The sequence below is a fragment of the Nipponia nippon genome, unplaced genomic scaffold (assembly GCF_047370975.1).
Source record: "Nipponia nippon isolate SJK-2023a ecotype South Korea unplaced genomic scaffold, ASM4737097v1 scaffold_72, whole genome shotgun sequence".
NCBI classification, from domain to species: Eukaryota; Metazoa; Chordata; class Aves; order Pelecaniformes; family Threskiornithidae; genus Nipponia; species Nipponia nippon.
The window spans coordinates 1-136,286 of record NW_028262394.1 but is presented as its reverse complement, the minus strand read 5'-3'; the positions used below and the strand labels follow the sequence as shown (position 1 = coordinate 136,286).

The 136,286-nt window shown below is 64.1% G+C and overlaps 10 protein-coding genes, 1 long non-coding RNA gene and 1 pseudogene across 17 annotated transcripts; 5 read left to right on the top strand and 7 right to left on the bottom strand.

Annotated features, from left to right (window-relative positions):
* Nucleotides 1–29,735: 29,735 nt before the first annotated feature.
* Nucleotides 29,736–43,938, bottom strand: LOC148050697 (olfactory receptor 6M1-like; annotated as a pseudogene). Its single transcript, XR_015700852.1, has 2 exons — nt 39,959–43,938; nt 29,736–32,206 (listed from the first exon to the last, which is right to left on the bottom strand). The product of XR_015700852.1 is annotated as an olfactory receptor 6M1-like (transcript).
* LOC148050698 (olfactory receptor 2A14-like) lies at nt 34,326–35,632 on the top strand. Its single transcript, XM_087741080.1, has 2 exons — nt 34,326–34,352; nt 35,042–35,632. Exons 1-2 carry the CDS (start codon nt 34,326–34,328, stop codon nt 35,630–35,632), a joined length of 618 nt encoding a protein of 205 aa, XP_087597206.1.
* A 24-nt stretch (nt 43,939–43,962) lies between the features above and the next one.
* GIPC1 (GIPC PDZ domain containing family member 1) lies at nt 43,963–56,713 on the bottom strand. 5 transcript variants are annotated; one of them, XR_015700850.1, is made up of 8 exons: nt 56,421–56,713; nt 55,252–55,637; nt 53,524–53,709; nt 52,874–53,054; nt 52,008–52,117; nt 51,843–51,924; nt 44,603–47,228; nt 43,967–44,488 (listed from the first exon to the last, which is right to left on the bottom strand). XR_015700850.1 is itself a non-coding variant. In XM_087741076.1 (7 exons), the coding sequence occupies exons 2-7, from the start codon at nt 55,537–55,539 to the stop codon at nt 47,077–47,079; spliced, it is 999 nt and encodes a 332-aa protein (XP_087597202.1). In that variant the 5' UTR covers nt 55,540–55,637; nt 56,421–56,713; the 3' UTR covers nt 43,966–47,076. The 5 variants fall into 5 exon arrangements, 3 of the variants coding, with proteins under 3 accessions (XP_087597202.1, XP_087597203.1, XP_087597201.1); XR_015700851.1 differs by lacking the exon at nt 52,008–52,117 and having other exon boundaries at nt 43,963–44,488; XM_087741076.1 differs by having other exon boundaries at nt 43,966–47,228.
* Nucleotides 56,714–57,781: 1,068 nt separating this feature from the next.
* On the bottom strand, nt 57,782–62,596 carry DNAJB1 (DnaJ heat shock protein family (Hsp40) member B1). 2 transcript variants are annotated; one of them, XM_087741072.1, is made up of 3 exons: nt 62,294–62,596; nt 60,550–61,118; nt 57,782–58,359 (listed from the first exon to the last, which is right to left on the bottom strand). In XM_087741072.1, exons 1-3 carry the CDS (start codon nt 62,502–62,504, stop codon nt 58,129–58,131), a joined length of 1,011 nt encoding a protein of 336 aa, XP_087597198.1. In that variant the 5' UTR covers nt 62,505–62,596; the 3' UTR covers nt 57,782–58,128. The 2 variants fall into 2 exon arrangements, with proteins under 2 accessions (XP_087597198.1, XP_087597199.1); XM_087741073.1 differs by having other exon boundaries at nt 62,308–62,439.
* A 4,407-nt stretch (nt 62,597–67,003) lies between these two features.
* Nucleotides 67,004–77,540, top strand: TECR (trans-2,3-enoyl-CoA reductase). The gene is made up of 13 exons (XM_087741088.1): nt 67,004–67,107; nt 68,920–68,970; nt 69,104–69,155; nt 70,200–70,244; nt 70,352–70,455; nt 71,365–71,480; nt 72,919–73,024; nt 73,262–73,334; nt 74,028–74,072; nt 74,835–74,891; nt 75,338–75,426; nt 76,443–76,488; nt 77,270–77,540. Exons 1-13 carry the CDS (start codon nt 67,093–67,095, stop codon nt 77,395–77,397), a joined length of 927 nt encoding a protein of 308 aa, XP_087597214.1. The 5' UTR covers nt 67,004–67,092; the 3' UTR covers nt 77,398–77,540.
* Nucleotides 77,541–78,295: 755 nt separating this feature from the next.
* NDUFB7 (NADH:ubiquinone oxidoreductase subunit B7) lies at nt 78,296–82,472 on the bottom strand. Its single transcript, XM_087741087.1, has 3 exons — nt 82,307–82,472; nt 79,536–79,704; nt 78,296–78,476 (listed from the first exon to the last, which is right to left on the bottom strand). Exons 1-3 carry the CDS (start codon nt 82,416–82,418, stop codon nt 78,377–78,379), a joined length of 381 nt encoding a protein of 126 aa, XP_087597213.1. The 5' UTR covers nt 82,419–82,472; the 3' UTR covers nt 78,296–78,376.
* A 595-nt stretch (nt 82,473–83,067) lies between these two features.
* On the top strand, nt 83,068–84,594 carry LOC148050695 (uncharacterized). The gene is made up of 3 exons (XR_015700849.1): nt 83,068–83,478; nt 84,104–84,138; nt 84,510–84,594. It is a non-coding gene; the product is annotated as an uncharacterized LOC148050695 (long non-coding RNA).
* A 723-nt stretch (nt 84,595–85,317) lies between these two features.
* Nucleotides 85,318–92,139, top strand: LOC148050694 (CD209 antigen-like protein E). Its single transcript, XM_087741079.1, has 6 exons — nt 85,318–85,325; nt 85,425–85,555; nt 86,512–86,595; nt 88,430–88,581; nt 89,190–89,294; nt 92,131–92,139. The coding sequence occupies exons 1-6, from the start codon at nt 85,318–85,320 to the stop codon at nt 92,137–92,139; spliced, it is 489 nt and encodes a 162-aa protein (XP_087597205.1).
* Nucleotides 92,140–96,702: 4,563 nt separating this feature from the next.
* Nucleotides 96,703–100,081, bottom strand: TRAPPC5 (trafficking protein particle complex subunit 5). Its single transcript, XM_087741089.1, has 2 exons — nt 99,978–100,081; nt 96,703–98,293 (listed from the first exon to the last, which is right to left on the bottom strand). Exon 2 carries the CDS (start codon nt 98,287–98,289, stop codon nt 97,723–97,725), a length of 567 nt encoding a protein of 188 aa, XP_087597215.1. The 5' UTR covers nt 98,290–98,293; nt 99,978–100,081; the 3' UTR covers nt 96,703–97,722.
* An 8,767-nt stretch (nt 100,082–108,848) lies between these two features.
* PET100 (PET100 cytochrome c oxidase chaperone) lies at nt 108,849–113,977 on the bottom strand. Its single transcript, XM_087741086.1, has 4 exons — nt 113,853–113,977; nt 111,883–111,969; nt 111,729–111,761; nt 108,849–109,688 (listed from the first exon to the last, which is right to left on the bottom strand). The coding sequence occupies exons 1-4, from the start codon at nt 113,877–113,879 to the stop codon at nt 109,629–109,631; spliced, it is 207 nt and encodes a 68-aa protein (XP_087597212.1). The 5' UTR covers nt 113,880–113,977; the 3' UTR covers nt 108,849–109,628.
* A 56-nt stretch (nt 113,978–114,033) lies between these two features.
* LOC148050691 (pre-mRNA-splicing factor SYF1-like) lies at nt 114,034–136,243 on the top strand (the record flags this gene model as incomplete). The annotated part of the gene is made up of 11 exons (XM_087741078.1): nt 114,034–114,426; nt 116,124–116,272; nt 117,890–118,013; nt 120,525–120,722; nt 124,781–124,915; nt 128,172–128,336; nt 129,827–129,971; nt 132,111–132,262; nt 133,748–133,867; nt 135,054–135,185; nt 136,112–136,243. Coding segments are annotated over exons 1-11 (1,845 nt in total), but the record flags the coding sequence as incomplete, so codon positions are not given.
* Nucleotides 133,875–135,047, bottom strand: LOC148050692 (uncharacterized; the record flags this gene model as incomplete). Its single annotated transcript, XM_087741090.1, has 1 exon — nt 133,875–135,047. A coding segment is annotated over exon 1 (1,137 nt), but the record flags the coding sequence as incomplete, so codon positions are not given.
* Nucleotides 136,244–136,286: the final 43 nt, after the last annotated feature.

Sequence of the window (136,286 nt, the reverse complement as noted above, 5' to 3'; positions counted from 1 at the left end):
GGAGGAGAAGGAAGAGAAAGAGGATGAGGAGGAAGCAAAGCAGGAGGAGGAGGGAGGAGGAGGAACAGGAGGAGGAGGAAGAGGAGGAGAAGGAAGAGAAAGAGGATGAGGAGGAAGCAAAGCAGGAGGAGGAGGGAGGAGGAGGAACAGGAGGAGGAGGAAGAACATAAAGGACAAGAGAAGGAGGAGGAGGTGGACAATGATGACAAAGAACCAGAGGAAGAGGAGCAGGAGGAGGAGGAAAAGGAGGAGGAAGAACAGGGAAGAGGAAGAGGAGGAGGAGAAGGAGGTGGAGGAAGCACCTCCAAATTCACTCGAGTGTCAGCACATCAAAATCCTTGGCTGGAGCACCTGCTACACCCATTTGCCCATGAGGATTCACTAAATCCAAGCCTATTGGTGAAGCCATTACTCACAGGAGTCGTTCTGCGTCGTGGCCATGACTCCTCTCGGGAACAGACGGGAAAGCTCTGGATGACAAAGGCTGTCAGGACGCGCTCCAGAAACAGAAGACCAGTGCAAGAAAATCCCCATCACCTAATCGCGTAGAAATAATTCCAGCTCAATGAAACGATTATTGGAAATGAAACACACAGAACAGCATCCGCCATCAAAACTCTTTCACTGGTAGTTTTAGCTGCTGCAGAGCTGCAGGCTGACGACCTTACCACCACTGTCACAGGACCCCAAAAGAAATAATAACTGCCAAACGGGAACTCTACCCATAGCCCATATCTATCCAGCCTTTAAAGGTAGAATAGCTCAGCCTACAGCTCTGGAGGGATACACCAGACTACACTTATATCCTGTTCCACCTACTCGATGATCTGTCCAGAAAGTCAAATCATAATTATTTTTGAAAGAGGATGGAAATGGGAGGAGGAAGGGGGGAGAAAGAAAGCAAGCAATTGCTGGAAAAAAGGGAAAGTGTAGGCATGCAATTAAAAAAGACAGGAGCTGAGTTATCCTGAAGGATAGCTCAGCCCCACTCACTTTTGCTGGTGAAAAGCTGTGCAGCTTGGAGGAAAAATCCTGACTTTGGTGCTGGGATGCACACAGGTGTCAGAGTTCAGATCTGAAACAGCAGAAAAACCTTGACACGGTTCCTGTTCACTGTCCTCATACCTGTGTGCTTGCTGTGGCTTCCTCGTTTCCCTGACGTCCTCCCAGACAAACAGGGACGTGGCATCTGTCCAGTCCACGTGCCACGAGGAGAAACAGGTTTGCCACGAAGGGGGTAGCAAACAACTGCATCTTCAGAAGCAAAGGGGCAGCTGCACCTCAGCTTCGGAGCTGCCCGGAGCTGCCCTGAGCCCCAGGAGCCCCTGGCGCCCCGGCATTTGCTTGGCTCTGGAGCCCTGCGGGTCCTGCCGGCCCCGGGGAGCCCCGGGGACAGAAGGGAAGGACAGTGGTCAGCCCCTGTGGGGAGAGCGATGGGGTTCTGTCCATCCTTCTGGCCGCAGGAGGATGCCCTGGGCCGTGCCAGCACAGGGCGTCTCTCCTCCTCACTGCCCGGGGCAAGGCGAGGCCTGAGGGAGGCCCTGGGCGCTGGGCTCAGCACGGGCGCTGGGACCGGGGGCAGAGCCCCATCTCCTGCCAGCTGCTGGCCTGGCCCATGCCAGCGGCTCCCGTCACACAGCACAGACAGAGCCGCATTTTGGGAAAGACTTGCCGATCCGGGGCAAATCCAGGGAAGCTCCCTCCTGCCAGCTCCCCTCCCCTCCTGCCCTCTCCCCTCCCCTGCCCTCCCCTCCCTCCCTGCGCAGGCCCAGACCCCCCAAGCGGACCAAGGGACGGCAGAGCCGTGCACACACACCCCTGCGCTGCTGAGAGAGCAGCTCCCGGCGCCATGGCCCTTCTCGAGGCCGTCTCGAGGAGACGGAGCAGGAGCAGGTATCTGCCAGTGCGGATGGGCCTGGAGGCAGGGACCTGGAGGCCTCACCGCCCACGGGCCCCGCCATGGCCCAGTCCCCAGCCCTGGGCCCGAGTGCTCAGCCCAGGGACAGCCCCAGCAGCAGGGTGGGAGCGGTTCCTGCTGCTGCCCCGAGGGTCGCCAGCCCCAGCCCTGACAGCTGGGGGTGGGTGTTTGATGTCCGCAGGCCAGGGGAAGGTAGAGCGGCCTCCTCTCCCACAGGCAGCTGCAGGCTTTGGAGCAGGCATGCTGTGGTGGGGACAGGCCAGGGGCCTTTGCTGTCCCCAGGCCTTCGTGTGGGTCTGGTGCTCATGGACAGCCCCGTCTCTGCTGACAGCCTTTGATAAATGGGGCTTTCCAGACATGGAAGTTGTTTCTCCCTCCTGGTGGGAGCACGCAGTGGGGCTTTGTTGTCAGAGAAGCAAGCGGGGAACGTTCGTGGCTGGATGCAGCTCCCCTGGCAGATGGCTGTGCCCCTCTCTCGGCCCCGGGGTCGGATACCTGCCTTTCCCCCAGCCAAGCTGTGCTGCCGGCTCTTGGGAAATGGGGTGCAGAGGGCGGATGGTTTTACCACAGCCGGGAAGTTCCAGTCAACCTGTCAGGTTTTTTTTCTTCCCAGTTCTTGCAGTAACACTTTTTTTTTGTTTTTAAATAAATGTATTTTTTCAAAGGAAACTTCACCAAGGAAAGTGCAGTGTTTAGCTGTGATTGCTCTCTGGGTGGATTGTGTCTGTCCTCAGCTGGGCACACAGCTGCTTTCGGACAAGGAATGGGACTATTCCAGAATGAAGTGAGTAATGGGGATCCCAAGCCTGTTTTGTTCAAGGCAATCAGGTGAAAATGTGCGGTTAGAGCTGTCTGCCTTGCTGACACTTTTGATTGCAGTGCTCCCCTCTAGTTCTCTGTGATACTCACTTCTACTGCTCAGCTCCATCAGGTTTAAATTTCTGTAAATTGATGCTACGCTTTGCAACTGTTTCTGCTTGATTATTCACAGATTTGAAAATTCCCTGTTCGGGTCTCTCTACTTTCATCTGCCCCCTGTCCTGCAGAACCGTATTTGACTGCAGGGGCTGCAAAGTTTGTGTTTCCACCCTGCGGGGAGGAAAATAGGGACAGGGAGAAAAATAGTTAGCAATTTTGAAAAGACTCCTTTCTTTGTGCTCATTTTCCCATTCAATGTACCTGTTGTGGGTTCTTAAATGATGTGAGTTACTCTGAGTCTTAGCAATCCCTTGTTTGCATGCCTGTGCTCAGGAGGTGCCTCAGAAACTCTGGGCGTTGCTTATACCAGACAAGGAACCGTAGCCCTTTCTGAAAAACAGCTCCTGGGTGAGTTAGTTCCTCGGCCACAACAGAAGGGTTTCTGTGTGCATCTGCCAGAACTCAGGAGCAAACCCTGCTGACAGAAGCCCTGGGAAGAAAGGGAAGACTGGAGAGAGCAGAACAGAACAGTAGAGTTGCACTGCTTTACCGCAGCTGGCGTCACACCTCCTGCACGGTGACTCTGGGTAAGGGTGCTCTCAGGGTGTTTTGTCACCTTCTCCAGTGCTCACCACCAGAGAGCCGACGGCCCTGGGGGAAGGGCAGCACCCCCCTTCTTTGTGAACCCCAGGATCTTGTCACGCTGCATAAGCTCCTGCGCAAATGGAAGTGGACGATAGGTGACTTCTTCAGGGAGCCTGGTGTGGGCACAAGGAAGATCCCGGGAGCAGACTTCATTCCAGTCACCAAAGGGGTCTGTAGGGAGTAGAACAGGAGTGAACGGCTGCCACTGCCATATGTCCCTGCGTGCAGACCCAGGGTGGTTCCAGTGTAGGCAATGGTGGCGGTTTAGCAAGGGTCACTTTCTCTTGTCTTACCCTCAGAGGATGACTCCCACAGTCTGGAAAGGTGGAGGGGAAAGGGAGGGCAAGGCTGTGAGAAGTAGGATGTCATCTAGAGCAGGTCGTGGGAGTGAGGGTACCCGTTGCCTCATGGTCTCCAAAGAGAGTCGCTGCTCAGCTCTGTGGCTGCCTGGATCCTGCTGCAGACACTGAACTGGCATCACGCTTCCCAGTGTTGATACTCAACCTTTCCCCCACCAGTCTCGTGTCTGTATTCCCATTGCGCTGCCTTCCAGCACATATCTGTGCAGCACTGCTCCCCCTGAGCCTCACTTCCCACAGGGACAGCGGTACGGAGCTGTGAGGAGCACGCTCAGGCCTACAAGGGTTTGGCAATGCAGGTGTTAACTGATACCCTAGCCCAAGCCAAAATGAGCCATCTCAAAACCCAAGGGGCTGGGAAGTTTGGCATGTTAATAGCCGAGAGGTCTGCTGAAGGCAGCGAAAGCCGGGTAAAGTTGTTAATGCTTAAACCTGCCCAGGTTTTCTTTGTGCTGTTCTTCCCTGCAGAAGACCAGCCAAGCTCATCCCACCTACCTCTGGGGCAAGCCTTGATGTTTTTGTGACCCCACTGCCATGTTCTGCATTGGTTGCCAGACCAAAGTTCCTGTGAGAGACAAGGCTCAGGAGGACGTGGTCATCTTGTTGATTTCCTTGCAATGGGGGAATTTTACAAGCAGTGGAGATCTGGCTGAAGGTCAGAACCAGTGTCTAGAGATGAGGAAAGGACAATGCAGAGAGACCAGAAGAGGTGAGAGGAGCCCAGTGTGCTGGGAGAGCATCTCTGCATCCTCATTGCTGGGAGATGCCAGCGTGGGTCCAGGATATGGTTCCCTGAGACCATATAGCAGCCTATAGCAGAGTGGCCAGGAGGAGACTGCTGGGGAAGAGCTGGAGAAGCCAGGGGAGGTGCAATACTGCCGTCAGCCCAGCGGCAGGAGGGAGGTTATTCAGTCCTTGGGGTTGGGCTCAAAGTCTGCAGCCTGAGGTGTAACGTCCTCTACTGGGATTTGGTAGTCAGCACTGATCACCCAGCTGATCAAACCAGACCGTTTCCCCAGCTGTTGGTGGCAGCTGGAAAACAGAGGTTCAGAAGACCTTGCTTTTTAAAACCGAACCCAGAGCAGAAGGCTTGTCCTGGTACCTGTGTTGTCTTTCCCTGCAGTTTTCACATTTGTGAGAGAAGAGGCATTTGGCTGCCGGTTTGTAGAACTGACTGTTTTGCAGATTAAACAGACTTTGTAAGCGTGGAAGAGCACTGGGCATGGACAAGCAAATGCTTCAGGCAACTGCAGAGTAGAGCTGGGGGCAGTCTGTAGTGTTTCTGTCAGGATCAAAAGCTAAAGGATGTTTGCATTCAAGGAGCGGAGTCTGCTGGGAGCTCCAGTCTCCAAACTTCCAAAGCCCGTGTGTTAAACAGTGATCAGCCCTGATGTTTCTTTCTGCTACTCTCTAACACAGTTTCTCTGGGCTTTTTCTTTGGTTGGTTTTTCATCTCTGGTAGGTGTCCAAGCTCTGTTCCATCAACCTACTTGCAAACCTGCCACTTGCCCACCTTCTGCTGGGGGCCAAGCCAAAGGGATGAAGCCTCATGCTCGTGCCAAGCCCGAAGCAAAGTTAAAGCACTGAGAAGTTCCCCCAGTCAGCCCTGCGCCAGAGTGCAGGTATCTAAGCTGTGGTGGGATGGAAAACAATTCATGGAAGAAGGTATGGTGTATGTGGCAGCTGGGATTAAGTGCTACGCGTGGTTTCGTGTCTGGATCAGTACTGTCCTTGCACGTTGACTAAGCTGCAGTTCAGAGCAGAAATTCCTGTTGCTCATCGTGGGTGCCAGAGTGCTGTTCCTGCTCTCTCCTCCCCGGTGCGTTAATTTAATCTTTTGTGTATATGCAGGGCCTTGATAATGCTCCTGTGTGGGCACTGTGTATGTGAAGGGCAGGTTTTCTGCATGTTTGTGACTGATCTTTCTTGTTTCTTTTAAACAGGGAAATCTTGATACGTCCTCCCCAGGAGCTAAAGAAATGCAAAGAACTGATGAAGAAAGAGGTGCCAGTCAAGGAGGGAGTGTAGGTTAGTTCTGGTTTTACATTTTCTTGCCTGTGTTCTAGCCAAAAGCCTTGGCTTAAACGTTTGATGTGAGCTGAACTGGTGGGTATTTTTCATCCCTACGCAGTTCTGTATTGCTACAGACTTTACCAGCCACAGTCATGGACTCTAGGCCTGTACTGTAGTGATGTCAAAGCAGGTATTAAAAAAAAAATAAAGTGTGCTTTTCCAAAATGCTGACAAGGTTGGAAACAAGCGATGGCTGTGGGCAGGTGGGAATACACAGCCATGGGCAGCGTCACTCAGAATGAGGAAGAGTGGTGTGGGTACAGCCGTAGCGTGACAGTTTTCGTGGCCTTGAGCAGCACAGCAAGGATTGTCAGGCAGCAAGGCCGGCTGCAGGGGTGTGCGAACAGCTCCTCCCGAGCGTGGAGATGAGCATGGGAGAGACAGTGCTGTTGCTGTTGGTGTGTAGCAGGTGACAGTCGGTGGAAGCTGCTCTCAGGGCCTGTAATTAGGAGCTGTCGTTGTAGTACTCGGTGGGAAATAAGATGAGGGCAGAGGCTAAGTCATGCGAGGCCATATTAACTGTATGTGTGACGTGAGGGAGTCAGCTTCAGGGTGTTAAGGAGACTGTTAGTTGTGCTTAAGGCAGTGAGTGAGATGATCCTTGTAGGAGCTTTCTGAGTGGGTGAGAATGGGGCAAGACTGCGCGTAAGGACCGAAAAGGCTGTGGCAGTGGCTGAGCCGATCAGAACTCAAGTAGGAGATGATTTGGGCAGTATCTGGCAAAGTCAGCATCTTGTAGGTGTTGCTCAGACTGTGTAAGGCCTGACTGCTGGCGAGGAAAGGAGTGTGAAAGGAGTGTTGGAGTGCCAAGGCATGGGGATGGAAGTGATCACAGACTCATTTCTCAGTTTTCCATGGGCTGTCTGTGTACCCCACGTAACATCTTGCATTGAGAAAGAAGTGCCACCCTTTTGGTGAAAGGAGGGGGAAGAAAAAAAAAGGTAATCTGTAGCAGAGCTCGAACTTGGAGTGAGATGACCATGCTTAGTCTTACCATTCCAGAGTATTAGAAACATTTCCTTGAAGCACCTTGCCAACACACCAAGACCTGCCCTTCTGAAATAGCTGTTTTCCCAGGAGCTGCATCTGAGCTAAGGCAGATGAGAGAGTCTTGCCTGCTGTCAGCCACTGAGGCTGATGACAGGCCAGCCAGCAGTTTTGGCAAGGACAGAACAATATCGATACGTATGCTCCTCTGTGCTGATTGTAAATTCTGGAATTTGTCTTGGATAAATTGGTCTTCAGGTTTTGCAGGTTGTAGGTTTGGCAGGATCTATTGTGTCATTAACATGATGGTAATAACCAAACCTGGTGGGATGGGGTTGAGAATCAGAAGGGTAAAAGTGAGAAGGAAACTCGTGGGTTGAGATAAGAACAGTTTAATAATGAAAAAAGAAATTATTTTTAAAAATTGTAAGGAAAAGAACAAAAACAACAGAGAGAGGAGAATGAGACCCAAGAAAAACAAGCGATGCAAATGAAAACAGCTGCTCACGGCTCCCGATGGTCAGCCGGTCCCTGAGCAGTGGCCCCCCGCCACCCTCACCCCCAGTTTTCTTGCTGAGCATGACGTCATAGGGTATGGAATATCTCTTTGGTCAGCTGGGGTCAGCTGTCCCACCTGTGTCCCCTCCCAGCTGTCTGTGCACCTCCACCTTACTCGCTGGCGGGGCAGTGTGAGGAGCAGAAAAGGCCTTGACGCTGTGCAAGCGCTGCTCAGCAGTGACTAAAACATGGGTGTGTTACCAACACTATTTTCAGCACAAATCCAGAACATAGCCCCATACAAACTACTATGAGTTGCAAGAGTGCTTGACCAGTTTAATGTTATGTTGAGGTACGGTAGTTATCATGTCATCAGGACAAAGTGAAGACAAAGAAGATGACGATGGCAAAGATACTCAAAAGCGTTATAACCTTTGAGAGCAGAAACATGTCATTTACAGTTTCTATGAACAGTTTTCCTTCAATGTAGTGTTCTTTTCAAAGATTTGCAGACAACATTTTTCTATTTCTATATCAGAATTTAGTGATTTTACCATAAAACTCTCCACTAAAATGTAAAAAAAATGACCGATGTATCCTGGAAAGAAATGTAATTGCATAGACTGGATAGTTTTACTCTTGTAGTTTACAGTTCTCCTTAAAAGGCAGGTGTGTGTTTTTTTCACTTGTGCTGTGCAGTCATTAAAAATTAAAACCAAAGACAAAAAAACACCCCTGAAAGTTCCTCTGACATTAGAGGTGGGTGAGACATATCCCATTTTCTGCTTGTTCCGCTCTCCTGCTTTCTCTTAAACTTGTTTGGATCACTATCATAAATTCCTTGCTTACGGTAGAGTCAAGACAATGCAAGATATTTTTTTCAGGCCACTCTTCTCCTGTCGGGCAGATATCCACGTAGACGTGCTCGGTCGCAGAGGGAAAAGGCCAAACAGGTGGGGGCATGGTGAATGATGGTTCTCCCTTATTAACAGTGCTGTCAGTCACGTCAGGGAATGATGCCTTGGAGGGGACTTGGATCGGCGGTAATTACAGAATAACAGTGTGACTGTTACCATGGTAGTCTGAGGGTATTAGAATAATAAAGATTTGGGGAGGAGAGGATAATTTTAATTGGCTGTAAAATTTTTGACAACGCAGCTTTTGTGGGTCAGTGACAACGATCATGGAGGTGGTGGCTGGGATTCAGTAATGGAAATTCTTTTGCTCTTGGAATTGAAGCCCAAATTGCCCTCTAGAAGTCTTAGACTACTGAATCTGGAAGTATATGTTTGGTGTTTTTTTCCTAAAAATGGAGAGAATTCAGTTAGAGGGAGAGCCTGTTTGGCAGTTTTAGTAGTTTGGGGACAGAGGCCAGTTGGGGGCTGGGGCCTTGGGGCTGGGGGCTCTTTCTGCCCCGTGCCCTTGGCCTGGTGCTGCCAGCTGGGAACGGGCTTTCCAAAATCCTGCTGGAAGGAGCCAGATGTGGCCACCCCCAGCACGGCCTCAGGGTCAGCTGCCAGCCTGCCTTCAGATCAGCTCTTCCCAGCAGGACATTGCCCAGGAGTAACTGAGTGTTGCTGTTCTCCCTCCGGAAGCATGGCACGCCCCAAGCACAGCCAGAGCTGCGCCTGTGCCAGGAGAAGCCTTCAAGCAGAGCCGGGGCTGATGGTGACAGCTCCCAGCAGCTGTCCAGGTCAGGCAGATGCAGGTAAGATGGCCGAGAGGGGACCCCGACTGATGGTCACTTCTCTTGTGAGAGCAGCGTTTAACAGCAGGAGGGAGGCAGGATGAAAGGGCCCATGATGTCAAAAAGTGCATCAATCAACTGGTGCAGTCATGATGAGAGCAGAAGGAGATGAGAAGGAGATGCAGGTGACCAGGCTGGGACAATGCTTCTGAGGTGACATCTGGCACATGAACCCAGAGCCAGACAGAGGCACTGGGAAGTGGTGGAGTGGGGGAGAAAGGTGACTGGGAGAGGCAGCACAGTTGGAAATACCACTTTTGGCTTTAAGCTGAGCTGGATATGAAAAAATGTGAAGCTGGCATCCTAACCAAGTGTTTCTATCACTAAGTAACTTCTTGGGAAGTTAATCCTTGGCAGGACCAGGGGGGTGATAGTGCCCCTGTACTCAGCACTGGTGAGGTTGTACCTCAAATCCTCTGTTGAGTTTTGGGCCCCTCACTACAAGAAGGACATTGACGCGCTGGAGCGTGTCCAAAGAAGGGCAACGAGGCTGGTGAAAGGTCTGGAGAACAGGTCGTATGAGGAGCGGCTGGGGGAGCTGGGGTTGTTTAGTCTGGAGAAGAGGAGGCTTAGGGGAGACCTTATCGCTCTCCACAACTACCTGAAAGGAGGCTGTAGCGAGGTGGGGGTTGGTCTGTTGTCCCAGGTAAGAAGCAACAGGTCAAGAGGAGATGGGCTCAAGTTGTGCCAGGGGAGATTTAGATGAGATATTAGGAAAAATTTCCTCACGGAGAGAGTGGTTAGGCATTGGAACAGACTGCCCAGGGAAGTGGTGCAATCACAGTCCCTGGAAGTGTTCAAAAAACGTGTGGATGTGGTGCTTAGGGACATGGTTTAGAGGTGGACCTGGCAGTTAGGTTAACGGACTCGATGATCTCAGAGGTGTTTTCCAACCTTAATGATTTTATGATTCTATGATTCTACAGCCTGAGAGACAGAGAGCTTGAAGTGTCATTCAGACAAGTCTTCCCTAAACATACGGATCTCCTTGGCATCCCAACCAAGGTTGACTGAGTTGAAGACCATCTAATCTTCTCCTTATTTGTGCCTTTAGAGATTTCTAGAGATTTCCAAGGTGGGCAGTGGAGAGGATAGACTTTTTTTAGAGGGTGTCTGTCATCTCATTGCTTACAGAAGCTCTCACTGTCTTCACTGGCTCAAAGTTAAACTAACGGTGTGACAAAGTGAGAAACCGTTGGAGATGGCAGACCATGAAAGGAGAAAACTAGTTGTCCTAGTGTTAAAGTAGTGAGACAATAAAGGAAGAAGTACCAGGCAAAAGATAAGAAAGAGGTTCCCCAGCACTTGCTCTGCTGCCTTTCCCCTTCCAGGGAGGCAGCACTGAGGCTGGGGGCAGCCGTACCCTGGTGTAAATTCAGGCCAGGGCATGGATGGGGCCATTGATGTCCCCTTGGGCAGCAGGTCTTGGTGGCACCCCCATGTCCTGCCCGGGACAGTGTTTGGGGGAGGGACAGGACTGGTGCAGCCCCTGGCTTTGGAAGACCAAGTCCCCAGGCCAGGTTTGCAGCAGCCATCCTTGGCAATAGCCTGGGAGAAGGGCTGCTAATGGGCAGAAAGCGGTGAGTCATTAAGGAGAAAATGTGTGTTGCTGGTGCATGCTGTGACTCGGTGGTCGGAGTTGTTCTGGGAACTGCGGTGAAGCAGCGGGGCTCAGCTGCGGTCAGCGCATCCTTCCCCAACTTGAATCAGCATCTCTGACAAATGTCCCTGGGATCCCTCTGTGTCTTTGGCCTCGCAAGGGCTTTGACGTAGGTGTTTGTAGGCCCTTTCTTGATGGCCTGGGACTTTTGGGAGGTCTGACCGCAGAGGAGACCACCAGGCTCGTCTTTGGTGGGAACTTCAATCATAACAAGACCTTTTGCTTCCTCTTGCTTTCTAGGAAAAACCGAGAGCTCCCAGGCCTCTGCAGAGTGGGAGCACCGAGTGCTTAAGGTACAGCATCCTTGGGGGGTGGTGTCAGAAACAGAGGGGGAGAAGAGGAAGCAGAGAAAGTTTGGGATGGAGCTCGGGGCTGCCTGGGGGCACCTCCGGAGCACCCTGCGCCTCCCCCCCAAGTAGCTGCCTGCACGCGTGCCAAGGCTGAGGGGTAACGCCCTCTAACGCTGTGGCACATGCCTTAGCGCTGCCTCCTCCTCTATGTCCGATGTGCCGGGGGGTCTCACCTGAGGTGCGAGGCGAAGAAGGAGGCTGGTGGAAAGAGGGCTGGGTGGGGCGGGGGAAGAGACTGCTCTTCCCGGCAGCTCTCCCCCAGCAGCATCCCGGGACACACGAGTGTGGAAAGGGCCCTGGCCAAGGGCAGGGGAACACTCGCTTCCTCTCCTGTTCACCCCAGTTCCTGCGAGCGTCGATGGAGCCCATCGAGGACAAGGCCTGGACCGTGGGCCTGATCCAGGAGCTGAGCCAGCAGCTGGGCAGCTCTGCCCCTGGCTCCTGGGAGAAGGTGCGTCTCCTGCCCCACACCAGGGCTGGCGATGGTGCTCTGCCCATGCAGGCGGTTTTCACTCCTTCCCCTTCCCTCGCCCCCAAAAGCTGTTTCCCCGCAGGTTGCCCCAGGGGCTGGCTACCGTCTGGCACCGCAGCCGACCTCGCCTGCTCCCAGGGGCGGTCGGGTCCATCTGGGGCCAGCCCTCTCCTGATAGGTCAGGCCGTGACCGCATCTTGGGCTCGGCCTCTTCTCTTTCAGCTTTTCCTGTGCAAGGCTCTTGGGACGGCGCTGGCAGCTTGTCAGGACCTCAGACACGTCCAAGGGCAGGTGCTGAGGTTCCTCCAGGATACAAAGCCTGTGGAGCTCTCTGAGGCCCAGGTGAGGTGATGCTCCTGTCCTGAGCATCCCCTGCCTGTTCCTGGGGGAGAGGGAGGGCTGCGGCTGGCCCTGCTCCCATCTCCTTGATTTCCCCATTGCTGCTGTTCGGCCCCGTCCTGCCTGGCCATTGTTGCTGGCCGCGGCTGAGTGCCTGGGCTGGAGCCGACTCCCCGTTTCTCTGTGGTTGCAGGGAATGATTTCTGTTGTGTCCCACGCTGCCGAGAGCCACTTCCACCTGGTCTTGGACACGGTGGCTATGTTCACCGGAGACTGCTTCTATCAGACTTCCACGGGCTGGAAGGTAAAGGATCCAGGGTTTTGCTGTTTGGCTTTCCTTTTTCGGCCTCATTTCCACTTCTGCCCCTGCAGCAGCCAAACCGTGGCAGCTGCCTTTAGATCAGCCCTCTTGTAAGAGCCCACAGGTGTCCCAGGGCTGACGTCTCGGGGCATCTCTGTCGACACAGGTAAAGAGGCGGCAGAAGACGGAGAGTGCCCAGGCCGTTTGTGCTGCTCTCATGCGCACCTACAGCGGCTTTGCGCTGCGTGCCCCCAAGGAGCAGCTGCTCACCCGCGTGGATAAAGAAATCATGGGCAACATCCTGCGGCTCTCCAGAGCTAAACAGAGGGTAGGAGCACGGGGTGTGCAGGGCAGGGATGCCTGGGTGTCCCAGCTCCAGCCCCTCGGGGCTGGGGTGTACCAAGATGGAGGGTCTCTTTCTGAAGATCTCCCAAGGAAGGGTTTGTCCTCAATGCCCAGATCCCACTCGCTGTGGATTTCCCCTGCCCATGCTCCTCTTCCACCTCTCAAAGAAAGAGTTCAAGGAGTGCTTTGCTCTCTTTGGCCTCAGGACTTGCAGCTCAAGCTCACCCTGCTGCAGAGCATCACCGAGGTCAGCTGTGCCATCCAGGCTGTGGGTGACTGCGGCAGCTTTGAGCTCTCCTTAAAGCAGGAGGCGATGCGGACCCTGCTGGTGAGTGCCCGTAGCCGGGGCAGTCGCACGGGGGCGTTTTGGGCTGCGCCATCAGACTGGTTTCCCCAGAGGCGGGATGGTCTCTCAGCTGCATGCGAGTTCCTGGAGCTGTGTCCCGAGCTGGTGGGGTCCCAGCAGGTGCTGGGTGGCTGTGTCTGGGGAGCAGGGTCCCTCCTGCGGTGCCTTTGGGGGTCCGTGGGGGTGATGGGGCAGTGTCTGCCCAGGCCTGGCAGCAGAGCCTGTCCCCAGGGGAGGGGGGAGGGCTGTCCCGTGTCCCTGACCTCGGCCAACTCTGCGCTTCTCTCTCTGGGACTGGCAGGACTGGATAAAGGGGGAGCCCTGGGACTCCGTGGTGTATGGAGTGTTTCAGGCCCTGGAGGAGTTGAGGTGAGGTCTATTCCCTGGGCTCTGGGGACTGCCAGTGTGCCCCATCCCAGCTGGCCTTGAGCACGGGGCCGGGAGTTGCTGGGCTGTGGAGTGGGAGGGTGTTCCCCATTTTGGGTGTCTCCTAAAGGAAGGGAGCCCCCGGGAGCCCCCTTAACCTGAGGGCGGGGGTTTGCCTGCTGCCTGGGAGGAGGCAGGAATTGCTGGAGCTGAAGGCAGTGCTCGCTGGCATGGGCTGGGGGTGTTGGATATGGGCCCCTTGATTAGGAGGAACCCAGTTGTAGTTTAAGCCACTCTGGAGAGGGCTAGTAAATCCCCTTTGTGTTTTCTCTTCCTTTTTCCTCTGGCCAGCAAGCTGAGGCCACCTCTGAGCAGGGAGGAAAATCGCAACCTGCTGGCGGTGTGCTGCCGGAGCGTCTTCTCCTATCCTTCCAAGGCGCAGATGAACAAGGGAAGGAAGACAGTGAGGGCAGCTGTGAACATGCAGGTACCCACCGGCCAGCGCCTGCCCACCTCTGGGTCAGGATCCCACCTCAGTGCGCCCTGACCAGCCCCCATGATGCAGAACCTCAGCTCTCCTTTCCTGCTTTCAGCTTCTGCACAGGAGAGGCATGGAAGACCTGGGCCATCTCATAGAAACCCTTCTGGAGGCAGAGGAGAGCTCTGCCTGCTTTGACGACGTGGTCCATGTGAGTAGCCATGGGGCAACAGGGAAAGTGTCACGCAGGCAGAGAACCGAGGCCTCAGAGGGTGATAAGAGGTGGATACCTTTCCTACGGGAAAATGGGGCTTTGGCTCCTCGCTCTGAGGCTGGGGCCAGGGTCTGAGCTGGGGGACAGGAGCGCCCGGCCACTGCAGCCTCAGGACAGGCAGAGAAGTGGGCCCTGGTGGAGGGAAAGCCAAGAGCCAGCCCTGAGCTGGCTGAGAGCAGCCTGGGGGAAGGTCAGAGCAGGGAGACGCCGGCAGGGAAGTAACACTTGGCTCAGGGCAGAGGTGGCTGGAGAGAGCGAGACAGTGGAGGCTGCCGTGCCGGTGCTTGGTGGGGCCAGGGGCTGCGCCAGGAAGGGGCTGGAGAAGGAGGGAGAGGGATCTGAGGGAGAGAAAGATGCCTGTTGTGACCCTGCCTCAGGTCCTGAAGGGCTGGCTCACCTCAGCCAAAGAATGGGAGCAGGAGAGAGCCCTGCAGGTTTGCGCCTGTGTGCTGAGAGCTTGCAACGAGCGATTTGAGCTCATGGTGAGTAAGGACCCACCGCGTGCCCTGGTGCCCCCTTCCCACCATTCACGGCCCTGGAAGGGAGCCCTGCCCAACTGGGTGCTGGGTTTTGGGGCTCCTGGGGTTATGAGGCAGCCCTTCTGCCTGCCCCTCTGCCCGGTCGCTGGTCAGGGAGCGGGATGGGTGGTAGAGCGAGCGGGTGCTGGGGCTGCCTGTGACCCTTGTCCTGCTGCTCTCCCCTGCAGAGAGGACGTCCTTGCAAGCAGTTCGGCTCCCTGGTGGGACTGCTGGGGACTCTGACCGGCGACTGCGTGGCCGCGTCCCGCCAGAGGGCATGCGTCTGCCTTGGCTACCTTCTCCAGATGCGAGGTGAGGAGAGCGGGCTCTTCCCAGCCTTGCTCAGCCTGATCCTCCCTCCCTTCCTGGCCTGGCACCATCAGGGTCCCGCGGGGCCATGCCCCAACCCCAGGAGGGAAGGGGGAGGCAACACGCTCGGCTGGTTTTGTGCCCCCACCCTGTTAGCCCTCTGCCTCCCCGTCCACCCCAGGAAGGATCCCTGGGAGAGGGTCACTGAGTCCCAGAAATCTCCTGCCGAGCACAAGAGAGCAAACCAATTTGCTGCCCGGAGCAAACTGGGCAGGGAGGAGGGATCTGAGCTGCAGACCTGGAGTGTGCTGCAAAGGGTTGTGTTCGACCCCTTTCCTCTTCAGGCAGCAGGGTCTGCCGGTGCTGAGGGAGTCACGGGGAGGTTTCCTGCCTCCCAGAGACGATGGTGGCCTGTGCAAGAATAGGGGACGCAGCCGCTGGGAGCAGAGGCTGCTGAAACCATGAAGCCTCAGCAGATGGTTCAAGGAGGAAGAGGGCTGGGATTTGTCAGCCATTTATTGGGCTCAGGAAATCCTGCTGCACCAAGCTCAGGAGGGCCCTGGGTTTCCCTGTGGCCTTCACTGCCACCACTTGGGCTCTCCTTTATCGGTATCTGGGGCCAGAGGTTGGGTTTCTGTAGACATGACTCCTCTTTTCTCCTGGTGTTTGTTCCAGCCAAGACCATGAAGGTGGTGCCTCAGGCAGATGAGATCACGCGCCTTTGTGAGGGGCTGAACAGCCCAGACGCCAAGACTCTGGTGGAGACCTCTACCAAAATAGCGAAGGTAACTGGCTCCAAAACAACGGGGTGGGGGCCCAGCTCCTGGGCTCCTGCACGTTTCCCTGCTCCCCGCCAGAGTCGCTCTGTGTCTCCAGAGTGAGCTGTCCAGGATGGCTGCTCTCAGCAAGTAGCAGGAGGCTTTGAGACAAGGCACACCGGAGCAGATACCATCGTGTGTGTTGGTGTGCACGCGTGCGTGTGTGAGTGCTCTCATCAGAATACAAATTTGGTATACGAGCAAACAGCATGGAGGGGGACACTTCCAAATTGGTTAGCTGCATCAGATATAAACAGCACTGTATGCGCAGCAGGAGGGTCAAGCGATGGCCCCCTCCACGACTCCCGAACTAACGGTCCTGTCAAGTTTCCTTTCCGAATTGCTGGAGCAGAGCTGTGACGCTGTCTCTCCTGTTCCTGACTTCTCTCCAGGCTGTTTGCAAATGCATCCCTCCAGCGCAGGCTACAGACTTCCTGACTGCCGTCCTGGACCGCTTGCTGCACATCGCACCCACAGGTGCAGGAGCAGTGTGGAAGTGGGTGTTTGTCTTCCTGGTGGAATGCAGAAAGGAAATAATCCAGGAGGTAAAGGAGACCTTTTTTTTCCATTTGACTTTGTCTTTTCTCCTGTTGGCTGTTGCACTACTCCCTGTGCAGATGGCGTGGGCTCAAGAAACCACCTGTGTGCCAAGCCGAGGGGCTCCTGATGGTCTGAGTCGTGCTTTAGCACCCGCTGCGGGCGTCTTCTCCAGCTGGTGACAAGGATACGGGCTCTTCTTGTCCAAAGTCTCCTGTCGGTCCAGGTCCTTCCCATGAGCGAGGCACCGGGAGGCACCAACCTTGCCATTCCTCCCCTTCCTCTGGGGTCACTGTCAGTCCTCCCTGCCCTGGGACCCACTTCATCCTGCTCGCTCTCCACTGGTCCCCAGTTCCCTCTACTCTGAGCTTTGCTGGGCGCGCTCGGTTTTCCACAGGTTGGATACTCGTTCATTGCTTGCGCTCTGCTGCGCTCCACTTGGGCTCTAGGGCCACCAGCGGCTCACTCCGCCGCTGACAGAGGTCGGTCACAGTGACGGCAACCACAGGGTTGGCACTTTGGGAAAGGAGGGTAGAAGCAGGGAAAAGCATCCCTGGAGAACTGGGTTCCTCTGGAAGGAGTCACGTGCCCTTGCAGAGGCCATCCCATCTTCAGGGTCTCAAAGAGCGCGTTCGGTCTTGCTCTTCCATCGCTACAGACACACAGGGAGAGTTATTCAAGTGTTGGGTGTGTGTCCGTGTCCTCTGCGTGCTCGCAGGGCACGCAGGTGCCATAAAGCTGGGCCCAGGCACGTGCAGTGACTGAGGCTCTGCATGCGAGTGTATGCACACACATGTGCACAGTTGCCAAGAGCGGACTCAGCTCCAGACGTGAGCCAGGGTCAGGCAGGGCGGAAGGGGTGAGGTTTCGAGCTAGATCTGGACTCTGTGCCAAGGGAGCAGGCATGGCTCGTGTGCCGAATGACTGCGTCTGGGCCCCGGAGGAGGGGGTAAAGGATGCACCGAGCCCTTCTTTCTCCTCTTCTTCCATTCAGGTGCCCAAAATCCTGAAGACTCTTTACACCTATATGCAGCAGAGCACCCACAGGCCTTTCCTGCTCCATGCCGTGTTTCTCCTCTCACGCTTTCACCAGGAGCCCGTGATCAGCACTCTCCTCCAGAAAGGTCTGCCCATGGACAGGTACGTGCACTACCCACTTCCCCCCACTGTAGTCAAACAGAGACCCCACAGCTTGCTTGCACTGGGGGGTCCGGTTAAGAAGCAGGTCTTTTTTTTTCTGCCTGAGCAGTCTTGAGTGTTGCAAGACTGCGTACTTGCGTCTCTGCCGTGAGTGGGGCGTTGTAAGCCCCATTGCAGGTCAGGAGGTTTGAGGGCGCTGCAGGAGCGCGAGGATACGGGCTCAGGGGTGAACGTCTGTTCCCTTGCAGTGACACAGTGGAGCTGTGGAGGAGCCTGGGGAGAAGCACCTTTGGGAGTCAGGTCCTGAGGTGCTTAGTGGAGAAACTGAACAGAGCAGGAAACAACCGCCTGGGGACTGGCTCCTTCGCTTGTGAGTGGCACAACTGTCGGACTGCTCTGGAGGCTGTGACGGTACGTTCAACAGCAGACACATTTCTGCAGCTTTGCATCTGCTTTCTAGCTCCTACTTGGGCACGAGGGAGCCAGGTGCCCTTTGCAGATGCCCGTGGAGACTCCCAGGGTGCTGGGCCGGCCTCAGGTGTTGGGAGCCGGGACAGTTTTGTGCCCCTGAGCCTGAAGTGACAATTGCAGACAGTAACCCCCCGCCCCAGGCAGGCAGGGGAACCAGGCTGGTGGGAAAAGGCCTTCCCTGAAGAAGTGGATCTCGGTCATGTTTCTCTGCAGATCACCCATGCCATCTCTGAGGTGGTGCTTGCCCTGAGGAGCACTGAGGAGCTCAGGCAACTGCTTCCCCACCTCCTTCGCAGCCTCCTGAGGTGGGCCAGTGAAAAGCTGGGCGAGGAGAGGCTGCTTTCCCCCGTGAGCAGCTGGAGACAACTGTTCCTGGAGGGCCAGGTGCTTAAGGAGAAGCCGTGCAGGTAAGGAGCCAAAGGGGCTTCAGTTCCCCTCGCCAAGGTGTGCGCTGTTGTGGGGCTGAGGGAATGCTTCACCTGCCCTGCTTCCTAGATGTGGAAACCGGTCGTCGTGGTCGGTTTTACTTCTGTTCCTTCATGGAGAAACTCCCGCTCCCAGGCAGGAAGGGCTTACGCGGCTCATGCTGCAGACGGCTGTCATCTTGCCTCCCGCATACCCTTGCATGCACGATAGCGCTGCACTCCCTCAATGGACACCTGCGGGGAGCAGTGACTCTCACGGGCGCTGGCGTCATTCTTTGCAAAATGCTGGTGGGTTTGGGGCATGACGAAGATGCCAGTGTCATCAGCTGCGGTCTTGAAGGCTATGAAGCATTGTTTGAGGGGTATTTAGCTCTGCTAGAGAGAAGTCTTGCCCTAACCTGCTGTGATTTGAGATTTCGTTGGGTTTGTGATGGTGGTGTTATTTTGATGTGTTTTGTTTATTCTGTGGTTTGTTTCTTCTGCCAGGATTTTCCTTTCGGCTATAGAGCTGGTGCTAGGCAAATGCATGGCGCAGAAATGGATGCGGCTGCTCATGAACCAGGCAGTGTGGGCTTGCCTGGAAGACCCCCTGGCTCACCCTGAGGGAGTGCGTCTCCTGAGCAGGTAAGAGCCCCAGGGAGGCATCTGGCCGCCTCCTGCGGAGCTGTGTGCAGGGAAATGGCTGCTGGGACCCTTCCAGCGTGCCTGGGAAGCCGTCCTGAGCTGAAGAATAGTGTCTGCATTGGCACAAGTGAATTTGTGGCCTTCCTGGGTAACTGTGTCCCTTGCTCGTGTCCCCTGCACAGCGTCCTGCTCCACGCTGGGCTCATCTCCCCCCATCTGGCGAAGAACCTCTTGCCACGGCTGGATTCCTGCTCGGTTAAGCTGCAGGTGAGAGCTACAGCTTTCTTTGCTGAGGTAAGGTGGGGTGGGAAAGCAAGGGTTCAGAGATGTTTTACTGAGATACTGCTGTTTGGGATGTCTAGCTCACAAGACTCACCAGCGCGAGCAGCAGAGGAGCGAGATTCTGCCATCGGAACGAACGTCTGTCTTCAAACCCAGCTGGAAGAGGCAGAGCACAAATCGAAAGCCATGAGAGAAAAGGCAAGAAAGAAGTCAAAAGCTGGAGAAGGAAGATGAGGAGGCAAAGGTAGCACTCCAGAGGAAAGAAGAGGAAGGCGAGTGTTTGCAGAGGGCTCTGTCGCAGATGGAGTGAGAATGCACTTGTAAGAGCAATATGTTTATTGATAATGAAGTTTGATAATAAATGCGACAGTGGTTTAACAAGATTCGATGGCAAGATACACTTGATTATTTATTGCCTAGAGGACAGGGTCAGACAAGACTGTCAGGGAGACCCTCCCATTGAGTCATGGGGTTGAGAGAAGACCCCCTTGCTTTCTAAACTCCCTCTCAAAGAGGAGTCTAGGTGCAGCTGGATCCAATCCTACTCCCAGATTGGTCAACGGTTTATGTCTAAAGGATTATATATGCGCAATCAATCCTTTATATCACTTAGCTAAGATTTCAAAGTTTAGCATGCTATTAGTCGCTTACCGAGGATCTGTTGTGGCAAGGAATCTGTCAGCCTCGAGGAGTAACCTTGAGAGGCGTCCCTGCTCAAGGGGAGATCCTGGCGTGCAGCCCGCTGCCGTGCAGGAGAGCTCAAAGGGCTCTTGGGCTGCTCACTATTTATAGGGGTAAGATGATTAACTCCTAGTCCTATTTACATACCAACTCCGTATGTTAGTTTCTTCCAAATCTAGCTTGAGCTGGACACTGACCAGCACTGTGGTTAGATAGACACATTGCCATAAATTAGCCCTTGGCTGTTGTGTTGTTATCTGTCTCCCTGGAGAATTTGTCCCGTCCAATCTTGTTGAAGAAGTTTCAGATGACGGACAGCCTGATGACATCAGAGTCTCTCTGAAGACAAGCAATTGGTAGCAGGACAGAGTTGATGTCTGTCCTGTCTTCTTACATCTTATTAAATCTTTTCTTAATGATCTCTCTGTGTGATCTCTCTCTGTCCTCTGTGTATGTGAACTGGAAGGACTTTGTGCCAGCTACTGGGAGGCTGACGTAGGTGGGCTGGGTGCCAGGTACTGGAGTCAACCAGGGGGTGTAGGCACTGGCATGGGTCCTAGTGCAGCTACTGGAGCGAGTGAGGGTTCTCAGTGCAGGTACTGGAGCGAGTAGGGGTCTTGGCCACCAGGCACCGGCAAGGTTTTGGTAGCAGGGGGGCTACAGAGGTGGCTTCTGTGAGAACCATGTCCAACAGAGGCAATGCCAGCCAGCTCCAAGACTGACCCGCTGCTGGCCAAGGCCGAGCCCAGCAGTGACGGTGGTAGCACCTCTGGGATAAAAACCCAAACTGCGTAACTGCAGCCGGAGAGAGGAGCGAGAAAATGTGAGAGGAACAACCCTGCAGACACCAAGGTCAGTGAAGAAGGAGGGGAGGAGATGCTCCAGGCGCCAGAGCAGAGATTCCTCTGTGGCGAAGACCATGGTGAGGCAGGCTGTCCCCCTGCAGCCCATCGAGGTCCACGGTGGAGCAGATACTCACCTGCAGCCCATGGAGGTCCACGCTGGAGCAGATACTCACCTGCAGCCCATGGAGGTCCACGCTGGAGCAGATACTCACCTGCAGCCCATGGAGGTCCATGGTGATGCAGATATCCACCTGCAGACCATGGAGGACCCCATGCCGGAGCAGGGGGATGTCCAAAGGAGGCCGTGACCCCATGGGAAGCCCACGCTGGAGCAGTTCATGAAGAACTGTAGCCCGTGGGAAGAACCCACATTGGAGAAGTTCATGGAGGACTGTCTGCCATGGGAGGGACCCCACGCTGGAGCAGGGGAGGAGTGCGAGGAGTCCTCCCCTGAGGAGGAAGGAGTGGCAGAGACAACGTGTGATGAACTGACCGCAACCCCCATTCCCCCTGCCCCCGCGCCACTGGTGGGAGGAGGTGGAGAAATTGTGAGTGAAGTTGAGCCTGGGAAGAAGGGAGGGGTGGGGGTAAGTTGTTTCTAGATTTCTCCACATTGCCCATTATCTTACTCTGATTTGATTGTCAAAGTCAATAAATTAAATTAATTTTTCCAAGACAAGCCTGTTTTGCCCGTGATGGTAGTTGCTGACTGATCTCCCTGTCCTTAGCTCAATCCATGCACCTCTCGTCACATTTTCTCTCCCCCGTCCAGCTGAGGAGGGGCAGTGATCGAGCAGCCTGGTGGGCACTGACATCCAGCCAAGGTCAACCCACCGCAAGTGGCCATCTGGTAAATCCTTCCACGCATGGCTCGTGGGTCCCCAAAGTCATCGCTGTGATGGAGGGGTGGGGAAAAGTCCGGGGTCTGCCGGGGTCTGGGCATGTGTAAACCCAGCCAGGCTTGAGGAGGGAGCCCGTCTGAACCTCATGAAGTTCAACAAGGCCAAGTGTGAGGTCAGGGCAATCCCCAACATCAATAAAGACTAAGGGATAAATGGATGGAGAGCAGCCCTGCCAACCAGCGCTTGGGGATATTGGTGGATGAAAAATTGGACGTTGAGCCAGTAATGTGCGCTCACAGCCCAGGAAGCCAAGCGTCTCCTGGGCTGCATCACAAGAAGCGTGGCCAGCAGGTTGAGGGAGGGGATTCCGCCCCTCTACTCCACTCTGGTGAGACCTCATCTGGAGCACTGCTTCCATCTGTGGGGCCCCCTGTGCAAGAAGGACGTGGACCTGTTGGAGTGGGTCCAGCAGAGGCCACGGAAATGATCCGAGGGCTGGAGCACCTCTGCTAGGAAGAAAGGCTGAGAGAGTTGGGGTTGCTCAGCCTGGAGAAGAGAAGGCTCCGGGAAGACCATTTTGTGACCTTTCAATATATAAAGGGGGCTTATAAAGGAGACGGCAAGAGACTTTTTGCCAAGGCCTGTAGCGACAGGGGCAATGTTTTTAAACTGAAAGAGGGTAAATTTAGATTGAACATAAGGAAGACATTTTTTACGATGAGGGTACTGTGTCACTGGAACAGCTTACCCAGAGAAGCTGTGGCTGCCCCATCACTGGAAGCGTTCAAGGTCAGGTTGGACAGGACTTGGAGCAAGCTGATCATGTGGATGGTGTCCCTGGTAGGTGTTGGACTCCCAGCAGGAGTGCTGGAGCTCGGTGATCTTTAAAGGTCCCTTCCAACCCAATCCATTCTTATAATTCTACGATTCCCCCAGGACAGACACAGATTCCGGCAGGAGGATGGGGCTGGGCAGATTTCAAAGCTCAGCTCACCCCTGGATGGTGGTGAATGGCCCTCCCAGTGCTCCCCACTGGCCCCGAGCTGCTGGTGTTGCTCTGCGGAGCAAGTGGGCCGTGGTGCCCATGGGGTGACTCCACATGGCCATACTGGTCAAGGTGGGAAGCAGACCCAGCCAGCTGGGGATGACTGCTGCTAATCCCCCTCCCCGGGGTCTGTGGATGTGTCGGGTGTTTGTAGGGATGATGGTGCATTTCCAGTGACTGTAGATGTGTCCAGGTGTACCTCTAGATCCTGCTAAGTTCACTAACAGTGACTTGAATCCCTCCCCAGCTTCCCTTCCCTGTGCCTGGCGGGTTCCCACTGCCTCTCCTGGGAATCCAGAGTCCTTGTTTGCCTGCAGATACCTGCATTTAATGCTTTTCTCTTGGGGGATTCCATGCTGGGAGATCTCCCACTTTGTGGGGCTCCAGTCACTTCACGCCCCAAGCACATGCTGTCCCTGGAGATCCCTCAGGCTCTCCAGTCAGCTTGAGATTCAACTCCTTCAGGACATCATCTGCATGTCACCTGTGGGACAGCCTGGGTACGTAATGCCGTGCCCATTGACCATCCAGGCCTTGGTCTCCGACAGGGTGCAATGTCACAATGAGCTTTTTGCTCCTGAAACCAAAGAGAAACAGTCCCTTTGGGGAAGAAAATCTCTGGGGCTATTCTTTGCACCAGATTTAGAAGAGGCAGTGCACTAGGGTGATCCCATTTTATTACAGAGATGCTATAAGAGTATCCACGCTAACCCACTCTTAGACGGACATCTATAGGGGCTCCATCTGAGAGAGAAGAAGTTCATTCCTCATTAGCCGTGGGAGGAATCCAAATATTTCTGTAGGCACATGAGAAGCGCAAACAGTGAAAATAATTACACTGTCGTGGTTTAACCCCAGCCTGCAACTAAGCACCACACAGCTGCTCGCTCACTCCCCCCCACCGGTGGGATGGGGGAGAGAATCGGAAGGGTAAAAGGGAGAAAACTCGTGGGTTGAGATAAGAACAGTTTAATAATTGAAGTAAAATAAAATAGAACAGTTTAACAGGTAAAGCAAAAGCCGTGCTCACAAGCAAAGCAAGGAATTCATTCACTACTTCCCATGGGCAGGCGGGTGTTCAGCCATCCCCAGGAAAGCAGGGCTCCATCACGCGTAACGGTTACTTGGGAAGACAAACGCCATCACGCCAAACATCCCCACCCTTCCTTCTTCTTCCCCCAGCTTATATACTGAGCATGACGTCACATGGTATGGCATAGCCCTTGGGCCAGTCTGGGTCAGCCGTCCTGGCTGTGCTCCCTCCCATCTTCTTGTGCACCCGGCAGAGCAGGGGAAGCTGAAAAGTCCTTGACCAGTGTGAACTCTGCTCAGCAACAACTTAGCACTACTTAGCAAGAATCAAAACATCAGTGTGTTACAGACATTGTTCTCATCCTAAACCCAAAACACAGCACTCTACCAGGTACTAAGAAGAAAATTAACTCTATCCCAGCTGAAACCAGGACACTCTGCAAGGCTACTCTCAATCCATTCACCTCCCAGTCTTTACTGACAGCAGAGATTGCCCTGACCCAGGTGAATGGCCTTGCACTTGGCCTTGTTGAACTTCATGAGGTTTGCACGGACCTCCTACTCACGCCTCTCCAGGTCCCTCTGGATGGCATCCCCCTCCTCAAGTGAATCAACTAACCAACGGCACCAAGCTGGGCAGGAGTATTGATCTGATGCAGGGTAGGAAGGCCCTACAGAGGGATCTGGACAGGCTGGATTGATGGCCCGTGGCCAATTGTATGAGGTTTAACAAGGCTCAGTGCCGGGTCCTGCACTTGGGTCACAACAACCCCCAGCAGCGCTACAGGCTGGGGGAAGAGTGGCTGAAGAGCTGCCTGATGGAAAAGGACCTGGGAGTGTTAGTCAAGAGCCAGCTGAAGATGAGCCAGCAGTGTGCCCAGGTGGCCAAGAAGGCCAGTAGCATCCTGGCTTGCATCAGAAATAGTGTGGCCAGCAGGACTAGGGAAGCAATCGCCCCCCTGTACTCGGCACTGGTGAGGTCACATCTCGAATGCCGTATTCAGTTTTGGGCCCCTCACTACCAGAAGGACATGGAGGTGCTGGAGCGTGTCCAAAGAAGGGCAACGAGGTTGGTGAAGGGTCTGGAGCACAGGTCCTATGAGGAGCAGCTGAGGGAGCTGGGGCTGTTCAGCCTGGAGAAGAGGAGGCTGAGGGGAGACCTTATCACTCACTACATCTACCTGAAAGGAGGCTGTAGTGAGGTGGGGGGTGGTCTCTTTTCCCAAGTAACAAGTGATAGGATGAGAGGAAATGACCTCAAGTTGAGACAGGGGATGTTTAGACTGGATATTAGGAAAAATTTCTTCCCTGGAAGGGTAATCAGGCCCTGGCACAGGCTGCCCAGGGAAGTGGTTGAGCCTCCATCCCTGGAGGTATTTAAACAATTTGTAGATGTGGTGCTTAGGGACACGGTTTAGTGATGGGCTTCACAGTATTAGGTTAACGGCTGGACTTGATGATCTTAAAGGTCTTTTCCCACCTAAACAATTCTATGCTTCTATGCTTCTATGATTTCAGGGTAATGACAGTCAAGACTTACAATGATATTCACATCTCTGATGAGCTCTTCCTTGCTGGCGAGTATCAGATCCAGGTTTGCATTACCTTTGTTGGCCCATCTGGCGGCTGTGCTCAGAAGTTGTGCCAAGAAACTCCAGAAACTGCCTGGACTGTTTGCATGTTGCTTTGTTCCCCTTCCAGAAATTGCCAGGGTCATTAAAATCTCCAGTGAGGCCCAGGCTTCTCCATGTTGGAGCGGGTCTAGAGGAGAGCCGCGAAAATGATCTGAGGGCTGAAACACCTCTCCTATGAACAGACTCTGAGAGAGTTGGGGTTGTTCAGCCTGGAGAAGAGAAGGGTCCGGGAAGACCTCCTTGTCGCCTTTCAATATATAAAAGGGGTCTATAGGAAAGATGGAGAGAGAATTTTTATGAAGGCCTGTAGTGACAGAACAAGGGGCAATGGTTTTAAACTGAAGGAGGTTAGGTTTAGATTGGACATAGGGAAGGAATTTATTTATGAGGAGGGTGGTGAGGCATTGAAAGAGGTTGTCCAGAGAGGTTGTGGCTGCCCCATCCCTTGAAGTGTGCAAAGTCAGGCTGGATGAGGCTTTGAGCTATCTGATCTAGTGGAAGATGTCTCTGCCCATGGAAAGGGGGGTTGCACTAGATGATCTTTAAAGGTGCCTTCTAACCCAAACCGTTCTATGATTCTATGAGATGAGACTAAAGACATGGTGTGCGTGGCACAGGTGAACCTGAGCGAGCACAAATGCCATCAGCTGTTCTTGGGGTTGCTGTGAAGGTCTGTGGGAAAGACAGTGTCTTGAGGTCACTTCACATCGAGAGGAATATCCCCTGGAAACCACCTGAATGCGGCACTGGGATGCACTTCCTTGACCCAAGGTTCCTGTGTCCATTCCTCATGCCTTGGGGCATCTCAAAGGCGTGCAAAGCAGGGTGATACACTGCAGCGCTTAGGTGTGAATAGGGAACGTCCGCAACACCCCTCTCTCTCATGACCTGCCCTGTGACTGGTGTTGGGAACACCCTCATCATTGTGCTGGTGGTGGACAACTTGAAGACTTGCTATAGCTCCACCACCATGCCCCTGACCTGACCACACTGCTGACCAGACTGGACACACCACCATCTCTGCTGACAGCGGTGTTAGTAGCACTTGCGGCACCTTTTGCATGTACTAAGTGTTTCCTGCTGGCAGCCACATCCTACAATCAGTACTGGGCTGTGTGCCACCTGCTTCTCTCTGCAAGACTCATGACCTGGAAGGTCTGTTTTGAGAAGGCAGCTACACCTCGGCTAGGGGGATTTCTCTCATCTACAACAGTCACTTCATTCTTGTCCCAGATATAGGTCTGTGGCCCCAGTGCAGTGGATCACTTCTTCTGTGATTTCACTGGAGCTCTCCTGCAGTGACACCATGACACTTATGCTTTTTGCTCTCATAACCCGCTTTTTAGATCTAGGCCTCCCCTTCCTCTTCGCAGGGCCATCCTGTGCATGCATCAGAGCTGCCACCCTGGGGGAGCTCTCCCACCAGCATGGACAGGCAGGAGGCCTTCTCCACCTGCTGCTCTCACCTCACTCGTGAAACTGTTTTCTACAGCATCCTCATCCTTGTCTGTGTGATGCCCAGAAAAGTCCTCCTGAGAGAGATGGACAAAGCCCTTTTGCTACACCATCCTCAGGCCCCTGCTCAAACCCCTCATCTGCAGCCCGAGGATCAGAAAGTTTGGAGGGGAGTGGGACACTGAGAGAAGTGCTCAGAGAAGCTGTGGGCTGCACAAAGAGCCAATTGGAGTTGTGGGCCTGCTGGGAGAAATGACTTCTGGTTTTCTTCTGAACAGGCCCAGAAAACCCAGACAGGTGTGTGCTGTGTCCTGGGCACTCTCCTGGAAGCGTGAGATGTGAAGAAGGCTTCTGGTGCAGAGAGGTGCAAGTGGAGCTGGCTGGTTTCATTGTGAGACCTCTGTAAAACGCCTTGTAAAGGCAAGAGCCATCAGAGAGGCTGCATAGCTGGACTTTAGCAAGGCCTTAACATGGTCTCCCATAGTCTCCTTCCAGCCAGATTGGTGATATCTGGACTAAAGAAGTAGACGATGAGGTGGGCGGGAGGATGACTGCACGATCAGGCTCAGACATCACCACTGGCAGAGTCCTCCTTCATCAGTACCTCTCTGCTGCCAGCACTTGGGCCAACACTGTTGAACATCGTTATTATCTCCCTGTACGATGGGATGGAGCTCACCTTCAGCTCCCTCATCAGCCTGCCTCGAGCAGGAGAGTCAGACAAGATGACATTCAGGTCTCTTCTGACCTGAGTTATTCTAGGATTCAATGAATCTTCCCCTTAGAGAGCTCTCTGAAGACAGAAGAAGCAGAGGAAGGAGAAAAGATAGAAAGGAAGAAGCAGAGAGATAAAAGGTGCCAACAGAAATAGAGTAGTTCTTCTGAGCAATGTTTCTCCATTTGAACAACTGGTAAGAAAATCTATTTTGATAAGTGGCTGCATAAAACTATCCGCACACAGCAAGGGAGCGTAATCAGCTTGCCAGTACATGCCCTTCCTGCTGTTAATAAAAAACAATGAAAAAATAATGAAAATTCATAAAAAGCTAGCCATGCTGGAAACGAAGACTTTCTCAGCTATTACATTGAGTTCTTCTCAACTTTTTCCTACAAATCTACATTAGGGGCTTGATTCAGTCATCCACAAAGAGGTGGCCACTGCCCTGCGTAGCTGAAGCATGCATGTGGGAAACGCATCACAGGACATACGGGAGCCCTTCTGCAGCATGAGCTGGTAGGCAGGCAGGGTACCTCGGGGTGGTGGAAGACATCACCTGCCTTCAAGGCTGCTGGGTAGGCTGTGAAGAGGCCTGTCCAGCACAGCAGCACACTGTGTCCCCTTGGATGCTGGCTGTGAGGTCATTTCTGACCAGCCAGCAGTGGGGAGAGAGATACTCTGAGGTCTTGAAAGCCATCAAAATGCTCCCCCCAACAAGATGAAAGATGTGGGGAGGTCAGGGGCAGCCAGGACAAGATTTGGTGGAGGGAAAAGAGGTTTGGCCAACAGAGATGAAAGATTTTGAAGAGGAAAGATGTGTTTGGGTAATTTTGATGCCACCATGACACTAAGAAAACATTCATGTTAGGCATCTACCCTATTTCTAACCACTAAGCTTAAGCCCTAACCCTACCCTAAACGGCACCCTTCCCCCTGACCGGAATCCACTCCTCTAATCCCTAACCTCAAACCTTACCTCTAAACCAAAGCCCCAAACCATAAACGCTTACTCTCATCCTATTACTCACCCTAATTCCTAGCCTTTATCCTGAACAGCCCTCAGTGGGGCCAATCAGTGCTTCAAGGTTTTGCTTCTGCCTTTGACTTCTTGAGAGGTTTGCTCAGTCTCCTCTCAGGATCTGAGGTTCACGGACACAGGGCCAACTACAGCATGGGGCTCATTAAAATACAGAAAGCCCTAACGAGCTATTTCTCTTCCTGTAATTTTCTTCAACTCTTCAAGACTTGTCCAGCTAATTGTAGAGTCATTTCATAGTGTAGTTAAGGAAGAAGATTTCCAAGTGCACCTAATAAAAATCCTTTTCTTAAAGGTTGTATTTTATTCATTTCAGTTGAGAGCAGAGATGATAGCAGCATTCTCCAATTGATACTGAAGCAGAGGTTGTCCTCAGGCAGTCTGGACAGCTAGGAAAAGCAGTCCCTTGAGGTCTGGCACTGTAGTGACAACCTTGCCCCTTCCTTCCTCCCTTCCTCAACCTCACCATTTCTCTCATTGGCCACCTGGGATTTACATCAGTTTCCTGGCATCAGACTTCCCTGACCTCTGGGAACTGAATGTTACAGCTCCATTGCACCATCTCCCACCTGATCTCCTTAGACAACTGGCTGGACACAGGCACAGAAGGATTCTTCCTGTTGGCAAGCAAAGAAAATTAGGCATGATAAAGCTTCATAAACAATAAAATACACTCCTCGAGCATATGCTACTTACAAGCTACCTCTAATGAGGTTGCCTTTCTACAAGGGGTAATCTTATGAGAAATGTTTTAGATACACAGCTACAGAAAGGTTGAGATAAACATAATTAAAGAACTGGCTAAACAGACACTTGTCCTACTGAAGGACAGGCAAGTTTTTAGTCCCTGAAGCTCAAAGCAGCAGCATAGGTGAAAAGTATCTGAACGAACAATGAGTAAGGGCAGGAGAAAACTGAAGAATAATGGAAAGGGCCAATGTCTGGACAACCTGCTGAAAAGATGACTTTAGAAGTGGTCATTGTGTCAGGACAAGTGAAAATATAGGAAAGGTTAGAGGAATTAAATACTGAACACCATCCAGCATTCATCCACTTGATCCAGTGCGACCTGGCAGCAAAGGTGGCCAGCAGTGTCCTGAAGAGCATAACGAGAACCCTCGCCGAAAGTGCGAGGGAAGAGATTGTCTCCCCCTAATAATAATAATAATAATAATAATAATAATAATAATAATACACAAAACAAGTGATGCACAATCACCACCTGCTGACCGATGCCCAGACCGTCCCCGAGCAGCAATCGCTGCCCCCTGGCCAACTCCCTCCAGTTTCTATACTGAGCATGACGTCATACAGTATGGCATAGCCCTTTGGCCAATTTGGGTCAGCCCCCCTGGCTGTGCTCCCTCCCGGATTCTTGTGCACCTGGCAGAGCATGGGAAGCTGAAAAGCACTTGACTAGTATAACCACTGCTTAGCAACAAGTAAACCATCAGTGTGTTATCGACATTATTCTCATCCTAAATCCAAACCACAGCACTGTAGCAGCTGCTAGGAAGAAAATTAATTCTATCCCAGCTGAAACCAGGACACTTGGAGTACTGTGTGAAGTTCTGGGCCCCACAACTGAAGGAGGATGTAAGGTACTTGAATGCGTCCAGAGGAGGGCACCAAAGCTGGTGAAAGGGCTGGAAGAAATGTCCTCCGAGGAGCGGCTGAGGACACCGGGCTTGTCGAGTTTGGAGAAAAGGAGGCGGAGGGGTGACCTCTACAGCTTTCTGAGGAGGGGAAGTGGAGAAGGAGGTGTTGATTGCTTCTCCCTGGGATCCAGGGAGAGGACGCGGGGAAATGCTTCAAAGCTGCACCGGGGGAGGTTTAGACTGGACATTAGGAAGCATTTCTTTACCAAGAGGGTGGTCAAACACTGGAACAGGCTTCCTAGAGAGGTGGTCGATGCCCCATGCGTGTCAGTGTTCAAGAGGCATTTGGACAATGCCCTTAATAACATGATTTATCTTTTGGTCAGACCTGAAGTGGCCAGGTATTTGGACTAGATAATCCTTGTAGGTCCCTTCCAACTGAACTATTCTGTTCTATTCTGCTTGATTCTATTCCGTTCTGTTCTAATCTCTATATATACCTGTACAGGGTGGATCCCTCCAGCAGCTGGGCTCAGTCTCCTCAGTAGCTGCCCTGGATACCAGCCTCCCCAGTTGCAGGCACCTGGACATATGAGCCCCCTGAGGCTGCAACCCCATTCCAGATGCTGCTACAGACCACCCCAGTCACACACACCCACAAATTAAGTTTAATGAGGAGACAGAACAGACTGCACTGGTCAGGGTCCTCCCCTACACTTCCCGTAATAAGTCCTGTGCAATCCAAAAATGCTCTTCCCCTGCATCCCATAATGTGTCCTGTGCCCCTAGGCAACAATTCCCTTGGTCCAAATGGCGATCCAGAGAGCTGCTCGCAGAGACTCCTCTTGGTGGGTTTCAAACCTGGACAATGGGGCTGATGGCTCTCCCAGGGCAGCCCTGGAAGGAGCTGGGACAAGATGTCCCTTCCTCAGGAGCCTGTCATCTGGGTTCCCACCTGCCACGGTGCCTCTGTGCTCTTCTCGCTTTGTGGAGATGGGCTCTTGATGAGCTGGTGGCTCTCCTGTGATGGCTCTGGGAGCAGCTGGGGCAGGGTGTTGACTGAGTTATTCTTCCTGCCATCGGTAGTGCCTTCTTTGTGTGTGCAGATGAGCTTCTATCACTTAACCTAACACGAAGAAGGAGAAGAACCTAACACATGAACAACGTGCATCTCCCGAGGCATCTGTATTTGGCGGTTGCATACATACGCACTGGTATTATTTAGCATATTTAACATAGCAGCTCATTGGAATTGCTGTCCAGAAATGCATCAGGATTAGGGGAAAAGCTGTGTCGTTGCACGGGCAATGGCTTCATTCAGGGCCAGTAGCACAGTCTTGTTTCTAAGACTGTAGATGAATGGATTTAAGAGTGGGTACAGGACAGTGTTCAGCAAAGCCACAGTTCTGTTTGTCTCCAAGGAAACGTCTCTGGAAGGACGCACATAGAGAGCAATGCAGCTCCCATATGCAACGGCCAAGGTGGTGAGGTGGGAAGAACACGTAGTAAAAGCTTTTTTCCTCCCAGCGGCTGCTGGCAGGTGCAGAATACAGAAAAGGATGCCGTGTAAAATGCCAGAGTTAAACATAAGGAACCCAGTAGGATAAACGATAATAAAACAGAGTCTGTTTTCCAAAGCAGGCTGGGGTCAGAGCAGGACAATGTGAACAAGGGGGAGCTGTCGCAAAAAAAATGGTGGATCTTGTTTGAGCCACAGAAGGTCAGCTTGTAGAGGAGGACCAGACGGTAACTGAAGGCTGTGATGCCTATGACCCAAGCAGCAACAACCAGGTGGATGCAGAGCTGAGGCTTCATGATGGCAGCATAACGCAAAGGCTGGCAGACGGCAACGTAGCGGTCAAAGGACACGACAGCAAGTAGAACCAACTCTGTACAGCCCAGGGCAAAATGGAAACAGGACTGGGCAAAGCAGCTGCTTAGCGAGATCGTTCTCCTACCAGAACTCAGGATCACAAACAATTTGATGCTTGTGGAGGATGTGAACCAGATTTCCAGGAAGGCCAGATTGCTGATGGAAAAGTACATGGGGGTTTGCAGGCGGTGATCCACACACACGAGGAAAATGCTGGTTGTGCTCCCCATCACTGTTGTCAGGTATCCTGCAGAAGGAGCAGAGAGAGAAACAGCTGTAGGCTTTGATCAAGCCCTGAGAAACCCTCTAGGATGAACTCAGTAACTGCAGTTTCATTTTCTGCTCCCATGCTGAATTTCGGTTCATCCTGCCGAGACAGGAAGATGGCAAAACCCAAGTGTGATTATTTCACAGTCTGGACGACAGGAATCCTTCCTTCTCCGCTTCTTTCCTTTCTTGCAGTCTTCCACCTAGAGAGCACAGAGAGAGAGAGTCCTTCAAGCCTTTCTCACCCCCTGATTTTTCTGGTTTACATTTCAGTTCGAGTCCTCAGAGAATTTGTTGTCTTCTTTCTACCTTTCTCAAACTCTCACGAAGGATTCTTTCTCCAGAACAGAGGATTTTAAAGAGGCTGCGAGCTATTTCACCCCATTCCTGGCAAATGCCACATTCACTCAGACCTATTACAAACACCTGTCACACCTGTGTGCCAAACTCATCTCTTCTATTGCACAAATGCTAAACCATCAAATGAAATCAAATCAAATGAAATCAAATGTGTATGTTGAAAGCTATTCTTTCTGCTTTTCAGAGGTTTCTGCCTTTTTGCGCTAGGAATCCCTGAGAATCTCTTGTTTTCAAAATAAGTAATATCCAGTATCTCTTGTAATCCCCTGCTTCCTTCCACTCCTTCTCGCTCTCTGTTTCTTCAGGAGAGGGGGAGGGGGCGGAATAGGGACCATGTATAACTTGTCTTCTTTCGTACTCTAAATAACGACTGAAAGGCACGGTGGCTCCACACAGTCTGTCACAGAGTCTCATCTGACCTCCGTCTGCACTGAAGCACGGTTGTTTCCAAAGAGTTGCTCATTGCTATTGCTAGCAAATGTCCTGACCTAAACGCAGAGCAAGAGAAGAGCGTCTGGAAGAGATTTGTAACCTTCCTTTTGCACGCCAGTTATAGGCTGGGAGGAACCAGCCTCTCGCGTCTTCTCTTGTTTCCATTGACTCTAGAGGGAGCCTGGGGAAAACCAGTTCGCACAGGCACCTGCAGCGAAGCAGATGAAACGCACTATTCAAGTCTCAAATCACTGATTTATGAAGTTGTTGGTTGTTTTTTTTTAATATCAAAACAGACATCTAACAGAAGGACGCACAAGAAAAATATATGCAATAAAGACTGACGTTTTTCCCTTCATCTTTATATTTGTTTTTAGACAAGGAAAGGAGCAGAGCAGATGACTCCCAAAGCAGGATGATTCCAAGTGCAAGGGGAGGAGAGGGAGGGGAGGAGATGGTGGGTTTGAAGCAGTGAAAGAGATCTCCTCCGCAGGCTGTGTTGTCCCCTTAGGCTCTGTCCCAGGGCAGAACGGGTAGCACTTCCACAAGGAGTAAAAGGGGAAGAGCAGCACAGGGCAGTGCTCCATGTTTGCACTGACATTTTAGCTTGGGGCTCAGGCTAGCCTTAGATCCCAAATGCCCGGCTTGTTCTTGGCCTCTAGTCTGGCACAGGGGAAGCTCTGCGCTGGGTTCCTTTGGGATATTTTCTGAGATCAAACCCCTGGCTGTATTTGAGCAAAAGCTCAAGCTCAGTCACCTACAGCACTATGAGCGTAGCGAATCAGTGAATGAGAGGGGACAGTCCCAGCGTCCATTTTCTGGGTCAGTTCAAACACTCAAAGGGTTGTGTCTTCTTACTCTCTTGGGTGACACCTAGATTCTCTAAAATTGTTCTTCTCCTGAATGCACTTCCTTAGGGGAACCTGCAAATTTACAGACAGCTTACAACAAAGCAGCTTCTCTTCAGGCCCTGCATCGTCAAGCATGCAGCCAGCATATGCCATAGTGAGTGAAGAAATATAGGTGAAGGATATCCAGGTGAAGAAGGCCTTAGTGTGGCTTTGCACAGAGGTTATCCTCAGGACGGTGCATATAATGTAGGCATAAACCACAGAGGTCAGTGTGAAGGAGCTCAGCAACAGTGGAGGAGAGCGCAACGCTCATGTTTCATAGTAGCCGGTGCCCATGCGGGCGGCTCTCAGCAAAGGGATGATGCCGCAGAAGCAGCAGGCTCTACAGAGGGTCTAACGGCATACAGGACGGTGGGGCTGAGCGTGGCGAGAGATGCCATTCCCCAGCGGCTAAAGATGAGCACGGAGCACAGCCAGGAGTTGGTAAGGACAGAGTCGTGTGAGGGGCTGCAAACGGCCCTGCAGCAATCGAGACGCATCACAACACATAGGTTAAACTCAGCTGTGCTGACGGAGAAGGAGGGACTTGTACGCGGCCGCAGAGATATCTTAATCTCCAGCATGAGACTGACGAACATGTCAGGGGGAATGACCAGATTGAACCAAATATCCAAGAAGGACAAGGTGCTGCGGAAAGGATGCCTGGGGGTGTGGCACTAGTGGCGGAGCCAAACGATGGCAATGGCGACTGCATTCCCCATGACAGCGAGCAGAGAAATCGCCAGCAGCAGCATGAAAAGGAGGGTTTTCAACTCCTGAAGGACTGAAAAGGTCTTCAGGAAAAATATTCTTGCTCTGGTGTGGTTGTGAGGATCAATTTTGGTACCCGGTCAGTTGAAGGTGTGACGAGGGTAACTAAATTCATCTTGTTACCTTTGTCAACCTTCCCTTCCCTTTTCTTAGGTTTCCTCGTCCTTCTTTTGTGGGCCTCAGATCAGATGCCTAATTTCTGCAGTGTGGCAATCTGCTGTACCTCCACTATCCTGCCCAGGCTGCTGGCCAGCTTCCTAACCAGGGACAGATCCGTTTCTGCTCAAGGCTGCATGACACAGTTCTTTTTCTTCGCCTGTTGTGCAGGTACCGAGTGTTATCTGCTGGCCACCATGTCCTAGGATCGGTACTTGGCCATATGCCACCCCCTGCTCTATGCCAGCCTCATGAAGCAGAAGCTCCGTCTCCAGCCGGCGGCTGGGTTTTGGCTAGCAGGATTACTAATGTCTACCATAGTCAGCGGGCTACTTTCCAACTTACACTTCTGTGGTCCCAATGCAATTGATCACTTCTTCTGCGATTTTGCCCCGTTGCTGGAGCTCGCCTGCAGCGACACCACGGTGCTTAGACTGGTTACTTTCATCATCTGCTTTCTGGATGTGGCCTCCCCATTTGTGTTCACCTTGGTATCCTATATCTGCATCATAGCTGCGATCCCGAGGATCCCAGCCACCACGGGGAGGCAGAAGGCCTCCTCCACCTGCTCCTCTCACCTCAGCGTGGTCACTGCTTCCTATGGTACCCTCATCGTTGTCTATATGATACCCAGAACAGCCTCGCTGAGGCAGCTCAATACAGTGCGATCCTTTTTCTACACCATCCTCACGCCCATGGCCAATCCACTCCTCCACAGCCTGAGCAACAGGCAAGTCAAGGGGGCTCTTGGAAATGCCCTCAGAAAGACCGTGTCCTGCATCGAGAGCTCCTACTAGTTGTGACCCACCAGGAACAAACAGGTTGTGGTTGTGTCAAGTGTGGACAACTCAGAAGTGCCTATTTTGTGTACCAGCTATATCTTTAGAAGTGCAGAATCCTGGGACTGCTTGGGGAATAAGAAGCGGGAAAAGAGAACTTGAGTCTTAAAGAAATACAGGTCTGGTGCTGAAGAGCGTAAAAAACGTCCCTGGCTTTCTTCTTGCTTTAAAGTAACCACCATTGTGATCCTGCAAGTGGGAGCTGTTGAAATGCCACACCTGCCCAGGAGTGGCAGAAAACTTACTCCAAACATGCTGCTTTCTCTTCCGTTACCCAGCCAAGCTGAGAGGTGGGGTTCCTGCCTGCCTGGGATTCCTAACTAAATTTTTGGTAGCGCCCTCAGAAACTTCAAAGATACCACAACAACGTTCTATTTGTGGGTACCGTTTTCGTACCGAAGCTCTTTGTGCCACCCCGTCAGGGGGAGGTGTCCCGGTTAAAACTGGTTTGATCACTTTGAAAGGACCTCTGAGCACTATTGGTTGCTGGCGAATCGTGCGCTCCGCTTCTCGTAAAGCCAGGCTGACTACAAATAGCCCCTTCTCCCACGCGGTGTACCGTTTTTCTGCGTCCTTGAAACTACGGGAATAAAAGCCAATGGGCCTCATGGGCCCTGCTGGCCCCCTCTGCCACAAATGAATCGACAGCCCGGTCATGGCAAACCCCGACTCGATCTGTACCGGGTCTGTCGGGTGAATGGGCCCAAGGGCTTGGTAAGCATTTGTTGGGGGTGTGCTTCCTCCAGAACACCAACAGCCCTAACGCGTGCTGTAAGTCTTTTTTTGATTCTGGTATCTTAATTTGGTCGAGGGAGGAAAGGGTGTCTGGTGGGATACGTCATCCCTCCCTTCCACCAAATTCCTAAAAATTTCACCTCGCTTGAAGGGGTTTGTATTTTCTCGGGTGGGATTGTCAATCCTATGCTCTCTAAATGGGTGATGATGTCCTTCTGGACTTCCCCAACCTCTTCCGCCTGATTCCCCCCTATGAGCACATCACCTATGTCTTGGTAAATTGTCACCCCCGCCCTCATGGGAATCGCTTCCAGCTCCTGCGCCAGAGCGTGGTGGGCTGAGGTGGGGGAGTGCTTGTATCCCTGAGGGAGCCGTGTAAAGGTGTCCTGGTGCCCCCCCCCCAAGTGAAGGCGAAGCCGTCCTGGTCCTGTGGCTGCAGAGGGACCATAAAGAACATGTCTTTAACGTCAGTAGTTGCCATAGTAGGGTGTGCTTGCTCGTGAACGGCAGCTATGAGCTCGGCGGTGTTCGGGACAGCGGCTGTTAATGGGCTGGTGTTGGCATTCAGCCTCCGGTCATCTACTGTCAACCTTCATTTGCCGTTTGGTTTTTGCACCGGCCATACCGGGGAGTTAAAGGGGGAGGGAGTGGGAACTATAATTCCCTGCCCCTTTCAGTCCTCCAGCACTGGCGCGATTCCGTCCCTGGTGCCTTTTGCAACAGGCGCACCTCCACGCCGGGGGCTTCGGCCAACTGCCCGATCTGGGGGACGCCGAAAGACCGCGCATTTCCCTGGGCATCGCGCCACTGTCTGCCCTTTAAACCGTCTATGCCCGAGAGATTTATTTGAAAAGATCCTATGGCCACCATAGCATTAACAGGGCCGTCCTCCCCTGGTGACCATAGTGACGCTGGGGTCATAGGTACCAATTGTGTCTTTCCCAGAGCATTTAAAACAATCAGGTTTCTAGAGGGTACCGAGATCCCGCATCGTTCCGCTTCTGTTCGCCTCAGTGCGGTAATTTGCACCCCCGTGTCGATTAAAAAGGTTACCGGTGTTTTCTTCGGTCCTACCGCTACCGTGAGCGGCAAGTCTCCCTTTGCATTGCAGGTGAGCTGTCTTACGGACATCCACCCTCCGCCCTCCCCCTCACCTTCAGGGGACGGAGGTTTTACTTCTCCGCCGTCTTTTCTCCCCCCGGCTGGTTTCTCCCCAGAGTTTATCAGGGGTGGGGTGCTAGGAGTTGGCCTCGAAATGGCCCCTTGCTCTGATCATCTCCGCACAAGCTGCTCCAGTTTCTTGGTGGGGAGCCCGTCCATTAAATCTCAGGGAACGCCTCTCTGGAGCCCCAGCTGCCACAGTCCCTGCTGGCTCAGGGGCTTTCCTTTCCCAGTCGCGTCCCAGCCACTCCCAAGGGGTGACTGCCCCCCACTAACTCCTTCTGCCGCCCGCACAGCCCTGGTCCCGGTTCTGTGGGGTGGTCCACCAACAGGGCTGTATTTCCTCCCAAAATCAATTAACTCCTGAGCCACTTCCCCCTACGTCCACACTTTCTTCCCTGGTCGCCGGTAGGCAGGGGTCGTTATCCCCTCCCAAGCGGCTGCAACCCTTTCTCCCCCGGGGGTGTTATAAATCCGCCCTTGCAATCGGATCCCAAGGGGTTTCAGGGGGTCGGGCAGTCCCCCCATCAGGGGGGTCATTCTCTCCGGGTCTACAGGCATTGACATCGGCGAGCCCAGGTGGGGCTTGAGCTCCCGGTCACACATCATCTGACGGCACGCCGCCCTTTGCGCACTCCCTACTAATTGATCTACCGTGCCCGTTATAGCTAAGGGGTCTCCCCTCTCCAAGGGGCTCAATCCCCCCCCCGCCCAGTACGCGGCTCTCTGGGTCAACGACCATGGGGCTCGGAGATCGCCCGTAGTTAAAAACACACCCGGACCCCAATACCCTTCTGCCTCCTTTTCTCACAGTAAGATCCCATCCCCCCCCGACAACGACACTCTCCACACGTACTCGGTCTCCGATTCCTTTGCATTCCTCGCAAAGTCCTTTCTCAGCTTTGCCAATTCAGTTGCGGTAAACGGGACCTCCTTAATAATAACTTGGGGACGATTGTCGCCCTCATCCTCATACACATACTCCGTTTTGATCAGCGGGTACATGGGGGGGCTCTCTGCGGTCTCTTTGGCTCGCTGCGAATCCCCCTGGGGGTAAATCTGCCGCATCCCCTTCTCCGCGAGCTTTGTTTCTACCCCCGGCAGTGTATCCGCTTCCCTTAAAAGTTTGTTTCTCAACTCATTTTTTAATATCGCATTTTGGCGTCTCTCCTCCTCCCACTGTTCCTGCAGGGTTTTTGTTACCACCTGCAGGGAGTTCACCACCGTATCTGCCCGACAAGACCTCTGCTTTTTCTCCTCCGCCGCGGCGGCCAGACTCACTCCTAACACCGCAGAAATTATAGCCTTTCCCTTCCCCCTCTTAACCTTAGCCTCCTTCTGCAATATTCTTATTCTATCCACCACACTCTGCAACTGAAACTGAACGAAGCTGGTGAAGGGTCTGGAGCCCAAGGCTGGGGAGGAGCGGCTGGGGGAGCTGGGGGTGCTCAGCCTGGAGAAGAGGAGGCTGAGGGGAGCCCTCATCGCTCTCTGCAACGGCCTGAAAGGAGGCTGGAGCCGGGGGGGTCGGTCTCTTCTCCCCAGGAACAAGCGATGGGACGAGAGGGAACGGCCTCAAGCTGCGCCAGGGCAGGTTTGGGTTGGGTATTAGGAAAAATTTCTTCACCCAAAGGGCTGTCAGGCCCTGGCCCAGGCTGCCCGGGGAAGCGGTGGAGTCCCCATCCCTGGAGGTATTTAAAAGACGGGGAGACGTGGCGCTTAAGGACATGGTTTAGTGGTGGGCTTGGCAGTGATAGGTTAACGGTTGGACTCCATGATCTGAAGGGTCTTTTCCAACTTTCACGATTCTTTGATTCTATGCATGAGCGGTTAGGCCGCTTTAATTATCACCACCACAGATATTTGTAAATAGTAACTTTAATAGAAATTTAGAAAAGGGTGATTTAACAGAGTTCGATGGCACTCTATTACTTATTAAATGAACGGAATATATGGAGAGAAAGAGAGAGAGGGAATGGAATACAAGGAGGGGGTGAAGGAGGCCCTCCCGTTGAGTGACGAGGTTGGGCATGGACCCCCTCGCTTTCTAAACTCCTTCTCAGAGAGGAGCCTCGGTGCGGCTGGATCCAATCCTAGTCTCAGACTTGGTCTACAGTTTATGTCTAAGGATTATATGTATTTAGCAGCAGTTTAGGGTTATTCACAATAAGGAGAGAATCACAAGGATTTAGTAGTAACTAATCATTGGTTACTCCAGCATCTACAAAGTGATTAAATAAAGCGTGCTACAGTATTTGTATAATACACACACTCACAATCGCACAATAGGCCTAATAAAGGAATACCTCTTAAAATCCCTCGCGAGTTTGATATGCACAGATAAAGATACCCATCAAAAATTCCCCTCAAATTCAGTGAAATACTCACTTCAATGATTGTCTCAACGGGCGAAGGGTTGAACCTCAAGGAGCGAAGGGCACCGGAGATCAGCCCAGGTCCTGTCGCCAGGCCTCCGTATGCAAACTGAAGAGTTCGCAGCTCCGAGGGAGACACGGGCACAGCCCGCTGCGGGCCAGGAGAGCTCAAAGGGTCTCCCGCGGTGCCGCTGTTTGTAGGGGTGTGAGATGATGGACTTCAGGCATCAGTAAGTTTCCATTCTGGCCACAGCTGCGGTCGGTTATTGCTGAGTTCTCAGCAAGACAGGTATGATCCTCCCGTACCGATCCGCCTGAGTGACGATCCACAATGATACGTCCTCAAGCTGCCAAGGGGTGACTGATGATGCCAGGTGAGATCAAGGCATCCTTGTTCCCAGCTCAGCCATGCAAGAGCGCCTGGTATGACCAAGGGGCGCCTGGTCGCCGGACTCATTGCTCAGAGGCCAAGCCTTGGCAGGGCTCCCTGTGGTCGTAAGGTGGCCCAGAGGAAAGGGCGGGGGGGGATGCACCACCACGCACATCTGAAGGCACATGTCTGCTCTGGGAATTCATAATGTAAAGAAGATGGTGGTAATTTTTTTTTTTCCCCCTCCTCAATCATTCAATCATTTCTAGATTAAATGCTCAGCCTGGAGAAGAGGAGGCTGAGGGGAGCCCTCATCGCTCTCTGCAACGGCCTGAAAGGAGGCTGGAGCCAGGGGGGGTCGGTCTCTTCTCCCCAGGAACAAGCGATGGGACGAGAGGGAATGGCCTCAAGCTGCGCCAGGGCAGGTTTGGGTTGGATATTAGGAAAAATTTCTTCACCCAAAGGGCTGTCAGGCCCTGGCCCAGGCTGCCCGGGGCAGGGGCTGAGTCCCCATCCCTGGAGGGATTTAGAAGACGGGGAGATGTGGTGCTTTAGGGACATGGCTTAGTGGTGGCCTTGGCAGTGTTCCCACCCGATTGGTAGAAAGCTCCTTGCATGATGGGGCTCGGAGGGCACCTGCTGAAACTCCAGCTCTCCTCCCAGGAGCAGCTGCAGGCAGGGTGAGGGTTCAGCTTTCGACAGAGTTTACCACCAGCTTTGGGCCTCATTCCCAAGCAACCTGGCTCCGAGAGGCCCCAGTCCCAGTGCGCTGGGGGGGGCTGCTGCTGGCCTCACACTCTCCACAGGCTGGACCTTGATCAGAAGGACTCGGACCCCCAAGAGCAACGCCAGGGATGGGGGCTTCTGTACTTCACACTTTCCCTCTTCACTGAGGGACGACTCCTGAGCTTCTTTTCCTCCGTTGACTCATATGCTTCAACCCAGTGGGTCACCACCTCCATCGGAGGTCGCAACAGGACTGGGATGCCAGGAATTTGGCCCATGCCCACGCCCGCCTTCACTGATTCTTCCTGGCCCGTTCCCTTGGCCATGGTTGTGTTGGGTAGCGTCAAGGCCCTGAGGACACTAGCGGGGCTTAACGGCCCTCACCAGCCTCACCTGGAGACCCACACCCATCATCCCTCATTTAAGCTCAGGCCTAGGCCTTCGACACCTGTCTGCTTTGGTGAAAGAATACCAGCTGGAAAGCGATGAGGGTTGGTGAGAAAAGCTCATTGAGATGATAGGGGATCACCTGCCAAATCCCACCGGACAACCGCATTTAACGCTTCCTACCAGGAATATCAGTCACCTCCCCTTGTCCATGATGATGCAGATGATGTCAGGGTGAATATGGGGCCAAGTGAGAATTTTACTGAAATCCTGGTTGGAGTTGACCATAAAATGGAGGGCTGCGACACTTCTGGTCCTCCAGGCATTACTACAGTGTCCCTGTTTTGGGAAACAGCCCATCTGGCTGCAGCGTTGTTTTATGAGATTTACTCAAGTTTTGAAGACTTTGGACACTCCTGTGACATGGGCTCCCCTTGATGTCAAGAGAAAGGAGGTTCCTAATGATTTGCAGGTGCAATTTGAGGAGAATTGGGGGAAAGTTCTAGACATTGGCCAAAAATGCGCTTTTCTGACGATGAAGCTTTTCCTCAGGGATTTCCAAAGGGCATTTTTTAAGTCTTTGCTTCGCAGATTAAAAACGATGGGGCTGAGGAAGGGGGGTGAAGACCGTGTAGGACACATCAATGAGAACACTTGATCCCGCAGCATGGGGCGATTTGCGTTGCAAGTAGGTAATGGAGGCCCGACCGTAATGCACCGCCGCAACGGCGACGTGGGAGGCCCAGGTGGAGAAGGTTTTTGTGCCTCCCCTCCGCCGAAGGCATCTGCAGGATGCGGCCAAGGATGAAGGCGTAGGAGAGAAGGATGAGCAGAAAGCAACCCAACAAGGCAGTCATGCAAAGGACATTGACCACGGTGGCAACCATCTCGCCACTAGCACAAGCCAGCTGGACTGGGGGGGGCACGTGGCAGAAGAAATGGTCAATCTGGTGGGACTGGGTAAGTGGAAGACAGTGCAGAAGAAGTGTGAGAAGAACACAGCGTTTTAACCAGCGGCTCGGCCTCCCGTGGAGGAAACAGCACCTACATCAGGCTTAAATTCTTGCTTTCTATCTGTCTCCCTCAAGAAATAACGTAGAAATCGATGGGCAAGTCTGAGATCTACCAAACCTTTTTCTTTGCCCAGCAATACCCCGCATACCTTCAGAGTTTCTGTCCTGGCACAGCTGAGAACTCGGTAACGTCACTAATTTACGGTAAACTCAGTCCTGGCCCATGCTGATGCTCGATGGCCAAGCCAAGAACAGCAAAGAATCATAAAATCATAGCATCATTCAGGTTGGAAAAGACCCTTAAGATCATCGAGTCCAACTGTAAACCTAAGACTTCCAAGTCTACTGCTAAACCATGGCTGTAAGCGCTACCTCTATGCGTCTTTTAAATACCGCCATGGTCATCTTCAGCCAAACCCCTTGTCTCTGTGATGGCTGGTACCAGGACTTTGTAGGTAACAGAGTTACTCCAACACATCTGCGAGGACTGTAAGAGCAAGAGGGGCTGCTTTACGTGAGCAGAAGACGAGCGTGGTGAGCTGTAGCCTGCTGTGAGGATTGATTTGGGGATATTCCCCTCTTCAGGCTGAAATTTCCTTCTGGACTCTCAATCCTGTGTCACGCACAAAGCATCTTCTTGTTCTCCACCACTTGGAGGGTTGTGCGGCCTTAGCTGGAGGGTTGTGCTGGGTCCCCCGTGCGCAGAGTCACCGATGGCAATTGGAAAGAAGACGACAGAAGAGCAGGAAGGGCGTTAGGTCCTCGGCAAGGTCAGGGGACGCAGCAGCAAGAAGGTTGGGTTCATCCCTGCCGGCTGCAGACCTCCATTAGCGTCTCCACACTCCCCTTGCTCTCTCCTGGGATCCGCACCCCCCCGTAGCTGCTCCTGGGGCTTTCTGGAGCGGGGTAGACACCCTCCATGCTGGGTAGACACCCTCCCTGCTCTGCACCGGGATGAACTTGGATCCTTCACCCCGTCAGCCAATCTGGGCAAGGGGTGGGACAACGCCAGGGAAGAGCAGCATGGTCAGCAGGCCCACCGGACTCTAGGAGAGTCATCTGAGCTACACCATAAGGGGACGTCTCACCTAACTCTGGATGCCCACCATTTCTCTCCTGCTAGAGGGGAACGGGCATTTCTCGCAGGAACTTGTCCGACCACATCAGTCACTTGCCTTCAGAGGGGGTGGCTCGCGCAGCTCCAGGGGTCCTCATGCTCCAGGAGGTCCAGCTTGAGGGCTGTCTCTAGGCATGGCAGATGTTGGAAGTTAGGGGAGATGCAGTTTGATGGTCTTGGAACTGTAGGAATTCCTTAATACCTTTAAAACTGATTCTTCCTCCTGCTGCTGTCAACCCCAGGCTTCGGGAGGAGAAGCTGTTCTCCGACCTTCAGCAGGACATGGTTTAGTGGTGGACTTGGTAGTGATAGGTTAACGGTTGGACTCGATGATCTTAAAGGTCTTTTCCAACCTTAACGATTCTATGATTCTATGATTCTAGGACTTGGCCACCCAACCCGATGGCAACGATGAGGTGACGAGCACTCGCTCTTCCAGGAGGAACAGACACACCAGGCAACAGCATGATCAGCCCTGTGATGATCCCGTCTGCCTTTTCCCTCGGTGTCCGGCCACTAACGTGGCTTGTATAGAGCAACTTAAATCGTTCGTAGCCATGGGAGGGGTGGGTATGTTGGAGACGTGCAAGAAACAAAACAAAGGCTATTACTCAACCTCTGTAGATAATTAGTAAGACATGGCGATGGGAGAAGGAACGGGACGGCACCGTAGAACAGCCAAGAGTAGAAAATACCAAGATAAGCGCAAAGGGAACAAAACTGTTGATAAGACCAAGGAGAATCGCTTGAACTAGGAGTGAACTATCCTAAATAACAGCATAAAAAAACCCACCCTCGGGTAAGGGAAGCCCCCTACCAACAAAGCCCCTTCCTCACCGAACACACGCAGTAAAAAGGGAGGACGCTGTGACTTCCAAGTAGAAACGAGGCATCGCAAGAACCAACGGGAACGAGGGTGACCAAGCGTAACTGTGAAAGCACAGACGAGCATCACTCAGAAGGTATAAATGCTCCCCATGAGGTAGCTTGGTGGAGCTACCACCCAGCACCCATCTCCGCGCAGACATGGAATAAATCTCTCACCTCTTTGCGCACCGGGTGAAGAACCCCGTTTGGGGACAACGTCTTGGCTGTGACTGCCATAAAGATCGTCTCGCCGTCCCCGACAGCGCACCAGGCCAGACGGAGCGCCAGCGCGCGCCGACCTGTTAATCGGAGACGCCTCCAGATTCTGTCCAAAGCCGGGGGCGACGAGCGCCACCGACCGGCGACATTTGCGACAGGGTGAAACAGGGGGCAAATTCTTGGATTGGTAAGCGTTAAATTTTATTCTAAGTTCAATTGCTTCCACGGAAGTTTAAAGTCGCACGTAGACGCTCGGCAAGGGTTGCCTTAATTGATCAGTGGGGTCAGAGCTGAGCGTGCATAAGGGGAATGCTGACTGGGCGGTCGGAGCTGGCAAATAGGTAATTATGTAAGCATTTGGTTAAAACGGGATCAGGCCAAGCCGCGATTCCTCCCTGTAGCCCTTTGGGGTTGTATTTTGAAAAACTGAAACCAATTTGGAGGGGACTCTATGACAAAAGACAAAACGAAAGGATATTGTAATCGATGGTGGCCGAATTATAAATTGGATGATGACGAGACCCGGCCAGAAAAATGGATCGGTAAAGTACAATATTATATCGCAATTGATGTTGTTTTGCCGTCGGATGGGAAAACGGGCTGACGTACCTTATGTCGATGCCTTTACGGCTTTGTATAGAAAGCCTGATATTCGGAAAAGCTGTACGCTAACAACTGACCTGGTGGCGCGTACAGCTTCCGAGAGAAAGGAGAGCGGTTGTTGCCCGGGCCGTCGCGACAGAAAGGTTACATGAAGTAGCTAGAAAATGGGCGGACTTGAATCCGGACAATGAAGGAAACCAGAGGACGTTCAATACGTTGGTTATTGCACGGTGGGCGCAGGAGAAAGTTGCAGAAAGTTGATGGGGCCGGGGGTACGTTGATATCGCAATTGATAAAGTGTGTGACAGTCGGGGTGAGAGAGAAAGAAAAGAGGAACGGAATAGACTCGAGTTGCAAGGATCTTTGCTGGCAGCAGCAATAAATGTGAAAAATATTAGAGGGAAAGGCAGGGGAGGGGGTAGAGGAAGAGGGGGATGGGGCAGAGTCATAGAATCATGGAATCATGGCATTATTTAGGTTGGAAAAGACCGTTAAGATTGTCGAGTCCAACGAAGAGGTCCACAAAGCCGAACCCTGTTGGGGCCAAACCAACGCGGCTCCTGTGAACGGGCGGGACCCTGGAAGGACGAACGCCCAAAGCGAAAGGGGCCAGAGGAGCGAGACCGTGTAAGAAACGCCAGCCTTATTGTGTCAGAGGATTCGGAGAATGAATGAAGGAGACCGGGGGAAGCATTAAGGATCGTTAATACGAATATTAACGAGTGGAGGCACTGGGTTGAGCGTCATCATCCAAGGTCAGATGATGCTTGGGGCTTACAGAGGCCCCAGGCAGCAGCAGGGGTTGAAGATCGCATGCTCCCTTCGTGCAGAAGCGTGGGGACGTGTAGGAGCTCAGCCTGGCACCAGAGCTTGAAGGACCAGTCCCTCCGTCGTGGCTCCGGAGGTGAAGCATCCCACGTGGGGTCACGCCAACGGGAATCCTGGTGACGGGCAGCACCGTCTGCTCGCCGCAAAGAGGATTAAACATCTGCACGGGGGCTGGAGGTGACACCGGCACCCCAGGAGAAGGTCTGCTGCAGACAGGACTGCCTTGGTTTTCTTGAAGATCTCAAGGGTTGAGACCTTTTAGCTTGAAAAATCCATGGTTTCGTGCGAAGAGTGGAAGGGAGGGGTCGCGTGCACGCAGCTCCTGGCACGACGTCACCTTCCACGCGTGCCATGGGACAACCAGCTCTCCTCCGGGACCGCGCTCGATCGGCCCAGGTGCCATCTCCCACCCCTTGCCATCAGCCCGAGGCCTCATCACGCAGCTCAGAGGGTCTCCTGGGCTGGCACAGGACCTCTCCGTGGCCCCAGGATAGTTTCATGTTGTGTTTGAAGACTCATTCTGAAAAACGCAGTGATGCACCCAAAACCAGGAGAGGGGTGGCTGGGCTACCCAGGTCTCCCGTGGAAACCCGTGGCCTCTTGTGTTTCCCTCTCAGGGTGTAAGGCGAGGTCTCATCTCTAACTCCAGAAGTCCTCTGTGGAGGTATCTCCACCTGAGCTGGTTCCTCAGATCTTCAGAGTTGGAGAAGATCTGGGCCAAGGAGTCTGAGCCACAAAACATCTCCAAGATACAGGTGACCACTTGTAGGGTCTCATGCTCCAGTCTACCCCATGGTGACCACCCAGAGAGCCCGGGTGACCAGCTCAAAGGCAGATCTGGCGCATGGAACAACCCTCTGGTCCAATGGCCTCATCACAGATATCTCCAGCATCCGCCAGAGCTTCTGATCAAGCTCTCTGGGACTGGATTTAGTTGTCTAGTGCTCTGCCGGGTGTAGGACGTCCTGCGAGCTTCTCAAAGGTTGTCTTAGCGAGGTCCATCACCTTGGGACCGGCGAGACCAGCCCCAGCTCAGCGCGCAGTTGTTGGAAGGTGCCTTCATCACCGCAGCACCAGCTCCAGCAGAGATGACAGGATTTCGCTAAGTTCCCCCCTTTCCGCACAGACCTCCAGGATGGAGGCGACCTCTGCGCTATGAGGGAGGTGGAGAAGCTGGGCTGAGCCTCCAGACACAGCCACGGGAAGGCCTGGCTTAACCCCAGGGCTGCAGAGGGGAGAAGCCCTTCCCCGCCCCTGCGTGACCACGCGGCTCCTGGTTTGCCTCCCCGAGTCTTTGGCGGGGTGGCGACCACCCAACCTCTGCCTGTTGGCCCCATGTGGCTCCTTGACTTCATGTTCCTCCATCCCGGTGGCCATCCGTGGCACCTTCCCCACCGTCGCCCATCCCAACCCAAACTCTAAACTTAGGCTTAACCCAAACTGTAACCCTAAATTTAATTCTAACCCTAACCTAAACCCTAACTCTAGCTCTAAACCTAACACTAAAGCTAACCCAAAATCTAACCCTAACGCTAGTCCTAATCCCAACACTAACTCAAATGCTAAACCTAACCCCAACCCAAAGCCTAACCCTAAACCTAATGCTAGTCCTAACCCAACCCAAAGCCTAACTGTAACCCTAATACTAGTCTTAATCCCAACACTAAACCAAATGCCAAACGTAACCCTCACCCCAACCCAAAGACTAACTCTAACCCCAACCCAAAGCCCAGCCCTAACCCTCATGCTAGTCCTAATCCCAACACTAACCCAAATGCTAAACCTGATCCTAACCCCAACCCAAAGCCTAACCCTAATGCTAGGCCTAAGCCTAAGGCTAACCTAAATGCTAAACCTAATTCTAACCACAACCCAAAGCCTAATCCTAACCCAGCCCTTGTCCTAACCCCAACCTCAACCCGAATGCTAGTCCTAATCCCAACACTAATCCAAACAATAAATCTAACCCTAACCCCAACCTAAAGCCTAACTCTAATGCTAGTCCTAATCCCAAAACTAACCCAAATCCTAAACCCAATCCTAACCACAACCCAAAGCCTAATCCTACTCCTAACACTAGTCCGAACCCTAACCCCAACCCAAAGCCTAACCCTAACTGTAATGCTCGTCCTAATCCAAACACCAACCCAAATGCTAAACCTAACCCTAGCTCTAATGCTAGTCCTAACCCTAATCCCAACCCAAAGCCTAGCCCTAACCCTAATGCTAGTTCTAATCCCAACACTAAACCTAATCCTAGCCCCAACCCAAAGCCTAACCCCAATGCTAGCCCTAATCCCAACACTAACCTAAGCCTAACCTAAGCCTAACCCTGACCCTCACCCCCCGCTGTCCCCCCTCGCCCCCCGGGGGGGACCCAGGCGCCCGTGCACTGAGCCTCGCACGAGCCCCCAGCCCTCGTGCAAATGCCGAGGACAGGGCGGGCACACGCGTGTGCAAATGCCGCCCCCCCACACTACGCGTCCCCAGTTCACACCCAGCCCCGGGGCCCCACACAATGCGTGGGGCAGGGGGTGTGTGAGGGGCGGGCAAGTGTGCAAGGCCAGGAAGAGCCGTGCAAGGGGGTGTGCAAGGGGCTTGCGAGGGATGTGCAAGGCTGTGGCCGTGCCAGGGGGTGTGCAAGGCTGCGAAGAGCCGTGTAAGGGGGTGCGCAGGGCTGTAACTGTGCAAGGGGGTGTGCAAGGCTGGGAAGAGCTGTGCAAGGGGGTGTGCAAGGGGCGTGCAGGGCTGCAACTATGCGAGGGGGCGTGCAAGGCTGGGAAGAGCTGTGCAAGGGGGCGTGCAAGGGGTGTGCAGGGCTGTAGCCGTGTCAGGGGGCATGCAAGGCTGGGAAGAGCTGTGCAAGGGGGTGTGCAAGGGGCGTGCAGGGCTGCAACTGTGCGAGGGGGCGTGCAAGGCTGCAGATGTGCAAGGGGGCGTGCAAGGCTGGGAAGAGCTGTGCAAGGGGCTTGCAAGGGATCTGCAAGGCTGTGGCCGTGCCAGAGGGTGTGCAAGGCTGGGAAGAGCTGTGCAAGGGGGCGTGCAAGAGGCGTGCAGGGCTGTAACTGTGCAAGGGAGTGTGCAAGGCTGCAAAGAGCCGCGTAAGGGGGGGTGCAAGGGGCTTGCGAGGGATGTGCAAGGCTGCAGATGTGCAAGGGGGCGTGCAAGGCTGTAACTGTGCAAGGAGGTGTGCGAGGCCAGGAAGAACGGTGTGAGGGGTGTGCAAGGGGGGTGTGCAAGGGGTATATGAGGGGTGTGCGGGGTGTTGTGTAAGGGAGTTGTGCAAGGGGTGCGCAAGGGGGTTGTGCAAGGGGGCATGTGAAGGGTGTGCAAGGGGTGTGCAAGGCCATGGATGTTCAAGGGGGTGTGCGAGGCCAGGACGAGCCGCGTGAGGGGCGTGCGAGGGGCTGGTGTGAGGGGTGTGGGAGGGGGTTGTGTGAGGGGTGTGCACAAGGGGCGTGCGAGAGGGTGTGCGAGGTGGTGAGGGGTGTGCCAGGGGTGTGCACGAGGGGTGTGCACGAGGGGCGTGCGAGGGGGTGGCGTGAGGGGCGCGCGAGGGGTGTGCGGGGTGGTGAGGGGTGTGCGAGGGGGTGGTGTGCAAGGTGTGCACGAGGGGCGTGCGAGGCCCGGTTCCGCTGCCCCGAGCTGAGCCCGCCCCCGCGCCCCCCCCAGCAGCGACCACGCCCGATTTCTCTAGATTTTATCTTAAAACCGTTTTCCGCGTAAAATACAAAAATATGCCCCGGGCTGGGGGGGGAGGGGAGCCCCCCATGGCCCCCCCCGCTCCAGGGGACCCCCCAGGGGACACGGGACAGGGTGATGGGGGGGGGGGGGGGCTGTGCTCTGTCCCCCCCCCCCCCCCCCCCAGGTAGTCCAGGCGATGGGGGGGGGGGACAGCGGGTCACGGGAGTGACGCATGAGGTGTCATGGCGGGGTGACGGTGTCATGGCGGGGTGACAGTGTTTGGGGGGTGACAGTGTGTTTGAGGGGGGGGGTGACAGTGTGTGACAGGCTCAGATTGGCACCGGGGGGGGGGGAACGGGACACAGTGGGGCAGGGGGAGCTGTCTCCTATTTTGGGGGGACACAGAGCTGCTCCGGTCGTGTGTCCCCCCCCCAAAAGCCACTTGGGGGGACCCTCATACCTCACCCCGCGGGTGGGGGGGAGCATTAGTGTCATGGGGGGGGCAGTAAGGGCCACCCAAGGGTGGGGGGAGCTGGGGCACCCCCCCAGTGGTGGGGTACAGCCCTGGGTAAGGGGGGGGGTTGGGGGGGCTTCAGGCCCAGGGGAGCTTTAGAGGGGTCCCATGCTTGGGGGGGCACCCAGGCCATGGGGGGGGCCTATTTTGGGAGGTGGCACCCAGGTCCCTTGGGTGGGGGGGTCCCAGGATGTAGTGGTGGTCCCAGGTCGGGGGGGGGGGGGGGGGGGGGCAGGGCTGTGGCTTGAGAAAGGGGGGGCAAATAATTTGGGGGGGAGGGAGTCAGGAGTTGGGGTGGGGGCACCCAGGTCCATTGGGGGGTCCCCCATCTCCAGCAGATTTTTTGGGGGGTGTCCAGCTTTTGGGGGGACCCCATTTGCAAGTGGGGGGGGGGGGTGGTGTCTCCAATCATAGGATGGAGCTGGGGGGCCCAGTCCGTCGGTGGGGGGGGATCCCCCAATCCCGGGGGGTTCCCGGTGCTGGGGGGGCCCCCACAGCGGGGCAGGGTCCTAGCAGCGCCCCACCTTGGCGTCGCCGATGGCCCCCCAGACGTCGAAGACAAATTCATCGGGGAAAGCGAAGTCCCCAAGCTGGGAGTCGAGGGCCTGGGCCAGCGCGTCGGGGTCCCGGGCGTCCCGGCCCAGCTCCACCATGGTGGCAGCTGTGGGGACAACCGGGACGCTCAGGGGACACGGGGACACTCAGGAGACAGCTCCATCATGGGGACACAGGGACGCTCGGGGGACAGCTCCACCATGGGGACAATGGGGACACTCAGGGGCCATGGGGACGCTCAGGGGACAGCCAGCGCATCAGGGGGCCGCAACCCAGCTCCACCGTGGTGGCAGCTGTGGGGACACGGGGACGCTCAGGGGACACGGGGACACAGGGACGCTCGGGGGATAGCTCCACCATGGGGACAACGGGGACATGGGGACACTGGGGGACAGCCAGCGCTTTGGGGGTCCCGGCCCAGCTCCACCATGGTGGTGGCTGTGGGGACAATGGGGACAATCGGGGGACACGGGGACACTCAGGACCAAGCTCCAGCATGGGGACACCAGGACATGGGGACACTCAGGGGACAGCCAGCGCCTCAGAGCAGGGAGGGGTCACAGCCCAAGCAACCTGGGGGGGGCCCTGCAGTGGGGTGGGGGGTCACCAGCACCCAGGAGAGGGTCCGGGGGGTCCCCAGCACCCCGGGGGGTCCCCAGCACCCTGGGAGTGACTGGCGGGGGTCCTCAGCACCCCAGGGGGGTCCCCAGCACCCTGGGAGTGACCGGGGGGTCCTCAGCACCCCAGGGGGGTCCCCAGCACCCTGGGAGTGACCGGGGGGGTCCCTAGCACCCCAGGGGGGGTCCCCAGCACCCCTGGGTGGTCTCCTGCAGTGGGGCAGGGTGGGAGGGTCCCTGACACCCCAGGGGGGGCCTGAGTAGGTCCCCAGCACCCCAAGAAGGGCAACCTGCAGTGGGACAGGGGTCCCCAGCACCCTTTGGGGGGGGGCGGGACCTGCAGGGGGGGGGTCAGAGGGGTCCCCAGCACCCCAGGGGGGTCCCCCGCCCGGCTCACCCAGCTCGCTGTCCCGGATGCCCATGTAGCTCTCCAGCAGATCGTCCACCTTGGCCACGGCCCGCTCCTCGAAGGCGGAGGGCTGCAGGGGGACGGGGCGGGGGGAGATCAGGGGGGGTCCCGAGGATGTTGGGGGGTCCCTGTCCCCCCCGCGGGGTTCCCTACCTGCTCCTCGACGGTGGCGGGTCCCCGAGCGCGGAGGCGCAGGGTGCCCCGGCCGGTGCCCAGCTGGGTGCCCCCGCCACGGCCCCCCGCCGCCCGCGGGCCGATCATGTCTGAAACGCAACGCACAGGGGGTTTGGGGGGACTGCAAATTATTGGGGGGTCCCCCCCAGCATGGATGGGGGGCTCCAAACCAACCACAGACCCCCCCGCAAGTGGTGGGAAGGGAAAGGTTTGGGGGGCTCCACAGTGCCCCCCATCAGTCTCGGGGGGCCCCCCCATGTGCCCCCATCGGTTCCTCCTTTGGGTATTGGGGTCCCTCCGTCCCCCCCCAGGGTTATGGGGGACCCCTCAGCTCCCCCTTGGTTTGGGGGATCCTCTCTGCCACTCCCCAGGCACACAGCCCCCCGTTTTGGGTTTTGGGCGCCCCCCCATGACCCCCCCAGCACTATGGGTCCCCATCAGCCCCCCCCCAGGTTTTGGGGTCCCCCCAGGGACCTGTGCACCAGCCCCCCCTTGGATCTCAGGGATCCCCTCAGAGCTACGGGGTCCCCCTACATTTTGGTGCCTCCTCCACCTCCTCAGGTTTTGGGGGTCCGAGCCGTGGGGCTGTCCCCGCCCTGGGAGGGACCCCAATATCGCCAGACACCTGGGTGCGTGTCCCCTTACTGGTGGGGTTCCCAGTGCTCCCAGTAATCCAGGGCACCACTCTCTAGTCCAGAACGGGGAACAGCAAAGCCCCGAAGGCTTGGGTCCCCCCAACCCCACGGGGGCGTGGCTGCCCTGGGGGGTGCCCGTAGGGGACAGACCCCTCCCCAGGCTCCCGGTGGGCTCTCAGTAGGCTCCCAGTGCTCCCAGTTGGGGCTCACCAAAGGCCTTGCGGGGCTCGGTGAGCTGGAGGGCGAAGGTGCGTCCCCGGGGCAGCTCCTTCAGCATCTTGGCCACCTCGTAGTGACGGGCGCCCACCAGGCTCTGCCCGTCGATGGCCTCGATCATGTCCCCCACGCTGATCACCGGGATCCGGTCGATGACGCTGCCCTCCCGGATCCGCTGTGGGGACCATCCGGGGGTCACCACGGGGCCCCCCCAGGTCCCACCCCGCTCCAGGGCGGCTCGGGGACCACCCAGGAGTCCCCACGTCCCTCCACGATAACCCAGCACACCCCACCGCGTTCTCCTTCCCATCCCCACGTTGACTCGGGAACCTTCTGAGATGTCCCCATGTCCCCACCCAGCCCCACGGCAGCTCAGGGACCACCCAAGGGTTCCCCATGTCCCCCCCCCCAGCGGTCAGAGATGTCCCCTTCAACCCCAGGGCAGCTCAGGAACCACCCAGGAGCCTCCACGTCCCCCCGTGATAACCCACGATGTCCCTTGGTGTCCTCCATCCCCACGCTGACCTGGCCACCACCCAGGATGTCCCCGTGTCCCCCCCACAACCCCAGGGTGGCTCAGCGCCCTCTCCGAGCACCCCCAGGTCTCCCCACCCGGTGACGACGTCCCCACCCCGGGGTGTCACCTTGATGAAGGCGTAGCCGGCGCCGTTGTCAGTGATGGTGAGGCCCAAGGCCTCCTCCGACTTGAAGACCTCGACCTCCTTGCGCTGGCCCTTGGTGTGGGCGAAGATGAAGTCCTCCAGGCCGATCTGGCCACCCAACAGCTTCTCCATGTCCACCTTGTGCGTGTTGAGGGTGCAGAACATCACCTGGCCGGGGCGACGGCATCAGGGCCCGGGGAGGGGGGACCTGGGGACAACCAGGGACACCCTCCCTCGGGGCCACGCGTGCCAGCGCTCTCCTCGGGGACGCGGGGGACAGCCGCGGGGGCGGGAAGGACCTGGCAGATGCGTGAGACCTTCTTGGGGACAAGCAAGACTCTCACGGGGGACACGAAGGATCCTTCTCCTCGAGGACACGCAGGACCCCCCAGGGGACACGGGGGACCCTCCTGGGGGACACGGGGGACCCATCTCTCTAGGGACGCCCATGACCCCCCCGAGGGGACACGGGGGACCCTCCTGGGGGACACCAGGGACCCCTCTCTCTGAGGACACGCAGGACTCTCTTGGGGACACCCAGGGACGCCCCTTGGGGCACGTGTGGCATCCCTCCTGTTGGGGGCACCCAGGACCCTCCTGATGGACACGGGGGGACCCCTCCGTGCACCCCGCGGGTCCCCTCCCCCGCAGCCCCCAGCTCTGCCCCAGCCTGGGGGTCCCCTCCCCCCACCTCCAGGCGTCCCCGATGTCCCCAGTGCCCACCCCCCCCGGTCCCCATCCCTCAGCTCCCAATGTCCCCCTGACCCCAGCACCCAGGGGTGCCCCCACACCCCTTCAGGTGCCCTGTCCCTGACCCCCCATGTCCCCCAGCCCCCGCCAGCACCCAGGGGAACCCCCAAGACCCCTCCAGGTGCCCTGAAACCCCAGCCCCCCCCCCAGCACCCAAGGGTGCCCCCAAACCCTTCTGGGTGCCCTGACCCTCAGCCCCACTGAACCCCTTGCTCCCCAGCACACCCCCCCCAGCACCCAGGGGTGCCCCCAAATCCTTCTGGGTGCCCCACCCTCAGCCCCCCCAGCATCCCCCAGCACCCAAGGGTGCCCCCAAACCTCTCCAGGTGCCCTGAAACCCCAGCACCCCCCAGCACCCAAGGGTGCCCATCCCTCACCACCCAGCACCCCCCCAGCACCCAAGGGTGCCCCCAAATGCCTCCAGGTGCCCTCCCTCCCCCCTCAGCACCCATGGGTGCCCCCCAATCCCGCTGGGTGCCCAACCCTCACCCAACACCCAACACCCAAGGGTGCCCCCAAATCCCTCCAGGTGCTCCTCCCTCCCCCCCAGCACCCAGGGGTGCCCCCCAACCCCTCCGGGTGCCCCTCCCGCCCCCCCAGCACCCATGGGTGCCCCCCAACCGCTCTGGGTGCCTCTCCCGCTCCCCCCAACCCCTCCGGGTGCCCCTCCCGCCCCCCCTCCAGCACCCATGGGTGCCACCCAACCCCTCCGGGTGCCTCTCCCGCCCCCCCCAGCATCCATGGGTGCCCCCCAGCCCCTCCAGGTGCCCCTCCCGCCCCCCCCAGCACCCATGGGTGCCCCCCAGCCCCTCCAGGTGCCCCTCCCACCCCCCCCAGCACCCATGGGTGCCCCCCAGCCCCTCCAGGTGCCCCTCCCGCCCCGCCCGGCGCCCAAAGGTGCCCCCCAACCCCTCCGGGTGCCCCTCCCGCCCCCCCCCCAGCACCCAAGGGTGCCCCCACCTCTCCCGGTGGGATGCGGAAGGCCTCGGCGATCTTGCCGTAGAGCTCGCGGACGTTGGTGAAGCCCTCGACGCGGCCGGTGGGGCTGCCGTGCGCCAGCTGGGTGTGGAAGACCAGGCGAGGCCGAAGGGCGGGGGGCGGCGGGGGGAGCCCCGGGGGGGGAGGCCCCCCAGGAGCCCCCCCCGGGTCCCCCGGGTTTTCCCCGGGGGCTCCCCCGCGTCCCCCCGCCGCCTCCTCGTTCTCCACCAGCGGCGGGGGCTTCTTGCGACGTCCCAGGCCCAGCGGCATGGGGGGGGGGGGGGCTGGGGGGGGGGGGGGGGGTGGGGGGTGGGGGGCTGGGTGCCCCCTCCCCGAGGAGGGAGGGTCCTGCGGTGCTTCGCTGGGTGCTAAAACGAGACAGGGGGAAACTGAGGCACGAGGGGAGGGTGAAAAGGGGGGCTGAGGAACAAAGGGGGGAAACTGAGGCACAAGGGGAGAGTGAAAAGGGGGGCTGAGGGACAAAGAGGGGAAACTGAGGCACGGGGCAGTGGGGGTGAACAGGGGGTGGCTGAGGGATAAAGGGGGGAAACTGAGGCATGGGGGTGGAACTGAGGCACAGGGAGGTGCTGGGGTGAAAACGAGGGGGGCTGAGGGAGAAGGAGAGGGGAAACTGAGGCACGAGAGGGTGAAAAGGGGGGACTAAGGAATAAAGGAGGGGAAACTGAGGCACGGAGGGATGAAGGGGTGAAAAAATGGGGGGTGAGAGACAAAGAGAGAGAAAGTGAGACGCAGGGGGGTGAGGGGTGGAAAACGAGGGGGGCTGAGGGAGAAGGAGGGGGGAAACTGAGGCACGGGGGGGTGAAGGGGCAGAAAAGGGGGGTGTTGAGGCACAAAGCGGGGGGAACTGAGGCACGGGGGGAGAACCTGTGGGACAAGGGCGGGGAACCGAGGCAGAAGGGGGGGAACCGAGGCAGGGGGGGGCCCCGGCGCCGGGGCTCCCCGAGTCCCTCGGCCCCCGAAGAGGGAGCCTGGGCCCGGTGCACAGCCGGTACCACCCCCCCCCCGAGGAAGCAGCGAGGCGGGGGCCCGGCCGCCCCCTCCCCCCGGTGGCCACGGCCCCCCTCGGGTCCCCCCCTGGCCCCGGGACCCCCCCCCCCGGCCCCGGGACCACCCCCCGTGCCCCCGCTCACCGGCCGGACCCTCCCGCCCTGCAGCCGGGCGCTGCTGCCGGAGCGACACTTCCGGGAAGGCGGGGCCAAACCCCCGCCCGGACCAATCACCGCCGCCGCCCCGCCCTGCCAGCCAATGGGAAGCGCCGCGGAGGTGGATGAGTGGGCAGGAAAGGGCTGGGCCACCCCCGCCTGGGGCGATGGGCGCGCCCGGCTCCGCCCCCTCCCCGCGGGTGGGGCCGCCCGCAGCCAATCAGGGGCCAGGAGTGCGAGTCGGGGGCGGGGACAACGAAAGGAAGTAGGCGGGGCGAACCGCCACACACCGGAGCGAGGGAGGGGGGGGGGCACCACCCACCCGCCCGCCTGCTCCCACGGCGCCATTTTGGGGGTGTCCCCCGTCCCCCCCTTTCCTCCCCGGTCTCCCCGTGGCCCCCCCAAAATGGCGGAGGCGGGCAGAGGTTTCAGCGCTTTATACAAAGCCGTACGCGTGCGCTCCTGTTGCAGGAAGAGCCCCTTTTCCGGGCGGTTTTATCCCAAAGGATAAGAGGGCCCCGCCCTGCCCCCCCCCCCCCGCCGCCCCCGGCCCCACACCCCCCCCCCCCCCCCCCTTGGGGGGCCCCCCCCTGTCCTGGGGGGGGGGGGGGGGGGGGTGGAGCCCGGGACCCCCACAGCCCTGAGGGGGGACCCCCAAGATGGGGGGCGAGGGGACCCCCGTGAGGGGGGGATGAGGGGGACCCCAAAATGGGGGGGAGGGGAGAGCCAGGGGACCCCCAGAGCATGGGGGGGGGGGGGGGGGCAAGGACAGGGAGAGCCCCAAAACAGGGGGAGGAAGAGAGGGGGACCCCCAAGATGGGGGGGTGAGGACACCTGGGGACCCCCAAAACGGGGGGGGACAAGAACAGGGGGACCCCCAAGATGGGGGGACAAGGACACCTGGACCCCTAAAATGGGGGGGACAAGGACAGGGGGACCCCCAAAAGGGGGGGCAAGGACACCTGGGGACCCCCAAAATGGGGGGGACAAGGACACCTGGACCCCTAAAATGGTGGGGGACAAGGACACCTGGGGACCCCCAAAAGGGGGGGGACAAGAACAGGGGGACAAGGACACCTGGACCCCCAAAAAGGGGGGGACAAGAACAGGGGGACCCCCAAGATGGGGGGGACAAGGACACCTGGGGACCCCCAAAAGGGGGAAGGGAAACAAGGACAGAGGGACCCCAAAAGGGGGGGGGATGAGGACACCTGGACCCCCAAAATGGGGGGGCACGGGCACTCCCAGACCCCCAAGATGCGGGGGGGAAGGGACACCTGGGGACCCCCAAATCACGGGGGGGGGGGAAGACAGGGACACACCGTGACCCCCACAACCTTAAGACATGGGGTCAAGGTCACCCCGCCCCCCCCTCAGACCCCAAAAATGGGGGGATGAGGACACACCGGGACCCCCAGATTGTGGGGGGCCAAGGATGGGGGGGGGGGGGGGACACACACGACACCACGACACCCCCCCACCCCCCCCGAGCTCTAAACCACGGGGTCAAGGTCACCCCGCCACCCCCAGATCCCCAAAATCAGGGGCGGGGGGGCACCCCAAGAGCCCCGCCCCCAAGGAGAGGTTTGGGTGGGCAGCGGGACCACCCGCACCCCCCTCCCCCCCCCCTGCTGTGGTCCCCCCAAAAGGTCCAAGCCCCCCCCCAAAACCCAGGTTTTGGGGTGGGGGTGGGGGGCTAGACGGGCAGGATCTGCTCCAGGAGGGTCTTGGAGGAGGGGGGGATCCTGTCGGGGAACTTGACCTCGAACTCGATGATGAGGTCACCGCGCTGGTCGGGGGTGCGGGGGTACGGCAACCCCTCGCCCGGGATGCGGCGCTTCACCCCCGGCTTCAGGACATCCTTGAAGACCATGGGGATGGTGCGGCCGTCCAGCGTCGGGGCGTTGACGGTGCAGCCGCAGAGCGCCTGGCGGGGGAGGAGGGCGCGTCGCCATCACGTCCCCGCCGCCCAACCACCCGCCACGTCCCCACCGCCCATCGCATCCTCACCACCCAACCACCCACCCATCACGACCAACCACCCAGACGACCACCCTTGGTCCTCATCACCAAGATCTACCACCCATCGCATCCTCAGCACCCAACCAACCACCTATCACAACCCCACCACCTACCCAACCATCCAACCAACCACCCGTTGCATCTCCACCACCAAGACCAACCACCCTTGGTGCTCACCACCAAGATCTACCACCTATCACATCCCTACCACCCAACCAACCACCCATCACATCTCCACCACCATGACCAACCACCCAGACGACCACCCTTGGTCCTCACCACCAAGATCTACCACCCATCGCATCCTCAGCACCCAACCAACCACCTATCACAACCCCACCACCTACCCAACCATCCAACCAACCACCCGTCGCATCTCCACCACCAAGACCAACCACCCTTGGTGCTCACCACCAAGATCTACCACCTATCACATCCCTACCACCCAACCAACCATCCATCACATCTCCACCACCATGACCAACCACCCAGACAACCACCAGTCCTCACCACCAAGATTTACCACCCATCACGTCCCCACCACCCAACCATCTGACCACCCTTGATCCTCACCACCAAGATCTACCACCCATCGCATCCTCACAACCCAACCAACCACCCATCACGTCCCCACCAACACAACCAACCACCCAGATGACCACCCTTGGACCCCACCACCACAACCCACCACCCGTCACATCCTCACCACCACAACCCAGCACCCAACCTGTCACATCTCCACCACCAAGACCAACCACCCGTCACATCCCTGCCACCCATCATGCCCAACCCACCAAGACCAACAGCCCCAACAACCACCCTCAGTCCCCACGACCCCAACAACCACCCATCATCGTGTCTCCACCACATCCCCACCAACAAGGCCAACTGCCCAGACAACCACCCATCACAACCCCACCAAGACCAACCACCCTTGGTACCCAACACCAAGACCCACCATGCGTCATGTCCCCACCACTCCTGCTTCTCTGCCAAGGCCAACCACCCAGACAACCACCTGTCATGTCCCCACCACCAAGACCAACCCACCCGGACATCCCCACGACCACCACCCCACCCTTGATGTCCTCACTACCAAGACCAACCCACTCATGACATGCCAACTGCCAAGACCAATCCACCCATGATGTCCCCACCACCACCACCAAGACCAACCCACCCATGACACCACCAAGACCAACCCACTCTTGATGTCCCCACCACCAAGACCAACCCACCCAACACCACCAAGACCAACCCACCCAGATGCCCCCACTGCCACCACCAAGACCAACCCACCCGGAGGTCCCAAAGACCAACCCACCCCTGACACCACCAAGACTAACCCACTCTTGACGTCCCCACCACCACCACCAAGAGCATCCCGCCCATGACATCCCCACCACCAAGACCAGCCCACTCAGACGTCCCCACCACTGCCACCAAGACCAACCTACCCCTGACACCACCAAGACCAACCCACTCTTGACGTCCCCACCGCCACCACCAAGACCAAACCACCCATGACATCCCCACTGCCAAGACCACCAACTCTTGACATCCCCACTGCCACCAAGACCAACCCACTCTTGATGTCCCCACCACCACCAAGACCAACCCACCCTTGATGTCCCCACTACCAAGACCAACCCACCCAACACCACCAAGACCAACCCACCCAGATGCCCCCACTGCCACCACCAAGACCAACCCACCCAGAGGTCCCAAAGACCAACCCACCCCTGACACCACCAAGACCAACCCACCCTTGACATCCCCACCGCCACCACCAACCCACCCATGACATCCCCACCGCCATCGCCACCAAGACCAACCTACCCCTGACACCACCAAGACCAACCCACCCAGAAGTCCCCACCACCACCAAGACCAACCCACCCGTGACATCCCCACCGCCACCATCAACCCACCCCTGACGTCCCCACTACCAAGACCAACCCACCCATGACATCCCCACCGCCATCGCCACCAAGACCAACCTACCCGTAACATCCCTACTGCCAAGACCAACCCACCCATGACGTCCCCACCACCACCAGCAACACCAACCCACCCGCTGTGACCACCCACCCACCTCGCGGAGGCTGATCTTCGCCGGGTAGACAATGTCCGAGCCCTCCCGGCGGAAGACGCCATGAGGTTTGTCTTTGAGGACAAAGACAACGTCGGCAGGGATGTTGTTGGGGGTCTGGTCGCCCTCCTTGGGGAAGGTGATCTTGGTGCCTTCCTTCCAACCCCGCTTCACCTCGATGGTGAGGATCTTGTCCTCGTTACGCACCGTCTTCCCATCGGGGTTGAGACGCTTGTGGGAGATCTTCATCTTCTTGGTGCAACCGCTGTAGATCTCCTCCAGGGAGACCTTCAGGTCATAGAGGACTGGGGGGTCTTGCTTACGGCAGGTGCCTTCCGGTCCCCCCCGACCCCGGGAGAAGCCGACGTTACCGAAACCTCCCACGTGGAAAGCGGTGAAGGCGTCGTCACCGTCGTCGTCATCCCCATTGCGTTGGACGAAGAAGGTGTCGAAGGGGTTGCGACCGTCGAAGAATTCGGCGAACATGGCATGGGGGTCGCCCCGGAAGGTGTAGGTGAAGGTGGGGCCATTGGACCCCCCCGGGCCGGAGGTCGGGGCTCCCCCTTTCAGCCCTAGAAAGGGGGGAAGGTGCCCGTCAGCCCCCCCAGATGCCGGAGGTGGCCCCAGTAGGTCGCCGGAGCACCCCGGCGCATTACCAGCCGGGGCAGGGCGTGGGGTGAGACGCGGGCAGGGCATGGGACAGGTGAGGGTGTGGGGCAGGCGTGGGGCAGGCAGGCGGACGGGCGGTGGCGGCGGTCTGGCGCAGCCCCAGCGCCGGGAGCGGGAACCGGTTCTGCTCGAGTGCCGGAGGACGCGGCGCAGACAGACGCCACTGACAGCCCCGGCCAGGCCCCAACAGGCCCAGCCGGATCCATCATCACCCCCCGGCACGCCCCGGCGCGGCTCCCAGCACCCCCCGGGCTCCAGCCCCGCTGCCTGCACCCTGCCAGACTCTCGTCACCCCCTGCCTGCCCTCCAGCCCCCCACTCCCACTGCCTGCCTCCCCACCAGCCCCCAGCCCTTGCTGCCTGCCTTCATCCTGGCCCCCTTCCCCCCAAATCTCCCCCCAGGCTGCCTGTGTCCCCCCCAGCCCCCATCACCCCCCCCGACTCCCCCCATCCCTGCCTGTCCCCCAGGACCCCCATCGCCCACTGCCTGCCTTCACCCCGGCCCCCCAACCTCACTGCCAGCCTGTGTCCCCCCCAGACCCCCTTCCCCACTGCCTGTCCCTCCCCCAGACGCCCCCCACCCCCTGCCTACCCCCCAGCTTGTCCCCCCCAACCTGCCTTCACCCTCACCCCCACCCTCCCTGGCCCCCCAGACCACCCAACCCCACCGCCTGCTCCCCCCCAGACCCTCAACTGCCCCATCCCCCCCCAGACCCCCATCCCCTGCCCCTCCCAGACCCCCAACCGCCCCTTTCCCCCCCCCCAGGACCCCGATACCCACTGCCTGCCCCCCCAGACCCCCAACCAGCCCTGTGTCCCCCCCCCCCAGACCCCCAGCCCTCCCCGTGTCCCCCAGGACCCCCATCCCTGCCCCCGACAGACCCCCCATCCCCTGCCACCCCCAGACCCCCCAACCTCCCCGTCCCTCCCAGAGCCCCATCCCCTGCCCCCCCAGACCTCTATCCCCATCGCCTGCCCCCCCAAACCCCCACCCCCTGCCCCCCCCAGCCCCCCAACCGCCCCGGTCCCCCCAGGACCCCCATCCCCTGCCCCCCCAGACCCCCCCCGGTGCCGCTCACCCTCCTCCCCGTACTTGTCGAAGATCTCCCGCTTCTTGGGGTCGCTGAGAACGTCGTAGGCCTCGGCCACCTCCTTGAAGCGTTCCTCGGCCCCCGGCTCCTTGTTCTTGTCGGGGTGGAAGCGCAGGGCCTGCCGGCGGTAGGCCCGCCGCACGTCCTCCCCCGAGGCGCCGCGGGACAGCCCCAGCGTGCGGTAATAGTCCTTCCCCATCCCGCCGCCCGCCGCCGCCGCCGCCGCCGCCGCCGCCGCCGCCGCCGCCGCCGCCGCCCCCCGCCGCCGCCGCCGCCGCCTCCGGCCGCCGCCGCCGCTTCTCTGAGGCGATGGCGGAACCTTCCAGAGCCCGCCGCCCGCCTCGCCCCGCCCCCGCGCCTCTCCGCCAATCCGCCCGCGCGACGTCACGGGGAGGGGGCGGGGAGAGGGGGCGGGGGTCTGGTTTGCGCCTGCGCGGCGGCGCCGTGGGTCGGGGTGGGCGGGGCTGGCGCTGTGCCCCGCCCCTGTCCTGCTCTTCCCCCCCCCCCCCCCCCCCGCGGCCGGGCCCCGCCGGGTGTTGCTATGGGAACGGAGGGACGGGGAGGGGCTGTGCCCGTCACCATGGCAACCAGCACCACGCGAGACGGTTGTCCCTGTCACCCACAGTCACTGGCACTCCAGGAGACAACCGTCACCCTGACAGACAGCTTGTTCTGTCACCCACCATGGCAACCCTGTCACCCACAGCCACTGTCACCTGCACTGACAGCCTGTCACCCACAGCAAACATCATCTCCAGTGACAGCCTGTCTCTGTCACCCATGGCGACTGTCACCCTGAGAGACAGCCCGTCCCTGTCACCCACAGCAACCATGACCTGCAGTTACAGCCTGTCCTGTCACCCACCATGGCAACCCTGTCACCCACAGCCACTGTCACCCGCAGTGACAAACTGTCCCTGTCCCCCACAGCCACTGTCACCCTGACAGCCTGTCCCTGTCACCAACAGCTACTGACACCTCCAGTGACACGCTGTCCCCGTCAACCCCAGCAACCATAACCTGCAGTGACAACCTGTCCTTGTCACCCATGGCCACTGTCACCCTGAGAGACAGCCTGACCCTGTCACCCATGGCAACCATCACCCTGAGAGAAAGCCTGTCCTGTCACCCACCATGACAACCCTGTCACACATGGCCACTTTCACCTCCAGTGACAACCTGTCCCTGTCATCCACAGCCACTGGCACTCCAGGAGACAACCGTCACCCTGAAAGACAGCCTGTCCTGTCACCCACCATGGCAACCCTGTCACCCATGGCAACCATCACCCTGAGAGAAAGCCTGTCCTGTCACCCACCATGACAACCCTGTCACACATGGCCACTTTCATCTCCAGTGACAACCTGTCCCTGTCACCCACAGCCACTGGCACTCCAGGAGACAACCGTCACCCTGAAAGACAGCCTGTCCTGTCACCCACCATGGCAACCCTGTCACCCATGGCCACTGTCACCCTGAGAGACAGCCTGTCACCCACGGCAACCATCACTTGCAGTGACACCCTGTCCCTGTCACCCACAGCCCCCAGCACCCACAGTGACACCCTGTCCCTCTCACCAACAGCCACTGTCACTCCAGGAGACAATCGTCACCCTGAGAGACAGCCTGTCCCTGTCACCCACCATGGCAACCCTGTCACCTACAGCCACTGTCACCTGCAGTGACAACCTGTCCTTGTCACCCAGGGCCCCTATCACCCTGAGAGACAGACTGTCACACACGGCAACCATCAACTGCAGTGACAGCCTGTCCCTGTCAACCACAGCCACTGTCACCTCCAGTGACAGCCTGTCCCTGTCACCCACCATGACAACCCTGTCATGCATGGCCACTGTCACCCACAGTGACAACCTGTCCCTGTCTACCACAGCCACTGTCACCCCAGCAGACAACTGTCACTCTGAGAGACAGCCTGTCACCCACAGTGTCAACCCTGTCACCCACAGCCACTGTCACCCGGAGAGACAGCCCAGCCCTGTCACCCATGATAACCATCACATCGGCAGGTGGCTGTCCCTGTCACCCACCATGGCAACCCTGTCACCTACAGCCACTGTCACCCACAGTGACAACCTGTCTTTGTCACCCAGGGCCACTGTCACCCTGAGACACAGGCTGCCAACCACAGCAACCATCACTCACAGCTACAGCTTGTCCCTGTCACCCACAGCCACTGTCACCCTGACAGACAGCCTGACCCCCTCACCCACCATGACAACCCTGCCACCTACAGCCACTGTCACCTGCAGTGACAACCTCTCCTTGTCACCCAGGGCCACTATCACCCTGAGAGACAGACTGTCACCCACAGCAACCATCACCTGCAGCAACACCCTGTCCCTGTCACCCACAGCCACTGTCACCTCCAGTGAGAACCTGTCCCGGTCACCCATGGCAACCATCACCCACAGTGATGTCCTGTACCTGTCACCCACAGGCACTGTCACCCACAGTGACAACCTGTCCCTGTCAACCACAGCCACTGTCACCCCAGCAGACAACTATCACCCTGAGAGACAACCCGTCACCCACAGTGACAACACTGTCACCTGGAGAGACAGCCCAGCTCTGTCACCTATGATAACCGTCACACTGGGAGGTGGCTGTTACTGTCACCCACCATGACAACTCTGTCACCCACAGCCACTGTCACCTGCAGTGACAACCTGCCCTTGTCACCCAGGACCATTGTCACTCTGAGACACAGCCTGTCACCTGCAGCAACCATCACCCACAGTGACAGCCTGTCCCTGTCACCCACAGCTACTGGCATCCACAGTGACAACCATCACCATGAGAAACAGCCTGTCCTGTCACCCACCATGACAACTCTGTCACGCATGGCCGCTGTCACCCACAGTGAACAACCCTGTCACCCACAGCCAGTGTCACCCTCAGGGACAACCTGTCCCTGTTGCCTCCTCTGACAACCCTGTCACCCACAGCCACTGTCACCAGAGGGACAGCCCAGCCCCATCACCCATGACAACCGTCATACCGGCAGGTGGCTGTCCCTGTCACCCACCATGACAGCCCTGTCACCCACGGCCACTGTCACCCGCAGTGACAACCTGTTCTTGTCACCCAGGACCACTGTCACCCTGAGAGACAGCCTGTCACTCACAGTGACAACCTTGTCATCCACAGCCACTGTCACACTCAATGACAACCTGTCTCTGTCATCTGCTGTCACAACCCTGTCAGCCAGGACAACTGTCACCCTGACAGCCTGTCACCCACAGCAACCATCATCTGCAGGGACTCCCTGTCCCTGTCACCACAGCCACTGGCACCCACAGTGACAACCGTCACCCTGAGAGACAGCCTGTCACCCACCATGACAATCCTATCACCTACAGCCACTGTCACCTTCAGTGATAACCTGTCTCTGTCACCCACAGCCTCTGTCACCCCAAGACAGCCTGTCACCCACATTGACAACCCTGTCACCCACAGCCACTGTCACCCGGAGAGACAGCCCAGCCCTGTCACCCATGATAACCATCACATCGGCAGGTGGCTGTCCCTGTCACCCACCATGGCAACCCTGTCATCTACAGCCACTGTCACCCACAGTGACAACCTGTCTTTGTCACCCAGGGCCACTGTCACCCTGAGAGACAGCCTGTCACTCACAGCAACCATCACCCACAGTGACAGCCTGTCCCTGTCACCCACGGCAACTATCACCCACAGTTGCAGCCTGTCCCTGTCACCCACAGCCACTGCCACCAGCATGACAGCCTCTGTCACCCCCAGACATTGTCACCCACACCGGTAGCCCATCCTCTGTCACCCATGGCTGCCATCACTCTTGGTGACAGCCCATCTGTCACCCCCAGTGTCACCCCCAGTGACAGCCTGTCCCTGTCACCCACAGTATCTTGTCACCAGGCTGACAGCCCCGTCCCACCATCCCAGCCACCGTCCCTGTCCATGACAGCCCGTCCCTGTCACCGTAGGATGTCACCACCGTGACACCATCTGGGGCCTCTGTGTCCCCCCGATGGGTCCCCTAACAATGTCCCCATGGGGGTCCCCGGTTTGGGTGACACCCAGGGCACAGACACCCCGGGACAGCCTGGGGGACACGGGGACATGGGGACTGGGGACACAGGGACATGAGTATCCAAGGATTTGGGGACATGGGGACATGAGGATGGAGGGACATGGGGACATGGGGACATGGGGGACGTCTGGACATGGGGACATGAGGACAGAGGGACGTGGGGACACGGGAATACGGGGGACGGGTGGCCAAGGGCCATGGGGACGAGGGGCCGCGGGGGTCACAGGGCCACGGGGCCGTGGGGACAGGGGGACCCGGGGGGACCCGGGGGGACCCGGGGGGGGCTGTGCCCGCAGGTGGCCCCGCGTCCCCGCCGTGTCCCCGCCGCGTCCCCAGGCCCCTCCGTGTCACCCCCCCCTCCGCAGGCCCCGCCCCCCGCGGCGTTCCCCCGCCCCTTGGGCCTCCCCCGCGAGCCCATTGGCCGCCGCCGCCATCACTCTCCCCCCCGTCTCCGCTTCCCATTGGCCGCGGCGCTGTCAGGCGTTCCCGTTACCCCGGTAACAAGCGGGGCGGGAAAGAGAGAGGGCGGTGGAGGGGCGGGGCCAGCGAGTCCCCGCGCCCTGATTGGCTGCTTCCCACCAACCGCCCGGCGGCGATTGGCGGGCGGCGCGGGGCCCCGCCCGCCAGGTGAAAAGGCGGGTCACGTGGGGGGGGGCAGCGGGGGAGCGGCGGCAGCGGCGGCGGAGCGGCGGCGGCCATGAAGCACTACGAGGTGAGGCGGCCCCGGCCCCCGCCCCGGCCCGGCCCCGGCCCGGCCCCGGCTCCCCCTCACGGCCCGGCCCCGCCGACCCCGTTCCGCTCCTTTCCGGGCCGCCGCCATCCCTTCCGCGCATGCGCCGGGCACCCCGGGGGGGGCTGCGTCACTGCGCACGCGTGGGGGGCGTGGCTCTGGGCCGCGCATGCGCAATGTCGGGGCCTGGTCGGGGCCTGCTCCCTCCGGTGGGGCCTGGCCCGGTTCGGCGCGGGCCCGGTCCGGTCCAGCGGGGCCCGGATCGGTTCAGCGGGACCCGGATCGGTTCGGCGGGGCCCGGCCCGGTTCATCAGGGCCCAGCCGCCCCCCTCGGGCCCGCCCCGCCACGCCCGGGCCCGTCCCGTCCCGTCCCGTCCCGTCCCGTCCCGTCCCGCCGCGCCTTGCCCGGGCCTGTCATGGCCGCGCCTCCCCTCCCTTGGCCCCCGCACACCCTGTTGCAACAACCGTGACAGAATGACGACAGCGATGACGGCAGCGGTGACGGCGACGGGTGTGGCGGCCTACCCACGGGCCCACCCCGAGGTGTCGCCCCCCGGGGCGGCGGGGGCTCGGTGTCCCCTCAGGCCTTGCGGCGGGGGGGGGGGGGTCCCTGCCCCCTCCCTCGCTGTCTGCACCGGCCCGGCTGCCCCCGCCCCGGGCAGGGGGGGGAACCGGTAGCACCGGGGCTGGGAGAGCGGCTGCTGCCCGCGGCGCTGCCAGCCCCGGCCTGCCTGGGCCGTCAGGCAGGCTGCCCGCCGTGCCCCGGGGATGAGGAGCCCCGGCACGGTTCCCCCCCCACCCCCCACCCCCAGTGGCCCCGTCCCGCCGGCGGTGGCCGCAGGAGCCGCGGGCGGATGGTTGCCATAGCTCAGCGGTGACGGTGCCGCCGCCACGGGCGGGACGCGGCCCCACGGAGGGGGGAAAGAGCCAAAATCAACCTCCCCCCATGGCGCCGGGCCTGGCCCCGTCACCGTCACCACGGTTTGGTGCATCCAGGGTGGCCCCCGGGGGTGTCACAGAGTGACAGAGCCCTGTCCCCAATGGGGTGGCACAGGGGTGACATGTCCCTGTCCCCAGTGGGGTGACCGAGGGTGACAGACCCCCGTTGGGGTGGCACAGGGGTGACAGACCCCTGTCCCCGTTGGGGTGACCCAGAGGTGCCACCCCTGTTCCTGACGGGGTGTCCCAGGGTGACAGACCCCCGTCCCCATCAGGGCGTCCCAGGGCGACAGACCCCTGTCCCCGTCGTGGTGACAGACCCCCGTCCCCGTCAGGGCGTCCCAAGGTGACAGACCCCTGTCCCCGTTGTGGTGACAGACCCCTGTCCCCGTCAGGGCGTCCCAGGGTGACAGACCCCCGTCCTGTCGCGATATCCCAGGGTGATGCAGACCTGTCCCCACCCTCGTGCCACCGAGGCCCTTGGGGACCTAGGGGTGTCGGGGCGGGGGGGGCCAGCCTTACCTCCCACCTGCGCTGTGCTCCTGTCCCCTCTGTCCCCACTGGCCACCGCTCCCTGTCCCTCCCGTGGCCACCTGCGGGGCCACCTCCAGGGCCACCGGGGCCAAGAGCCACCCCGAGGTGGGGGGGGGGAGGTTTATATTTAGCAGCTCCCCGGGGACCGATCGGGTTTCGGCTGGGCGCACCGGCGTCCCCGCGGTGTCCCCAGGGGCTGGTGACATGGAGGGAACGGGGTTGCCCCGCGAGGGGGGCCAGGTGTCCCCGTCCCCCATCCTGGGGCTGTGGCGCCAGGCTCCCCCCACCAAGAAGACGAAGAAAGCCGTCCTCTTCTTCGAGGTGGAGATCCTGGATGCCCGGACACGGGAGAAGCTCTGCTTCCTCGATAAGGTACCTGGAGGAGGGGGGACACATGTGTCCCCTCCCCCTTGTCCCCTGTCCCCCTGGGTGGGGGGCTGGGGGAAGGGGAAACTGAGGCACGGGCGCCCCAGCAGCCCCCCGACGGCTTCTCGCTTGCCCGCAGGTGGAGCCCAACGCCACCATCGCCGAGATCAAGAGCCTCTTCACCAAGACCCGTACGTACGGACGGAGACGAGGACCCTCCGCTGGGGACCCTTGTGGCAGCTGGGGACCCTCCGCGGGGTGGTGGGGACCCTCGTGGTGGCTGGGGACCCGTCACGGGGATGTGGGGACCCTCGTGGTGGCTGGGGACCTGTCATCCTGTCATGGGACCATTGTGGTCACCATTGTGGCCAGGGACTCATCGCAGGGCCATCCTGGGCTCCGTTGTGGCTGGGGACCCGTCACGGGGCCGTGGGGACCCTCATGGTGGCTGGGGACCTGTCCTGCGGCCATGGAGACCCCTGTCATGGCTGGGGACCCTTCATGGGGACATTGTGGTCCCCGTAGTGACCAGGGACCCATCGCAGGGCCATCGTGGGCTCCATTGTGGCTGGGGACCTGTCACGGGGCCATGGGGACCCCGTCATGGCGTGGTGGGGACCCTTGTTGCAACCGAGGACCTGTCACAGGGCCAGCGTGGTCTCCATTGTGGTTGGGGACCCGTCATGGGGCCGTGGTGACCCCCATCGTGACAGGGGACCCGTCACAGGGCCGTGGGGACCCTCGTTGTGGCTGAGGACCTGTCACAGGGCCGTCATGGTCAACATCACGACCAGGGACCCGTCACGGGGCCTTGGGGACCCTCATTGTGGCCAGGGACCCGTCACAGGGCCTTGGGGACCTCATCGTGGCTGGGCACCAGTCACGGGGCCTTGGGGACCCCCGTCGTGACAAGGGACCTATCACAGGGCCGTGGGGACCCTCGTTGTGGCTGGGGACCTGTCACAGGGCCATCGTGGTCACCATCATGACCAGGGACCCGTCACGGGGCCATGGGGAACCCTCGTCATGACCAGAGACCTGTCACAGGGTCTTGGGGACTCTCATCGTGACAAGGGACACGTCACAGGGCCGTGGAGACCATCACTGTGACAAGGGACCCGTTGTAGCACCCTGGGGACCCCCCTCGTGACAAGGGCCCCATCTCGGTGCCATCGCTGTCCCCGCCGCGGCCGTGTCCCTGCAGTGTCCCCAACACCGTTCCTTCTCTCCCGCAGATCCCCAGTGGTACCCGGCCAGACAGTCCCTGCGCCTGGACCCCAGTGAGTGCCACCGCGGGGGTGGGGTGTCCCCGGGATGTCCCCGGGTTGTCCCCAGGGTGTCCCCGATCCCGCGGGGGTGGCGGTCACCAGGGCGCGTGTCCCCGCAGAGGGCAGGTCCCTGAAGGACGAGGACGTGCTGCAGAGCCTGCCCGTGGGCACCACCGCCACCTTCTACTTCCGCGACCTGGGGGCCCAGATCAGCTGGGTGACGGTGAGGCGTCCGTCTGTCCGTCCCTCCGGCCGTCCCTCCATCTGGCCCCCCCAGCTGTCCCTCTGTCCATCCTTCCATCCCCCCGGCCCTCCCTCCCTCTCGCCATCCCCCAGTTTACCCGCCTGCCCTCCCCAGCCCACTCTCTGTCCGTCTGTCCCCCCCTTAGTGCCTCTGTCCCTCTGTCCATCCCCCCAGCCTGCTCTCCGTCCGTCTGTCCCCCCCTTAGTGCCTCTGTCCCTCTGTCCATCCCCCTGTACTGTCACCTCTCCTGTGCGTCCAGCCTTCCATCCCTCAGCTGAGCCCTCCACTGTCCCTGAGTCCCTCTGTCCGTCCTTCTGTCCACTCCTGTCTGTCCGTGTGTCCCTCCGTCTGTCCCTCTGTCCATCCCTCTTTCTGCTCCTCTGTCCCTGTGCACTTCCAGCCCTCCATCCGTCTGTCCCTCCCTCTGCCTGCCCCTTTGTCCGTCTCTCTGTCCCTCCAGCCCTCCGTCTGCTGCTCTGTCTGTACCCATGTCCCTCTGTCTGTTTGTCTGTCCCTCCCTCTGTTCCTCTGCCTGTCTGTCCGTCCCTGCGTCCCTCCCTCTGTCCCTCCCTCCAGCCCTCTGTCTGTCTCTCTGTCCTTCCAGCCCTCTGTCCATCCCTGTCCCCCTCCATCCGCTCCTCTGTCCCTCACACCCCGATCCCTCTGTCCGTCTGTCCATCCCTGCCTCCTCCTGTGTGTCCCCATGTCCTTCTGTCCATCCCTCTGTCCCTCCAGCCCCCCATCCCTCCGTCCCTGTGTCCATCCCTGCCCCCCACCCCTCTGTCTGTCCCTGCCTCTCTCCGCGTCACCCTTGTCCCTCTGTGCATCCCCCTGTCCCTCTGTGGCCCCCCCGTCCATCCGTCTGTCCATCCGTCCGTCCGTCCGCAGGTCTTCCTGACGGAGTACGCGGGGCCGCTGCTCATCTACCTGCTCTTCTACTTCCGCGTCCCCTTCCTCTACGGACCCCGCTACGACTTCACCGCCAGCCGCCACCCCGTCGTCCAGTCAGTGGGGGGGACCGCGGGGGGTTGGGGGGGACACGGGGGGGGGCTGGGGGGTCAGGGGGGTTGGGGGAGTCGGGGAGGGGGGTGGAGGTCAGGTTTGGGGGCCAGGAGGCTGATTTGGGGGTCATAGGATATGGGGGGCTGCACTGGCAGGGCTGGGGGGCTGAACTGGGGGTACTGAAATGGAGGGGGCTGCGCTGGCAGGGCTGGGGGCTGAATTGGGGGTCCTGAGACCTGGGGGGGCTGAATTGGGGGGCACAGGCTCTGGGGGGGCTGAATTGGGGGTCCTGAGGCCTGGGGGGCTGAATTGGGGGTCACAGGACCTGGGGGGGGGCTGAATTGGGGGTCCTGACACCTGGGGGCGGGGACTCAATGGGGGGTCCTCGGACCTGGGGGGCTGAATTGGGGGTCACAGGACCTGGGGGAGGCTGAATTGGGGGTCCTGAGACCTGGGGGGCTGAATTGGGGGTCACAGGACCTGGGGGAGGCTGAATTGGGGGTCCTGAGACCTGGGGGGCTGAATTGGGGGTCACAGGACCTGGGGGGAGGCTGAATTGGGGGTCCTGAGACCTGGGGGGGCTGAATTGGGGGTCACAGGACCTGGGGGAGGCTGAATTGGGGGTCCTGAGACCTGGGGGGGCTGAATTGGGGGTCACAGGACCTGGGGGGAGGCTGAATTGGGGGTCCTGAGACCTGGGGGGCTGAATTGGGGGTCACAGGACCTGGGGGGAGGCTGAATTGGGGGTCCTGAGACCTGGGGGGCTGAATTGGGGGTCACAGGACCTGGGGGAGGCTGAATTGGGGGTCCTGAGAGCTGGGGCGCTGAATTGGCGGTCACAGACCCTGGGGGGCTGTCAGGGGGGTTGGAGAGGCTGAATTGGGGGTCCTGAGACCTGGGGGGGCTGAAATGGGGGGTCCTTGAAGGTGGGGGGCTGCCGGGGGGTGGGGGGGCTGAACTGGGGAGTGAGGCTGCCCTGGCCAGGGCTTGGGCCACGTTGGGGGGGTCGTGGGGCTGAATTTGGGGTCCTTGGACTTGGGGGGGGGGCTGCTGGGGGGGTCTGAATTGGGGGATCCTGAGATCTGGGGGGAGCTGGGGGCCATGTTGGGGGTGCCAGGGGGATGAATTTGGGGTGCTGAGAGCTGGGGGGCTGCCTGGGGGGTGCAGGGGGTGAATTGGGGGTCCTCACACCCAGGGAGGGGGGCTGGGGGCTGCCCTCTGGGGGTTCAGGGACTTGGGGGGCTGCACCGGGGGTCCCCCAGCCCTGGGGGGGCTCTGGGGGCTGGAGGGGGGGGGTCTGCACCCCCAGGGACGGCAGTGGGGGGACAGCGGGGGACAACAGCCAGTGTGGCGGGGGACAGGGGGGCGCGGGGGGTCCCGGGGCGTGGGACATCCCCCCCAGGGCGTGCCCCCATGTCCCCCCCCCCCGCGTCCCCCCAGCCTGGCGTGCTGCTGTCACTCGTTCCACTACATCAAGCGCCTGCTGGAGACGCTCTTCGTCCACCGCTTCTCCCACGGCACCATGCCCCTGCGCAACATCTTCAAGGTGACACCCGCATCGCCCGCGTCACCCCCCGCCGTCCCCTCCCTGTCCCCACCGCGGCCGGGCCACCCCGCCACCCCCTCCGTGTCCCTTCGGCCGCCCTCTCCCCCTCTCCCCCCGCGCAGGAATGCCTGGGGCCCCTGGGCACTGGCATCTGGGTGTCCCCAGGTGTCACCCGGTCACCGCCTGTCCCCTCCTGGTGTCCCCAACGTGTCCCCAACCCCTCCCGCTTCCCCCCAGAACTGCACCTACTACTGGGGCTTCGCCGCCTGGATGGCCTATTACATCAACCACCCGCTGTACACCCCCCCCGGTGAGTGTCACCGTCACTGTCACCCTCCCTGTCCCCTGTCCCCCATCACATCAGCCACCCGCTGTACACCCCCCTGGTGAACGTTATTGTCACCGTCCCATTCCCCTGTCCCATCAACCACCCGCTGTACACCCTCCCGGTGAGTGTCACCGTCACTGTCACCCTCCCTGTCCCCCATCACATCAACCACCCGCTGTACACCCCACCCAGTGTCACTGTCACTGTCACCCTCCTTGTCACCTGTCCCGTGATGATGTCCCCCATCGCATCAACCACCCACTGTACACCCTCCCCCGGTGAGCGTCATTGTCACCATCCCTGTCCCCTGTTGCATCAACCACCCACTGTACACCCACCCTGGTGAGTGTCAGCGTTACTGTCACCTGTCCCCCATTGCATCAGCCACCCGCTGTACACCCCCTCAGTGAGTGTCACTGTCACCATCACTGTCCCCTGTCCCACCAACCACCCGCTGTACACCCTCCTGGTGAGTGTCACCGCCCTTGTCACCTGTCCCTGTCCCCCATTGCATCTGTCACCATCGCTGTCACCATTTCCTGTCCCCCGTCCCATCAACCACCCGCTGTACGCCCCCCCCCCGTGGCCGCTCGTGTCCCTTCGTGTCCCCATGTCCCCTGTGGGGACACCACGGGGGGAGGGGTTGGTGTCCCTGACCCCCCCGTGTCCCCCCAGCCTACGGTGACGAGCAGGTGAAGCTGGCGCTCGCCGTCTTCCTGGTGGGTGCTGGGGGGGCCATTGGGGTGCTGGGGGGGGTCCCAGTGGGTGCTGGGGGGGCATTGGGGTGCTGGGGGGGGGGTCCCAGTGGGTGCTGGGGGGGGCATTGGGGTGCTGGGGGGGTCCCAGTGGGTGCTGGGAGGGGCATTGGGGTGCTGGGGGGGGTCCCAGTGGGTGCTGGGGGGGCATTGGGGTGCTGGGGGGGGGGGTCCCAGTGGGTGCTGGGGTGGGCACTGGGGGCCATTGGGGTGCTGGCGCATGCTGGGGGGGTCCCAGTGGGTGCTGGGGGGCATTGGGGTGCTGGGGGGTCCCAGTGGGTGCTGGGGGGCACTGGGGGACATTGAGCTGCTGGTGGGTGCTGGGGGGGGGTCCCAGTGGGTGCTGGGGGGGCCATTGGGGTGCTGGGGGGGGGTCCCAGTGGGTGCTGGGGGGCATTGGGGTGCTGGGGGGGGGTCCCAGTGGGTGCTGGGGGGGCATTGGGGTGCTGGGGGGGGTCCCAGTGGGTGCTGGGGGGGCATTGGGGTGCTGGGGGGGGGTCCCAGTGGGTGCTGGGGGGGGCATTGGGGTGCTGGGGGGGGGGGTCCCAGTGGGTGCTGGGGTGGGCACTGGGGGCCATTGGGGTGCTGGCGCATGCTGGGGGGGGTCCCAGTGGGTGCTGGGGGGCATTGGGGTGCTGGGGGGGGCACCGGGGTGCAGATGGGTGCTGGGGGGGGGGTCCGGGTGCTGCCCGTGGCTCAGGGCCCCCCCTGCCCCCCCCCCCCCCGTTCTGCCAACCCCGCAACTTCTCCATCCACGTGGCCCTGCGGAACCTGCGCCCGGCCGGTGAGGGGACGCGGGGGGGCGGCGGGCACCGGGCTACGCACACGCGTGTGCTGCTGCCCACGCGTGTTCCTTGGGCGGCACGCGAGCCTGGGGGGGAGGGGCACACGCGTGTCGGGAGGGGTGCAGAGCCAGGGCGCACGGCCACGCACGCGCGTGTGGGAGCACCCACGGGCTGGGGGGGGGGGGGGCGGGGCACAGGGAGGGCGCGTGACGGCGCGGAGGCACACGCGTGTGCCGTGGCGGGGGCGGGGGGGGGGGGGCACACGCGTGGGAGGGAGCACAGCGTGGCGCCCGCAACCCCACACACGCGTGTGGGAGCGCCCGTGGGCTTGGGGGGACACACACACACACGACACACACGGGCCAGCGCAGAGGCATTGGGGGGGGGGGGGTCACGCGTGGGGGGGGTCACGCGTGTGGGGGGTCACGCGTGTGCGCCGGGGCAGGTTCCAAGACCCGGAAGATCCCGTATCCCACCCGCAACCCCTTCACCTGGCTCTTCCTCCTCGTCTCCTGCCCCAACTACACCTACGAGGTGGGGGGGCACCGCGACCTGGGGGGGGGGGACACACACACTGCCCTGGGGGGGGACACTGCAGTGGGGGGAGGGGGTGAGGGTGCCCTGGGGGGTGACACCACACGGGGGGGGGGGGGTGTGACACCGCCCTGGGGGACACACACCACACTGGGGGGGGGGACACTGCCCTGGGGGGGGACACTGCAGTGGGGGGAGGGGGTGAGAGTGCCCTGGGGGGTGACACCACACGGGGGGGGTGGGGGTGACACCGCCCTGGGGGGGACACACCACACTGGGGGGGGACACTGCCCTGGGGGGGGACACTGCCCTGGGGGGGTCACACAGTGCCCTGGGGGGGGGGTGGGGTGGTGACACTGCCCTGGGGGGGACACTGCAGTGGGGGGAGGGGGTGAGGGTGCCCTGGGGGGTGACACCACACTGGGGGGGGTGACACCGCTCTGGGGGACACACACCACACTGGGGGGGGTGACACCACACTGGGGGGGGGGTGACACCGCCCTGGGGGACACACACCACACTGGGGGGGGTCACACAGTGCCCTGGGGGGACACTGCAGTGGGGGGAGGGGGTGAGGCTGCCCGGGGGGGGGGGGGCACTGCGGGGGTGGGGATGACAGTGCCCTGGGGGGGGGGGTGTGACACTGCCCTGGTGGGGGACACTGCACTGGGGGGAGGGGGACAGTGCCCGGGGCGGGGGGTAACACCACACTGGGGGGAGGGTGTGACACTGCCCTGGGGGGGACAGTGCCCCGGGGGGGGACAGTGCCCCGGGGGGGCACTGCCCGGGGGGGACACTGCCCTGGGGGGCAGGGGGGACAATTTGGGGGGGGGGAAGGACCTGGCACTGCGGGGGGCTCCACCACCCCGATGGGGGTCTGCTGGAGGGGGGGGGGCAGTGTGCTGGGGGGTCACTGCTGTGCTGGGGGAGCCCCGGGGGGGGGGGGCAGAGACACTGGGGGGGGGGCACCCCGGGGGGAGCCGCCCCCCCCCAATGGGGGCTGCCCCCCCCCCCAGGGTGGGTCCTGGGTCGGGTTCCCCCTCATGGCGCAGGGTCTGCCCGGTGAGCGGGGGGCACCCGGGGGGGGGGGGCAGGGCTGGGGGGGCACCCGGGGGGGCACCCTGGGGGGAGGATTGGGATTGGGGGCACCTTAAGGGGGGGGATGCTGATGGGAGGGGGTCACCCTTGGGGCGGGGGGGCACCGTGGGGTGTCCCCATGTCCCCCATTCCCCCCTGGGGCTCCCCCTGTCCCCCCATGTCCCCAGTCCCACCCTGGGGTGGCCCCATGTCCCATCTCCCCCCTCCACGTCCCCTCTGCCCCCCAGGGTCCCCATGTCCCCTGTCCCCCCCGGGGTCCCTCCTGTCCCCCCCACGTCCCCTCTCCCCCCGGGGTTCCCCATGTCCCATCTTTCCTCCCCTCCCCTGTGTCCCCTGCCCCCCGGGGTCCCTCCTGTCCCCCCCTGGGGTCCCTCCTGTCCCCCCCGGGGTCCCTCCCACGTCCCCTCTCCCCCCCGGGGTCACCCCCCATGTCCTCTCTCCCCCCTGGGGTTCCCCATGTCCCCGGTCCCACCCTGGGGTCCCCATGTCCCATCTTCCCCTCCCCCCCCCCCGTGTCCCCCCCCCCCCGGGGTCCCTCCTGTCCCCCCCACGTCCCCTCTCCCCCCCGGGGTCCCTCCTGTCCCCCCCACGTCCCCTCTCCCCCCCGGGGTCCCCCCATGTCCCCTGTCCCACCCTGGGCCCAGTGTCCCACCCCTGGCTCCCAAATCCCCCCTCCCCGCCCCCCCGGTCCCCCCGTCCCCCGTGTCCCCTCCCTGTCCCCCGTGGTGACGGTGGCCCCCCGCAGTGGCCCTCTTCTCGCTGGTGGGCTTCGTGCAGATGGCCATCTGGGCGCAGGGCAAGCACCGCAGCTACCTGCGGGAGTTCCGCGACTACCCGCCCCTGCGCTCCCCCATCGTCCCCTTCCTGCTGTGACACCGGCGACGCCCGGGGACACCCCGCACCCTGCGGGGACACCCTGCGGGGACAGCCCAGGGACACCCCACACCCTGCGGGGACACCCCGGCCCCCATCGTCCCCTTCCTGCTGGGACACCCAGGGACACCCCCAGACCCTGCAGGGACACCCTGACCTGTCCTTGTCACCCCTCTGTCCTGCACTGAGCCTTGGGGACAGCACGGGGACACCCTGACCTGTCCTTGTCACCCCCCCGTCCCGCACTGAGCCTTGGGGACACCCTGACCTGTCCTTGTCACCCCCCCGTCCCGCACTGAGCCTTGGGGACAGTGTGGGGACATCCCGGTAACGCCCTGAGCCAGCGGTGGGGACAGGGGACACAAGGACAGGGGACAGGGGGCTGTTGTCCTCCCCGTGCTCACAGCAGGACACGGGGACGTGGCCCTGCTGTCCCCTCACCCGCGGGGTCCCACCCCCGGCGTCCCTGTCCCCTCCAGGGACCCGTCCCCGCTGTCCCCGTCCCCGCTGTCCCCTCCCTAGCGGCAGTGTCACCCACGGGGCTGACCCAGCCACCCGGTGACAGCGGTGGCAGCAGCTGAGGCCACCGTCGGTGACAAAGCGGTGTCACCCACGTCTGGCCTGTCACCATGGCCCGCGTCACCCGCGGTGGCCGGGAATGATGTGTGTCACCCACACATAACCTGTCATTGCGCCCCGTCCCCGCAGGCAACAATAAATCGTGTCACCCCCTTCTACGCGTGGCCCTGTCATTGTCCCACCCCACGGGGACACGTGGGGGGTCCCGGCCACCCTCTGGGGACAGTCCCCACTGTCCCCAAGCTGGCAGGGGGGTGACAGCCACCCCGGGGGCGAGCCACCGCGGCGTCCCCGAGCGCAGTGACGGGCCAGCGCAGCGTCAGCTCCGCGGGTTTATTGCGCAGCGGGCGTCCCCGCGTCACCGGGCGTCCCCGTGTCACCGGGTGTCCCCGCGTCACCGTCACTCGCCGGTGGCAGCCGCCGCCTCCCGCTGCCGGATCCGCTTCTGGCGCTGGAGCAGCCGCCGCTCGCGCTCGAACTCCTTCATGCGCATGACGTAGCTAGGGACGGGCGCGTCACCCGCGTGTCACCGGGGCCGCCGCCGCGGCGGGGGACACCGCGAGGCGGGGGGGGACACACAGGGTGGGGACACCGTGGGGACAGGGAACCCCAGAGGCCACCGCAGTGTCCCTGTGTCCCCCCCTCCCCTGTCCCCTCACTCCCGGTGTCCCCCAACCCCCTGTCCCTGTCACCCCCCACTGACGTGTCCTGGTGTCCCCCCGTGTCCCCCCTCCCACCCGTGTCCTTGTTGCCATGTCCCCTGTCCCCGTGTCCCCCGCCATGCCCTGGTGTCCCCATGTCCCCTCTGTGTCCCTCCCTGCGTCCTGGTGTCCCCATGTCCCCTCTGTATCCCATGTCCCCCCCAAGTCCTGCTGTCCCCGTGCCCCCCCATGTCCCTCCCGTGTCCCCTCCATGTCCCTGTCCCCCCCCATGTCTCTGTGTCCCCTCCATGGCCTGCTGTCCCCATGTCCTCCCCCCGGCCTGGTGTCCCCGTGCCCCCCGTGTCCCCTCCCTGTCCCCTCCATGTCCCTGTGTCCCCCCCAAGTCCTGGTGTCCCCTCCATGTCTCTGTGTCCCCTCCCTCTCCCCTCCATGTCCCTCCTCTGTTCCCTCCACGTCCCCATGTCCCCTCCACGTCCCCATGTCCCCCCATCTCCCCTCCACATCCCCGTGTCCCCTCCATGTCCCTCCCGTGTCCCCTCCACGTCCCCATGTCCCCTCCACATCCCTCCTGTGTCCCCTCCATGTCCCCATGTCCCCTCCATATCCTCGTGTCCCCTCCATGTCCCCTCCACGTCCCCGTGTCCCCTCTGTGTCCCCATGTCCCCTCCATGTCCCCTCCACATCCCCGTGTCCCCTCCATGTCCCTCCTGTGTCCCCTCCATGTCCCCATGTCCCCTCCATATTCTCGTGTCCCCCCCCGCGTCCCCGCGTCCCCTCCATGTCCCCTCCCCGGCCCCCTCCCCCCCGTCCCCCTCATCCCCGCCCATCCACATCCCCGTTTCCCCCTCCCAGCCCCGTGTCCCCCCGTCCCCGTCCCCGTCCCCGTCCCCGCGGTACTCGCGGTGCTGGCAGGCGTCCCAGGCGTGGCGCAGGTCCCGGCACTCCCAGGGGAGGGGGAAGGCGTCGCGCTGGCAGCGCAGCAGCCGCAGCAGATGGTGGGCGCAGAAATCCCGCTGCTCCAGCGGCACCCGGCCCCCCGCCAGCTGCTGCGCCGTGGCCACCATCGCTGTCAGCGGGGGGGACGCGAGGGTCAGCGCCCGCGGGGGGACACGGGGGGGACGCGGCTGGGGGGGGGGGGAGGGGGGCACGCGGGGACGTACGTGGCACGTGGGGACACGCAGCGGGGGTGGGGCCGCGGCGCTGCGGGGACATCGGCACCCACGTGGCACGTGGGGACACGAGGCAAGGATGGGGACCGGGGGACGTGGCAGGGTTGGGGACACGGTGGGTGGCCACCGCGGGGACATGGGGACACACGTGGCACCTGGGGACAAGTGGGGACACACAGCGGGGGGGGGGGGGGACTGGGGGACACGGCAGGGTTGGGGGACACGGGGCGGCCACTGAGGGGACATCGAGACACACGTGGCACCTGGGGACACACAGCAGGGATGGGGACTGGGGGACACGGCAGGGGTGGGGACACAGCGGGTGACCACCATGGGGACATCGGCACCCACGTGGCACGTGGGGACGCGTGGGGACACATGGCAAGGACAAGGACTGGGGGGACAGCAGGAGTGGGGACAGGGTGGGGCATGCGGGGACATGGGGACACACGTGGCACCTGGGGACAGACAGCAAGGACAGGGACTGAGGGGACACAGCAGGGGTGGGGACACGGCGGGTGGCCGCTGCGGGGACATCGGCACCCACGTGGGGACACGCAGCAGGGGTGGGGACCAGGGGAGGTGGCAGGGGTGGGGGCACGGCGGGTGGCCACTGCGGGGACATTGGCACAGATGTGGCACAGGGGACACAGCTGGGATGGGGACAGGGGGACGTGGCAGGGGTGGGGACATGGTGGGTGGCCACCACGGGGACGTGGGGACACGCGTGACACATAGGGACACACAACAGGGTTGGGGACACAGTGGGTGGCCACTGCAGGGACATCAGCACCCACGTGGCACGTGGGGACACACAGCAGGGACGTGGACAGGGGGACGTGGCAGGGTTGGGGACAGTGGGTGGCCACCGCGGGGACATCGGCACCCACGTGGCACCTGGGGACACGCGGCAAGGACGGGGACCGGGGGATGTGGCTGGAGTGGGGACACAGGGTGGCACGCGGGGACATCGGCACCCACGCGGCACCTGGGGACACACGTGGGGACACGGCAGGGTTGGGGACAAGGGGGGTGGCCACCGCAGGGATGTCAACACCCACGTGGCACGTGGGGACACACAGCAGGGATGGAGACGGGGGGGGGGGGTGACAGGGGTGGGGACACGGTGGGTGGCCGCCACAGGGACATCGACACCCTGGTGGCACATGGGGACACGCAGCAGGGGTGGGGACACATCCGGCTGCCACAGCAGCGGTGGTGGCACCGTGTGGCACGGGGGGGCGCGTGGGGGACAGGCAGGGACACGGGGGGGGACGTCAGGGACGAGGGACGGGGAGGGGGATGGGGGACCCAGCCGGGACAGGTGGGAGGGGACAGGGACGGGGGGGACAGGGGACGGTGACAAGGGCGTTCGCGTGCTGGGCCACGCGTGGGGGCAGGGCACGGGGGGCAGAGGGGGGAGGGGATGGGGGGGACACGGGGGGGACACGGAAGGGAGGTGGGGGGACAGGGGAGGGAATGGGGGACGCGAAGCGGGGAGGGGACACAGAGGGACACGGGGGGACATTGGTGGGGACACGGGGGGACACTGAGGACAGGGGGGAGGGGACATGGCGGGGACATGGCGGGGGGAGAGGACAGGGGACACGGGGGGACATGGGGAGACATCGGTGGGGACACGGGGGACACGAAGGGACATTGAGGGGACGTGGGGGGGACACAGAGGGGGACATGGGGAGGGGGACATGGGGACGGGGGGGACATTGGTGGGGACACAGAGGGGACACGGGGGGACACGGGGGACATGAAGGGACATGGAGGGGACATGGGGGGACACAGAGGGGGACATGGGGAGGGGGACATGGGGACGAGGGAGGGGACATCGGTGGGGACACGGGGGACACGAAGGGACGTGGAGGGGACATGGGGGGACACAGAGGGGGACATGGGGAGGGGGACATGGGGACGAGGGAGGGGACATCGGTGGGGACACGGGGGACACGAAGGGACATAGAGGGGACATGGGGGGGACACAGAGGGGGACATGGGGAGGGGGACATGGGGGCGAGGGAGGGGGCATCGGTGGGGACACGGGGGACACGAAGGGACATGGAGGGGACGTGGGGGGGGCACAGAGGGGGACATGGGGAGGGGGACATGGGGACGAGGAAGGGGACATCGGTGGGGACACAGAGGGGACATGGGGGGACACGGAGGGGGACATGGGGAGGGGGACATGGGGACGGGGGGGACATGGGTGGCGACACGGGGGACATGGGGGGGACATGAGGGGACACGGGGGGGGGACACACACAGGGGGGCCCAGGGGGCCCAGGGGGGACACGGGGGAGACGCGGGGACACGCGGGGACATTGGCGGGGACACGGGGGACAGGCGGGGGGCCCGGTCCCGCGGGGACACCCCAAGGGCACCCCCAGACCGGGCCCTGCGGGGCGGGGCCGGGCCCGGAGCGGGGTCAGCGCCGCCCCCGGTGCCCCCCCCGTGCCCCGTCCCCCCGCCCCCGGTACCGGGACTGACCGCGGGGCGTCCGGTTCGGCAGCCCCAGCTCGGCGGGGAAGGTCGGGAGCTGCAGCGGGTCCGGCTCCGTCTCCGCCCCCCCCAGGTAGCGCCGCGCCAAGTGAGCGCCCATGGCCGCCCCGGGACGGGCTCCGGGACACCGGAACCGGAAACGCCGGAACCGGAAACAACGGGAAACACCGGAAAAACACCGGAAATGCCGGAACCGTCGGGATGGGAAATGGAACCCGCCCGGAGCCCAAAGCGGGACGGACCCGGGGAACGGGAAGTGCCCCCGCCCCGCCCTGGGACCACAGAGGCGGCGGCGGCTGGAGCGGCGCTTCCGCCTCTGGCGCCGCCCTGGTGGGGGGGAGGAACGGGGGGTGCGGGGGGGCTGGGGACATTTGGGGGGGACACGGGGGGTGCCAGGGACCTTTTGGGGACATTTGGGGACCCATGGGGACATTTGGGGACCACCAGGGACCCCTGGGGGTGACAGGGACCTTTGGGGACCCTTGGGGACACTGGGGACCCTTGGGGATGTTGGGGACATTTGGGGACACGGGGGGTCTCAGGGACATTTTGGGGACATTTAGGGGCCCTTGGGGACACTGGGGGTGTCAGGAACCTTTGGGGGACATTTAGGGACCCTTCGGGACATTTGGGGACACTGGGGGTGTCAGGGACCCTTGGGGACCTTTGGGGACATTTGGGGACCCTTGGGGACACTGGGGGGGTCAGGGACCCCTGGGGACATTTGGGGACCACCAGAGACAGGGGGGGCCACTTCAGGTGCCAGGGATCTTTGGGGACGTTTGGGGACACTGGGGAGACCGTTGGGCATCAGTGGGACATTTGGGGACATTTGGGGACAATCAGGGACCTCCGGGGATGCTGGCAGCCGTTGTTGGGGACCCCAGGGAGGTTGGGGACAGCTGCGTCACCGCTCTGGCGCTGGGGACGGTTTCGGTTCCCCCCTGGGGCCCCTGGGGACAGGCTGGGGGCCGCGGTGGCCCGTGACAGGGACGTGGTGGCCCATGACAGGGACGTGGTGGCTGGTGACAGGGCCGCGGTGGCCCGTGACAGGGACGTGGTGGCCCATGAGAGGGCCGCGGTGGCCCGTGACAGGGACGTGGTGGCTGGTGACGGGTGGGTGGCAGGACCTGGCAGGGTCGCACTGGGACGTGGCCAAGGTGGGGACGGGGACACTGGGATGGGGACACCGGGCTGGGGACAGGGACAGAGGACACCGGGGTGGGGACAAGGACCTTGGGATGGGGACACTGGGGTGGGGACAGGGACAGAGGACACCGGGGTGGGGACAGGGACATGGGATGGGGACACCGGGGTGGGGATGGGGACAGAGGACACTGGGGTGGGGATGGGGACACCGGGGTGGGGACCCCAGGGTGGGGACAGGGACAGAGGACACTGGGGTGGGGACAAGGACCTTGGGATGGGGACGCCGGGGTGGGGACAGGGACATAAGGACCCCAAGGCTGGGGATGGGGACACCAGATGGGGGGACCCTGGGCTGGGGACGGGGACAGGGCTGGGGGGTGGCAGGGGGAGGTGGCACTTGGGGACAGGGTCATCGCCTGGGAGGTGGCACTTGGGGACACTGTCGTCACATGGGGACACAGGGCTTGTGCGGGGAGGTGGCACTTGGGGACATGGTGCCCCCATGGGGAGGTGGCACTTGGGGACAGGGGGCTCACAGGGGGAGGTGGCACTTGGGGACATGGTGCCCCCATGGGGAGGTGGCGCTTGGGGACAGGGTCCTTGCCCCCCCCATCCCCATCCCCCGCTCTCTTCCAGCCCCCCCGGCCCCGCCCCCGCCATGAAGGCCCGAGGTACCGGTGGGCGGGGCTACCCGGGGGCGGGGCTGCAGGGGGAGGTGTTTGTGGAAGGGGCGTGGTTATAGGAAGGCGGGGCACTTAGGGGTGGGGTTAAGGGGAGGAGTTAATGGTAGTGGGCGTGCTTGGGGGCGTGGTTAGGGAAATGGGCGGGGTTGAGGGGAACAGGTCGGGCTATGGGAAGGCGTGGCATTTAGGGGCGGGGCTAAAAGGGGAGGGGTTGGGGAAGGGGCGGGGTTAAGGGCAATGGGCGTTAAGGGACAGGGAGGGGTTAAGGGGAAGGGGCGGGGTTAAGGGAAGGGGCGGGGCTTGGGGCAGTTTTGGGGCGATTTGGGGCAGTTTTGGGGTTCCCCCCCACCCCCCCCCAGGCCGCCCCTGCCCAGACGCCGAGGACTACGAGAACGTGGTGCCCCCCCGCCCCTCCCCCACCTCCCCCTCAGGGCTCTGGGCCCCGCCCCGCCCCCACCCGGCCCCGCCCACGGGGGGAGCACAGGTACCGGGGGGGGGGGATTTGCCCCAAGGGGGGGTCATTTGCCCCAAGGGAGGGGTCATTTGCCCCATGGGGGGGTATTTGCCCCAAGGGAGGGGTCATTTGCCCCAAGGGGGGGGTCATTTGCCCCATGGGGGGGTATTTACCCTATGAGGGGGTTATTTGCCCCGGGGGGGTATTTGCCCCAAGGGAGGCGTTTTTTTGCCCCGGAGGGGTATTTGCCGTGGGGCAAGTGTTTGCTCCAGTGAGGGGTTATTTGCCCCAGGTGAGGGATTATTTGCCCCATGGGGGGGTCATTTGCCCCGGGGGTAGGTTATTTGCCCCAAGGGAAGGGTTATTTGCCCCGGGGCGGGTATTTGTCACATGGGGGGGGTATTTGCCCCAAGGGAGGGTTTATTTGCCCCATTGGGGGGGTTATTTGCCCCGGGGGAGGGTTATTAGCCCTATGGGGGGGTATTTGCCCCAAGGGAGGGGTTATTTGCCCCATTGGGGGGTTATTTGGCCCGGGGGAGGGTTATTAGCCCTATGGGGGGGTATTTGCCCCAAGGGAGGGGTTATTTGCCCCATTGGGGGGTTATTTGCCCCGGGGGAGGGTTATTAGCCCTATGGGGGGGTATTTGCCCCAAGGGAGGGGTTATTTGCCCCATTGGGGGGGTTATTTGCCCCGGGGGAGGGTTATTAGCCCTATGGGGGGGTATTTGCCCCAAGGGAGGGGTTATTTGCCCCAAGGGGGGGTTATTTGCCCCGGGGGAGGGGGTATTTACCCCCCTGCCCCCCCAGATGCCCCCCCCAGCCCCCCCCCCCCTCCCCCCCCCCGAGAGGGGGGGGGAGGGGGGGGCCCCCCGGGGCGGCGGCTGCTGGCCCTGGCCGTGACCTTGGGGGCCCTGGCGGCCGCCGGAGCCGTCGGCATCGGCCTGGGCACACGTGAGTCCCGGCCCAGTTGGGGGGGGGGGGCCCAATCCTTATTGGGGGGGCTGAGCCCCAGTTCGGGGGGTGTAAACCCCATTTGGGGGGGGGGGCTGAACCCCATTTAGGGGGGTCTAAACCCCATTTTGGGGGAGCTGAGCCCCATTTTTGGGGTCTGAGACCCATTTGGGGGGGGCTGAGCCCCACTTCTGGCGGGCTGAACCCCATTTAGGGGGGTCTAAACCCCATTTTGGGGGGCCTGAGCCCCACTGCTGGGGGGCTGAACCCCATTTTGGGGGGTCTAAAGCCCATTTTGGGGGGTCTAAACCCCATTTGGGGGGCTGAACCCCCTTTGGGGGGGTCTAACCCCGATTTTGGGGGGCTGAGCCCCATTTTTGGGGTCTGAGACCCATTTTGGGGGGTCTAAACCCCATTTTGGGGTGACTGAACCCCATCTGGGGGGGGCCTGAGCCCCAGTGGGGAGGGCTGAGCCCCATTTCTGGGGGTCTGAGCCCCATTTTGGGGGGGTCTAAACCCCATTTTGGGGGGCCTGAGCCCCATTTCGGGGGGGCTGAATCCCAATTCGGGGGGCCCAATTCCCACTGTGGGGGGCTGAGCCCCATTTTGGGGGGTGAAAGCCCAATTTTGGGGCGCTAAGCCCCATTTCTGGGGGTCCGAGCTGCATTTTGGGGGGCCCGAGCCCCATTGGAGGGGGTCTAAACCCCATTTTGGGGGGGGCTGAGCCCCATTTTGGGGGGTGAGAGCCCAATTGGGGGGGGGGGGGCTTAGCGCCGTTTCTGGGGCGCTGAGCCCCATTGAGGAGGTCAGAGCCCCTTTTTTGGGGGGTTGAGCCCCATTTCTGGGGGGTCTGAGCCCCTTTTGGGGGGGGCTTTAACCCCGTTTGGGGGGTCCAAGCCCCGCTGGGGGGTCCGAGGCCCCATTTTGGGGGGGCTGAGCACCCCCGCGCCCCGCAGGGAGCCTGGACCAGGCCCTGGCCGAGGTGCGGCTGCAGCAGGAGCAGCTCCAGCAGGATTTGGCCGCCCTGAGGCGGACCCTGGGTGAGCCCCCCAAACCCCCGGGCCCCCCCCAAACCCCCCGGACCCTGGGTGAGCCCCCCAAACCCCCCGGGCCCCCCAACCCCTCCCGGACCCTGGGTGAGCCCCCCAAACCCCCCGGGCCCCCAAGCCCCCCGGACCCTGGGTGAGCCCCCCAAACCCCCGGGCCCCCCCAAACCCCCCGGACCCTGGGTGAGCCCCCCAAACCCCCCGGGCCCCCCCAACCCCTCCCGGACCCTGGGTGAGCCCCCCAAACCCCCCGGCCCCCCCAAGCCCCCCGGACCCTGGGTGAGCCCCCCAAACCCCCCGGGCCCCCCCAAACCCCCGGACCCTGGGTGAGCCCCCCAAACCCCCCGGGCCCCCCCAAACCCCCGGACCCTGGGTGAGCCCCCCAAACCCCCCGGGCCCCCCAACCCCTCCCGGACCCTGGGTGAGCCCCCCAAGCCCCCCGGGCCCCCCCAAACCCCCGGACCCTGGGTGAGCCCCCCAAACCCCCCGGCCTCCCCAGCCCCCGGAGCCCCCCAGCCCCTGGGGCCCCCCAAACCCCCGATCTCCCGCATCCCCCCAGCCCCCTGAGCCCCCCGAGCCCCCCAAAACCCCCGGGGTCCCCCAGGCCCCTGGGCCCCCCAAACCCCCTGAACCCCCTGGGTCCCCCCAACCCCCCCAGGTCCCCCCAACCCCCGGGTCCCCCAGCCCCCCGGATCCCCCCAGCCCCCTGAACCCCCCGGGTCCCCCCAACCCCCTGGGTCCCCCCAGCCCCCCCGGATCCCCCCAGCCCCCTGAACCCCCGGGTCCCCTCAAACCCCCCGGGTCCCCCCAACCCCCGGGTCCCCCCAGCCCCCCGGATCCCCCAGCCCCCTGAACCCCCCGGGTCCCCCCAACCCCCGGGTCCCCCCAGCCCCCCCGGATCCCCCCAGCCCCCTGAACCCCCCGGGTCCCCCCAAACCCCCCGGGTCCCCCAGCCCCCCCGGATCCCCCCAGCCCCCTGAACCCCCCGGGTCCCCCCAACCCCCGGGTCCCCCAGCCCCCCGGGGTCCCCCAGCCCCCTGAACCCCCGGGTCCCCCCAACCCCCGGATCCCCCAGCCCCCTGAACCCCCCGGGTCCCCCCAAACCCCCCGGGTCCCCCAGCCCCCCCGGATCCCCCCAGCCCCCTGAACCCCCGGGTCCCCCCAACCCCCCGGATCCCCCCAGCCCCCTGAACCCCCCGGGTCCCCCCAACCCCCGGGTCCCCCCCAACCCCCGGGTCCCCCAGCCCCCCGGATCCCCCCAGCCCCCTGAACCCTCCGGGTCCCCCCAACCCCCGGGTCCCCCCAAACCCCCGGGTCCCCCAGCCCCCCCGGATCCCCCCAGCCCCCTGAACCCCCGGGTCCCCCCAACCCCCCCAGGTCCCCCCAACCCCCGGGTCCCCCAGCCCCCCCGGATCCCCCCAGCCCCCTGAACCCCCGGGTCCCCTCAAACCCCCCGGGTCCCCCCAACCCCCGGGTCCCCCCAGCCCCCCGGATCCCCCCAGCCCCCTGAACCCCCGGGTCCCCCCAACCCCTGGGTCCCCCAGCCCCCCGGATCCCCCAGCCCCCTGAACCCCCGGGTCCCCCCAACCCCCCGGGTCCCCCCAAACCCCCCGGGTCCCCCAGCCCCCCCGGATCCCCCCAGCCCCCTGAACCCCCCGGGTCCCCCCAACCCCCGGGTCCCCCCAAACCCCCCGGGTCCCCCAGCCCCCCGGATCCCCCCAGCCCCCTGAACCCCCCGGGTCCCCCCAACCCCCGGGTCCCCCAGCCCCCCCGGGGTCCCCCAGCCCCCCGCCCCCCCCGCCCCCCCGAGCCTGACCCGGCGGCGCAGGGGGGCTGTGCCACGGCTGCCCCTGGGGCTGGGCGCCCTTCGGGGGCAGCTGCTACCTCTTCGCGGGGGGCCCCCGCCGCTGGCGCGAGGCCGAAGGCTCCTGCGCGGCCCAGGGCGGCCACCTCCTCATCCTCGACACCCCCGAGGAGCAGGTACCCCCCCGTGCCCCCCAGCTGAGCCCCTGCCCCGTACCTCTGCCCCCCAACTGTGCCCCCCGCCGTGGCCGTGCCCCCCCCAACTGACCCCCGTGTGCCCCCCATGTTCCTCCGTGTGCCCCCCCCCCCATGACTGTGCCCCCCAACTGACCCCTGCCCCCCAACTGTGCCCCCCCCATGGCCATGTGCCCCCCACAGCCGTGCCCCCAATGTCCCCCCGTGTCCCCCCGTGCCCCCCATGCCCCCCATGGCCCTGCCCCCCCATGTGCCCCCCCAGCCATGCCCCCAATGGCCCCCCATGGCCCTGCCCCCCCCATGGCCATCTATGTCCCCCCCGTGCCCCCCATGGCCCTGCCCCCCACGGCCCCCCATGGCCCTGCCCCTCCCCCCGTGCCCCCCATGGCCCTGCCCCCCATGCCCCCCACGGCCCCCCATGGCCCTGCCCCTCCCCCCATGCCCCCCATGGCCCTGCCCCCCACGGCCCCCCATGGCCCTGCCCCTCCCCCCGTGCCCCCCATGGCCCAGCCCCCCACGGCCCCCCATGGCCCTGCCCCTCCCCCCGTGCCCCCCATGGCCCTGCCCCCCATGCCCCCCGTGCCCCCCAGGAGTTCGTGCTGGGCGCAGCCCCCCAGCCCCGCGGGCACTGGCTGGGCCTCAGGGCCCCCCAGCAGGGGGGTGGCGCTGGCTGGACGGGGCCCCCCCGCCTTCAGGTAACCCCCCCCCCGCCCTGCCCCTCCCCCCAAATCCCCCCCATGTCCCCCTCATGTCCCCTGACCCCTCTGACCCCCATCCCCCTGACCCCCCATCCCCTCTGTGACCCCTGTGACCCCGTGACCCCCTGACCCCATCCCCTCTGTGACCCCCCGACCCCCTGTGACCCCCTGACCCCCACCTCCCCTCTGTGACCCCTGTGACCCCGTGACCCCCATGTCCCCAATGACCCCAAACCTCCCTGAGCCCCCCACCCCCCCATGACTCCCCCGACCCCATGACCTCTGCCCTCCATGACCCCCCCGACCCCCCCACCCCCTGTGGCCCCCTGCCCTCTGCCCCCCATGACCCCCTGTGACCCCCTGCCCTCTGCCGCCCTGTGACCCCCCGTGACCCCCCGGCCCCCCTGCCCTCTGCCCCCTGCCCCCCGTGATCCCCCCGACCCCCTGCCCTCTGCCCCCCCGTGACCCCCCGTGACCCCCCGGCCCCCCTGCCCTCTGCCCCGTGATCCCCCCGACCCCCTGCCCTCTGCCCCCCGTGACCCCCCGTGACCCCCCCGGCCCCCCTGCCCTCTGCCCCCTGCCCCCCGTGACCCCCCCGGCCCCTCTGCCCTCTGCCCCCTGCCCCCCGTGATCCCCCCGACCCCCTGCCCTCTGCCCCCCCGTGACCCCCCTGACTCCCCCTGCCCCCCACCCCTCGCCCCCCCGCCCCCCTCTGCCCCCCCCGCCCCCCCGCCCCCCTGACCCCTCCCTCTGCCCCCGCAGCTCCTGGGGCCGGGGGGAGCCGAGCGGGGGGGGGCAGGGCTGCGCCGCCCTCCTGCCCCACGGCCGCTGGGCCGCCCTGGCCTGCGAGCGGGCCCTGGGCTGGGTCTGCGAGCGGCGCCCCCCCTGCTAGGGACCCCCGGGGGGGGGGGCCCAGAGGGTCCGGGGGTCCCCCCCCGTGGGGTCCCGTGTGCCCCCCCCGGGTGTGGGGGCCCCTGGAGGGCAATAAAGGTGCTGAGGAGGAGAGCGGAGCATCATGGGGGACATGGGGGGACATGGGGGGGCTGGGGGACACTTGAGGGACATGGGGACAGAGGGACACTGGGGGGACATGGGGAGGACATGGGGGGCATGGGGGGCATGGGGGGACAGGGGATGGGGACATGGGGGGACAGGGGGACACTGGGAGGGGACATGGGAGGCACACGGGGGACACTGGGGGGACAGGGGATGGGGGACATGGGGGGACAGGGGGACACTGGGAGGGGACATGGGAGGCACACGGGGGACACGGGGGACAGGGGATGGGGACATGGGGGGACACTGGGAGGGGACATGGGAGGCACACGGGGGACACTGGGGGGACAGGGGATGGGGACATGGGGGGACACTGGGAGGGGACATGGGAGGCACACGGGGGACACTGGGGGACAGGGGATGGGGGGACATGGGGGGACAGGGGGACACTGGGAGGGGACATGGGAGGCACACGGGGGACACTGGGGGGACAGGGGATGGGGGACATGGGGGGACAGGGGGACACTGGGAGGGGACATGGGAGGCACACGGGGGACACTGGGGGGACAGGGGATGGGGGACATGGGGGGACAGGGGGACACTGGGAGGGGACATGGGAGGCACACGGGGGACACTGGGGGGACAGGGGATGGGGGACATGGGGGGACATGGGGACACTGGGGGATGTTGGGGGACGTTGGGGACATGGGGAGATATGGAGGGACAGGGGACATGGGGGGACACTGGGGGACAAGGGGGGCATGGGGGGACAGGGGACGGGATGGGGGCACGGGGAGGACATGGGGACAAGGGGGGCACGGGGACAGGGGATGGGGGACATGGGGATGGGGGACACTGGGGGATGCTGGGGGACGCTGGGGACATGGGGAGATATGGAGGGACAGGGGGACATGGGGACATGGGAACAGGGGGACACGGGGCCGTGGGGGACATGGGGGCTACAGGGACTGGGGGACATGGGGACATGGGGGTGGCCTCTGTCCCCACAGTGTCCCCAACCTGCGCACAGCTGGTGCAGGCACCATCGGTGCTGCTGGGGCCCTGTCCCCGTGTCCCCGTGTCCCCATGTCCCTTCATGTCCCTGTGTCCCCACGTCCCCCTGTCCCCCATCTCCCCCACCCCACCCAGCCCCACGTGTCCCCTCCTGTCCCCTCCCCGTGCCCCCGTGTCCCCGTCCCCCGCCCTCGCACGTGGCCGCTTCCCCTTTCACTTCCCCTCTGGGGACACGGGGGGGGGGACACGGGGACACGGGGGGGGGGGACACACACGTGGGGACACGCGTCCCCGCAAAGACCATGGGGACATGGGGGGGACAGGGGGACACCGGGGGGGCACATGGGGACATTGGGGGACGTGGGGACATTTGGGAGGACACTGGAGGAACATGGGGACACTGGGGGGGGGACACGGGGATGTGGGGACGCGTGGGGACACTTGGGGTCATGTCAGGACACTTGGGGGCAGTGGGACGGGGGGTGCCATTGGGGGGACACGAGGACACCGAGGGGACATGGGGACATTTGGGGACACCCCGCGGGGGTGCCCAGGGCGGGGCCGGTGGGCGGGGCCTAAACCGGTGGGCGGGGCCGAGCCCAGCCGACCTCGCTGCAGCCGTGGGCTGGGGACGGCAGGTGCGGGGGGGGGGGGGAGTGGGGGTCCCGGGGGGGCCGGGGGGGGGGGTCCCCGCGGGCGGCTTCTTCCTGCTGGGGGCGGGGCTGGTGCTGCTGGTGCTGCTGGGTGAGCGACCCCTGACCCCTGACCTCTGACCCCACCCGACCCCTGACCCCCACCCCCTGCTCCCCCCGCCCCCCCCAAGCACCCATAGTGTCCCCAAGGAGCCCCCAGCCCTCTGCCCCCCCATGGCCCCCCCCCCAGTGACCCCCAAACCCTCCTGTGACCCCCAAGGGAGCCCCCCGTGACCCCCCCGACCCCCATGGACCCCTCCAGCCCCCCCAGTGACCCCCATGGACCCCCTGCCCCCCCAGTGCCCCCCCCAGCCCCCATGGACCCCCAGTGGGAGGGACTGGGAGCCATTGGGAGGGACTGGGAGCCCCACTGGGAGGGACTGGGGGGACTGGGGGGTACTGGGACCCTGACTGGGAGGGACTGGTCCTCCGAGGTGACCCCTGACCCCTGCCCTTTGCCCCCAGGGCGCAGGAGGTGGAGCTGAGGGCGGGGCTGGGGCAGCTGCGGGGGGGGGGGGCGCCCCCACCCTCAGCCCCCCACCGAGCCCCTCCCCCACCCTCAGCCCCTCCCCCACCCTCAGCCCCCCACCGAGCCCTTCCCCCGCCCCTTCCCCCACCCTGAGACCCCTACTCTCAACCCCTCCCCCACCGTCAGCCCCTCCCCCATCCTGAGCCCCTCCCCTACCCCTTCCCCCACCCTCTGCCCCTCCCCCGAGACCCCACCCACAGCCCCTCCCCCACCCTCCCCCGCCCCTCCCCCATTAAAGGCGGTTTTGTGGAGCCCCCCCGTGTCCGCGGGGTGGGGGAGGGGGGGTCCCCATTGTGTCCCCCCCGATGTCCCCTCGGGGCACCCCCAGTGTCCCCAGGGGTGTCCCCAGTGTGTCCCCCCCGTGCCCCCCCGAGTGCCCCCCAGTGTCCCCAAACGCCCCCCCAGGTGTCACCCGATGTCACCTCAGGGCACCCCCAGATGCCCCCCCGTGTCCCCAAGGTGTCCCCAAGAGTGACCCCAAACGTCCCCCGCCCCCCCCGTCCCCAGGGGTCCCCTCTGCCCCCCACTGTCCCCCCTGTCCCTCCCAGTGCCCCCCAGTGTCACCCAGTGTCCCCAGCAGTGACCCCAAACGTCCCCTGCCCCCCCCAGTGTCCCCCCCAGTGCCCCCCAGTGCCCCCCCAGTGTCACACACGAGGTTTATTGTCACCGCGAACGGCCCGAGCGGGGAAGGGGGGTCCCCAATTTGGGGGGGTGTGTCCCCTTGGGGGGGAGGGGACCGGGGGTCTTCGGGGGGGGGGGTTCTCAAAGAGGGGGGTGTCCCCAAGGGGGGGGGGGGTGTTCTTTGGGGGATCCCGGGGGGCGGTACCAGGGGGTCCCCAAGGGGGGGTCCCCAAGGGGGATCGGGGGGCCAGCAGGTCCCTGGGGGTCTTCAGGGGGGTCCCGGGCTCAGCAGGCCCAGGGCCGCTCGCAGAGCCCCCCCCGGGCCGGTTCCCCCCCCCCCGCGGGTCCATGGCCACGCCGTCCTCCCCTCCCCCGCCTCGTCCGGCTGCCCCCAGCGCCAGGTCGGGGGGGGGGGGGTCAGCGGGCACCCCCCGGCCCCACAGCCACCCCACAGCCCCCCATGGCACCCCACAGCCCCCATGGCACCCTATAGCCCCCCCATGGCACCCCACAGCCCCCATGGCACCCCACAGCCCCCCATGGCACCCCACAGCCCCCATGGCACCCTATAGCCCCCCCATGGCACCCCCAGCCCCCCATGGCACCCTATAGCCCCCCCATGGCACCCCACAGCCCCCATGGCACCCTATAGCCCCCCCATGGCACCCACAGCCCCCCCATGGCACCCCACAGCCCCCATGGCACCCCACAGCCCCCCATGGCACCCCACAGCCCCCATGGCACCCTATAGCCCCCCCATGGCACCCCCAGCCCCCCATGGCACCCTATAGCCCCCCCATGGCACCCCACAGCCCCCATGGCACCCTATAGCCCCCCCATGGCACCCACAGCCCCCCCATGGCACCCCACAGCCCCCATGGCACCCTATAGCCCCCCCATGGCACCCACAGCCCCCCATGGCACCCTATAGCCCCCCCATGGCACCCCACAGCCCCCATGGCACCCTATAGCCCCCCATGGCACCCACAGCCCCCCCATGGCACCCTATAGCCCCCCCATGGCACCCCACAGCCCCCATGGCACCCACAGCCCCCCATGGCACCCCACAGCCCCCCATGGCACCCCCAGCCCCCATGGCACCCTATAGCCCCCCCATGGCACCCCACAGCCCCCATGGCACCCACAGCCCCCCATGGCACCCCACAGCCCCCCATGGCACCCCCAGCCCCCATGGCACCCTATAGCCCCCCCATGGCACCCCACAGCCCCCATGGCACCCACAGCCCCCCATGGCACCCCACAGCCCCCCATGGCACCCCACAGCCCCCATGGCACCCTATAGCCCCCCCATGGCACCCACAGCCCCCATGGCACCCTATAGCCCCCCCATGGCACCCCACAGCCCCCCATGGCACCCACAGCCCCCCATGGCACCCCCAGCCCCCATGGCACCCTATAGCCCCCCATGGCACCCCACAGCCCCCCCATGGCACCCCCAGCCCCCATGGCACCCTATAGCCCCCCATGGACACCCCCAGCCCCCCATAGGCCCCCATCACCCCGTAACTCCACAGCTCCCCCAGCCCCCCCAGCCCCCCCGCCCCCCCCCCCCCCCGCCCCGGTAGGCGCTGGGGCTCCCGTCCACCCGCTGGAAGGAGCCCTCGGAGCCGCGGTCGGAGCCCGATCCGGGTGGGGGGGGGGTCGGGGGGGCCGCCAGGAAGGCGGGGGGGAGGGGCTCTGCTGGCCCCCCCGGGCCCCCATGGACACCCCCCGGCACCCCCCGGACACCCAGCACCCCACAGACCTCCCTGGTACCCCACGGACCCCCATGGACCCCCACAGCACCCCACGGACCCCATGGCACCCCCCTAGCCCCCCCCGGGCCCCCATGGACCCCCACAGCACCCCACGGACCCCATGGCACCCCCATAGCACCCCACGGACCCCCATGGACCCCCACAGCACCCCACGGACCCCATGGCACCCCCATAGCACCCCACGGACCCTCGTGGCACCCCATAGCCCCCCCCCCCCAGTCCCCCAGGCCAGGCACCCCCAGGACCCCAGGTATCGGGACCCCCCCCCACGGGTGCTCACCCATGGGGACCCGGGGGCCAGGGTGAGCCCCCACCTGGGTGACACCCCCCCCCCACCCAGGAGCCCCCCACCCATGGGGACCCGGGGGCCAGGGTGACCCCCCACCCGGGTGACCCCCACCCAGGAGCCCCCCACCCATGGGGACCCGGGGGCCAGGGTGACCCCCCACCCGGGTGACCCCCACCCAGGAGCCCCCACCCATGGGGACCCGGGGGCTCAGGTGCCCCCCCCCCCCACCCCAGGAGCCCCCCCCCAGGGACCCGGGAGCCCCCCAGCAGCCCCCGCAGGCCAGGCCGGTGGCCGCCAGCAGCAGGCAGAGCCCCGGGGGGACCCCAACGTCCCACGGCCACCCCCTGCCTGCGGGGACAAGGGGACAAGGGACACCGGTCAGCGGGGGGGACACACGGGGGGGGGCCGCCACCCCCCCAGCACCTGCACGGCCCCCTCCCATGGGTGCAGCGAGCGCGTCCGGGCTCGGCTGGTGGCAGCGGGTGACACCCCAAGGCCACCCACGCCCCCCCGCCGCCGCGGGGACCCGTGCCACCATCCCGCCGCGGGGACCCGTGCCAGCGGGGTGGCCCCCGCCCGGGTGCCAGCGCAGCGTTTTGGGGGAGGATGTGGCTTTGGGGGGGAGGGGGGGACACGGGGGGGACACGGGCACCCGGCGCGTGACAGCGCAGGCACCCGGGCCTGGCCGCCGGGTCCCCAAGGGCCTGGCGTCCCCAGGGGGACAGGGACACCCCAACGTCCCCAAGGAGCAGCCCTGGTGTCCCCAAGGAGAGGGGGAACCCCAATGTCCCCAAGGACCAGCCCCAGTGTCCCCAAGGGGATGGGGACACCCTCGGTGTCCCCAAGGACCAGCCCTGGTGTCCTCAAGGACCAGCTTGGTGTCCCCAAGGAGATAGGGGACAACCTGGTGTCCCCAAGGAGCAGCCCCAGTGTCCCCAAGGAGACAGGGACACCCCAATGTCCCCAGGAGCCAGCCTTGATGTCCCCAAGGACCAGCCCTGGTGTCCCCAAGGGGACAGGGAACACTCTGGTGTCCCCAAGGAGCAGCCTGGTGTCCCCAAGGGGACAGGGACACCCCAATGTCCCCAATGAGCAGCCTGGTGTCCCCAGGGAGATAGGGGATGACCTGGTGTCCCCAAGGAGCAGCCTCAGTGTCCCCAACGGGACAGAGACACCCCAATGTCCCCAGGAGCCAGCCCCGGTGTCCCCAAGGGGACAGGGACACCCCACATCCCCAGGAGAAGGGACAGGGCTTGGGGACACCGACTGTCCCCACCGCAGCCCCAAAGGCCCCGAGGGACCCGGAGGGGACAGTGCCACGGCGGAGGGACCGGAGCCACCCCGGGGTGTCCCCAAGCCCCCAGCGAGGGGCTGAGGGACAGGGAACGTCCCCAAGGGCCACCAGGAGGGACCAGGGACGGTGTCTGGGGACCCAACCAGCCCCGCGATGTCCCCAGACGTCCCCAAGAAAGACCCAAAGGCCATCGGGAGGGACAAGGGATGGTTTATAGTGACACCAACCAACTCGAGTGTCCCCGAGAGGCACCGAGGGCCACCACGAGGGATGAAGGACAGCGGCGAGGGACCCAAGCCACCTCCAGTGGCCCCAGGGGTGGCCACGGGCCATCAGGAGGGACAAGGGACGGCGTCCAGGGACACAAAGGGACCCCGGTGTCACTGAGGGTGGCCAAGGGACATCAGGAAGGACAAGGGACGGCAGTGAGGGACCCAAACCACCTCCAATGTCCCCAAGGGTGGCCAAGGGACATCAGGAGGGACAAGGGACAGGGACACAAAGGGACCCCAGGAGAGGCCAAAGGCCATCAGGAGGGACAAGGGATGGCGGTGAGGGACCCAAACCACCTCCAGTGTCCCCAGGGGCCACCAAGAAGGACACAGGACAGCGGTGAGGGACCCAAGCCACCTCCAGCGTCCCCAAGGGCCATCAGGAGGGACAAGGGATGGCGGTGAGGGACCCAAGCCACCTCCAATGCCCTCAAGGGCCACCAAGAAGGACACGGGATGGCGGTGAGGGACCCAAGCCACCTCCAGTGTCCCCAGGGGCCACCAAGAAGGACACGGGACAGCGGTGAGGGACCCAAGCCACCTCCAGCATCCCCAAGGGCCATCAGGAGGGACACGGGATGGCGGTGAGGGACCCAAGCCACCTCCAGTGTCCCCAGAGGCCATCAGGAGGGACACGGGATGGCGGTGAGGGACCCAAGCCACCTCCAATGCCCTCAAGGGCCACCAAGAAGGACACAGGATGGCGGTGAGGGACCCAAGCCACCTCCAGCATCCCCAGAGGCCATCAGGAGGGACAAGGGATGGCGGTGAGGGACCCAAGCCACCTCCAGCATCCCCAAGGGCCATCAGGAGGGACACGGGATGGCGGTGAGGGACCCGAACCACCTCCAGTGTCCCCAGGGGCCACCAAGAAGGACACGGGATGGCGCCGAGGGACCCAAGCCACCTCCAGCGTCCCCAGGGGTGGCCCGGCCCCCCCTCAGCGCCCCTCCAGGCTCTTGTCCCGGGCGATGACGGCCTCCTCGAACTTGATCATGAGGGTGGTGCCTTTGTGCCAGTGAGCGGTGACCTTGGCGGGGAAGCCGCTGGCGGTCAGGACGGCCTCCACCAAGCCGGCGGTGAAGGCGGCGCAGTTGAGGGTGCTGTTCTCCTTGGGGACCGAGATGTAGGTGTTGACCAAGGGCTCCTTCTCGATGACGTAATAGGTCTTGTCGTCATCGTTGGCTTGCTCCAACTTATCGGCTTCTTTCCCGAAAAGCGCCCGCCACACCGGGCCCTTGACGAAGAGGAGGACGTTGAGGACCTTCGTCTCGCGCCGACCGCTCTTCTCCCGGGCCACCAAAGCATCCAGGACGCGAAGACCCACTTGGTGGCCCAACCGGGCCAGCTTGGCTTGCAGCTCGGCTACCGAGTAGACGCGGTTCTGGCAGTACTGGACCAGCTCGGAGAAGAGGAGGGCGAAGGCGCTGAGGCTGACCTCGGTGCGGGGCCGGCCCAGGGCTCGCTCCAGGAGCGGGGACTTCCCTCGGGTGAAGCGGGCGTCCATGGTCCTGGGGGAGGGAGAAAATGGGGGGGTCAGGGGGTGTTTGGGGGGGTCTGGGGGTGGCCAAGGGGATCTGGGGGGTGTTTGGGGGGTCAGGGGGTGTTTGGGGGGTCAGGGGGTGGCCAGAGGGGATCTGGGGGGTGTTTGGGGGGCGCTGGGGGCACTTGGGGGGTCTGGGGGTGGCCAAGGGGATCTGGGGGGTGGTTGGGGGGCACTGGGGGGCATTTGGGGGGTCTGGGGGTGGCCAGAGGGGATCGGGGGGGTTTGGGGGTGCGGGGGGTGTTTGGGGGGTCTGGGGGGGCATTTGGAGGGTCTGGGGGTGGCCAAAGTGGGTCAGCGGGTGGCCAAAGGGGGTCAGGGGGTGTTTGGGGGGGGTCTGGGAGACATTTGGGGGGGTTCGGGGGGTCTGGGGGGCGTTTGGGGGAGCCTGGGCGTGGCCAAAATGGGTCAGGGGGTGTTTGGGGGAGTCAGGGGGTGTTTGGGGGGTCTGGGGGTGTTTGGGGGGTCTGGGGGTAGCCAAGGGGATCTGGGGGGGTTGGGGGGCGCTGGGGGGCATTTGGGGGGTCTGGAGGTGGCCAAAGGGATCTGGGGGGGGTGGGGGGGTCTGGGGGTGTTTGGGGGGGTCTGGGGGTGGCCAAGGGGATCTGGGGGGTGTTTGGGGGGGTCAGGGGGTGTTTGGGGGGTCTGGGGGTGGCCAAGGGGATCTGGGGAGGGGGGTTGGGGGGCGCTGGCGGGCATTTGGGGGGGTCTGGGGGTGGCCAAGGGGATCTGGGGGGGTTGGGGGAGTCGGAGGGGTGTTTGGGGGAGTCTGGGGGTGGCCAAGGGGATCTGGGGGGGGTTGGGGGGCGCTGGCGGGCATTTGGGGGGTCTGGGGGTGGCCAAAGGGGATCTGGGGGTGCATTTGGGGGGGTCTGGGAGACATTTGGGGGGTTCGGGGGGTCTGGGGGGCATTTGGGGGAGTCTGGGGGTGGCCAAAGGGGGTCAGGGGGTGTTTGGGGGGGGTCTGGGAGACATTTGGGGGGGTTCGGGGGGTCTGGGGGCGTTTGGGGGAGCCTGGGCGTGGCCAAAGGGTGTCAGGGGGTGTTTGGGGGAGTCAGGGGGTGTTTGGGGGGTCTGGGGGTGTTTGGGGGAGTCTGGGGGTGGCCAAGGGGATCTGGGGAGGGGGGTTGGGGGGCGCTGGGGAGCATTTGGGGGGGTCTGGGGGTGGCCAGAGGGGATCTGGGGGGCATTTGGGGGTGCGGGGGGGTGTTTGGGGGGGTCTGGGTGGGGGTGGGGGGCATTTGGGGGGTCTGGGGGTGGCCAAAGGGGGTCAGGGGGTGTTTGGGGGGGTCTGGGAGACATTTGGGGGGGTTGGGGGGTCTGGGGGCGTTTGGGGGAGCCTGGGCGTGGCCAAAGGGTGTCAGGGGGTGTTTGGGGGGGTCTGGGGGTGTTTGGGGGGGTCAGGGGGTGTTTGGGGGGTCTGGGGGTGGCCAAGGGGACGAGGGGCGGCTGGGGGGTTGGGGGGCCGTTGGGGGTTGCGGCCGGAGGGGGCGGGGGGGCCCAGCGGGGTTCGGGGGGGGCGGGGAAACCCCTGGGAGCCCGGGGGGGAGGGGAGGGGGGAGGGGAGGAGAGGGGAGAAGGGGGGGATGGAGGGGGAAGGGCATGAGGGGGGGGATGGGGAGGTGGGGTGGGCGCTGCCCCCCGGTACCCACCGGCCGCCGGCGGCTCCCCGCTCCCGCTTTACGGCCGACACCGTCGCAAAGCGGCCGCGCGGCCGCCGCAAAGCGCGGGGTTGAGGGAGGGGGAGGGACCGCGTCGCCCGGGGCAACCGCGGGGGCGGGGCCAAGGGGCGGGGGGACTGGGCGGCGGGGGCAGGGTCAGAGCCAGCGGCGCCCCGCCCCCTCCGCCCCTGCCCGCGCCCGCCCTCCCGCCTCTGGCCCCGCCCCGGGTGGCCACGCCCCCTCTGCGACCACGCCCCCCCCGACGCCTGGGTCCCCCCGCGCACCAGGGAGGGACCCACGGCGCCCCGGGAGCCCCGTACGCCCGTGTGTCCCCCCCGGGCCCTGGCCCCCACCCATGGCGGCTGTGGGGGCTGTGGGGCACCCATGGGTGCTGTGGGGTGCCGTGGGTGCCGTGGGGGCTGTGGGGCACCCATGGCGGCTGTGGGGTGCCGTGGGGGCTGTGGGGCACCCATGGGTGCTGTGGGGTGTCGTGGGTGCCGTGGGGGCTGTGGGGCACCCATGGCGGCTGTGGGGTGCCGTGGGGGCTGTGGGGCACCCATGGGTGCTGTGGGGTGCCGTGGGTGCCGTGGGGGCTGTGGGGCACCCATGGCGGCTGTGGGGTGCCGTGGGGGCTGTGGGGCACCCATGGGTGCTGTGGGGTGCCGTGGGTGCCGTGGGGGCTGTGGGGCACCCATGGCGGCTGTGGGGTGCCGTGGGGGCTGTGGGGCACCCATGGGTGCTGTGGGGTGCCGTGGGTGCCGTGGGGGCTGTGGGGCACCCATGGCGGCTGTGGGGTGCCGTGGGGGCTGTGGGGCACCTATGGGTGCTGTGGGGTGTCGTGGGTGCCGTGGGGGCTGTGGGGCACCCATGGCGGCTGTGGGGTGCCGTGGGGGCTGTGGGGCACTCATGGGTGCTGTGGGGTGCCGTGGGTGCCGTGGGGGCTGTGGGGCACCCATGGGTGCTGTGGGGTGCCGTGGGTGCCGTGGGGGCTGTGGGGCACCCATGGCGGCTGTGGGGTGCTGTGGGTGCCGTGGGGGCTGTGGGGGCTGTGGGGCACCTATGGGTGCTGTGGGGTGCCGTGGGTGCCGTGGGGGCTGTGGGGCACCCATGGGTGCTGTGGGGTGCCGTGGGTGCCGTGGGGGCTGTGGGGCACCCATAGGTGCTGTGGGGTGCCGTGGGGGCTGTGGGGGCTGTGGGGCACCCATGGGTGCTGTGGGGTGCCGTGGGTGCCGTGGGGGCTGTGGGGCACCCATGGCGGCTGTGGGGTGCTGTGGGTGCCGTGGGGGCTGTGGGGCACCCATGGGTGCTGTGGGGTGCCGTGGGGTGCTGTCCCCTCAGTGTCCCCAATGTCCCCATATCCTCTCTGTCCCCAATGTCCCCCATACCCCCAGTGTCCCCATGTCGCCCAGTGTCCTCATGCCCCCAGCGTCCCCAATGTCCCCATGTCCCCTCAGTGTCCCCGCTGTCCCCAATGTCCCCCAGTGTCCCCATGTCCCCAAGTGTCCCCATGTCCCCCCATGTCCCCATGTCCCCACTGTCCCCATGTCCCCCAGTGTCCCCACTGTCCCTATGTCCCTGTGGCTCCACGGCATCGAGCAGGTGACAGTGGGGACGCCGGGGACAGGGGGACATTGGGGACATGGGGGGACATGGGGACACGGAGGGACAGGGGACAAGGAGGGAGGAAAGGGCTCTGCGCCGTTGTGCAGGTGACATTGGGGACACGGGGGGACAGGGACACCAGGAGACACAGGGACAGCGGGGGACACGGGGGTGGCATGGCCACCAGGGACTGTGGTGGCACTGGGGACCAGGGGGTGACACCGGTGTCCCCAAGCCCTGGCCGCGGGGATGGACACGGGGGGTCGGGGACCGGGGGGTGACGCTGGCGTTGGGTGGTGTGGGGACGGGGACACCATGGATGGCACGGGGGACACCCGTGGGTGTCCCTGTCCCTGGGTGTCCCCGTGGGTGTCCCCGTGGGTGTCCCCATGCCTGGGTGTCCCCGTGGGTGTCGCCGTGGGTGTCCCTGTGTGTGTCCCCCCGGGTGTCCCTGTCCCTGGGTGTCCCCGCGGGTGTCCCCGCGTGGCAGTGGCCCTGTCCCCTCACCCCGTGCCCCGAGGTGCGGGAACGTCCCCAGGTCACCCACGAGCGGCCCCGCGGGACCCCGCCATCAGGGACGTCCCAGAGGTGAGGGGACACGGGGGGACACGGGGGGACTTGGGGACATGGGGGGACACGGGGGGACATGGGGGGCATGGGGACACGGGGGACATGAGGGGACTTGGGGACACGGGGGGACACGGGGGGACACGGGGGGCATGGGGACACAGGGACATGGAGGTTCAGGGAGGGGACATGGGGGACACGGGGTCCCTGGGGAGGGGACGGGGGGCTTGGGGACCTGGGGGGTCCCCGGGCGCTGGTGGGGGTGCAGGATGGCACCCCAGCGGCCGTCAGCTGGGGGGCACTGGGAGGGACTGGGGGAATAACTGGGGGCACTGGGAGGGACTGGGGGGGACTGGGGGGGGACGGGGGGAGTAACTGGGGGCACTGGGAGGGGACTGGGGGGACTGAGGGGGGACGGGGGGAGTAACTGGGGGCACTGGGAGGGGACTGGGGGGGACTGGGGGGGGACGGGGGAGTAACTGGGGGCACTGGGAGGGGACTGGGGGGGACTGGGGGGACTATGGGAGTAACTGGGTGCACTGGGAGGGACTGGGGGGACTGAGGGGACTTGGGAGTAACTGGGGGCACTGGGAGGGGACTGGGGGGGGGCTGAGGGGACTGGGGGAGTGACTGGGAGGTACTGGGGGGCACTGGGAGTGACTGGGGGGACTAGGGACACTTGGGGAGACTGGGGGGTACTGGGGGCACTGGGAGTGACTGGGGGGACTAGGGACACTTGGGGAGACTGAGGGGGGAACTGGGGGGTACTGGGGGCACTGGGGGGACTGGGGGCACCGGGGGAGTAACTGGGGGGACTGAGGAGGAGTGGGGGGAACTGGAGGGGCACAGGGGGATAACTGGGTACACTGGGGGGGGCACTGGGGACACTGGGGAGGTAACTGGGGGACACCAGGAGTAACTGGGGTCACTGGGAGGTAACTGGGAGAGCACTGGGGGACATTGGGGGGTACTTGGGGACATTGGGGGGACACTGGGGGGTAACTGGGGACACTGGGGGGACACTTGGGGACATGGGGGGGACACCAGGGAACAGAAGAGGCCCTGGAGGTACTGGGGGACACTGGGAGACACTGGGGGGACATTGAGGGGCACTGGGGGACACTGGGGGACGGGGGGGCAGGGGACAGAGGAGACCTTGGGAGGGAACTGGGGGTACTGGGGGACACTGGAGGGGCAGTGGGGATAACTGGGGAGACTGTGGGACAGCGGGGGGCACTGGAGGATACTTGGGGACACGGGGGGGACATTGGGGGGTATGGGGGACACTGGGGAGTAACTGGGGACACTGGGGGGCAGTGGGGGGCAACTGGGGACACGGGGATAACTGGGGACACTGGGGGGTAACTGGGAGAGCACTGGGGGGGACATTGGAGGGTACTTGGCGACATCGGGGGGACACTGGGGATAACTGGGGACAGTGGGGGACACTGAGGGACACCAGGGGGACACTGGGGGGGCACTGGATACACTGGGAGGGCACTGGGGGACACTGGGGTATAACTGGGGTCACTGGGGGGTATAACTGGGGAGAGCACTGGGGGACATTAGGGGGTACTTGGGGACATCGGGGGGACACTGGGGGATAACTGGGGACACTGGGGGGCAGTGGGGGGCAACTGGGGACATGGGGATAACTGGGAACACTGGAGGGTAACTGGGAGAGCACTGGGGGACATTGAGGGGTACATGAGGACATCAGGGGGACACTGGGGGATAACTGGGGACAGTGGGGAGGCAGTGGGGGGCAACTGGGGACATGGGGATAACTGGGAACACTGGAGGGTAACTGGGAGAGCACTGGGGGACATTGAGGGGTACATGAGGACATCAGGGGGACACTGGGGGATAACTGGGGACACTGGGGGGGGCACTGGGGGACACCAGGGGACAGAGGAGACCCTGGGGGGGAACTGGGTCCCCTGCCCCCCCAGTGATGGGTGCCCCCCCCCAAAGGCTGGAGAAGGGACCCAGGCGCCCCTCCCCCGCGCCCGGCCCCCCCCCCCCGCTGGGTGGGTGGGTGGGGGAGGGGGAATTATGGGTGCAATTAGGAGCCATTTGGTTAATTGCTGGCGGCTGCCAGGGGGGATTGGGGACACGGCGGGGGGGGAGGGGGGCACCCATCACCCCCACCCCCGCCACCCGCCCCCGCACCCCACGGCCCCCCCGCTGGGAGCCTGCAGCACCCGTGGGTGCCCGGAGCGCCCACAGCACCCACAGCTCCCACGGGCACCCACGGGCATCCCTGGGCACCCCACAGCACCCACGGGCACCCACGGGCATCCCACAGCACCCCACAGCACCCACGGGCACCCACGGGCACCCCGCAGCACCCACGGGCATCCCTGGGCACCCACAGTACCCACGGGCACCCCGCAGCACCCACAGCACCCACGGGCACCCCGCAGCACCCACAGGCACCCACGGGCATCCCACAGCACCCCACAGCACCCACGGGCACCCCACAGCACCCACAGCACCCACGGGCACCCCGCAGCACCCACAGGCACCCACGGGCATCCCTGGGCACCCACAGCACCCCACAGCACCCACGGGCATCCCACAGCACCCACGGGCATCCCTGGGCACCCACAGCACCCACGGGCACCCTGCAGCACCCACAGGCACCCACGGGCATCCCTGAGCACCCCACAGCACCCACGGGCACCCCAAAAGACCCGTGGACACACTGAGCACCCCAGAAAACCCCACAGCACCCACGGGAACCCCAAGGCACCCCATAGCACCCACAGCACCCACAGCACCCACGGGCACCCCGAGCACCCGTGGGCACCCCACAGCACCCACAGCACCCGTGGGCACCCAGAGCCCCCACGGGCACCCCACAGCATCCTGAGCACCCGTGGGCGCCCCACAGCACCCACGGGCACCCCGAGCACCCGTGGGCACCCCACAGCACCCACAGCACCCGTGGGCACCCAGAGCCCCCACGGGCACCCCACAACATCCTGAGCACCCGTGGGCGCCCCACAGCACCCACAGCACCCACGGGCACCCCGAGCACCCATGAGCACCCAGAGCCCCCACGGGCACCCCACAGCATCCTGAGCACCCGTGGGCGCCCCACAGCACCCACGGGCACCCCCCAGCCCCCTCGGGCACCCCGAGCACCCATGGGTGGCCCCCCCGCGCTCCCATCGTCCCCGCGTCCCCCGCGGCCCCCCCCCCCGTCTCCCCCCGTGCCCCCCCCCCCCGGTGACCCCCCCCGGGGGGGCCCGGCTGCGGGGGGGGGGGGGGGGGGCGGGGGTATAAAGGCGCGGTGCGGGGTGCGGGTGCTGCACCCACCATGGCCGCGCCCGGAGCACCCGCGGGGGTGAGGGCACCCGGGGGGGGGCACCCGGGGGGGGCCACCCATGGGTGGGGGCACCGGGGGGGGCAAACTCGGGGTGGGGGCACCCATGAGTGGGGGGCACCCGGGGGGGGTATGGAGTGGGGGGCACCGGGGGGGGGTGTTGGGGGGCGCAAAGGGGTGCGGGGTGGGCACCCAGGGGTGGGGGACACCCGTGGGGGGTACCCGGGGTGGGGGGCACCCCTGGGGGGTTTGGGGGTGTCCGGGGGGATACAGGGGGGTCCCCGCAGCGGGGGGGGGTCCCCCCATTTCGGGGGGGGGGTCCCATAGCAGGGGGGGGCCCCGTTTCGGGGGGTTCCCCCTTTCGGGGGGGTCCCCGTTTTCAGAGGGGGGCCCCCGGCAGAGGGGGGTCCCCGGAGCAGGAGGGGGGTCCCCGTTTCGGGGGGTTCCCCCTTTCAGAGGGGGTCGCCGGCAGAGGGGGGTCCCCGGAGCAGGAGGGGGGGGGTCCCCGTTTCGGGGTTCCCCATTACCGGGGGGTCCCCGTTGCAGGAGGGCCCCCCGGCAGAGGGGGGGCCCCCGGCAGAGGGGGGGTCCCCGGCAGAGGGGGGGTCCCCGGAGCAGGAGGGGGGGTCCCCGGAGCAGGAGGGGTTCTTCGCGCTGCTGAGCTCGGTGCAGGGCGGGCGCATGGAGGAGCAGCGCTGCAGCCTGGGGGGGCCGGCAGGTGGGGGCGGGGGGGACACGGGGGGACACGGGGGGCAGCACTGGGGAGGGGGCACGGGGGGGGGGGGGCGATGCCCTGGGGGGCTGTGGGTGCTGTGGGTGATGCCCTGGGGGGGTCCGTGAGTGCCGGGGGGACCGTGGGTGCCGGGGGGGGGGGTCTGTGGGTGCGGGGGGGTGTCTGTGGGTGCCGGGGGGGTCTGTGGGTGCGGGGGGGTTCCGTGGGTGCCGGGGGGGTCTGTGGGTGCGGGGGGGGTCCGTGGGAGCCGCGGGTGCGATGTGGGTACCATGGGGGATGCCGGGGGGTCCGGGGGGGTCTGTGGGTGCCGGGGGTTCCGTGGGTGCCGGAGGGGGTCTGTGGGTGCCGGGGGGTTCTGTGGGTGCGGGGGGTGTCCGTGGGTGCCGTGGGGGGTCTGTGGGTGCGGGGGGGGTTCCGTGGGTGCCGGGGGGGTCTGTGGGTGCGGGGGGGGGTGTCTGTGGGTGCGGGGGGGGGGTCCGTGGGTGCCGGGGGGTTCTGTGGGTGCCGGGGGGGTGTCCGTGGGTGCCGTGGGGGTTCTGTGGGTGCGGGGGGGGGTTCCGTGGGTGCCGTGGGGGGTCTGTGGGTGCGGGGGGGGGGGGGGGTTCCGTGGGTGCCGGGGGGGGGGTCTGTGGGTGCGGGGGGGGGGGGGGGGGGTTCCGTGGGTGCCGGGAGGGGGTTCCGTGGGAGCCGCGGGTGCGATGTGGGGGCGCAGGCGGGGGGGGCACCCCCCCCCCCCCCGAGCTGGCGGCGCTGCTGGAGCTGCTGGCGAGTTCCCAGGGGCGCCGCATGGACGAGCAGCGCCTGCCCGTGCCCCGGCTGCCCGGCTTCGGGGCCGGCAAGGTGCGGGGGGCACCGGGGGGGGCACCGGGGGGGGCACCGGGGGGGGGGGGGTCGGGGGGGGAGGCAGCGGGGGAGGGGAATGGGGGGGAGATGACCGGGGGGGGCACCCAGGATGGGGGGGACCCGGGGGGGGCACCCGGGGGGGGAGCTGGGGGAGGGGGCGATGGGGGGGGCACCGGGGGAACTGGGGGGGCGGGGGCGTGGGGAGGGGAGCTGGGGGGCACCGGGGAGGGGGGAGCTGGGGGGGGGGGGGCGATGGGGGGGGCACCGGGGAGGAGGGGGCACCGGAGGGGGACGCGGGGGGGCACCGGGGAGGAGGGGATTGGGGGGGGGGAACATCTCGGGGGGCACCAGGGAGGTACCCGGGGGGGGGGGGGGGTGTCACCGGGAAGGGGGGACCCGCGGGGGTCCCAGCCCCACGGCGACCCCCCGGGTGGGGACCCCGCGGGTGCCACCCCCCCCCCCCCGTCTCCCCACAGGACTGAGCCCCCAGCGCCCGGCGGCGCCCCCGCCCCCGCCGCGTCCCCCCGCCCCCCCCCGCCCCCCGCCGCCCCCCGCAATAAACCCCCGCCCTGGCACCCCGCGGCCTGCACCGGCTGGGGACACGGGGGGACACGGGGGGACACGGGGGGGCAGGGCACCCATCGCCGCGGGGGGGCACCAGGGGACAGGGGACAACCATGGGGGGTGGCACTGGGGACACCCAAGCAGACGGGGGGGGGGATATGGGGACACAGGACACCCGGGGGTGGCACCAGGGGACACCCATGGCAGACAGGTGACACCAGGGGACACAGGACACCCGGGGGATGGCACCAGGGGACACCCACGCAGATGGGGGGGACACCCGGGGACACGGGACACCCGGGGGTGGCACCAGGGGACACCCACGGCAGACAGGTGACACCAGGGGACACAGGACACCCAGGGGGGTGGCAGTAGGGGACACCCACACAGATGGGGGGGACACCCGGGGACACGGGACACCCAGGGGGTGGCACCAGGGGACGCCCACGCAGACAGGTGACACCCGGGGACACAGGACACCCAGGGGGGTGGCAGTAGGGGACAGGGACACCCATGGCTGATGGGTGACACCATGGACACCCTCGCAGATGGGTGACAGTAGGGGACACAGGACACCTGGGTGGGTGGCAGTAGGGGACACAGGGGACACCCACACAGATGGGTGACACATGGGGACACAGGACACCCATGGGGGTGACACTAAGGGACACCCCCAGCAGATGGGTGACACTAGGGGACACAGGGCATCTGGGGGGTGGCAGTAGGGGACAGGGGATGGCAGATGGGTGACACAAGGACACAGGACAACCATGGGGGGGGTGGCATTGGGGACACCCACGCAGACGGGTGGCGCATGGGGACAGGGGACAATCATGGGGGTGGCACTAGGGGACAGGGGACACCCATGCAGATTGGGGACACAGGACACCCAGGGGGGTGGCACCAGGGGACACCCACAGCAGACGGGTGACAGTAAGGGACACAGGGGACACCCAAAGCAGATGGGTGACACTAGGGGACACAGGACACCCGGGGGTGGCACCAGGGGACACCCACGGCAGATGGGTGACACACGGGGACACAGCGCACCCAAGGGGGTGGCACTAGGGGACAAGGGACACCCACAGCAGACGGGTGACACTAGGGGACACGCGGTCCCCAGGGGACACAGGACCCCCAGGTGGCACTAGGGGACACCCAGGCCACCCCCCGTGACACCCTGGGGACCCCCCTGTCACCGTGACCCCCCCACGCAGGCGGCGCCGGTGCCAGCGACGTTTATTGGGGGTGGGGACACCCGGGGTGTCACTCGTCCCCTCCGACACCCGGGCCACGGCGATGGCACCAGGGCGGTGACCGGTACAGACGCAGGTCTGTGTCACCGGCCGTCGCGGTGACGCTGCCAGGGCAGGGACACGGGGACAGCCACGTGTCCCCTCCATCACCAACGCGGCCGCAGCGATGGCATCAGGACAAAGCCGCGTGTCCCCTCCGTCACCGACGCGATCACGGTGATGGCGTCACGACGTGGCCCTGGCGACAGCACGTGGCCGTATGTCCCCTCTGTCACCAACGGGGCCACCGCGATGGCATCGAGACGCGGCTGCGGTGACAAGATGCGGCCACGTGTCCCCTCCGTCACCAATGCGGTCGCGGCGATGGCATGAGGACGAAGCCGCGTGTCCCCTCTGTCACCCATCTGGCCACGACGACGGTATCAGGACACGTCCACGGTGACAGGACGAGGCCACGTGTCCCCTCTGTCACCAACACGGCCGCGGCGACGGTGTCACGACGAAGCCACGTGTCCCCTCTGTCACCAACGTGGCCACAGCGATGCCATCGCTGCCGTGGCCACGGTGACAGGACGCTGCCACGCGTCCCCTCTGTCACCAACGCGGCCGCGGCGTCACGACGAAGCCACGTCGAGCAGCCCCGTGTCCCCTCTGTCACCAAGACGGCCACGGCGCTGGCGTCACGACGCTGCCACGGGTCCTCTGTCGCCGCGGGGGTGGCGGTGGCCGGGTGTCCCCGTGTCCCCTCAGTCCCGTGTCCCCTTCCCCTCCCGCAGCCGCTGCTTCAGCTCCGCCATCGCCTGCCGCTGGGGGGGGACACGGGGGCGTCAGGGGACAGCGGGGACACGGGGGTGGCCCCGGGGGGGGGGACAGGAGCGTCACGAGCGTCCCCTGTGTCACCCCCGACCCGACGTGGGGCTGGAGTGACACTGCGGGGGGGGGACGACACACCTTGGGGACGTCAGGGGACCTTGGGGACATTGGGGACGCTGGGAGGACATTGAGGCGGTTGTTGGGGACATCGTGGGGGATGCTGGGGACACCAGGGAGACATCAGGGACGGGGGGAGGTGTTGGGGACGTTGGGGACACCAAAGGGGACACTGGGGACACTGGGGTGGATGCTGGGGATGTTGGGGACACCAGGAGGACGTTGGGGACACCAGGGGGACATTGGGGACACCGGGGGGACATTGGGGATGTTGGGGACACAGGTGGATGCTGGGGATGTTGGGGACACCAGGACATTGGGGACACCAGGGGGGACGTTGGGGACAGCAGGGGGGATGCTGGGGATGTTGGGGACACCAAAGGGGACACTGGGGACACTGGGGTGGATGCTGGGGATGTTGGGGACACCGGGGGGACATTGGGGACACCGGGGGGACATTGGGGATGTTGGGGACACAGGTGGATGCTGGGGATGTTGGGGACACCAGGACATTGGGGACACCAGGGGGGACGTTGGGGACAGCAGGGGGGATGCTGGGGATGTTGGGGACACCATGGGGGACACTGGGGACACCAGGGGGGGGATGCTGGAGATGTTGGGACACTGGAGGGTGATGTTGGGGACACTGGGGGCACTGCAGGGACATTGGGGACAGCGGGGGTGGATGCTGGGGACACCAGGAGGATGTTGGGGACACCAGGAGGGACAATGCGGCCACCGGGGGGACATTGGCGATTTTAGGGCCACCAGGGAGGACGCTGGGGACACTGAGGGGACGTTGGGGGCACTGGGGGGATATTGGGGGCACTGGGGACACCAGGAGGACATTGGGAACACCAGGAGGGGACACTGGGGACACCGGGAAGGGGATGTTGGGGACACTGGGAGGGTGACTTGGGGACTCCAGGGAGGACACTGGGGACATCAGGGGGGATGTTGGTGACACTGGGGTGGATGCTGGGGACGCTGGGGACACCAGGAGGACACTGGGGTCACTGGGGGAGGACACTGGGGACACTTGGGGGATGTTGGGGACACTGGGGGGGGGGGGCGACATCGGGGTTGTTGGGGACACCGGGGGGGTGACTTGGGGGCTCCAGGGAGGACATTGGGGACATCAGGGGGGATGTTGGTGACACTGGGGTGGATGCTGGGGACGCTGAGGACACCAGGAGGACATTGGGGTCACTGGGGGAGGACACTGGGGGCACCAGGGGGAGGTTGGGGACACTGGGGGGGATGCTGGGGACGCTGGGGACACCAGGAGGACATTGGGGTCACTGGGGGGGGGACACTGGGGTCACCAGGGGGCTGTTGGGGACACTGGGGGGGGGACGACGACATCGGGGTTGTTGGGGACACCGGGGGGGACGTTGGGGACAATGGGGACACCAGGGGGGTGACTGGGGCACTCTGGGGAGGACAGGGGGGACAGGGGGGGGGGGGACACTGGGGACATCAGGGGGGATGTTGGTGACACTGGGGTGGATGCTGGGGACGCTGGGGACACCAGGAGGACACTGGGGTCACTGGGGGGGACACTGGGGTCACCAGGGGGATGTTGGGGACACTGGGGGGGACGACATCGGGGTTGTTGGGGACACCAGGGGGGGACGTTGGGGACAATGGGGACACTGGGGGGGGTGACCTGGGGACTCCAGGGAGGACATTGGGGACACGGAGGGGGGGACACTGGGGACATCAAGGGGGATGTTGGTGACACTGGGGTGGATGCTGGGGACACCAGGAGGACATTGGGGTCACTGGGGGGGGGACACTGGGGTCACCAGGGGGATGTTGGGGACACTGGGGGGGGGGACGACGACATCGGGGTTGTTGGGGACACCGGGGGGGGGGACGTTGGGGACAGCGGGGGGACACTGGGGGTCTCTTACCCGCTTGGGGTCGTCCGGAGGAAAAATCTCCCTCTGGGAAAGAGAGCGGGGTCAGCGGGGGAGGGGCGGGGACCCCCTCCCCCTCCCCTCCCCTCCCCCTCCCCCGAGCCCCCTCCCCCCCCGGGGACCCCTCCCCCCCGGGCCCCTCCCCCACCTTGCGCTGCACCACGTGACGCTGGAAATACTCGGCCTGGTTGGAGACCCAGAAGACCCCGACGGGGAAGGACAAATAGAGCAGCATCTGGGGACAGGGGACACCGGCACCCCTGTCACCTCCTGTCACCTCCTGTCACCCCCTGGGGTCACCCGGACACCCCCACCCCCCACCCCCACCCCCTGGGGGTGGCACCAGCGTCACCCAGCCGAGGGCAGGAGGTCACCGGGGTCACCCACCGCCAGCCCCATCGCCTGTGCCACCCCCCGCCGATGTCCCCAGTGCCACCCGCTGTCCCCACTGATGTCACCTGCGCCCCAGTGCCACCCGCTGTCCCCACCGATGTCCCCAGTGTCACCCACTGTCCCCACTGATGTCACCTGCGCCCCAGTGTCACCCGCTGTCCCCACCGATGTCCCCAGTGTCACCCACTGTCCCCACTGATGTCACCTGCGCCCCAGTGCCACCCATTGTCCCCACCGATGTCCCCAGTGTCACCCACTGTCCCCACTGATGTCACCGGTGCCCCAGTGTCACCCGCTGTCCCCATTCCTTGTGCCAGGGGGTCCCCCGGTGTCCCCACCAATGTCACCTGTGCCCCACTGCCACCCACTGTCCCCGTCACCTGTGCCATGGTGTCACCTACTGTCCCCACTGCTGTCACCTGTACTGGGTGTCCCCAGTGTCACCCACTGTCCCCATTCCTTGTGCCAGGGTGTCCCCAGTGCCACCCACCGTCTCCACCAATGTCACCTGTGTCCCAGTGCCACCTGCTGTCCCTGTCACCTGTGCTGGGGTGTCCCCAGTGCCACCCACTGTCCCCAGTGCTGTCACCTGTACCCTGGTGTCACCCACTGTCCCCATTCCTTGTGCCAGGGGGTCCCCCGGTGTCACCGTCCCTGCTGATGTCACCTGTACCCTGGTGTCACTGTCCCCATCACCTGTGCCACAGTGTCACCCACTGTCCCCACTGCTGTCACCTATGCCAGGGTGTCCCCAGTGCCACCCGTTGTCCCTACTGATGTCACCTGTATCCCAGTGTCAACCACTGTCCCCATTCCTTGTGCCAGGGTGTCCCCCAGTGTCCCCCACTGATGTCACCTGTGTCCCAGTGTCACCGACTGTCCCCATCACCTGTGCTAGGGTGTCACCTACTGTCCCCAGTGCTGTCACCTGTGCTGGGGTGACCCCAGCGTCACCCACTGTCCCCATCGCCCGCGCCAGGGGGTCCCCCAGTGTCACTGTCCCCACTGCTGTCACTTGTGCCAGGGTGTCCCTGGAGTCACCTATCGTCCCCACCGATGTCACCTGTGTCTCAGTGCCACCCACGGTCCCCGTCACCTGTGCTGGGGTGTCTCCACTGATGTCACCTGTGTCCCAGTGTCACCCACCGTCCCCACCAGTGTCACCTGCTGTCCTTACCACCCGTGCCAGGGGGTCCCCGCTGTCACCTCCCCCCGCTGTCACCTGTGCCCCGGTGCCACCTCCTGTCCCCTACCCTGCCGTGTCCCTGCTGTCCCCAACTCCCCCCCCCCCACGTCCCCCGGCCCGGGGCAGGACGTCCCCTGCTGTCACCCCCTTACTGCCCCCCTTATTGCCCCCCCCGGGGTTACTACCCCCTTATTGCCCCCCAACAGCCCCCCCGGGGTTAATACCCCCCTTATTGCCCCCCCGGGGTTAATACCCCCCTTATTGCCCCCAACAGCCCCCCGGGGTTACCCCCCCCTTATTGCCCCCCCTGGTTACCCCCCACCTGCCCCCCTCGGGTGAACCCCCCCTCTTCTCCCCCCCAGTCTCATTGCCCCCCCCATTGCCCCCCGGGTTAATACCCCCTGTTACCCCCTTTATTGCCCCCCCGGGGTTAATCCCGCCCCCCGACCCTTATTGCCCCCCATTAACCCCCAACTGCCCCCCCGAGGGTAATCCCCCCTTATTGCCCCCCCCCCGGGGTAATTCCCACCCCCCCGCACCCTCAGGATCTCCAGCTTCACCCCCATGGCGCCTCCAGGGCCCCGCCACTTCCGCCTTCCCACCCCGCAACACAGCGGCCGCCCATTGGCCCGAGCGCCCAGCACGCCCGCCGCCGGTTGGTTTAGAGGCGGGCGACGGGGGAGGGCGGGGCGAGATCCTGAAGGACGGGAGCAGCGACCAATGAGAGCGCAGGAGGTGGAGAAAGGGCCGATAGGCGGGCGGAAGTGGCGTCATCGCGGCCCGCCGGAAGTGGTGGCGGAGCGGGGGAAGATGGCGGAGACGGCGGCGATGCCGCAGCGGGAGGAGCCGCCGGGAGCGGAGCCGGAGCCGGAGCCGGAGCCGGAGCCGGAGCCGGAGCCAGGAGCGAAGCCGGGAGCGGAGCCGGAGCCGGAGCCGGAGCCGGAGCCGGAGCCGGAGCCGGAGCCAGGAGCGAAGCCGGGAGCGGAGCCGGGAGCGGAGCCGGAGCCGGGGCCGGGGCCGGGGCCGGGAGCGGAGCCGGGGCTCGGGCTCGGGCTCGGGCTCGGGCTCGGGCTCGGAGCGGGGCCGGAGGCGGAGCGGCCCGAGCTGCGCTTCGTGAGTGCGGGGGGCGGCGGGACCCGGCCCCGTCCTCCCCCCCCGTGTCCCCCCCCGTGTCCCCGTGTCCCCCCCCGTCCCTCCCCCGTGTTCCCTGTCCGTCCCCCCGCCCCGTGTCCCTGTGTCCCCCCACCCCGTGTCCCTGTCCCCCCGCCCCGTGTCCCGTCCCCCTCCTGTCGTCCCCCCCGTGTCCTTGTGTCCCCCCCGTGTCCCCGTCCCCCCCCTTCCCTGTCCCCCCTCATTCCCTGTCCCCCCCTTGTCGCTGCCACCCCCCGTCCCTGTCCCCCTTTGTTCTTGCTCCCCGTCCCCCCGTGCCCTCGCTCCCTGTCCCCACTGCCCCCGTGTCCCTGTCACCCCCTCTCCCGTCCCCCCATTTCTGCTCCCCGTGTCCCTGTCACCCTCCTGTCCCCGTCACCCCTCGTCCCTGCTCCCCCTCCCTCCCTGTCCCCCCTTGTTCTTCCTCCCTGTGTCCCCGTCACCCCCCGTCCCTCCTTGTCCCTGTCACTCCCATACTTGCTCCCTGTCCCTTGTCACCCCCTGCCCTCGTCACCCCTTGCTTCTGCTCCCCGTGTCCCTGTCACCTCCGTCTCCCTGTCCCTCCTTGTCCCTGTCACTCCCACACTCGTCCCCTGTCCCCCCTTGTCCTCTGTCCCCATCACCCGTCTCCCTCCTTGTCGCTCTCCCCTGTCCCCCGTCCCCTGTCACCCCTGTCCCCCTCACCCCCTGTCCCCGTCACCCCTTGTTTTCACTCCCCGTGTCCCCATCCCCCCTCGCTCCCTGTCCCTTCTTGTCCCCATCGCTCCCATACTCATCCCCTGTCCCCCCTCACCCCTGTCCCTGCCACCCCCCGTCCCCCATCACCTCCTGTCCCCGTCACCCCTTGCTCCTTGTCCTTCCTTCTCCTTGTCACTCCCATATTCACCCCCTGTCCCCGTCCCCCCTGTCCCCATCGCCCCTCGTCCCCATGTCCCTGGCCCCCCTCACCCCTCGTCCCCGTCACCCCTTGTTTCTGCTCCCCTCGTCCCGTCCCTTCTTGTCCCCGTCCCCCCTCGTCCCCTGTCCCCGTCCCCCCTCGCTCCCCATCCCCCCTGTCCCCGTCACTCCCGTACTCACCCCCTCGTCCCCGTTCCCCGTCCCCCTCGCTCCCCGTCCCTCCCTGTCCCCATCACTCCCGTACTCACCCCCTCGTCCCCTGTCCCCCCTCGTCCCCTGTCCCCCCTCGTCCCCTGTCCCCGTCCCCCCTCGCTCCCCATCCCTCCCTGTCCCCGTTACTCCCATACTCACCCCCTCGTCCCCTGTCCCCGTCCCCTGTCCCCGTCCCCCCTCGCTCCCCGTCCCCCCTGTTCCCGTCACTCCCGTACTCACCCCCTCGTCCCCTGTCCCCCCTCGTCCCCTGTCCCCATCCCCCCTCGCTCCCCGTCCCTCCCTGTCCCCATCACTCCCGTACTCACCCCCTTGTCCCCTGTCCCTCCCCGTCCCCTGTCCCCGTCCCCTGTCCCCGTCCCCTGTCTCCGTCCCCCCTCGCTCCCCGTCCCCCCTGTCCCCGTCACTCCTGTACTCACCCCCTCGTCCCCTGTCCCCCCTCGTCCCCTGTCCCCGTCCCCCCTCGCTCCCCGTCCCCCCCTGTCCCTGTCACTCCCGTACTCACCCCCTGTCCCCGTCCCCGCCGCCCTGACCCGCTGTCCCCCCGTCCCCAGGAGGAGGAGGACGTGCAGCACGAGGAGGAGCTGCTGCGCAACCCCTTCTCGGTGCGGTGCTGGCTGCGCTACGCCCAGGCGCGCCAGCGCGGCCCCCGCCCCCGCCTCAACCTCCTCTTCGAGCGCGCCCTCAGGGAGCTGCCCGGCAGGTGGGGACGCGGGGGGACACGGGGGGACATGGGGGGGACACGGGGGGGACAGGGGCCCTCAGGGAGCTGCCCGGCAGGTGGGGACGCGGGGGGACACGGGGGGACAGGGGCCCTCAGGGGGCTGCCTGGCAGGTGGGGACGCGGGGGGAGACGGGGGGGCATGGGGGGGGCACGGGGGGGGAGGGGGCCCTCAGGGAGCTGCCCGGCAGGGGGGACACGGGAGGACATGGGGGGGACACGGGGCACATGGGGGGGACAGGGGCCCTCAGGGAGCTGCCTGGCAGGTGGGGACGCGGGGGGACACGGGGGGACATGGGGGGGACACGGGGGGACAGGGGCCCTCAGGGAGCTGCCTGGCAGGTGGGGACACGGGGGGACATGGGGGGGACACGGGGGGACAGGGGCCCTCAGGGAGCTGCCCGGCAGGTGGGGACGCGGGGGACACGGGGGGACATGGGGGGCACACGGGGGGGACAGGGGCCCTCAGGGAGCTGCCCGGCAGGGGGGACACGGGAGGACATGGGGGGGACACGGGGCACATGGGGGGGACAGGGGCCCTCAGGGAGCTGCCTGGCAGGTGGGGACACGGGGGGACATGGGGGGGACACGGGGGGACAGGGGCCCTCAGGGAGCTGCCCGGCAGGTGGGGACACGGGGGGACATGGGGGGCACATGGCGGGGGACAGGGGCCCTCAGGGAGCTGCCTGGCAGGTGGGGACACGGGAGGACATGGGGGACACGGGGCACATGGCGGGGGACAGGGGCCCTCAGGGAGCTGCCCGGCAGGGGGGACACGGGAGGACATGGGGGGGACACGGGGCACACGGGGGGACAGGGGCCCTCAGGGAGCTGCCTGGCAGGGGGGGACACGGGAGGACATGGGGGGGACACGGGGCACACGGGGGGGACAGGGGCCCTCAGGGAGCTGCCCGGCAGGTGGGGACACGGGAGGACATGGGGGGACACGGGGCACATGGGGGGGACAGGGGCCCTCAGGGAGCTGCCTGGCAGGTGGGGACATGGGGGGATGCGGGGGACATGGGGGGACACGGGGCACACGGGGGGGACAGGGGCCCTCAGGGAGCTGCCTGCAGGGGGGGGCACAGGGGGACATGGGGACCTCAGGGTGCCCTTGGGGGGTGACAGGGCCACAGGGACACCTCGGGGGTGGCCTCGCGGGGATGGGGACCCCAGGGCGGCCTCGGGGGGGACAGGGACCTCCGGGGGCCCCGAGGGAGCTGCCCAGCAGGTGGGGACGCGGGGGGGACACGGGGACCTCACGGTGGCCTTGGGGGGGACACAGGGACCTCAGGAGCACCTCGGGGCTGGGGACACGACATGGGGACGTCCTGGGTGTCCTCGTGGGGGACGGGGACGTCAGGGTGGCCTCAGGGGACAGGGACTTCCCGGGGAGCGATGGGGCCACCCTCGGTCTCCTCCCGAGCGGTGACAGGGACATCCCAGGTCCCCGTGGCGGGGGGGGGGGACACACACGACAGGACCTCCCGCCTTCTCCCCCAGGGCAGGGAGGCGGGTGACACGGGTGACAAGGACGTCCCGTGTCTCCTCGCGGTGGTGGCGGGGGGGTGGCAGCGGGTGACAAGCGTGTCCCCTCAGCTACAAGCTGTGGTACCAGTACCTGCGGCAGCGGCGGCAGCAGGTGAAGGGGCGCTGCCCCACCGACCCCGCCTACGAGGAGGCCAACAGCTGCCACGAGCGCGCCCTCGTCTTCATGCACAAGGTGGGGACACGGAGGGGACACGGGGACACGGGGGGGACACGGGGACACGGAGGGGACGGGGGACACAGGGACACAGAGGGGGACAGAGGGACGTGGGCAGCTGGAAGGGACGTGGTGGGGGGAAGGGGATGGGGGGGTGGGAAGCGTTTGGGGACAGAGGGGACACGGGGACATGGGGACGGGGACACAGGGACACAGAGGGGGACAGAGGGACGTGGGCAGCTGGAAGGGACGTGGTGGGGGGAAGGGGATGGGGGGGTGGGAAGCGTTTGGGGACAGAGGGGACACGGGGACATGGAGGGGGACACAGGGACGTGGGCAGCTGGAAGGGACATGGTGGGGGAAGGGGATGGGGGTGGGAAGCGTTTGGGGACAGAGGGGACATGGAGGGGACACAGGGACATGGGGACATGGGGACACAGGGGGGACACAGGGACATGGAGGGGACACGGGGACAGGGAACACAGGGACACGGAGGGGGACATGGGGACATGGGCAGCTGGAAGGGACGTGGCAGAGGGAAGGGGATGGGGGGGTGGGAAGCGTTTGGGGACAGAAGGGACATGGGGACACGGGGGACAGAGGGACGTGGTGGGGGGAAGGGGATGGGGGGGTGGGAAGCGTTTGGGGACAGAGGGGACACGGGGACATGGGGACACGGGGGGACACAGGGACATGGAGGGGACACGGGGGGACACAGGGACATGGAGGGGACATGGGGGGACACAGGGACACGGAGGGGACATGGGGACGGGGACACAGAGGGGGACAGAGGGACGTGGGCAGCTGGAAGGGACATGGTGGGGGAAGGGGATGGGGGGGTGGGAAGCGTTTGGGGACAGAGGGGACACGGGGACATGGGGACGGGGACACAGGGGGGACACAGGGACATGGAGGGGACACGGGGACAGGGAACACAGGGACACGGAGGGGGACAGAGGGACATGGGCAGCTGGAAGGGACGTGGGGGGGAAGGGAATGGGGGGTGGGAAGCGTTTGGGGACAGAGGGGACATGGGGACACGGGGGACAGAGGGACGTGGGCAGCTGGAAGGGACGTGGTGGGGGGAAGGGGATGGGGGGGTGGGAAGCGTTTGGGGACAGAGGGGACACAGGGACATGGAGGGGACACGGGGGGACACAGGGACATGGAGGGGACACGGGGGGACACAGGGACACGGAGGGGACATGGGGACGGGGACACAGAGGGGGACAGAGGGACGTGGGCAGCTGGAAGGGACATGGTGGGGGAAGGGGATGGGGGGTGGGAAGCGTTTGGGGACAGAGGGGACATGGAGGGGACGCAGGGACATGGGGGGGACATGGGGACAGGGAACACAGGGACACAGAGGGGGACAGAGGGACATGGGCAGCTGGAAGGGACGTGGGGGGGAAGGGGATGGGGGTGGGAAGCGTTTGGGGACACGGGGACGCGGGAGGGACACAGGGTGTGGGCAGCTGGAGGGGGGTGGGGGGAAGGGGGTGTGGGAGGCGTCCGGGGACACGTGGAGGGGACATAGAGGGGACGTGGGGACGCGGGGGGACGCAGGGAGGGAGCTGGAAGGTGGGGGAGCTGGGGGCTGGGGACATTGGGGGGGCCAAGCTGCCCCCCCCAGCCCCAGAGCTGCCCCCTGCCCTCCCCAGCCCCATAACTACCCCCAGGCTCTCCCTAGCCCCCCAGCTACCCCTCCCAGCCCCATAACTACCCCCACAAGCCCCATAACTACCCCCACAAGCCCCCCCAGCCCCATAACTACCCCCACAAGCCCCATAACTACCCCCACAAGCCCCTCCCAGCCCCATAACTACCCCCACAAACCCCGTAACTACCCCTGCAAGCCCCTCCCAGCCCCATAACTACCCCCACAAGCCCCATAACTACCCCCACAAGCCCCCCCAGCCCCATAACTATCCCCACAAGCCCACCCCAGCCCCATAACTACCCCCACAAGCCCCATAACTACCCCCACAAGCCCCTCCCAGCCCCATAACTACCCCCACAAGCCCCTCCCAGCCCCATAACTATCCCCACAAGCCCCCCCAGCCCCATAACTATCCCCACAAGCCCACCCCAGCCCCATAACTACCCCCACAAGCCCCATAACTACCCCCACAAATCCCTCCCAGCCCCACAACTACCCCCATAAGCTCTCTCCAGCCCCATAACTACCCCCACAAACCCCATAACTACCCCTGCAAGCCCCTCCCAGCCCCATAACTACCCCCACAAGCCCCATAACTACCCCCACAAGCCCCCCAGCCCCATAACTACCCCCACAAGCCCCCCCAGCCCCATAACTACCCCCACAAGCCCCATAACTACCCCCACAAATCCCTCCCAGCCCCATAACTCCTCCCCTAAACTCTCCCAGCCTCACAACTACCCCCATAAGCTCTCCCCCAGCCCCACAACTACCCCCCGAGCCCCATAAGTACCCCCCAAACCCCTCCCAGCCCCATAACCCTCCCCCCCGAGCTCCCCCAGCCCCTGAGCGCCCGCCGTGCCCCACAGATGCCCCGCATCTGGCTGGATTACTGCCAGTTCCTGGTGGAGCAGGGCCGGATCACGCGGACGCGCCGCACCTTCGACCGGGCCCTGCGGGCGCTGCCCATCACCCAGCACCACCGCATCTGGCCCCTCTACCTCCAGTTCGTGCGCCGCTACCCCCTGCCCGAGACCGCCGTCCGCGTCTACCGCCGCTACCTGAAGGTACCTGCTGGCGCCCGCCGCCGTGGCACCCCCGGCGGTGGCACCCTGGGGCGGTGGCACCCCCGGCGGCGGCATCTGGGGTGGGTGGCGTGGACGGCGGTGGCACCCCGGGGTGGTGGTACAGGCGTAGCGTCCCCCTGAGGTGGTGGAACACCCCATGATGTCACCCCAGGGTGGTGGCACAAGCGGTGGTGTCACCTACAGTGTTACCCAGGGTGGTGGCACACCTGGTGGTGGCACTCTGGGGTGGTGGCACCCCCGGCAGTGGCATCTGGGGTGGTGATGTAGCTGGTGGTGGCACCCCGGGGTGATGGTACAGCCGTGGTGTCACCCTGAGGTGGCGGAACACGCCATGATGTCACCCCAGGGTGGTGTCGCAAGCGGTGGTGTCACCTACACTGTCATCCAGGGCAGTGGCACACCTGGTGGTGGCACCCCCAGCGGTGGCATCTGGGGTTGGTGGCGTGGCCAGTGGTGGCCCCCCAGGGTGATGGTACAGCCATGGTGTCACCCTGGGGCTGTGGAACACCCCATGATGTCACCTCGAGGTGGTGGCAGTGTCACCCCCGGGGTGTTGGCACAGCCGGCGGTGTCACCCCCGGGGTGTTGGCACAGCCGGCAGTGTCATCCCCGGGGTGGTGGCACAAGCAGCGGTGTCACACTGGGGTGGTGGCACGAGTGGTGGTGTCACCCTGGGGCGGTGGAACACCCCACGATGTCACCCCGGGGTGGCGGCACACCTGGTAGTGTCACCCCGGGGTGGTGGCAGGGGGAACGGAGGGGACGGGGTGATTTGGGTGGCGGGAGGGCGACATGGGGACAGAGGTGGCACGAGGGACACGGGGGACGTTGAGGGGGTGGGGGGAGCAGGAGGGACACGGGGCAGAGAGGGGTGGCAGGGACAGAGGTGACACAGCGCAAGGGCAGCGGTGGCAGAGGTGACACCAAGCAGGGGTGGAGGTGACAGAGTAAGGACAGAGATGGCAAGGACATGGGGCGGGGACAGAGGTGACACGGAGCAGGGACAGAGGTGACACGGAGCAGGGACAGAGGTGGCAGGGATGGCATGGGGAGGAACGGAGGTGGCAGAGGTGACACGGAGCAGGGACAGAGGTGACACGGAGCAGGGACAGAGGTGGCAGGGATGGCATGGGGAGGGACGGAGGTGGCAGAGGTGACACGGAGCAGGGACAGAGGTGACACGGAGCAGGGACGGAGGTGGCAGGGATGGCATGGGGAGGAACAGAGGTGGCAGAGGTGACACGGAGCAAGGACAGAGGTGGCAGGGATGGCATGGGGAGGGACGGAGGTGACACAGAGCAGGGACAGAGGTGACACGGAGCAGGGACAGAGGTGACACGGAGCAGGGACGGAGGTGGCAGGGATGGCATGGGGAAGGACGGAGGTGACACGGAGCAGGGACAGAGGTGACACGGAGCAGGGACGGAGGTGGCAGGGATGGCATGGGGAGGAACGGAGGTGGCAGAGGTGACACGGAGCAGGGACAGAGGTGGCAGGGATGGCATGGGGAGGAACGGAGGTGGCAGAGGTGACACGGAGCAGGGACAGAGGTGACACGGAGCAGGGACGGAGGTGGCAGGGATGGCATGGGGAGGAACGGAGGTGGCAGAGGTGACACGGAGCAGGGACGGAGGTGGCAGGGATGGCATGGGGAGGGACGGAGGTGGCAGAGGTGACACGGAGCAGGGACGGAGGTGGCAGGGATGGCATGGGGAGGGACGGAGGTGACACGGAGCAGGGACAGAGGTGACACGAGGCAGGGACGGAGGTGGCAGGGATGGCATGGGGAGGGACGGAGGTGGCAGAGGTGACACGGAGCAGGCACAGAGGTGGCAGGGATGGCATGGGGAGGGACGGAGGTGGCAGAGGTGACACGGAGCAGGGACAGAGGTGGCAGGGATGGCATGGGGAGGGACGGAGGTGGCAGAGGTGACACGGAGCAGGGACGGAGGTGGCAGGGATGGCATGGGGAGGGACGGAGGTGGCAGAGGTGACACGGAGCAGGGACAGAGGTGACACGGAGCAGGGACAGAGGTGGCAGGGATGGCATGGGGAGGGACGGAGGTGGCAGAGGTGACACGGAGCAGGGACAGAGGTGGCAGGGATGGCATGGGGAGGGACGGAGGTGGCAGAGGTGACACGGAGCAGGGACAGAGGTGACACGGAGCAGGGACGGAGGTGGCAGGGATGGCATGGGGAAGGACGGAGGTGGCAGAGGTGACACGGAGCAGGGACGGAGGTGGCAGGGATGGCATGGGGAGGGACGGAGGTGGCAGAGGTGACACGGAGCAGGGACAGAGGTGACACGGAGCAGGGACAGAGGTGGCAGGGATGGCATGGGGAGGGACGGAGGTGGCAGAGGTGACACGGAGCAAGGACAGAGGTGGCAGGGATGGCATGGGGAGGGACGGAGGTGGCAGAGGTGACACAGAGCAGGGACAGAGGTGACACGGAGCAGGGACAGAGGTGACACGGAGCAGGGACGGAGGTGGCAGGGATGGCATGGGGAGGGACGGAGGTGGCAGAGGTGACACAGAGCAGGGACAGAGGTGACACGGAGCAGGGACAGAGGTGGCAGGGATGGCATGGGGAGGGACAGAGGGGACGGAGGTGACACGGAGCAGGGACGGAGGTGGCAGGGATGGCATGGGGAGGGACGGAGGTGGCAGAGGTGACACGGAGCAGGGACAGAGGTGACACGGAGCAGGGACGGAGGTGGCAGGGATGGCATGGGGAGGGACGGAGGTGGCAGAGGTGACACAGAGCAGGGACAGAGGTGACACGGAGCAGGGACAGAGGTGGCAGGGATGGCATGGGGAGGGACAGAGGGGACGGAGGTGACACGGAGCAGGGACGGAGGTGGCAGGGATGGCATGGGGAGGGACGGAGGTGGCAGAGGTGACACGGAGCAGGGACAGAGGTGACACGGAGCAGGGACGGAGGTGGCAGGGATGGCATGGGGAGGAACGGAGGTGGCAGAGGTGACACGGAGCAAGGACAGAGGTGGCAGGGATGGCATGGGGAGGGACGGAGGTGGCAGAGGTGACACGGAGCAAGGACAGAGGTGGCAGGGATGGCATGGGGAGGGACGGAGGTGACACAGAGCAGGGACGGAGGTGACACGGAGCAGGGACAGAGGTGACACGGAGCAGGGACGGAGGTGGCAGGGATGGCATGGGGAGGAACGGAGGTGGCAGAGGTGACACGGAGCAAGGACAGAGGTGACATGGAGCAGGGACAGAGGTGGCAGGGATGGCATGGGGAGGGACAGAGGGGACGGAGGTGACACGGAGCAGGGACGGAGGTGGCAGGGATGGCATGGGGAGGGACGGAGGTGGCAGAGGTGACACGGAGCAGGGACGGAGGTGGCAGGGATGGCATGGGGAGGGACGGAGGTGGCAGAGGTGACACGGAGCAGGGACAGAGGTGACACGGAGCAAGGACAGAGGTGGCAGGGATGGCATGGGGAGGGACGGAGGTGACACAGAGCAGGGACGGAGGTGACACGGAGCAGGGACAGAGGTGACACGGAGCAGGGACGGAGGTGGCAGGGATGGCATGGGGAGGGACGGAGGTGGCAGAGGTGACACGGAGCAGGGATGGAGGTGACACGGAGCAGGGACAGAGGTGACACGGAGCAAGGACAGAGGTGGCAGGGATGGCATGGGGAGGGACGGAGGTGACACAGAGCAGGGACGGAGGTGACACGGAGCAGGGACAGAGGTGACGGGGCAGAGAGAGGTGGTAGTGACACAGAGTGGGGACGAAGGTGACACGGAGCAGGGACAGCAATGGCAGCGCTACATGGAGAGGGACATTGGTGACGGGGACAGAGGTGACAAGGGACAAGGACGGAGGTGACGGGGACAGAGGTGACAAGGGACAGGAGGATGGTGGCAGGTGCCTGTGGCAGGGCTGGGGCACTTTGGGTGGCAGCAGCCAGGGTCGGGGCCACCACAGGGGAGGGAGGGGGCCCCGGCTCGGGGGGGAGGGGACGTTGGGGACGTTGGGGACAGGCCCTGACTGTCCCCTGCCAGCTGAGCCCCGAGAGCGCGGAGGAGTACGTGGCCTACCTGCGCTCCGTCGGGCGCCTGGACGAGGCCGCCGTGCGCCTGGCGCGGCTCGTTAACGACGAGCGCTTCGTCTCCAAGGAGGGCAAGTCCAATTACCAGGTGGGCACCCTGGGGGGGCACCCATGGGTGCTGGGGGGGGGGGCACCCAGGGGTGCTGGGGGGGCACGGGGGGAGGGGAACAGGGAGGTTGGGGAGGGGGAAAAGGGGCTCTGGGGGGGTGACAGAGGGGGCTGGGGGGGCTCTGGCGTCTCCCATGGGTGCTGGGGGTCTCCGGGGGGCTCTGGGGTCTCCTATGGGTGCTGGGGGTCTGCCATGGGTGCTGGGGGTCCCGTCGGGGTGCTGGCCCCCCTTTCCCCCCAGCTGTGGCAGGAGCTGTGCGAGCTGCTCTCCCAGCACCCGGAGCGGGTGTCAGGGCTCCCATGGGTGCTGGGGGTCTGCCATGGGTGCTGGGGGTCCCCGGGGGCTCTGGGGTCTCCCATGGGTGCGGGGGGTCTGCCATGGGTGCTGGGGGCCCCGTCGGGGTGCTGACCCCCCCCTTTCCCCCCCAGCTGTGGCAGGAGCTGTGCGAGCTGCTCTCCCAGCACCCGGAGCGGGTGTCAGGGCTCCCATGGGTGCTGGGGGTCTGCCATGGGTGCTGGGGGTCCCCGGGGGGCTCTGGGGTCTCCCATGGGTGCTGGGGGTCTGCCATGGGTGCTGGGGGTCCCGTCGGGGTGCTGACCCCCCTTTCCCCCCAGCTGTGGCAGGAGCTGTGCGAGCTGCTCTCCCAGCACCCGGAGCGGGTGTCAGGGCTCCCATGGGTGCTGGGGGTCTGCCATGGGTGCTGGGGGTCCCCGGGGGGCTCTGGGGTCTCCCATGGGTGCTGGGGGTCTGCCATGGGTGCTGGGGGTCCCGTCGGGGTGCTGACCTCCCCCTTCCCCCCAGCTGTGGCAGGAGCTGTGCGAGCTGCTCTCCCAGCACCCGGAGCGGGTGTCAGGGCTCCCATGGGTGCTGGGGGTCTGCCATGGGTGCTGGGGGTCCCCGGGGGGCTCTGGGGTCTCCCATGGGTGCTGGGGGTCTGCCATGGGTGCTGGGGGTCCCGTCGGGGTGCTGACCCCCCCCTTTCCCCCCCAGCTGTGGCAGGAGCTGTGCGAGCTGCTCTCCCAGCACCCGGAGCGGGTGTCAGGGCTCCCATGGGTGCTGGGGGTCTGCCATGGGTGCTGGGGGTCCCCGGGGGGCTCTGGGGTCTCCCATGGGTGCTGGGGGTCTGCCATGGGTGCTGGGGGTCCCGTCGGGGTGCTGACCCCCCCTTCCCCCCCAGCTGTGGCAGGAGCTGTGCGAGCTGCTCTCCCAGCACCCGGAGCGGGTGTCAGGGCTCCCATGGGTGCTGGGGGTCTGCCATGGGTGCTGGGGGTCCCCGGGGGGCTCTGGGGTCTCCCATGGGTGCTGGGGGTCTGCCATGGGTGCTGGGGGTCCCGTCGGGGTGCTGACCCCCCCCTTTCCCCCCCAGCTGTGGCAGGAGCTGTGCGAGCTGCTCTCCCAGCACCCGGAGCGGGTGTCAGGGCTCCCATGGGTGCTGGGGGTCTGCCATGGGTGCTGGGGGTCCCCGGGGGGCTCTGGGGTCTCCCATGGGTGCTGGGGGTCTGCCATGGGTGCTGGGGGTCCCGTCGGGGTGCTGACCCCCCCCTTTCCCCCCAGCTGTGGCAGGAGCTGTGCGAGCTGCTCTCCCAGCACCCGGAGCGGGTGTCAGGGCTCCCATGGGTGCTGGGGGTCTGCCATGGGTGCTGGGGGTCCCCGGGGGGCTCTGGGGTCTCCCATGGGTGCTGGGGGTCTGCCATGGGTGCTGGGGGTCCCGTCGGGGTGCTGACCCCCCTTTCCCCCCAGCTGTGGCAGGAGCGGTGCAAGCTGCTCCGCCCGCCCCCGGAGCGGGTGTCAGGGCTCCCATGGGTGCTGGGGGTCTGCCATGGGTGCTGGGGGTCCCCGGGGGGCTCTGGGGTCTCCCATGGGTGCTGGGGGTCTGCCATGGGTGCTGGGGGTCCCGTCGGGGTGCTGACCCCCCCCTTTCCCCCCCAGCTGTGGCAGGAGCTGTGCGAGCTGCTCTCCCAGCACCCGGAGCGGGTGTCAGGGCTCCCATGGGTGCTGGGGGTCTGCCATGGGTGCTGGGGGTCCCCGGGGGCTCTGGGGTCTCCCATGGGTGCTGGGGGCTTGCCGTGGGTGCTGGGGGTCCCGTCGGGGTGCTGACCCCCCCCCTTTTCCCCCCAGCTGTGGCAGGAGCTGTGCGAGCTGCTCTCCCAGCACCCGGAGCGGGTGTCAGGGCTCCCATGGGTGCTGGGGGTCTGCCATGGGTGCTGGGGGTCCCCGGGGGGCTCTGGGGTCTCCCATGGGTGCTGGGGGTCTGCCATGGGTGCTGGGGGTCCCGTCGGGGTGCTGACCCCCCCCCTTTTCCCCCCAGCTGTGGCAGGAGCTGTGCGAGCTGCTCTCCCAGCACCCGGAGCGGGGGTCAGGGCTCCCATGGGTGCTGGGGGTCTGCCATGGGTGCTGGGGGTCCCCGGGGGGCTCTGGGGTCTCCCATGGGTGCTGGGGGTCTGCCATGGGTGCTGGGGGTCCCGTCGGGGTGCTGACCCCCCCCTTTCCCCCCCAGCTGCGGCAGGAGCTGTGCGAGCTGCTCTCCCAGCACCCGGAGCGGGTGTCAGGGCTCCCATGGGTGCTGGGGGTCTGCCATGGGTGCTGGGGGTCCCCGGGGGGCTCTGGGGTCTCCCATGGGTGCTGGGGGTCTGCCATGGGTGCTGGGGGTCCCGTCGGGGTGCTGACCCCCCCCTTTCCCCCCCAGCTGTGGCAGGAGCTGTGCGAGCTGCTCTCCCAGCACCCGGAGCGGGTGTCAGGGCTCCCATGGGTGCTGGGGGTCTGCCATGGGTGCTGGGGGTCCCCGGGGGGCTCTGGGGTCTCCCATGGGTGCTGGGGGTCTGCCATGGGTGCTGGGGGTCCCGTCGGGGTGCTGACCCCCCCCCTTTTCCCCCCCAGCTGCGGCAGGAGCTGTGCGAGCTGCTCTCCCAGCACCCGGAGCGGGTGTCAGGGCTCCCATGGGTGCTGGGGGTCTGCCATGGGTGCTGGGGGTCCCCGGGGGGCTCTGGGGTCTCCCATGGGTGCTGGGGGTCTGCCATGGGTGCTGGGGGTCCCGTCGGGGTGCTGACCCCCCCCTTTCCCCCCCAGCTGCGGCAGGAGCTGTGCGAGCTGCTCTCCCAGCACCCGGAGCGGGTGTCAGGGCTCCCATGGGTGCTGGGGGTCCCCGGGGGGCTCTGGGGTCTCCCATGGGTGCTGGGGGTCTGCCATGGGTGCTGGGGGTCCCGTCGGGGTGCTGACCCCCCCCTTTCCCCCCCAGCTGTGGCAGGAGCTGTGCGAGCTGCTCTCCCAGCACCCGGAGCGGGTGCGCTCGCTGGACGCGGGTGCCATCATCCGGGGGGGCCTGACCCGCTTCACCGACCAGCTGGGCCGGCTCTGGGGCGCCCTGGCCGACTGCTACATCCGCAGCGGCCACTTCGAGAAGGTGACATGGCCCCGACGGCCACCTGGGGCCACCACCGGCCTGGGCTTCTGTCCCCCACCCTGCCCCGGGGCCACCACAGCACCCGTCCCTGGTCCCCAAACCTCCCCAGGACCACCACAGTCCTGGCCTTCTGTCCCCAGACCTCCCCAGGGCCACCATGGTCCTGGGCTTCTGTCCCCACCCCGGGGCCACCACAGTCCTGGCCTTCTGTCCCCAAACCATGCCAAGGCCACCACAGTCCTGGGTTTTTGTCCCCCAGGGCCACCACAGCACCCGTCCCCAGTCCCCAAACCTTCCCGGGGCCACCATGGTCCTGGGCTTCTGTCCCCAGACCTCCCCCAGGGCCACCACAGTTCTGGGCTTGTGTCCCCAACCCTCCCCAGGGCCACCATGGTCCTGGCCTTCTGTCCCCAGGCCACCCCAGGGCCACCACAGTCCTGGCCTTCTGTCCCCACCCCAGGGCCACCACAGCCCCTGTCCCCACCCCAAGGCCACCACAGCACCCATCCCCTGTCCCCACAGCACCCCAGGGCCACCACAACCCCTGTCCCCACCCCAGGGCCACCACAGCACCCATCCCCTGTCCCCACAGCACCCCAGGGCCACCACAACCCCTGTCCCCACCCCAGGGCCACCACAGCACCCATCCCTTCTCTGCACACCACCATGAGGCCACCACAAACATGGTCCCCTGTCCCCGTGCCCTCCAGGGCCACCACCGCCCTTGTCCCCTGTCCCCACACCACCCCAGGGCCACCACAACCCTGGTCCCCTCTCCCCCAGGCCACCCCAGGGCCACCACAGTCTCTGTCCCCTCTTCTTTATGCCACCCCAGGGCCACCACCACCTGAACTTCTGTCCCTCAGGGCCACCACAGCCCCCACCCCCTGTCCCCACACTGCCCCAGTCCCCTGCCTTTATGTCACCCCAGGGCCACCACCACCCTGTCCCCACCTCGCCCTAGGGCCACCACGACCCCGGTCCCGTGTCCCCGCATCACCCAGGAGCCACCACCACCCCTGTTCCCCATGTCACCCGAGGGCCACCACCACTCCTGTCGTGTCCCCCATGCCACCCTAAAGCCATCACCATCCCAATCCCCTGTCCCCATGTCACCCTAAAGCCACCACCGTCCCCATCCCGTGTCTTAATGTCACCCCAGGGCCACCACCACCCCGGTCCCCTGTCCCCACGTCACCCCAGGGCCACCACCCCCCCAGTTCCCTGTGCCCCATGCCACCCTAAAGCCACCACCGCCCCTGTCCCCTGTCTTAATGTCACCCCAAGGCCACCACCATCCCAGTCCTCTGTCCCCATGTCACCCCAGGGCCGCCACCACCCCGGTCCCGTGTCCCCACGTCACTGAGGAGCCACCACCACCCCGGTCCCCTGTCCCCTCCACACGACCCCAAGAGCCATGGCAGCTCCATCCCACCCTGTCCCCAACCCGCTGTCCCCAACCCGCTGTCCCCAACCCGCTGTCCCCGCAGGCCCGGGACGTCTACGAGGAGGCGGTGCAGACGGTGATGACGGTGCGGGACTTCACCCAGGTCTTCGACAGCTACGCCCAGTTCGAGGAGAGCGTCATCGCCGCCAAGATGGAGACGGTCGCCGAGCTGGGCAAGGAGGAGGACGGTGAGTTTGGGGGGGCCCTGCCTCAGTTTCCCCCAAAAAGGGGTGAGTTTGGGGGGGCCCTGCCCCCAACAGGGTGAGTTTGGGGGGGCCCTGCCTCAGTTTCCCCCCAAGAGGGTGAGTTTGGGGGGGCCCTGCCCCCAACAGGGTGAGTTTGGGGGGGCCCTGCCTCAGTTTCCCCCCAAAAGGAGTGAGTTTGGGGGGGCCCTGCCCCCAACAGGGTGAGTTTGGGGGGGCCCTGCCTCAGTTTCCCCCCAAGAGGGTGAGTTTGGGGGGGCCCTGCCCCCAGCAGGGTGAGTTTGGGGGGGCCCTGCCTCAGTTCCCCCCAACAGGGGTGAGTTTGGGGGGGCCCTGCCTCAGTTCCCCCCAACAGGGTGAGTTTGGGGGGGCCCTGCCTCAGTTTCCCCCCAAGAGGGGTGAGTTTGGGGGGGCCCTGCCCCCAACAGGGTGAGTTTGGGGGGGCCCTGCCTCAGTTTCCCCCCAAGAGGGTGAGTTTGGGGGGGCCCTGCCCCCAGCAGGGTGAGTTTGGGGGGCCCTGCCTCAGTTTCCCCCCAAGAGGGTGAGTCTGGGGGGGCCCTGTCCCCTCCCCTGGTGTCCCCTGACACCTCACGTCACCCCGGGTGTCCCCTTGTCGCTCCATCCTGTCCCCAAGTGTCCCTGACGCCCTCTCCCCACCCCAAGGGACACCCAGCACCTTGAGGGGGTCCTGGTCACCCGGCTGTCCCCAAACCCCCCTGTCCCGTCCCCCCCCAGGGGACACCCAGCGCCCGTGTGGGTGCTGGTCACCACGTCCCCAGGGGTCCCCTTGTCACCCCAGGTGTCCCCAAACACCCCCGCTCCCCCCCCCAGGGGACACCCAGCGCCCGTGTGGGTGCTGGTCACCACGTCCCCAGGGGTCCCCTTGTCACCCCAGGTGCCCCCAAACCCCCCTGTCCCCCCTCCCGGGGGCACCCAGCGCCCGTGTGGGTGCTGGTCACCACGTCCCCAGGGGTCCCCTTGTCACCCCAGGTGTCCCCAAACACCCCCGGTCCCCCCCCCAGGGGACACCCAGCGCCCGTGTGGGTGCCGGTCACCCCGTCCCCAGGGGTCCCCAGGCCCCCTGTCCCCACCCCAGGGGATGCCCAGCACCCTGTGGGCATCGTGGTCACCCTGTCCTGTCCCCGTGTGTCCCCTTGTCACCCCGTCCTGTCCCCAGGTGTCCCCAGGCCCCCTGTCCCCACCCTGAGGGGTGCCAGTCACCCCCTCCCCGCATGTCCCCTTGTCACCGTGTCCCCAACACTGTCCCCACCACTGTCCGCAGAGGAGGTGGAGCTGGAGCTGCGGCTGGCCCGCTTCGAGCAGCTGGCGGCCCTGGTGTCCCCAGACCCCTTGTCCCCACCCCGAGGGGTGCCAGTCACCCCGTCCCCATGTCCCCTTGTCACCGTGTCCCCTTGTCACCGTGTCCCCAGAGGAGGTGGAGCTGGAGCTGGAGCTGCGGCTGGCCCGCTTCGAGCAGCTGGTGGCCGTGGTGTCCCCAGAGCCCCTGTCCCCACCCCGAGGGGTGCCAGTCACCGTGTCCCCATGTCCCCTTGTCCCCACGTCCCCTTGTCACCGTGTCCCCTTGTCACCGTGTCCCCAGAGGAGGTGGAGCTGGAGCTGCGGCTGGCCCGCTTCGAGCAGCTGATGGCCCTGGTGTCCCCAGAGCCCCTGTCCCCACCCCGAGGGGTGCCAGTCACCCCGTCCCCATGTCCCCTTGTCCCCTTGTCCCTATGTCCCCTTGTCCCCACGTCCCCTTGTCACCGTGTCCCCTTGTCACCGTGTCCCCAGAGGAGGTGGAGCTGGAGCTGCGGCTGGCCCGCTTCAAGCAGCTGATGGCCCTGGTGTCCCCAGACCCCTTGTCCCCACCCCGAGGGGTGCCAGTCACCATGTCCCCTTGTCCCCATGTCCCCTTGTCCCCACGTCCCCTTCTCACAGTGTCCCCTTGTCACCGTGTCCCCAGAGGAGGTGGAGCTGGAGCTGCGGCTGGCCCGCTTCGAGCAGCTGATGGCCCTGGTGTCCCCAGACCCCTTGTCCCCACCCCGAGGGGTGCCAGTCACCCCGTCCCCATGTCCCCTTGTCCCCATGTCCCCTTCTCACCCTGTCCCCTTGTCACCGTGTCCCCAGAGGAGGTGGAGCTGGAGCTGCGGCTGGCCCGCTTCGAGCAGCTGATGGCCCGGCGCCCGCTGCTGCTGAACAGCGTCCTGCTGCGCCAGAACCCCCACAACGTCCACGAGTGGCACAAGCGGGTGCAGCTCTACCAGGGGCGCCCCGAGCAGGTGGGGACGCGGCGGGGACGCGGCGGGGACGCGGCGGGGGACGCGGCGGGGGACGTGGCGGGGGACGCGGTGGGGGACGGCTGGGTTGGGGCTGGGGGGTGGCTGTTGGGTGGCGGGGCCACGGGTGGTGTGGGGATAGGGGACATGCGGGTGCGTGGAGGGGGACATAGAGGGACATGGGGACAGTGGGGGGACATCTGGGGACATTGGGGTGGGCACAGGGGGTCATCCGGGGACACCCGGGTGTGCATAGGGGACACCTGGGGACACTGGGGTGTGTATAGGGGACATCTTGGGACATGGGTGGGTGGAGGGGGACACAGAGGGACACAGGGACAGTGGAGTGGCATAGGGGGACACCTGGGGACACTGGGGCGGGAATAGGGGGACATCTGGGGACATTGGGGTGGAAACAGGGGGACATCTGGGGACATTGGGGTGTGTATAGGGGACGCCTGGGGACATTGGGGTGGGCATAGGGGGACAGCTGGGGGCATTGAGGGGGACATAGAGGGACACCTGGGGACATTGGGGTGGTCATAGGGGGACATCTGGGGACACTGGGGTGTGTATAGGGGACACCTGGGGACAGCGGGATGCCTATAGGGGACACGTGGGGACACTGGGGTGGCTCTCAGGGGACACGTGGGGACACCAGGGTGTGTATAGGGGAGACACAGGGACATTGGGGTGGCCATAGGGGGACACCCGCTTGTCACAGGGACAGCAGGGTGGCTGCCAGGGGACACGGGGACATTGGGGTGCACATAAGGGGAGCACAGAGGATGCTGAGGGGACAGGGGGACACTGGGGGACACTGGGGTGGACATGGGGACACTGGGTGGACATGAGTGGACACAGAGGTGGACATGAGGGGACACTGGGGTGGGCATGAGGGGACATGGGAGTGGACATGGGGACACTGGGGTGGAGGTGAGGGGACACGGGGGTGGGCATGAGGGGACACTGGGGTGGACATGGGGACACTGGGGTGGACATGGGACACAGGGGGACACTGGGGTGGACATGGGGACACTGGGGTGGGCATGAGGGGGCACAGGGGTGGACATGGGGACACTGGGGTGGGCATGAGGGGACACTGGGGTGGACATGGGGACACTGGGGTGGACATGGGACACAGGGGACACTGCGGTGGACATGGGGACACTGGGGTGGACATGGGACACAGGGGGACACTGCGGTGGACATGGGGACACTGGGGTGGACATGGGACACAGGGGGACACTGCAGTGGACATGGGGACACTGGGGTGGACATGAGGGGACGCTGGGGTGGACATGGGACACTGGGATGGACATGGGGACGCTGGGGTGGACATGAGGGGACACACCTGGTGTAGACGCTCCGGGTATAGGGGGGGACGCATGGGGACAGCGGGGTGCATATGGGGGGGGGGGGGTGACACATTTGGGGGTTCGGAGGTGTCCCCGAGGTGTCCCCACCGTGTCCCCACCGTGTCCCCAGATCATCAACACCTACACGGAGGCCGTCCGCACCGTGGACCCCTTCAAGGCGACGGGGCGGCCCCACGGGCTCTGGGTGGCCTTCGCCCGCTTCTACGAGGACAACGGGCAGCTGGATGACGTCAGTGGGGACCCCGGCGTCCCCTCCCCCGGGGACACCCCCGAATCCCGACTGTCCCCCCTGTCCCCACACCCTGGCCCTTGTGTGTGTCCCCAAACCCTGTCCCCTCTGTGTGTCCCCAAACTCTGACTGTCCCCACACCCCGTCCCTTGTGTGTGTCCCCAAACCCCGAGTGTCCCCTGTGTCCCCAAACCCTGAATGTCCCCTCTGTGTCCTCCCAAACCCTGACTGTCCCCCCATCCCCAAACTTTGTCCCCCATGTCCCCCCCAAACCCTGTCTGTCCCCTGTGTCCCCAAACCCTGACTGTCCCCCATCCCCAAACGGTGTCCCCTGTGTGTGTCCCCAAACTCTGACTGTCCCGTGTCCCCAAACCCTGACTGTCCCCCCCCAAAGTCTGAATGTCCCCAATATCCCCCGAACACCCTGACAGCCCCCCCATGTCCCCCAAACCCTGTCCCCTGTGTCCCCCCGAACCCTGACTGCCCTCCATGTCCCCTGTCCCCTGGTGTCCCCCAGACCCTGCCTGTCCCCTCCAGTGTCCCCCCAAGCCCTGAATGTCCCCCTGATGTCCCCCACCCCCTGACTGTCCCCTCCAGTGTCCCCCAGACCCTGACTGTCCCCTGTGTCCCCCGGACCCTGCCTGTCCCCTCCAGTGTCCCCCAGACCCTGACTGTCCCCTGTGTCCCTCCAAGCCCTGACTGTCCCGCAATGTCCCCCGGACCCTGCCTGTCCCCTCCAGTGTCCCCCAGACCCTGACTGTCCCCTGATGTCCCCCAGACCCTGACTGTCCCCTGTGTCCCTCCAAGCCCTGACTGTCCCCCGATGTCCCCCGGACCCTGACTGTCCCCTCCAGTGTCCCCCCAGGCCCTGACTGTCCCCCTGATGTCCCCAAGACCCTGACTGTCCCCTCCAGTGTCCCCCAGACCCTGACTGTCCCCTGTGTCCCTCCAAGCCCTGACTGTCCCCCGATGTCCCCCGGACCCTGACTGTCCCCTCCAGTGTCCCCCCAGGCCCTGACTGTCCCCCTGCTGTCCCCCAGACCCTGACTGTCCCCTGTGTCCCCCCAAGCCCTGACTGTCCCCTCCAGTGTCCCCCAGACCCCGACTGTCTCCCGTGCCCCCCACCCCCTGACTGTGCCCCCATGTCCCCCCCGCTGTCCCCCCTGACCGTCCCTTCTGTCCCCAGGCCCGCACCATCCTGACCAAGGCCACCCGCGTCCGCTTCCGGCAGGTGGAGGACCTGGCCGCCGTCTGGTGCGAGTTCGGCGAGATGGAGCTGCGCCACGAGAACTACGAGGAGGCCCTGCGCATCCTGCGGGTGCGCGGGCGGGGCCGCGGCCCCACCCACGGGGGCCCTAACGGGACCCCTGGGGGCCATAACGGGACAGCTGGGTGCCCTAACACACATCTGGGTGCCCTAACGGGACCCCTGGGGGCCCTAACGGGACGTCTGGGGGCCCTAACACACATCTGGGTGCCCTAACGGGACCCCTGGGTGCCATAACGGGATGTCTGGGTGCCCTAACGGGACATCTGGGTGCCCTAACGGGACCCGTGGGTGCCATAACGGGACGTCTGGGGGCCCTAACACACATCTGGGTGCCCTAACAGACATTTGGGTGCCCTAACGGGACCCCTGGGTGCCATAACGGGATGTCTGGGGGCCCTAACGGGACGTCTGGGTGCCCTAACGGGACATCTGGGTGCCCTAACGGGACCCCTGGGTGCCATAACGGGACGTCTGGGGGCCCTAACACACATCTGGGTGCCATAACAGGACATCTGGGTGCCCTAACGGGACCCCTGGGTGCCCTAACGGGACGTCTGGGTCCCCTAACAGACATCTGGGTGCTGTAACGGGATGTCTGGGTGCCCTAATGGGAGATCTGGGTGCCCTAACGAATGTCTGGGTGCCCTAACGGGATGTCTGGGTGCCCTAATGGGACACGTAGGTGCCATAATGGCACCCCTGGGTGCTGTAAAGGGATGTCGGGGTGCCATAGTGGGATGTCTGGGTATCCTAATGGGACCCCCGGGTGCCCTAACAGACATCTGGGTGCCTTTACGGGATGTCTGGGTGCTGTAAAGGGCTGTCAGGGTGCCCTAAGGGACGTCTGGGTGCCCTAACGGGACGTCTGGGTCCCGTAATCCACGTTGGGAGGGCGAAAGTGGAGCTGGGGGGCAGCTGGGTGCTGCGGCGGGGGACGCTGGTGACACCCCCCGCTCTCCGCGTGTCCCCCCCAGAAAGCCACGGCGCTGCCCGCCAAGCGGGCCGAGTACTTCGACTCGACGGAGCCCGTCCAGAACCGCCTCTACAAGTCCCTCAAGGTCTGGTCCATGCTGGCCGACCTGGAGGAGAGCCTGGGCACCTTCCAGGTGGGTGCCACCCCCCCCGGGACCCCCCCCATGGCCGCTGGGT

Coding starts and splice junctions, on each gene's coding strand:
- TRAPPC5 (XM_087741089.1), bottom strand. CDS start 98,289: ATGGACGCCCGCTTCACCCGAGGGAAGTCCCCGCTCCTGGAGCGAGCC.
- NDUFB7 (XM_087741087.1), bottom strand. CDS start 82,418: ATGGGCGCTCACTTGGCGCGGCGCTACCTGGGGGGGGCGGAGACGGAG. Junction 79,705..82,306: donor GCCGAACCGGACGCCCCGCG/GTCAGTCCCGGT, acceptor CCCCGCTGACAG/CGATGGTGGCCACGGCGCAG. Junction 78,477..79,535: donor GACGCCTGCCAGCACCGCGA/GTACCGCGGGGA, acceptor GCCCGTCCCTAG/CTACGTCATGCGCATGAAGG.
- PET100 (XM_087741086.1), bottom strand. CDS start 113,879: ATGGGGGTGAAGCTGGAGATCCTGAGG. Junction 111,970..113,852: donor TGAAGCTGGAGATCCTGAGG/GTGCGGGGGGGT, acceptor CCCTGTCCCCAG/ATGCTGCTCTATTTGTCCTT. Junction 111,762..111,882: donor GTCACGTGGTGCAGCGCAAG/GTGGGGGAGGGG, acceptor TCTCTTTCCCAG/AGGGAGATTTTTCCTCCGGA.
- LOC148050698 (XM_087741080.1), top strand. CDS start 34,326: ATGAGCACGGAGCACAGCCAGGAGTTG. Junction 34,353..35,041: donor CGGAGCACAGCCAGGAGTTG/GTAAGGACAGAG, acceptor ACCATGTCCTAG/GATCGGTACTTGGCCATATG.
- LOC148050694 (XM_087741079.1), top strand. Junction 85,556..86,511: donor CGGCATCGGCCTGGGCACAC/GTGAGTCCCGGC, acceptor CGCGCCCCGCAG/GGAGCCTGGACCAGGCCCTG. Junction 88,582..89,189: donor TCGACACCCCCGAGGAGCAG/GTACCCCCCCGT, acceptor CGTGCCCCCCAG/GAGTTCGTGCTGGGCGCAGC.
- DNAJB1 (XM_087741072.1), bottom strand. CDS start 62,504: ATGGGGAAGGACTATTACCGCACGCTGGGGCTGTCCCGCGGCGCCTCG. Junction 61,119..62,293: donor CGACAAGTACGGGGAGGAGG/GTGAGCGGCACC, acceptor CCCCCTTTCTAG/GGCTGAAAGGGGGAGCCCCG. Junction 58,360..60,549: donor CGAAGATCAGCCTCCGCGAG/GTGGGTGGGTGG, acceptor CTCCCCCGCCAG/GCGCTCTGCGGCTGCACCGT.
- TECR (XM_087741088.1), top strand. Junction 70,245..70,351: donor GTCCCTGCGCCTGGACCCCA/GTGAGTGCCACC, acceptor GTGTCCCCGCAG/AGGGCAGGTCCCTGAAGGAC. Junction 74,892..75,337: donor GCGGAACCTGCGCCCGGCCG/GTGAGGGGACGC, acceptor GCGCCGGGGCAG/GTTCCAAGACCCGGAAGATC.
- GIPC1 (XM_087741076.1), bottom strand. CDS start 55,539: ATGCCGCTGGGCCTGGGACGTCGCAAGAAGCCCCCGCCGCTGGTGGAG. Junction 53,710..55,251: donor TCCGCATCCCACCGGGAGAG/GTGGGGGCACCC, acceptor CGCCCCGGCCAG/GTGATGTTCTGCACCCTCAA. Junction 52,118..52,873: donor CGAGCCCCGCAAGGCCTTTG/GTGAGCCCCAAC, acceptor GTTGCGTTTCAG/ACATGATCGGCCCGCGGGCG.